The sequence below is a fragment of the Oncorhynchus mykiss genome, chromosome 3, assembly GCF_057628025.1.
Source record: "Oncorhynchus mykiss isolate SJ-2025 chromosome 3, ASM5762802v1, whole genome shotgun sequence".
NCBI classification, from domain to species: Eukaryota; Metazoa; Chordata; class Actinopteri; order Salmoniformes; family Salmonidae; genus Oncorhynchus; species Oncorhynchus mykiss.
The window spans coordinates 13,550,739-13,694,917 of NC_143024.1; the positions used below are offsets into that span (position 1 = coordinate 13,550,739).

The window sequence follows — 144,179 nt, forward strand, 5'->3', positions numbered from 1 at the left end:
GGAAATTATTTGATGGATCTACAAAAGTTTTGCGCCTCAACTTTTTCATCCGACTTTTGCCCATTTTATATTTGGTTTTGTTTGAATAATGCTGATATTAATAACATCCTATACATATTACCTTATGGCAAATTAACAAGTGCTGTAAACTTATACACATTAGAAAGAAAAACTACTTCTGTCTATTTCTAAAAGTGACACGCTACATTCGCAACCAAATATGGAACAGGTTTTAAGCACGCAGCATTTTCTTTATTTGGACGCGAGCTTTTATGTTCAGAAAATGAGATGGGATCACAAGAAAATTATAATACTTAAAATAGTAGTTACAGTATTTATTTTTCAAACATGGTCATGCAATCCAGCTGAAATGTTTGTTTTTAATGTGGATGTTCGTTTACTCAAACTACCCAAACTGTCAGACACGTATCTTGGCGTGGAAACGTCATATATACTATATACTTTCATTATAATTGCCCATCGGTAATAACAATTTCATTACATACATTCAAATATAGAATTGTATTTGTTTTTATATAAAATGTTTTGCACATCTGGATGTAAAACGTCACAGAAAGAAAGTTCAGCGCTAATACTAATTTATTAAGAAAAACTAAACCTATGGTTTAGGCTATGAAATTCTGATGAACGAATATGTTCTATTAAATCGTTTGTTTGAACGTTCTTATTTGTTTAAGAAGGAGCAGATCGGAGAATCAAAGACATTTGATTGAATGAACTTGTAAATTGTACATACAAATTTATGTGCAGCATCGGCCTATGTCAACTATTTATGAAATTGCCACAGCATAGCAACATTTTGGGTGGGCTCTACCAGTAACAATTTTAGCCTACTTCTAAATTGCAGAGAATAGCTTTGTCGACTGTGCCAATGACGTGTTCAATTTCAATTAGGAAGCAAACAAACTCAGTCTAAACGAATTGATTCTGAATCCATACCGACTTTATTGAGTGGCTTAAATTAGAAAGCCAGTCTCTGAGAAATGATGCTTGTGAATTTAACGTCACTTTACAACATGCTTACTTAAATTAAAAGATGAGAATAATAAACAGTGAATGATTTCGAAATCTTCTTACAAATAAATTCAAAGTGCGTCTATTAAAAGACTCAGAAATACAAGTAAAACTCGTGGTTAAATATAACTCCCCACAATAACATTTTTTATATCCTGACAAACAAACAAAACAAAATAAAACAATAATGTCAAAATACACTTCCGTACATGTTCAGATATTTACTAGAGCCAAATGTACAACTAGAAATGACTATACAAAATCGTCTCATGGACAAATACATAACTCACCTTTACATTGGTGCGGAATAATTTTCTAGGCTATTACATTTCTCATTATATACAGCCTTGCAGTGACGCGAAATGTAAGTATTCATTACAAACTTGGACAGGCTCTTTCTGATAGTATCCGTGGAGCGTTTTACCAACGGGTGACATAACTTTTCCTCCATTATTAATAATAAACAGGCGATGTGTTCGATAGGGTAGATCAGGACATAAACAAAACGTGGATCACCGCACATAAACAGCTACAGTGATTTGTTCTTACAAAGGAGCCGTCGAAAAGGACGAGTACTGATCATTTCAGTGTTCAACAGGCTAATAAAGTGCCACAGTTTGGTTTTGAATAAAAGTACGTCAGCACAGCAGTAACACGATATTGCAGGACACATATTATCACCAAGTGATAGAACAACGTTGTCTATTTCTTGCTTATTGTAATACCCATGTAATAACCAGGTTGCGTAAAAACACTCAAAAGGGTACATACACCAAAGTATAGGCGTCCCCGGTTGGATCAGTCTGTGCGTTAGAAGAACACTGATGTGTTTACATTGTGCCCCAGTGTTCCAGTGTGCCTTCAGGATTACTTTACCAGTACTGTATTTGACCTGTACACCCCACGTCATCAATAGGATACTAGGAGATATCATTTGATCAGTAGTCTAAATCACTTGATTAACTCAACTTGCACACATTAGCATAATTACGCATACTCGACGTATGTCCACTGTAGTTTAGCCATTTCCCTCAGATCATATGTTTTCTCAGATATTATACTTAGTCGAGAGAGTTTAGAAAGGCCGTTCGTTTCCCGTACCCGGGGTAGATTCGGGAGCTTGCAACAGGTCGGGGGAATGGCATCGAGGGCTCCCCGGTGCACTGTGCTCACTGTCGGTATCGCTTCCCCTCTTTCCCCCGCTGCCAGAGCCAGACCCGGCGGAGCCCCCGGCGCTGTGAGTCTTTACGTGTTTACTCAGATGGTCGCTCCGCATAAACCTCTTGTTGCAGACCGGACAGGCGAATCTTTTCTCCCCGGTGTGCGTGCGCAAGTGTCGCTGGAGCTCATCAGAGCGCGTAAACCTCTTCCCGCAAAACAGCCAGTTACACACAAACGGTCTCTCTCCGGTGTGCCACCTCAAGTGCGCCTTGAGGTGCGACGTTTTGCCGTAAACCTTTCCACAGCCCGGAATGTGACAGCTATGGAGCCCTTTCCTCCGCAGACTTGCTCCTGCCGGCCCCAGCCTTTCCGACTCCTGACAGTTGGGACAGTCGCAGGTGGCTCTGCCAGAGTAGCGCCGTGCGGAGGACCGGGGAGACCCCGCTAGAGAGGCCGTTGGCCCCCCAGATAACATATTCCCCCCTGCTCCGCCTAATGGAGACGGACTGGAGTCCGGATAAGAGGATAACACCGGCTTGTAACCGTCCATCAGGTGTTGTCCGGTTGTCAAAAGGTGTGGAGAGGGACTTGTACTGAAGGCTGAGTGACTTAGGCTGGAGTAATCGGAATTGTAGCCCCCTAAAGGAGAGTGTAACGATGTCTGGAGTCCACCGGAGTGCAACGAGGACTGTAGAGCTGCTCCACTCGGGTTCTGAACATCAATCCAACCCGCTCCCACATCCCACCATGCAGACGCGCCGGTGGTGCCAACCTCTCCTGTGGGGATACCATGATGGGACGACTTGAACCAGGACTCGTACGGATGTGCAACGCTCATTCTCGGGTAGATGCCTTGCAGACTGTCCACTGAGGAGTGCACCTTGGAAATGAAGACGGGCTGATGGCTGGGTTCTTGAGAACTGTTTGTAACGGAGGCCTGAAATACAGAATAGTCGTTTCCAAAGTGGGGCGTGGATGAGTTGCCGGACGTTAGGGAGAAGGCACTGGATCCGGGAGAGCTGTTGGTGCCAAACGAGTCAGATAGACCAGCTCCGTTACGGGACACTCCAAAACCGGACAGGCCGGACCCAAGGCTGCAGCTGCTGGCGGTGGCTCGCTTCCACGGGTGGAAGCCTTTCCCAAAAGATGAAGAATTATCCGAAATGGAGGATGGTGATGGGCTCGGACTCCCTATCTTGTTGCATGTCGCAGCCAACATGGCTAAAGGAGTCGATCCTAGCCTCGGCTCCTCCTGAAATGACAAGAAACAACATGTTGATATCGATAACGCACCTTTCAGTTTGCTTGGTCAGTTGGTGCCTAATAGCCTTTCCTATAGTAGGCTACAATAACAATGATTATTTGGTCGGTGAAAAGTTAATTCCGTGCTAATGCAAAAGCTACTTTGTAAACTATTTCCATTTGCAATAGGCCAACTAGCGGGACAGTTTAAACAGGCATCTTTTCCAAGTCATAACAGAGTCATAACATACCTGTAGACTGAGATGAAATAGAACGCACCAAAATGTAGCTATAACAAAACTATTAAATGACGTTACATATGACATGTACAACAACATGCGCGTCTTGTGCACATCAGTAGAAAGTTATATCCCGCGCGCGTCTCTCTGTCGTTGCGAAATGAATCTCAGCGTTTTACTCGTGACCCACTTGCTTAAAACATAATCAACGAACTGTCTTTCCTAGTGTGACGGAAGCAATGTTAATCCCCTCCGCTGGACAATAAAATAACTAATTAAACCAGCAAGAAACCCCTTAGACTCACCCCTAGAAGTGAAGTTGCCATCACAAAAAGTGCCCTCCTCAGAGGATCTTTTTATATTTATGAATCACAGCAGTGTTTTTTTAGAGGTGTGCAATACAATGATGTGTTCCGCCCATTCCACCACAATTGTAGGTCCTCTCCGGCTTTGAAGTACCGCTGTGACACGGGCGACCAATCAGCGCCTCTGTTCCACCACACTGCCACATTCTAACGTGAGGTCATCAGTAGACTACTTCAGACAGCTCTCCACCCCTTCACCACCCTCTTCATAATAAAAGAACGGAAGAAGGTAAAGTTAAATGAGAGTGAAAATAATTACTTATTCAAATTTGAAAGAGGAAATTTGGGAATTGTATTCATTTACGATTAAAATGAGACTACTTGTGCTATTATTTATTGTTATCATAATTATTGTTATTAGGTTATTATTCGTTGTTGCTGTTATTGTTATTTATATTTTGTGGTTATTACAGTGGTATCAAACCTTTGTATATGACTATTTAGGAGATTTTCAATCCCTTTTTTCAAAGCTTTTGCTTCACTTTCTACCAGTGTTACATTGAGGACACAGATGTTTTAGCTAACCTTCTGTGGCGTATTTCCCTTCGAAGTTTTACATTAATGTTGTTGTCATTACTTTTAAGTAATTCATGCGAACAACGATTATGAAGCCTACAAAAGACTCCACTGTTTTCACATGCAGGACCAATATTACCTTTTTTGAAAATGTCACTTTACTGTAATTGCATTCAATTATTTTGACAATTTTGATTAAAACTACAATGCACTGCATTCCAGAAAATAGATGACTGACTTTATCATTAACTTCATAGTTTGACAAAATAATTATACACTTCATTTAGCTAGTTCGTTTACATTGGTACATCAGTCCACGGAGTTACTGTGTGTGTGTGTGTGTGTGTGTGTGTGTGTGTGTGTGTGTGTGTGCGGGTAGAAAGAGAGATGGAGGAGGCATAAAGGAGAACAGACCACATCTCAAATAAAAGGAAATTAGCTTCATTTAATGTAATCATTCTTACCTTTCCCTGTTTTGTGTGTCCAGGTGAGGTCTGTGTAGCCTCATTATATCGTTGATAATTAATCAATGGGATCTTAGATTAAACAGTGTAGCCTACAGGCGCATTACAACGATACAATGCACATTTCTATCTGTTTTCGTACAGCCTTTGCGGATCTTACACATTCGATCAAATATAAAATTAAAAGCTATTTTGATAATATCGAATATGTTCCATCACATCTCAACTGTTATGAGCCCATGTAGCATCATGTACATAATAATAATAATAGCTTCCGTTCGTTACATAACAGGGACTTGAAGGCCATAACAACCCGGGGACTCTCTCTCTCCTTTTCCCTGTCACTCTCCTCTCTCTCTCTCTCTCTCTCTCTCTCTCATTCTCTCTCTCTCTTCCCCTCGCTATATTAGCATGCAATGTGCATTGGCAGCATACATTTAATTAGAATTTCAAATTTAATAACGCAGGAGGTTTTTAATCATGCGTAGTTTTATATGTTTGATATTAACATGCTTATTGACCGGGTCTGTTGACCAGCTTGGCCATTACAAGACAGCGAAAAGTTAATTAAAACGACCAGGGATTATTCATCACATCATCTGCCTAACCCATGTCGCTTCCTTTATTACACTGTGTGATAGATGGACTATCTGATTAATTCCTCTGTTTCTTCGATTGGACAACAGCTTTTTGGATTTAATTTACGCTGCTAGAGCGAACAAGGTGCAGTCAAAATGTGTCTATAGTGCTGGAAAAACAAAATATGAAATAAATAAATATCTAGGCTAAGTAACAGAGAGCATTGGACTAAAAATGATTACTCTACATGTCGTTGATATCGCCTAAGTAACAGTTGTGCTGTGTCATGTCTATGCACCAGTCTAATATTGACAATCATTTCTCGTGTTCATTCAATAACTGTAGAAATAGTTTAACAATTGTAGTAGGCCTACGTTAAAAACACGTCTTTTGAGTTCTTCACATCTCAGTTTTACATTTTATCATTGGTTGTTATTGACTGTGATTTCTGCAAATATTGAAATAGAAACCTTCTTTGAAAATAAATCAAACTTTAGATTTGTAAAACTTGCCTGTAGCTTAATTAATGCAACCCATTCATTTAGCTTATAATTTCGGGAAAACTGGGTCTCCAATATTAAACTTAAAACTCACTAATATGCTATTTAAAATGTATGATAACCATAAAAAAACAATACAGAGTTTCCATAAGAATAGAAGTACACGCTATACTAGAACTCAATCAGTTGATTAGTTGACGTCATTTCTTCCTAAACAATTTAGGTCAAATGACAACAACAACAAAAAGTCCAAAAACGTTAAAGAGATACACCAAATTATTTAAAAAATACAATGTGTAGCCTAGATAGAGGCTTACATACCGTGCTCCACTCGGCGCCATATTGATATCGATTGACCCTCGATGTTTCTGTCTGTAGTGCACGAGGCTGAGCGCAGCGCTGCATCCCCTCCACCCGCAGGCGGTACAACAGTAGACCCTGTCTCCTGCAAGATAAATGGTACTTTGGGAATTGCGTTTAATTAGGAATAACTGAGGAGAGAGAGGCTTGCTCGTCCACCGGTGGTCTAATCACAACATGTGTTCAAGCCAACTGACAAGGTTGCGCAGTCACGTGCTTACCTAAATATCCCAGGTAGGTATGAGAGCTAACATAAGGGATGCAAACATGTGATGCTGTATTTTTCTATGATGTGGAAAGATGGAGAGGTTATCTTTATAAACAAGTCCCCATGTGTGGAAACCATGGTATGTCACATTGACAAATTGCTGGGTTGTATTATCAAGCAGGCTGATTTGATAGGTCAGCAAGATCACAGTTCCCCATGCAACATGTTTCAACATGTCACTGATGGACAACTACATCATTGATGGTAGAGAGAGATTGGACACTTCCAAATGGTCAGTTGACTTTCACATGTTTACTAGGGTGGTTTTACCCATCCGTATTTTACAATTAAAACAATTCCCTTTGTCGGCAATTTGTGCGCACAGACTCTCTCCCATAAACCTTCCAGTCACAGTGAGGGTGGGTTGGCCTGAGTTCATATGGTGAGGCCGGGCACAGGTTGTTCTTTCTGATCGCCTGTCTCCCCACTAACTGTACGTCACATTGAACAGATGTCCCCATTTAGGGCTTTCTTTCTCCTACACGCATGGACTATATTACCGTCATGAAATCAAACTCCAAACCTGTCGCTTTCACCGCCATAATGACCGCGTTATTCAGGGCCGCTGAGCACGAACAAAATGTGCTCAATATTGTCTTCTTTACAATTATTCTGCATAGAAAATGAAGGGAAGGAGAGTCTGAGGGGGAAGTAGCCGGATGAAAGGGATGGAGAACTCTGCTCTAAATGTGGTGTTTAACAAAGCAACTTGATCATCTCAGGGTCTTACTGCTGAAGATCCATGCTCGCAAGTAAACTGCAGGTTCAGGCTTGCCACAGCAATTAGTCGACTTATCGTGGTGAAATTAGATCTTTGCATAAAACCATGCAAATAATTGTCTTGGAAGAATGACAAAAATGAAACCATTGTTTGTGGATTTAGGGGCACCACCTCATGTTAAATGAAGAGAAATAAAGAGTTGAGTGTCCTAGGGTAGCTTACAGATGCCTATCAAACCCATGTTTCAACACTGCCATACTTAGCCTATGATATGTTGTTTTATGCAATATATCTCAAGTGACATAATAGGATTTCAGGACAGTGTGTTTGAGTGGCTCCACTATTCCACTATTGTTACTCACTCTGCCCATAGATGTGATCATATATAGAGCATGGTGTTAACTCAAGTGACAGAACAGGATATGGGGACACAAGTGTTTTTGACTGACTGACTGCTGGTGTGGGCTAGTGGTGGTTCCCTCCTCTCCTCTTCTCTTCTCTCCTCTCCTCTCCTCTCCTCTCCTCTCCTCTCCTCTCCTCTCCTCTCCTCTCCTCTCCTCTCCTCTCCTCTCTCTCTGTTCACCATGCAGGAGGTTAGGAGGAGCAGATGTCTGTCTGCCCTGTGAGCTGCCAAGTAGGTCTGAAGCAGGGGAGCCACAGACACAAGGGCCCAAATGGTGTGACAAAGGATGTGCAGGAAGCTTGTCTCCGCCTGGGTGAGCCACACTCACTGAGGGCCTCCCCTCTCCCAGCAAGCCAGCAGGGACACAGAGGTTGTGTGTTCCAAATAGCACCCTATTCCATATATAGTGCACTACTTTTGACCAGAGCCCTATAGGGAAAAGGATGCCATTTGGAATGCATACAGATGGACAGAGCCAGGGACACAGAGAGCCAGGGACACAGAGAGCCAGGGACACAGAGAGACAGAGACAGAGTCGGGGCAGCAAACAAACCCATGTGTTACACAGCATACTGTTGTGGTTCAGAGATGCATGCACACATAAACACATAGAAACACATACACACATGCACAGAGATACTCACATGCATGTATAGACAGTTGCACTCGAGCACTCAAGTATCACACACACACACACACCACACACACACACACACACACACACACACACACACACACACACACACACACACACACACACACACACACACACACACACACACACACACACACACACACACACACACACACACACACACACACACACACACACACACACACACACCAATGGGTGACGAAGATGACCATATTTTGATTGAGAGTAACTATACTTTATAATCACAGTGTCATGCAACAATGCAACATACAGTGTAATTGAGTTTATTTCAGTGGCTTTCACATCCCATCCAACTCTGTGTCAGTAAATTAGTATCAGTGGGTGGTGCTCCGCTCAGAAGAGATTTAAAAGCTCCTAAATATCTTATCACGGTGAGTTGGCTAGATTTACCTTCGTATAGCCATTACAGACATCAGACAACTTGAAGACATTGTTAAGAAATAACATTGAAACTGTAGCTAGAATTCTCAAAAACCAAGCAAAGCTATCATAATGATTCCATTTTTAAAAGCAAAGCTATCATAATGATTCTATTTTTAAAAGCTCTCAAAGACATGCAACATGTTTGTTTTCATGTAAACAAACTCTGAACAAGACACTGTGTGCTGAAACTCTGGTGTTTATCCATTACAGTATTGGGAGATTTTAGAGAGCGTGCAACTGTCTTTATTTATTTTTTTACACGTTTTGAAGTAATCTACTTTCTCTGGGATGTCACGTCCGTCAGAGAGAGAGTGGTGTGGCAGGCAGGCTTTCTGGGCCAGGCCAGGAGGTCATCAACAGTGGGAAAATAGTGTTCCCTCATAGTGTTCCAGGCACAGGTGTGCAGCATGGCCAGTACTGAAGAGAAGCACTGGACCATAAACAATGATATAAATGTCTGGCAGATAAAATGGCTAGTTAACAATCTTTTGACTGCCTTAACCTCTGATCTTTTGTGACATATCGATCAGCCAGCTGCTGGCGGTGTTGTCTAGCGGGACCTCTTTGGTTCAGGGATGAATGGATTGGGGCTGGGGCCTCCAAAGGCTTTTTATCCTCCTTTTATCTTAGCTTTTTTTGGAGGGGGAAATAGTGTAATAAAATGTTTTAGGTTTCATTTTTAAAAATAGCTTTTCTTTGGCAATGTAATAGTTAGGTAATGGAATATAGTTGATAGTTAATACATGCTTTACTTCCTTGTGGACCATGTCCTAGTTAGTCCTAGTTAGCATGTCCTAGTTAGTCCTAGTTAGCATGTCCTAGTTAGCTCCATGGTTCTATTTTTAGAGTTTTAACAAGCCACAACAGAACCTTATTCTCTGTTCCCTGCACAGGTGTTGCTGACGCAACGCAGTACGTTTCTAAGTTTACAGGGAAAAGATTCAACACCAAGAGAGCCACTGGGTAATTTACATGGACATAATTGGTCCTATGTATAATATCAAGCTAATTGTACGCTAAACAACACATGTCCCCAGAGGCTGAAGTGAAGGCTGGGGGAGGCTGTAAGACCATGATGGCAGTGATGGTGTGCTAATGATCACTCTTAACACCTGTCTGTCACTGGGACTATGTACATCAGCCTACATGCACGTCTCCAGCTGCTTGGGCTGTTAGGCATGTAGGCCCAGATCCAACTGTAGGAACCAAGGGAAACGGAACAGAAGGAACAAAAGAGACATTATGGAAGTTTAGTTGCTACTTTTAGGTCGTATTTAGGCTTTAATGTTGGCTGTATGGTCCATACATACAGTATATGATATAATAATAATTGTTATCTATGAAGCCACACGCTGTTGATCCCACAAGCTGCCTGTGTGTTTCACTCTCACTTTGGGATCAATACGTATCATTGTTGGGAGACACTCAGACATCTGCTCCAGTAGTGTGTTCAGCGTGAAGTTACTGTTTACTTCTGATTTGACATACGCTTCACAGTTCACGCAAATGACTGGCCATCTACGATAGATACAAAGTGGTTGCGTTATCCCTATAGCGAGTACTGATTAACAGTTGGCCTAGCTGATAACGCCTCGTTCACTCTTTTCTATGTCTAGTAGCTGTGTGTTTGGTACATGACTGGAGCGATAGATTGCTGTGTCTGAGGTGCGTCCAGGAATAAGGCAGTTTACAGTATATTGTGCTGCCATTTGGTTTGACTAGTGCGTGCGTCTGCAGGCCACGAGGTCCTCTTATTGGCATTCAGCGAGCCGAAGCGTTACACTTTGTCTGTGTGAGCGGCAGCCTAAGAGACAGGCGGGCTGGAGGAGAGGGAGGAAGGCAGGCATACAGAGTCAAGTACCTAGGATTAGCCCTGGCCCTTCAACTTTCTCTAATTATCCTCCTGCAGGCATTCTGGCCGTGTGGGATAATAATGGAAGTCTGTGTGTTCGCCCATCACCTCTCAAGTGTGGGTGGAGAAGGCGAGCGAGAGGAGAGAAATGTTTGCTTTCCTTGTTACGTCACCCATGGAACACAATAGATACACATGACTTTGTTTTGTTAGTTCACTGAACGGAACGGATGGGGGCTGAAGTATGGCTAGCTTACAAAGTACTTAGCTACCCACTGGGCACAGACATCAACGTTTAGTTTTGATTTACATTTGGTTGAGTTGTCAACTAATGAAACATTAGTTGACACGAAAACAACCCCAAAAAAACAACCAAAAATGTCCCGCTGTTGGATTTAGTTTAAAAGTTGGGTGAAAAACATACGAAATTACCTTACGTCATCACATAAAATGTTTGTGTTGAAATGATGTGGAAACAACATTGATTCAACCAGTTTTTGCCCCAATGGGTAGGTTCTTTATACTTGTGAACTGTAGCCAATGAATCGATATCAACAGTGATGTTCACATTGCCTTAGTGGTGACTTTAGAGCTGCAGCACGGCAGGGAAACAGTGATGTTCACATTGCCTTAGTGGTGACTTTAGAGCTGCAGCACGGCAGGGAAACAGTGATGTTCACATTGCCTTAGTGGTGACTTTAGAGCTGCAGCACGGCAGGGAAACAGTGATGTTCACATTGCCTTAGTGGTGACTTTAGAGCTGCAGCACGGCAGGGAAACAGTGATGTTCACATTGCCTTAGTGGTGACTTTAGAGCTGCAGCATGGCAGGGAAACAGTGATGTTCACATTGCCTTAATGGTGACTTTAGAGCTGCAGCACGGCAGGGAAACAGTGATGTTCACATTGCCTTAGTGGTGACTTTAGAGCTGCAGCACGGCAGGGAAACAGTGATGTTCACATTGCCTTAGTGGTGACTTTAGAGCTGCAGCACGGCAGGGAAACAGTGATGTTCACATTGCCTTAGTGGTGACTTTAGAGCTGCAGCACGGCAGGGAAACAGTGATGTTCACATTGCCTTAGTGGTGACTTTAGAGCTGCAGCACGGCAGGGAAACAGTGATGTTCACATTGCCTTAGTGGTGACTTTAGAGCTGCAGCACGGCAGGGAAACAGTGATGTTCACATTGCCTTAGTGGTGACTTTAGAGCTGCAGCACGGCAGGGAAACAATGTTGTGGACGTGATAATAGAGTTGTGAAACGCCATGTCACACACGTTTCAGGTAAGTCAATCTTTCCAGAACATTGGATGAAAGTTTCCAATCTGTGAACATATTCTATTGTGACGGAGGATCAATTGTTACAACCTGTGAACATATTCTAGTATGAGGGAGTGAGCAGTGACACAATTATCACATTTGGAGAACATTATTCAGTTTTAGTTACTGAATGTGTACTAAACATTTCACCTCTCTATTATCCTACATTGACAGACAACAGGGCCGGTCCTCTGCTGTCATCTCTCTTCATCTGATGTCTTAGTTTCCTGGTAACGTCCTTATTCTTCTCTCAAGTACGTACACGTGGTGATAATACAGAAAGCTGAGCGAAAACACAATGCTTTAATTAAGACCTGGAGTGATTTCCCTGAGGGGGGAGATTGTCTGCTTCCATGTAGTTAGTTCATCATGCAGTAAAGAGGTTGCCTTGTCCTTCCCTTCCCTGACAATTGGTTTTAATCAGCTAGCATGCCTCTCCAGGCTGATCATTTCTGCTAAATTGACAAGGGTGGTGGATGCCTCTGAAAATCACTATGACTGGGCTAAGGCCACTGGGCTAAGGCTACTGGGCTAAGGCCACTGGGCTAAGGCCACTGGGCTAAGGCTACTGGGCTAAGGCCACTGGGCTAAGGCTACTGGGCTAAGGCCACTGGGCTAAGGCTACTGAGCTAAGGCCACTGGGCTAAGGCCACTGGGCTAAGGCTACTGGGCTAAGGCTACTGGGCTAAGGCCACGGGGCTAAGGCCACTGGGCTAAGGCCACTGAGCTAAGGCTACTGGGCTAAGGCCACTGGGCTAAGGCTACTGGGCTAAGGCCACTGGGCTAAGGCTACTGGGCTAAGGCCACTGGGCTAAGGCCACTGGGCTAAGGCTACTGGGCTAAGGCCACTGGGCTAAGGCTACTGGGCTAAGGCCACTGGGCTAAGGTTACTGAGCTAAGGCCACTGGGCTAAGGCCACTGGGCTAAGGCCACTGGGCTAAGGCTACTGGGCTAAGGCTACTGGGCTAAGGCCACGGGGCTAAGGCCACTGGGATAAGGCCACTGAGCTAAGGCTACTGGGCTAAGGCCACTGGGCTAAGGCCACTGGGCTAAGGCTACTGGGCTAAGGCCACTTGGCTAAGGCCACTGGGCTAAAGCTACTGGGCTAAGGCCACTGGGCTAAGGCCACTGGGCTAAGGCCACTGGGCTAAGGCTACTGGGCTAAGGCCACTGGGCTAAGGCTACTGGGGTAAGGCCACTGGGCCATTGGCGTCAATATCTTTGGTTCAGTGCTTTTTAAACAGCATATCCTGGTGCACATCTATATTTTCTCTACAAGGATATGTGTTGCCGTGGCAGCCAATACGTCTCTGGTGTTGTTTCGTCTTTGAAGAATAGCAAAGTGGTGTGGGGTATTTTGGAGCAATGTTTTGCTTTGCTGAGAGAAACATAAACTGTGAGGTTGGTTTGTAACCCCAGCAACACAGTCTTGTAGGTTGCCAAAACATTAACAGGTTTCGCTAGCTTTCTTTCACTCCTTTGGGCGCAATACATTCATGTCATGTTCATGGGCTGTTGCTAGAATGACAACGTCATTTATGTGTCAAAGAGAAACCCACAATGCATATCTTTGGATTATTTTGATGATTTCACGAAATGTCTGTTTTCTGTTTTCACTTCACGTGGCACCTACACATGCAGACTGTGCAAGTGTGGAAGTACAAACTGTGATTTGAAGTAAAGGGGGGTGGGGAGCGAGGAAGGGAAGAGGATAGAGGGATGAGTATGAGGAGGAAGCTGGGACCCACTTCTCGCCCTGCAATTTAATCACTGTACACCCCGGAAAGTATTGACAGTTGTCCTGTGGAAGCTATTAAAGTTGCTGTCCAAGGTTAAATGAAATTGCAGTTTATCAAGGCAGCGTTGAGAAAATAAGGGAATCTGTTCATGGCTGTTGATTAATGTGGAGCCTGATCAACACAAGGGGTTCATTAAGCTATACATCACCGGGGTAATTTAACATGTCATCACGCCTGCTGCGGTCTCTTCCCGCAACATGTTTTGCGCGTGTGTGTGGTGTGTGTGTGTGTCTGAGGTGCTCCCCATGGTCGTTTGCAACAGATGACACATGCAGCCACAGTCTCTGAGGGTATGGACGAGGATGCGGCCTGTCGCCCACCTTTGTGACAGTCTGTATAATCTCCAAACCAACCTAACCCCCAGTTATCAATGTTGACAACTACTGTCTGACGGCAGCATTACAGAATAACATATCAGAAACTTTATTTATACTGTATATGGCAGTAGTACACATGACTTAGTGCAGTAATACACATGACTTAGTGAAGTAATATACATGACTTAGTGAAGAAATACATATGACTTAGTGAAGCAATACATATGACTTAGTGAAGCAATACACATGACTTAGTGCAGTAATACACATGACTTAGTGAAGTAATATACATGACTTAGTGAAGAAATACATATGACTTAGTGAAGCAATACATATGACTTAGTGAAGCAATACACATGACTTAGTGCAGTAATACGCATATGACTTAGTGCAGTAATACACATGAATTAGTGCAGTAATGCACATAGCTTAGTGCAGAAATACACATAACTTAGTGCAGTGCATATCAGTATAGAAGACAGAGATAGTATTATAGTCATAAGTCACCACACCATCATTAAGTTTGCAGACAACACAATTGTGGTAGGCCTGATCACCAATAACAATGAGACAGCCTATAGGGAGGAGGTCACAGACCTGGCAGTGTGGTGCCAGGACAACAACCTCTCCCTCAACGTGATCAAGACAAAGGAGATGATCGTGGATTACAGGAAAAGGAGGGCCAACCACGCCCCCATTCTCATCGACAGGCCTGTAGTGGAGCAGGTTGAGAGCTTCAAGTTCCTTGGTGTCCACATCACCAACAAACTATCATGGTCAAAACATACCAAGACAGTCGTAAAGAGGGCACGACAACGCCTATTCCCTCTCACAAGACGGAAATTATTTGGCATGGGTCCTCAGATCCTCAAAGTTATACAGCTGCACCATCGAGAGCACTGGTTGCATCAGTGCCTGGTATGGCAACTGCTCGGCCTCCGACCACAAAGCGCTATAGAGGGTAGTGCATACTGGCCCAGTACATCACTGGGGCCAAGCTTCCTGCCATCCAGGACCTCTATACCAGGCGGTGTCAGAGGAGGGCCCTAAAAAGACTCCAGCCACCCCAAAAAGACTCCAGCCACCCCAGTCATAGACGGATCTCTCTACTACCGCACGGCAAGCGGTACCGGAGCCCCAAGTCTAGGTCCAAAAGGCTTCTTAACAGCTTCTACTACCAAGCCATAAGACTGTTGGACAGCAAACCAAATGGCTACCCGGACTATATGCATTAACCCCCACCCCCCTTTTTACGCTGCTGCTACTCGCTGTTAATTATTTTATTGTCTATGCATAGTCACTTTACCCCAACTGTACCTACATGTACATATTACCTCAATTACCTCTACTAACCTCTACCCCGCACACTGACTTGGTACCGGTACCCCCTGTATATAACCTCCACACTGACTCGGTACCGGTACCCCCTGTATATAGCCTCCACATTGACTCGGTACCGGTACCCCTGTATATAGCCTCCACATTGACTCGGTACCGGTACCCCTGTATATAGCCTCCACATTGACTCTGTACCGGTACCCCCTGTATATAGCCTCGTTATTGTTATTTTACTGTTGTTCTTTTATTTTTTACATTAGTTTATCCAGTAAATATTTGTCGTAACTCTTATTTATTTTTTTAACTGCACGGTTGGTTTAGGGCTTGTAGTAAGCATTTCACGGTAAGGTTGTATTCGGCACATGTGATAAATCAAATGTGATTTGGTTTGACATGTTATTTTCCATTACGTTCACACATTTTCAGATGCAATGCATACGGTGCATAACAATTTTGGACACTTGATTAAACAGTAATTTAACTCCATTTAAGGTGCATCTTTATGGCTGTAACCCAGACTAAATGCACACGGTACAATACATATTCAGAACCAGAACCAGAACCAGAACCAGAACCAGGCCACAGAAGGTCACTATTCCTCCTCCCTGTCATGGACTCTAACTACATCCATTGTCCATCTCTGTCATCAGGGCAGGATGGACTCTAACTACATCCACTGTCCATCTCTGTCATCAGGGCAGGATGGACTCTAACTACATCCACTGTCCATCTCTGTCATCAGGGCAGGATGGACTCTAACTACATCCACTGTCCATCTCTGTCATCAGGGCAAGATGGACTCTAACTACATCCACTGTCCATCTCTGTCATCAGGGCAGGATGGACTCTAACTACATCCACTGTCCATCTCTGTCATCAGGGCAGGATGGACTCTAACTACATCCACTGTCCATCTCTGTCATCAGGGCAAGATGGTCTCTAACTACATCCACTGTCCATCTCTGTCATCAGGGCAGGATGGTCCCTAACTACATCCACTGTCCATCTCTGTCATCAGGGCAGGATGGACTCTAACTACATCCACTGTCCATCTCTGTCATCAGGGCAGGATGGACTCTAACTACATCCACTGTCCATCTCTGTCATCAGGGCAGGATGGTCTCTAACTACATTCACTGTCCATCTCTGTCATCAGGGCAGGATGGACTCTAACTACATCCACTGTCCATCTCTGTCATCAGGGCAAGATGGACTCTAACTACATCCACTGTCCATCTCTGTCATCAGGGCAGGATGGACTCTAACTACATCCACTGTCCATCTCTGTCATCAGGGCAGGATGGACTCTAACTACATCCACTGTCCATCTCTGTCATCAGGGCAGGATGGACTCTAACTACATCCACTGTCCATCTCTGTCATCAGGGCAAGATGGACTCTAACTACATCCACTGTCCATCTCTGTCATCAGGGCAGGATGGACTCTAACTACATCCACTGTCCATCTCTGTCATCAGGGCAGGATGGACTCTAACTACATCCACTGTCCATCTCTGTCATCAGGGCAAGATGGACTCTAACTACATCCACTGTCCATCTCTGTCATCAGGGCAGGATGGTCTCTAACTACATCCACTGTCCATCTCTGTCATCAGGGCAGGATGGACTCTAACTACATCCACTGTCCATCTCTGTCATCAGGGCAAGATGGTCTCTAACTACATCCACTGTCCATCTCTGTCATCAGGGCAGGATGGACTCTAACTACATCCACTGTCCATCTCTGTCATCAGGGCAGGATGGACTCTAACTACATCCACTGTCCATCTCTGTCATCAGGGCAGGATGGACTCTAACTACATCCACTGTCCATCTCTGTCATCAGGGCAGGATGGACTCTAACTACATCCACTGTCCATCTCTGTCATCAGGGCAAGATGGACTCTAACTACATCCACTGTCCATCTCTGTCATCAGGGCAGGATGGACTCTAACTACATCCACTGTCCATCTCTGTCATCAGGGCAGGATGGTCCCTAACTACATCCACTGTCCATCTCTGTCATCAGGGCAGGATGGTCTCTAACTACATCCACTGTCCATCTCTGTCATCAGGGCAAGATGGACTCTAACTACATCCACTGTCCATCTCTGTCATCAGGGCAGGATGGTCCCTAACTACATATACTGTCCATCTCTGTCATCAGGGCAGGATGGTCTCTAACTACATCCACTGTCCATCTCTGTCATCAGGGCAGGATGGACTCTAACTACATCCACTGTCCATCTCTGTCATCAGGGCAGGATGGACTCTAACTACATCCACTGTCCATCTCTGTCATCAGGGCAAGATGGACTCTAACTACATCCACTGTCCATCTCTGTCATCAGGGCAAGATGGACTCTAACTACATCCACTGTCCATCTCTGTCATCAGGGCAGGATGGTCCCTAACTACATCCACTGTCCATCTCTGTCATCAGGGCAGGATGGACTCTAACTACATCCACTGTCCATCTCTGTCATCAGGGCAGGATGGACTCTAACTACATTCACTGTCCATCTCTGTCATCAGGGCAGGATGGACTCTAACTATATTCACTGTCCATCTCTGTCATCAGGGCAGGATGGACTCTAACTACATCCACTGTCCATCTCTGTCATCAGGGCAAGATGGACTCTAACTACATTCACTGTCCATCTCTGTCATCAGGGCAGGATGGACTCTAACTACATCCACTGTCCATCTCTGTCATCAGGGCAAGATGGACTCTAACTACATCCACTGTCCATCTCTGTCATCAGGGCAGGATGGACTCTAACTACATATACTGTCCATCTCTGTCATCAGGGCAGGATGGACTCTAACTACATCCACTGTCCATCTCTGTCATCAGGGCAGGATGGTCTCTAACTACATCCACTGTCCATCTCTGTCATCAGGGCAGGATGGACTCTAACTACATCCACTGTCCATCTCTGTCATCAGGGCAGGATGGTCTCTAACTACATCCACTGTCCATCTCTGTCATCAGGGCAGGATGGACTCTAACTACATCCACTGTCCATCTCTGTCATCAGGGCAGGATGGACTCTAACTACATCCACTGTCCATCTCTGTCATCAGGGCAGGATGGACTCTAACTACATCCACTGTCCATCTCTGTCATCAGGGCAAGATGGACTCTAACTACATCCACTGTCCATCTCTGTCATCAGGGCAGGATGGACTCTAACTACATCCACTGTCCATCTCTGTCATCAGGGCAAGATGGACTCTAACTACATTCACTGTCCATCTCTGTCATCAGGGCAGGATGGACTCTAACTATATTCACTGTCCATCTCTGTCATCAGGGCAGGAAGGACTCTAACTACATCCACTGTCCATCTCTGTCATCAGGGCAAGATGGACTCTAACTACATCCACTGTCCATCTCTGTCATCAGGGCAGGATGGACTCTAACTACATCCACTGTCCATCTCTGTCATCAGGGCAAGATGGACTCTAACTACATCCACTGTCCATCTCTGTCATCAGGGCAGGATGGTCTCTAACTACATCCACTGTCCATCTCTGTCATCAGGGCAGGATGGACTCTAACTACATCCACTGTCCATCTCTGTCATCAGGGCAGGATGGACTCTAACTACATCCACTGTCCATCTCTGTCATCAGGGCAGGATGGACTCTAACTACATCCACTGTCCATCTCTGTCATCAGGGCAGGATGGACTCTAACTACATCCACTGTCCATCTCTGTCATCAGGGCAGGATGGACTCTAACTACATCCACTGTCCATCTCTGTCATCAGGGCAAGATGGACTCTAACTACATCCACTGTCCATCTCTGTCATCAGGGCAGGATGGACTCTAACTACATCCACTGTCCATCTCTGTCATCAGGGCAGGATGGTCTCTAACTACATCCACTGTCCATCTCTGTCATCAGGGCAGGATGGACTCTAACTACATTCACTGTCCATCTCTGTCATCAGGGCAGGATGGACTCTAACTACATCCACTGTCCATCTCTGTCATCAGGGCAAGATGGACTCTAACTACATCCACTGTCCATCTCTGTCATCAGGGCAGGATGGACTCTAACTACATCCACTGTCCATCTCTGTCATCAGGGCAAGATGGACTCTAACTACATCCACTGTCCATCTCTGTCATCAGGGCAGGATGGTCTCTAACTACATCCACTGTCCATCTCTGTCATCAGGGCAGGATGGACTCTAACTACATCCACTGTCCATCTCTGTCATCAGGGCAGGATGGACTCTAACTACATCCACTGTCCATCTCTGTCATCAGGGCAGGATGGACTCTAACTACATCCACTGTCCATCTCTGTCATCAGGGCAGGATGGACTCTAACTACATCCACTGTCCATCTCTGTCATCAGGGCAGGATGGACTCTAACTACATCCACTGTCCATCTCTGTCATCAGGGCAAGATGGACTCTAACTACATCCACTGTCCATCTCTGTCATCAGGGCAGGATGGACTCTAACTACATCCACTGTCCATCTCTGTCATCAGGGCAGGATGGACTCTAACTACATCCACTGTCCATCTCTGTCATCAGGGCAGGATGGACTCTAACTACATCCACTGTCTATCTCTGTCATCAGGGCAGGATGGACTCTAACTACATTCACTGTCCATCTCTGTCATCAGGGCAGGATGGACTCTAACTACATCCACTGTCCATCTCTGTCATCAGGGCAGGATGGTCTCTAACTACATTCACTGTCCATCTCTGTCATCAGGGCAGGATGGACTCTAACTACATCCACTGTCCATCTCTGTCATCAGGGCAAGATGGACTCTAACTACATCCACTGTCCATCTCTGTCATCAGGGCAGGATGGACTCTAACTACATCCACTGTCCATCTCTGTCATCAGGGCAGGATGGACTCTAACTACATCCACTGTCCATCTCTGTCATCAGGGCAGGATGGACTCTAACTACATCCACTGTCCATCTCTGTCATCAGGGCAAGATGGACTCTAACTACATCCACTGTCCATCTCTGTCATCAGGGCAGGATGGACTCTAACTACATCCACTGTCCATCTCTGTCATCAGGGCAGGTAGGGTTTTGATCACTTGGGTTTTCTCTACTGTAGCTGCAGGAGACAGGACAGGCAGGAGACAGGACAGCCAGGAGACAGGACAGCCAGGAGACAGGACAACCAGGAGACAGAACAGGCAGGAGACAGGACAGCCAGGAGACAGGACAGCCAGGAGACAGGACAGGCAGGAGACAGGACAGTCAGGAGACAGGACAGCCAGGAGACAGGACAGCCAGGAAACAGGACAGCCAGGAGACAGGACAGGCAGGAGACAGGACAGTCAGGAGACAGGACAGGCAGGAGACAGGACAGCCAGGAGACAGGACAGTCAGGAGACAGGACAGCCAGGAGACAGGACAGCCAGACCTGCATAAATAACAGAGGTTAGGTCCCTAATTGCTCCATATTCCCCATATAGTGCACTACTTTTGACCAGGGTCTCCAGGGAATAGGGTGCCATTTAGGATGCAAACGGTGCTATGCTAATAAGGCCTCCCACCCGGTGTGGTTGTGATTTTTTCTTCTGGGGGATTTGTTTACTGGCGGATAATTGATGGTGCTTGAGGGACAGGCGTGAGTTGGACATGAATCACGGGGCGACGCGCCTCATGATAAGGAGCTGAAAGTCGTCCGTAATTAAGCAGGGCACTAGAGACCAATTGTTTGCAGAATGATTTGGCCGCCGGCTAATTGACACTAATTGTTTAATCTGATTTTTTCCCCCTCACAACACCGTTAACTAAAAGTCAGGCCACTCTCTTGTGCACTCATCCACAGCACTGTGCATTAATACAGCAGAGGCTCACACAGTGGGGAACCCTATTCCCTATATAATTCACCTATTTTGTCAAGTTTCTTGTTAAAAGTAGTGCACTATATAGGGAATAGGGTGCAATTTGGGTCACAATTACTGTGTTACGATGATAGGTGGTGTTTGGGGGGGGGGGTGGGGGGGGGGGGTGAGATAGAAGGTGGATCAGATCATGATGTACTGTTCATTCGGAAAGTATTCAGACCCCTTGACTTTTTCCACATTTTGTTACGTCACAGCCTCATTCTATAATGTATGAAATTGTTTTTCCCCTCTCATCAATCTACACATAATAGCCCATAATGACAAAGCAAAAACAGGTATTTAGAAATGTTTGCTACTCCTGGGTGGCACAGTGGTTAAGGGCGTTGTACTGCAGCGCCAGCTGTGCCATCAGAGACTCTGGGTTCGCGCCCAGGCTCTGTTGTAACCGGCCGCGACCGGGAGGTCCGTGGGGTGACGCACAATTGGCCTAGCGTCGTCTGGGTTTGGGAGGGGTTGGCCGGTAGGGATGTCCTTGTCTCATCGCGCACCAGTGACTCCTGTGGCGGGCAGGGCGCAGTGCGCGCTAACCAAGGTTGCCAGGTGCACAGTGTTTCCTCCGACACATTGGTGCGGCTGGCTTCCGGGTTGGATGCGTGCTGTGTTAAGAAGCAGTGCGGCTTGGTTGGGTTGTGTATCGGAGGACGCATGACTTTCAACCTTCGTCTCTCCTGAGCCCGTACGGGAGTTGTAGCGATGAGACAAGATAGTAGCTACTAAAAAACAATTGGATACCACGAAATTGGGGAGAAAAAGGGGTAAAATAAAAAAAAAAAATAAAAAAAAAATGTTTGCTAATTTATTCTAAATAAAAAACTAAAATATCACATTTACCTAAGTATTCAGACCCTTTATTCAGCACTTTTGGCAGCGATTACAGCCTCGAGTCTTCCTTGGTATGATGCTACATGCTTGGCACACCTGTATTTGGGGAGTTTCTCCCATTCTTATCTGCAGATACTTTCAAGCTCTGTCAGGTTGGATGGGGAGCGTAGCTGCACGGCTATTTTCAGGTCTCCCCAGAGATATTCGCTGGGTTTCAATTCCGGGCAACTCCTGCGTTGTCTTGGCTGTGTGCTTAGGGTTGTTGTCCTGTTGGAAGGTGAACCTTCGCCCCAGTCTGAGGTCCTGAGCGCTCTGAAGCAGGTTTTCATCAAGGATCTCTCTGTACTTTGCTTCTTTCATCTTTCCCTCGATCCTGACTAGTCTCCCAGTTCCTGCTGCTGAAAAACATCCCCAAAGCATGATGCTGCCACCACCATGCTTCACCGTAGGGATGGTGCTATGTTTCCTCCAGATGTGAAACTTGGCATTCAGGCCAAAGAGTTCAATCTTGGTTTCATCAGACCAGAAATGTTTTCTCATTGTCTGAGGCCTTTAGGTACCTTTTGGCAAACTTTTGGCAAACTCCAAGCGGGCAGTTTTACTGAGGAGTGGCTTCCATCTGGCCACTCTACCATAAAGCTCTGATTGGTGGAGTGCTGCAGAGATGGTTGTCCTTCTGGAAGTGTCTTCCATCTCCACAGAGAAACTCTGGAGCTCTGTCAGAGTGACCATCGGGTTGTTGGTCACCTCCCTGACCAAGGCCTTTCTCCCCCTATTGCTCAGTTAGGCTGGGCGGCCAGCTCTAAGAAGAGTCTTGGTGGTTCAAAACTTCTTCCATTTAAGAATGATGGAGGCCACTGTGTTCTTGAGGACCTTCAATGCTGCAGAAATGTTTTGGTACCCTTCCCTAGATCTGTGCCTCGACACAATCCTGTCTCTGTGCTCTACAAACAATTCCTTTGACCTCATGGCTTGGTTTTTGCTCTGACATGTACTGTCAACTGTGGGACCTTGTACAGACAGGTGTGTGCCTTTCCAAATCATGTCCAATCAATTGAATGTAGCACAAGTGGACTCCAATCAGGTTCTAGAAACATCTCATGGATGAATACTGGAAACAGGATGCACCTGAGCTCAATATTGAGTCTCACTGCAAAGGGTCTGAATAGTTAAGTAAATGTGATTTTTCATTTATTTGTAATTTTTTATTTGCACAAATTTCTAAAAGTCTGTTTTTCCGTTGTCATTGTGGGGTGTTGTGTATAGATTGATAAGGATTTTTTTTTATTTAATCAATTTTAGAATAAGGCTGTAACGTAATAAAATGTGGAAAAAGTCAAGGGGTCTGAATAGTTCCCTAATGCACTGTATAATCATCCCATTTTCTTATCTAAAAAAAAAAGATCAGTATGAAAAGACTGATCAAATTAAGATCCTACATCTGTAGTTGATTTATCGCATTGAGAGAAGGCTTATAAATGAACAATGTTAATCCCCTCCTCCTCCCCTCCTCCACTATTTTGTCTGAATGACATATACTGGTTTTTAATAGCAGCAATACTTTATAATTAAGGGGTCAACATTACAGTAAAGGAACATATTTTCTGGCTCATTAACCAAAAATATTAGGACGGAGACTAGGCTATCACAACGGAGACTAGGCTACCACAACGGAGACTAGGCTATGTTGTAAAGGGATGTTGGCAATCATGTCAACTCTACCCATACAGTATATGGGTCATAGAGATTCTATGGTATACAGTATTACAGCATTCTCCTTCTATCCTATAAGTGAATGACATGATCTTTATCGTCTGGGTAGTAAGTACAGAAACCCTCAGGACTGTTGTTTTGATAAATACAGGACTTGAAAACACTAAGAATATGGGATTTGACACCTGGTTATTGAGGATGAAGGACATTGGATATATTTCTGATATATTTCATGCTGTGTCACGAGAGTGGGTATTGAGAAGACACCTCATTATTACAGAGCTATAGCCTTTATGTTGCATTCGTGTGCTTTTGGGAAGTGGGAAACTTGGAATTGGGAAGTCATTAGTATGACTTGATTGTGTTCAAGTGCTTTTGAAGTTGGACCAATTCTTCAACCAATACGATTTTAGCTAGCTTGATAAGCTAGCTAACATTGCTAATAATAAAGTTAGCTAGCTTACTTAACATTGACAATATGGTTAAACTAGCTACATTATCCACATTGCTAAGTTTGTTATTGTCAAAAACAGATTTTTGTTGAAAAGGTGAACGGTCAGTGGTGAAAACGTCACAACTCGGCAACTCCAGTAACAACATTTTCTCAGGGTGTCCCACTTGTAGTTACGACTTTGAAGGTTGATCAAGTGAAACTTCCCAGTGGAGAACTCCGAACTTCCGTTAATTCCGACAGCATGTGAACGCCCCATTAGCCAGAAGAACCAGATTAATCATAATAGTAGCATAGCCACTTAGTATAGTCACTTAGCATCTCTGTTAGCTTGCTAGCCTAATATTCTGGAGTAGGCCGATGATTGACTTGATTGACATACAGTAAGTGAAGGACATAGGAACAAACGAGCAACAAACTTAGTTTGAAAACACATTACATCATTAAAATAGCCAAATGATGTATATGAAAAAAGCACCAAGCACGTTATGCTATGAGCATCAATCTTGCACATTGCCAATGTCATTATGCAGTGTCAGTCCAATGTCTTTACTTTTTACAAGGCTACGATAACAGAACCATTTGTTACCTTCTGTTGAGTGTCCAGATGACACAATTGACTTATTTGGGAGTTGTCACTCTTCATTTGGTTGCTTCTCAACATTACTGTGTCCCACCCAGGCCAATATATCCATATCTATATGGAGCTCTGACAGTAGGGGATCAAAGAGAGTGAGTGGCTGGCTGGTTGCTGGTAGGCTGACCATCCTACAGTGGGAGCCATTATTGTTAGACCAAACACTCCTGAACCCCTTGGGGATAACCCTTCCCTACTCTTTATTAAAAATGGTCTGGCACAAAGTGCAGTTGGAAAGTATTCAGACCCCTTGACTTTTTCCACATTTTGTTACGTTACAGCCTTATTCAAAAATGTCTTAAATAATGCCAAACAAAAACACATTTTTAGAAATTTGAGCAAATTTAAAAAAAAATAAAAAACATATACCATACTTACACAAGTATTCAGACCCGTTGCTATGAGACTCTAAATTTAGCTCAGGTGCATCATGTTTCCATTGATCACCCTTGAGATGTTTCTACAACTTGATTGGACATGATTTGGAAAGAAACACACCTGTCTATACAAGGTCCCACAGTTGACAGTGCATATCAGAGCAAAAACCAAGCCATGAGGTTGAAGAAATTGTCCATAGAGCTCCGAGACAGGATTGTGTCGAGGCACAGATCTGGGGAAGGGACCAAAACATTTCTGCAGCATTGAAGGTCCCCAAGAACACCGTGGCCTCCATCATTCTTAAATGGCAGAAGTTTTGAACCACCAAGACTCTTCCTATCGCTGGCCGCCCGGCCAAACTGAGCAATCGGGGCCTTGGTCAGGGAGGTGACCAAGAACCCGATGGTCACACTGACAGAGCTCCAGAGTTCATCTGTGGAGATGGGTGAACCTTCCAGAAGGACAATCTCTGCAGCACTCCACTAATCAGGCCTTTATAGTAGAGTAGCCAAACGGAAGCCACTCCTCAGTAAAAGGCACATGACAGCTCGTTTGGAGTTTGCCAAAACGCACCTAACGGACTCTCGGACCATAAGAAACAAGATTCTCTAGTCTGATGAAACCAAGATTGAACTCTTTGGCCATAATGCCAAACGTCACGTCTGGAGGAAACCTGGCACCATATATACGGTGAAGCATAGTGGTGGCAGCATCATGCCGTGGGGATGTTTTTCAGCAGCAGCGACTGGGAGACTAGTCAGGATCGAGGGAAAGATGAACGGAGCAAAGTACAGAGCAGAGCGATCCTTGATGAAAACCTCTCCAGAGCGCTCAGGACCTCAGACTGGGGTGAAGGTTCATCTTCCAAAAGGACAATGACCCAGGGCACACAGCCAAGACAACGCAGGAGTGGCTTCGTGACAAGTCCCTGAATGTACTTGAGTGGCCCAGCCAGAACCTGGACCGATGGAATATCTCTGGGGAGACCTGAAAATAGCTGTGCAGCTACGCTCCTCATCCAACCTGACAGAGCTTGAAAGTATCTGCAGACAAGAATGGGAGAAACTCCCCAAATACAGGTGTGCCAAGCCTGTAGCATCATACACAAGAAGACTTGAGGCTGTAATCGCTGACAAAGATGCTTCAACAAAGTACTGAGTAAAGGGTCTGAATACTTATATAAATGTGATACTTCCATTTTTTGTTTGTAATACATTTGCAAAAATGTCTAAAAAACAGTTTTTGCTTTGTCACTATGGGGTATTGTGTGTTGGTAAGGATTTTTATTGAATTTAATAATACATTTTAGAATAAGGATGTAACATAACAAAATGTGTAAAAAGTCAAGGTGTCTGAATACTTTCCGAATGCACTCTATACTTGTCCAAACCATTATAACTTCCAAACACATATACATCCTAATAAAACTACTCAAACACATATCCTGATGAACAAGACCTCACTGGCAAACAAACCAAGATTCCCAATATGCAAAACATGGCTGCTAAACTCCCATCCAATGTCTACTACCTACGATGTGTTCGTTGGTGTCAACTTAAATCATTTCTTTAGCTCTGCAAATATGAATATTGGCAAGTCTTAGTCGATGGTAGAAAAGTGGTGTGTTGTGTCTCGGCGTGAGATGAGATGATGAAGTAGAACTGATCATTCCACATAAAGGGGGAGAAGACTTCCCTCTCTATTTGATTAAACCAAGTCTCAATAACCAGAGCCATGATAGATGGGATCCTCACAAAGGAACATTAGATCCAACATGATTACATTTAACGCCAACTCACTTTGCAGCTTTTTTAATTAACACAAACTGTGATGAGATATTAATGATTATTAGAGGGGGGGGGGGGGGGGCAGCAAAGGGTTGACACCCCCCCCTCCCCCTATACCCCACCACCCCCCATACAGGACAAAGAGAGCGTGTGCAAATCCAAACATACAGAATTTAATAGTGTCATATTTAGTCCCATCCTTTGTGAGAGTTCTCTATGACAACTTCAAATGGCCACCTTTAATGTAATTATCCATCTCCATGACTACAAAGCCTATACTGTGAACATGAATAACTGTTGTTTTCCCTCAATTCATAGCTGTTGGGGACCAATCAGACGAGAGCCACTCATGTGCATCCAGTCATCTGTTTAGGTCCAATCCGCTGAGAGAATGATTAGCAACTTAAAGAGAGGATAGTGTTGAACTTCTAAAGACACACTGACAGTACAGTATCATGGAGATGGTGTTAGAGAAGCCTCTAAAGACACACTGACAGTACAGTATCATGGAGATGGTGTTAGAGAAGCATCTAAAGACACACTGACAGTACAGTATCATGGAGATGGTGTTAGAGAAGCCTCTAAAGACACACTGACAGTACAGTATCATGGAGATGGTGTTAGAGAAGCCTCTAAAGACACACTGACAGTACAGTATCATGGAGATGGTGTTAGAGAAGCCTCTAAAGACACACTGACAGTACAGTATCATGGAGATGGTGTTAGAGAAGCCTCTAAAGACACACTGACAGTACAGTATCATGGAGATGGTGTTAGTGAAGCCTCTAAAGACACACTGACAGTACAGTATCATGGAGATGGTGTTAGAGAAGCCTCTAAAGACACACTGACAGTACAGTATCATGGAGATGGTGTTAGAGAAGCATCTAAAGACACACTGACAGTACAGTATCATGGAGATGGTGTTAGAGAAGCCTCTAAAGACACACTGACAGTACAGTATCATGGAGATGGTGTTAGAGAAGCCTCTAAAGACACACTGACAGTACAGTATCATGGAGATGGTGTTAGAGAAGCCTCTAAAGACACACTGACAGTACAGTATCATGGAGATGGTGTTAGAGAAGCCTCTAAAGACACACTGACAGTACAGTATCATGGAGATGGTGTTAGAGAAGCCTCTAAAGACACACTGACAGTACAGTATCATGGAGATGGTGTTAGAGAAGCCTCTAAATACACACTGACAGTACAGTATCATGCAGATTGTGTTAGACAAGCCTCTAAAGACACACTGACAGTGCAGTATCATGGAGATGGTGTTAGAGAAGCCTCTAAAGACACACTGACAGTACAGTATCATGGAGATGGTGTTAGAGAAGCCTCTAAAGACACACTGACAGTACAGTATCATGGAGATGGTGTTAGAGAAGCCTGTAAAGACACACTGACAGTACAGTATCATGGAGATGGTGTTAGAGAAGCCTCTAAAGACACACTGACAGTACAGTATCATGGAGATGGTGTTAGAGAAGCCTCTAAAGACACACTGACAGTACAGTATCATGGAGATGGTGTTAGAGAAGCCTCTAAAGACACACTGACAGTACAGTATCATGGAGATGGTGTTAGAGAAGCATCTAAAGACACACTGACAGTACAGTATCATGGAGATGGTGTTAGAGAAGCATCTAAAGACACACTGACAGTACAGTATCATGGAGATGGTGTTAGAGAAGCCTCTAAAGACACACTGACAGTACAGTATCATGGAGATGGTGTTAGAGAAGCCTCTAAAGACACACTGACAGTACAGTATCATGGAGATGGTGTTAGAGAAGCCTCTAAAGACACACTGACAGTACAGTATCATGGAGATGGTGTTAGAGAAGCCTCTAAAGACACACTGACAGTACAGTATCATGGAGATGGTGTTAGAGAAGCCTCTAAAGACACACTGACAGTACAGTATCATGGAGATGGTGTTAGAGAAGCCTCTAAAGACACACTGACAGTACAGTATCATGGAGATGGTGTTAGAGAAGCCTCTAAAGACACACTGACAGTACAGTATCATGGAGATGGTGTTAGTGAAGCCTCTAAAGACACACTGACAGTACAGTATCATGGAGATGGTGTTAGAGAAGCCTCTAAATACACACTGACAGTACAGTATCATGGAGATGGTGTTAGAGAAGCCTCTAAAGACACACTGACAGTACAGTATCATGGAGATGGTGTTAGAGAAGCATCTAAAGACACACTGACAGTACAGTATCATGGAGATGGTGTTAGAGAAGCATCTAAAGACACACTGACAGTACAGTATCATGGAGATGGTGTTAGAGAAGCCTCTAAAGACACACTGACAGTACAGTATCATGGAGATGGTGTTAGAGAAGCCTCTAAAGACACACTGACAGTACAGTATCATGGAGATGGTGTTAGAGAAGCCTCTAAAGACACACTGACAGTACAGTATCATGGAGATGGTGTTAGAGAAGCCTCTAAAGACACACTGACAGTACAGTATCATGGAGATGGTGTTAGAGAAGCCTCTAAAGACACACTGACAGTACAGTATCATGGAGATGGTGTTAGAGAAGCCTCTAAAGACACACTGACAGTACAGTATCATGGAGATGGTGTTAGAGAAGCCTCTAAAGACACACTGACAGTACAGTATCATGGAGATGGTGTTAGTGAAGCCTCTAAAGACACACTGACAGTACAGTATCATGGAGATGGTGTTAGAGAAGCCTCTAAATACACACTGACAGTACAGTATCATGGAGATGGTGTTAGAGAAGCCTCTAAAGACACACTGACAGTACAGTATCATGGAGATGGTGTTAGAGAAGCCTCTAAAGACACACTGACAGTACAGTATCATGGAGATGGTGTTAGAGAAGCCTCTAAAGACACACTGACAGTACAGTATCATGGAGATGGTGTTAGAGAAGCCTCTAAAGACACACTGACAGTACAGTATCATGGAGATGGTGTTAGAGAAGCCTCTAAAGACACACTGACAGTACAGTATCATGGAGATGGTGTTAGAGAAGCCTCTAAAGACACACTGACAGTACAGTATCATGGAGATGGTGTTAGAGAAGCCTCTAAAGACACACTGACAGTACAGTATCATGGAGATGGTGTTAGAGAAGCCTCTAAAGACACACTGACAGTACAGTATCATGGAGATGGTGTTAGAGAAGCCTCTAAAGACACACTGACAGTACAGTATCATGGAGATGGTGTTAGTGAAGCCTCTAAAGACACACTGACAGTACAGTATCATGGAGATGGTGTTAGAGAAGCCGGCGGTAAACCTGTTCCCCTTTTAAATCATTTGTTGACATTAAGTTTATGACTTAGAGTTGGAGAGATTGATGAACGATCATATTCATTCTGTTCATTTATCTTGAACTACTTGTCAGTGAATTGTACTACCATCTCATCAAACATAACCATCTCAAATAAATGGTAAGTAATAAATCGGAGGCTGTATCTTTTAGCACAGTATTGTGCATTATTTGCATTCCAATCAACATTTATCTTGTCTGTGTCTCTTTTCAATAAAGTTTGCTGATTTATTGTGGTAGCCTGCCTTTACTTTGTGCTAATAATTGGATGCTATTGAAAGGATGAGTTTCTATTGATTTTGTGGATGACTGGGAGCATTAACAGGGCCAGATCTTAGATTGTCAGCCGGCTCTCTCTGTGTTGAGACGGGATCGATGTCTGTGAATCTTCCCTCCCGGCTTTTTTATTCACTTCTGTCTCCATTGATTGAAACATGCAATAGTTCAGAGGGCTATTATCACACTGATGCTACGTTTCTCTCTCTCTCTCTCTCTCTCTCTCTCTCTCTCTCTCTCTCTCTCCCCCCTCGCTCTCTCCATCCTCCTCTCTCTCTCTCTCTTTTCCTCCCCCCTCTCTCTCTCCCCCTCGCTCTCTCTCTTTCTCCCCCTCTCTCTTTCCCCCTACTCTCTTTCTCCCCCCTCTCCCCCACTTCGTCTCTCACCCCGCCTCCTCTCTCTCTCTTTCTCCCCCTCCTCTCTCGCTCTTCCCCCCCCTCCTCTCCCTCTCTTTCTCCCCCTCTCCCCCCCCTCGCTCTCTCCATCCTCCTCTCTCTCTCTCTTTCTCCCCCCTCCCCCCTTCGTCTCTCACCCCGCCTCCTCTCTCTCTCTTTCCCCCCTCCTCTCTCTCTCTTTCTCCCCCTCTCTCTCCAGTGAAATCACTCCCTTTATTTCAAGCCATACCTCACTGCAGCAAGTGCTCTCCTCTGTTACTTTCTAACTAATGAGTGAAGAGTATTACAATGACCTGTTAGCATGAATCACAGACACCAAAGGAGACATTGATTGACTGCTATCTGCACGATGAAAGCCAGAAGATTAAATGAAAGGGTGCTATAATTCTGGGATGTATTAGTTTAAAGTTTAAAAAACAAACTGCACTTTTATCAAAAATAATGAATTTGGTAGCCTGGTTGTAGTGGTCAAATACATGATATTACTGTTGGAAAAACAGGAACAGCAACATGTCCAATGCAACCGACACTTAAAACAAAAAACAGCAACCAAAACATTTACACTTCTTTGTACTTTCCCTGTTGTGAATTCAACTGATGATCCTTAATCCAATTTAGTGTTCTCAAGACTCTCCAAAAACCACACATTTTCAATCCAAGCATTACAATCGAGCCACTTTCAAACTGATAACTTGTAGAATCTACCTTGTAGTCGCTGCCCTGGTTGATTATTCCCACAATACAACACATATGGTTGTAATGTGGCTGTGGTCTATCCTGCTGTCCTGTCCTTCTACGTATCTGATCTTCTCTGGAGTTGGCAGAAAGGTCAGTGTCGCAATCGAACCGGGATTCTCCTGATTCAATGTAATCAGTATATACTTGTTATTCTGAGTGCCAGGGCCTTTCTTTTATTTGCTGGCCCAGAAGTTAATTTCCCCAGTGACCTTTGTGTAATAAAACTGTATTATCTGTTGCAGGAGGAAGCAAATGAGCTTTCTCAGCAGCGTTTTGTCACTAAGGTGATCAGTTGTAAGTTTATTTCCTTTAGTTAGATTAAAGTGAGCTAAAGGCATGCGTCTGTCTGAGAACAGCTCCCTTGTCTCCTTCCATTATCTGATCCATCCGGCCAGTGAATCAGACAATGGCTAAACATTTGAAAGATTACGCACTCAGTCTCAGTGACACGTATTGGTGGTCAATGCCATTCATGGGTTAGGTTGATGTTTCCAATACGTTGAAGAATGAAAAAAATATTTAAAAAAATATACAAAGTTATAAGCATAATTTATAAGTTATAACACGTTCAGTACTATTTTTGAACTAGGTAAAGCAAATGTAATCAACTTAATTTTGATAGGGAATTCTATAACCTACTGACTGAAATGTAATCAACTTAATTTTGATAGGGAATTCTATAACCTACTGACTGAAATGTAATCAACTTAGTTTTGATAGGGAATTCTATAACCTACTGACAGAAATGTAATCAACTTAGTTTTGATAGGGAATTCTATAACCTACTGACTGAAATGTAATCAACTTAGTTTTGATAGGGAATTCTATAACCTACTGACGGAACTGTAAGCTACAGATGGACACGGACAAAGGCTTAGTAATTACAGTGTTGTGAATAAGCACAGGCCTCTAACAGGGGAAGTAATGTGTTGTTGTAAAGCTGTTCATTTCTCACACCTCTGCACGAACATATGCCATCTGATACCCAGGAAGGAATGTCTCTAATCCTTCCTCCTGCTTTGAAGGGAGTGGAGCAGCTCTCTAACTGTGCTTTGTCAAACACCCTCTCTCCAGAGACTGACCATAATCTGTCAGAAACACTAGACAGACTTTTGATTTCAACCTAATTCCTGTTCAATTTCATGACAAATAGATTTTCCTTGAATAGCCTGTTATGTACATCCGAACAAATCTGTGAACAAAATTCAGACTGATTCACAAATATTTGGTAAGTCATAAACAGGAGTCAAAGGCTGAGATATTTGACATGTATTAGGACTAATTCTGTCTGTAGTTTACCCTCATACTTATCTTACTGCTGCCCCTAACTTATCCTCATGCCCACTGATCTCAGGGCAGCAAGTCCACCTCATTGGCTCTGTCTCTATCCAGCATCTACCTAGTAGCTTTAGAGTGCAGCCTAGTGTGTGAGAGAGAGAGGAAGAGAGAGAAGACAGAGGGAGAAAGAGAGAGATAGAGAGAGGTGAGAGAGAGAGAGAGAGAGAGAGAGGTGAGAGAGAAAGGTGAGCGAGAAAGAGGTGAGCGAGAGAGCTGACAGTAAAGAGAGAGAGTGAGAAAGAGAGAGCGAAGACAGGAGAGAAAGAGAGAGGGAGAAAGAGAGAGCCAACAGAAGAGAGAGCTAGCTGTAGAGGCCTAGAGGAGAGGTGAATGCAATGCTTTACTGACCCGAGGAATCTCCTTTATTATGGCCCTTCTTTGTGCCTCTCTCTCCCTCCTCTGCTGCTCTGTCAGCCCATTCAGCCTGGTGGCAGCACCTACATTATGTCCTGGAAGGGCAGGGACATTCATGCCTTTTTAGCCCATTGTCCTTCCCCCGGGGTGAGGGCCCAGCGCGGGATGTGAGAACCCCGGGCCGGCCATTGTGCCCTGCTCCGCACTCTTCACACGCCTGGCGGGATACTTCCTTTCTGGTGTCACCGAAACCTGTGTGGTGTAATCCCCCAGCACCCCGCTGGGCAGGATGGGAAGGTTATTAAAAAAAGTGCCCCTAATGTCTCGTTAATAAATCGCTTCCATTTTCCGCTTCGTTTCAAAGCCGTCGCCGAGGGATCAGCGACGGGGGAAATCCGGAAAAGGAGAGAAGGGTGGAAGGAATGTGTTATAGGACCAGCCTACCGGCCAGGCTGTGTTGTTGAACGAATCAAAACAGCAGGGGAAAAAGCTGCCGTTTTAGTCAACCACGGCCTGGATCACGACACGCTATAAGTCCAGAGCCCATTAGAGAAGTCAACCTTTGACCTTCCTGTCACAAATCTACTGTCTGCACCTACTGCTTCCTGCAGACGTCAGAGTAATATCTTGGGGTCAAGCCAAAGGACTCTGATGGTAGTGTGATTGCGGTAGGAGGGATGTCTGAACAAGGCAGTTCATATTGAGTCCAGACTGAGCCGAGAGGTTTGGGTTAATAGTTAGATCACTAGCCTATGACCCAGTAGGGTGCCGTGTTTAAGTCTCCTCTGGGGGGGGTAGCGGTTAGCTCTGCTCTCTCTGCTAACGGAGGTCACTCCAGTCATAGTGCTGCTGTGGTGAAGAGGTTAGAGAGCAGCGGGTCCCCACACCGGGCTAACACAAGCACTCTCCATGATGCGATAGAGAGTAGAGAGAGGTGGCGATCCCTGAACTGCTAGGGCTGATTGGCACACTGGGACTTGGGAGGGAGGGGAGGGGTGGGCTGGGAGGTTAGGAACGGCCCTGCTCTGCCCCGGTAATCCCATTAAATGTGACTCCCCCCCCCCCCCTCCCCTCTCTCTCTCGCTCACTCTGTGGGGTGTTTGTGCGTGTGTGTGTGTGTGTCTGTGTGTGTGTGTGTGTGTGTGTGTGTGTACTGACCCCAAAGACATTAGCCTGCCTTACAGGTCAGAGGGCAGAAGAAATTAAAACGCAAATGAATCATTCATCAAATATGAACGTCTCCCTGCCTCTCACAATGAGCTGTTAGTATGAGCAATCACCTGTTACAGCTTGTGAACCCTGAGGCCCAGTGAAGTTGGTCAGACAGTGACTAACCTCAACCTACACATAGCATTTATTACAGATTAAACGTCCGACAGCCCCGTGACAAAAAGCCCTGCGCTATCAACTTTTGCATGCCGACTCCGCACTAAAAGACGGTCGGTCCGTTATTTTCATGTATCGAAGGATTTATACACTCCACGTCTCTGTTGCTGCTGTGTTTTCTTCATCTTACTTTGTGGTCGTCAACTTTGGGAACTCTTTGAGAAAATAGATTATTTTTGAAAGGAAGAAAATGTTATTATTTATGTAATTTGAGTCCAAATCATAACTTGTTCATTCAATTAAATGTTTTCTTTAGAATTTTGCAAATTAATTCATTAAAAATCCTACAATGTGATTTTCTGGATTTTGTCTGTCATAGTTGAAGTGTACCTATGATGAAAATTACAGGCCTCTCTCATATTTTTAAGTGGGAGAACTTGCACAATTGGTGGCTGACTAAATACTTTTTTGCCCCACTGTATATACTATATGGTAAATGTACACTGACTGGCAATTATATATTTTTAGCTAGCTGAGTAGCAGTGATTTTCATCAGGCCTGTTGTTTGACAGTGTGAAGTATGTGCTAGTGTCTGTCTACCTGTTGACAGTATGAATGTTTTGCACGTTTTTTTTCTCACCTTTATTTAACCAGGTAGGCTATTTGAGAACAAGTTCTCATTTACAATTGCGACCTGGCTAAGATAAAGCAAAGCAGTTCGGCACATACAACGACACAGAGTTACACATGGAGTAAAACAAACATAGAGTCAAGTGTTGATGCAAAGCTCACTCATTAGTTAAGACACAAATAATCCCCTAAAAAAGGAAGGTACACAACAAGCCCTCGCTGTAACAATTCATACCTTTAGCTGAGCGCCATCAATTACCATGTGCCTTTCATTTTGCTGGGAAAACTAATTGTGTCTCAAATTACACAAAATACATATTGACCTCCTTTTTCATGGAAGATCTTCAGTGTTGAACTGTGAAGTAGTCTATTCTTAAATGGCTTGAAAATATCACATCTATTATATGTTATGCACTGTGTTCCCTGCAGCTATCTTATCGGCTCTCAGTCACTCAGCCAATCAATGCAGGACTCTATCTGCAGAGGCATAAGTGTAGGGCAGTTATAGCATCAGTGATACTGAATAGAGGGAAAATACTAAAGGGGTCAGACGTCAATGGCAGCGACTATCAGAGAGGGAGGGATTGTTATCAATAATAGCTTGGGGTGATTGAGAGAGAGAGATTAGTCTGAGGAAAGAGCTTTGGGGGGGCGGCTGGGTTAGTGCTGTTCTGGAGAGATAGGTTACGCGTATACGACACACACATGCAGACACACACACACACACACACACACACACACACACACACACACACACACACACACAGAGACTGTATAAGGTAAAGTCACTATAAGTTCCTGGATAATCTCACTGCTCTCTGTTCTGAATACAGTATACTATCAATTGAGGAAGGTCTTTATTTACACAGTATTTATTCCCTAAACATTGTGATTTTGGTTTATGGAAAATATATTACATGACATTATAATCTTGTTGTCAACCGAGGGTGGCTTTTAGTGCACCAAGTTTGTACTTTGAATTTGTACACTGAGTCTGTACTCAAAATCAGAGTTTGTACTCTGAATCAGTTCAAGGGTTACCCAACTAGAGAGGCCATTTTGGCCAATCAACCTCACTCAAGCGTTCTCTGTAATGGCCAATTCATATGGTTTCCCAGAGGACTTCTCAGAGCACTCTTGTTGCTTGACTTTTTACACATCGTCAGGTTACAGAAATAAGTCTTGCTTTTTTTCCATCAGTGTCTGGACTGGAGAGAGAAGCACAAAATATAGCCAGCATTTACATTGACATTTAATTCATTTAGCAGAAGCTCGTACCCAGAGTGACTTAGTTAGTGCATTATTTTTTCATCTTCTTTTTGGATGATCCTGATCTTATATCTCTAAGATATACGACAGACACTTCAGAACAAACCTTGTTATGATATTGTTTTGGGACTACCTGTTGTTCCATGTAGTGAATCTGTTATTCAATGCGTTTGTATGGGCTAATAGCAGTAAGGCCAAAATAATTAGAATTCAAAATCAAATAGCTAAATGATCCTTGGTATGACCTTCTTAAAACAATTCCATATAGCTTAGTAGAACCCCCCCCGGCTTAGACTCTTATGGGCTAAGATAGATAGGTGAGACAGCCACATATCACAGTCGCAGTAAGTACTGTACATTTTCCCTCAATAAAGAAGTTAAAGTCAGTGGCAGTAGGAAATCAGCAAAGTCAGTGGCAGTAGGAAATACAAGTGCCAACAATCACATAGGAGGAATTGAAGAAACCATGCTCTGATTTTGTGCTCTGACTCTTGTCACGAAACAATGTCAAATCAAATCAAATATTTGTCACATTCACCAAAGACAACGCGTGTAGACCTTACTGGGAAATGCTTATTAGCCCTAAACCAACAATGTAGTTCAAGAAATAGAGTTAAGAAAATATTTACTAAATAAACAAATCAAAAAGTAACACAAGAAAATGACATAACAATAACGAGGCTACAGCAGATGTCGGAAGTTGACATACACCTTAGCCAAATACATTTAAACTCAGTTCTTCACAATTCTTGGCATTTAATCTTTGTAAAAATTCCCTGTTTTAGGTCAGTTAGGATCACCACTTTATTTTAACAACGTGAAATGTCAGAATAATAATAGTGAGAATGATTTATTTGAGCTTTTATTTCTTTCATCACATTCCCAGTGGGTCAGAAGTTAACATACACTCAATTAGTATTTGGTAGCATTGCCTTTAAATTGTTTAACTTGGATCAGACGTTTTGGGTAGCCTTCCACAAGCTTCCCACAATAAGTTGGGTGAATTTTGGCCAATTCCTCCTGAGAGAGCTGGTGTAACTGAGTCAGGTTTGTAGGCCTCCTAGCTCGCAAACGCTTTTTCAGTTCTGCCCACAAATGTTCTATGGGATTGAGGTCAGGGCTTTGTGATGGCAGCTCCAATACCTTGACTTTGTTGTCTGTTTGTAAGCCATTTTGCCACAATGTTGGAAGTATGCTTGGGGTCATTGTCCATTTGGAAGACCCATTTGCGACCAAGCTTTAACTTCCTGACTGATGTCTTGAGATGTTGCTTCAATATATCCACATAATTTTCCATACCTCATGATGCCATCTATTTTGTGAAGTGCACCAGTCCCCCACAACATGATGCTGCCACCCCCGTGTTTCACGGTTGGGATGGTGTTCTTTGGCTTGCAAGCCTCCCCCTTTTCCCTCCAAACATAACGATGGTCATTATGGCCAAACAGTTCTATTTTTGTTTCATCAGACCAGAGGACTTTTCTCCAAAAAGTACGATCTTCGTCCCCATGTGCAGGAGCAAACCGTAGTCTGTCTTTTTTTATGGAGCAGTGGCTTCTTCCTTGCTGAGCGGCCTTTCAGGTTATGTCGATATAGGACTCGTTTTACTGTGGATATAGATACTTTTGTACCTGTTTCCTCCAGCATCTTCCCAAGGTCCTTTGCTGTTGTTCTGGGATTGATTTGCACTTTTTGCAGCAAAGTACGTTCATCTGTAGGAGACAGAACGCGCCTCCTTCCTGAGCGGTATGACGGCTGCGAGGCCCATGGTGTTTATTGTTACTATTGTTTGTACAGATTAATTTGGTACCTTCAGGCATTTGGAAATTGCTCCCAAGGATGAACCAGACTTGTGGAGGTCTTGAAAGATTTCTTTTGATTTTCCATGATGTCAAGCAAAGAGACACTGAGTTTGAAGGTAGGCCTTGAAATACATCTACAGGTACACCTCCAATTGACTCAAATGATGTCAATTAGCTTTTCAGAAGCTTCTAAAGCCATGACATCATTTTCTGGAATTTTCCAAGCTGTTTAAAGGCACAGTCAACTTAGTGTATCTAAACTTCTGACCCACTGGAATTGTGATACAGTGAATTATAAGTTAAATAATCTGTCTGTAAACAATTGTTGGAAAAATGACTACAAAGTAGATGTCCTAACCGACTTGCCAAAACAAGAAATTTGTGGAGTGGTTGAAAAACAAGTTTTAATGACTCCAACCTAAGTGTATGTAAACTTCCGACTTCAACTGTATATCAAATGGGTACCGGTACCGAGTCAATGTGCAGGGGTACAGGTTAGTCGAGGTAATTTGCACTACGCATAAATATTAAACAGCGAGTAGCAGCAGTGTAAAAACAGGGGGGGGGGTCAATGTAAATAGTCCGGTTGGCCATTTGATTAGTTGTTCAGCAGTCTTCTGGCTTGGGGTTTGAAGCTGTTAAGGAGCCTTTTGGTCCTAGACTTGGCGATCCGGTACCACTTGCCGTGCGGTAGCAGGGAGAACAGTCCATTAAAGGGAAAGGGGGATACCTAGTCAGTTGTACAACTGAATGCCTTCAACTGAAATGTTTATTCTGCATTTAACCCAACCCCTCTGAATCAGAGAGTTGCTGGGGGCTGCCTTAATCGACATCCACGTCTTCAGCGACCGGGGAACAGTGGGTGAACTGCCTTGCTCAGGGGCAGAACGACAGATTGTTAACCTTGTCAGCTCGGGGATTCGACCCAGCAACCTTCCGGCTACTGGCCCAACGCTATGACTTGGCTGACTGGAGTCTGACAATTATTTGACCCTACCTCTGACATGCCAAGTATATAGGTCCTGGATGGAAGGAAGCTTGGCCACAGTGATGTACTGGGCCATACGCACTACCCTCTGTAGCGCCTTACGGTCAGATGCCGAGCAGTTACCATACCAGGCGGTGATGCAACTGGTCAGGATGCTCTCGATGGTGCAGCTGTAGAACTTTTTGAGTATCTGAGGACCCATGCCAAATATTTTAAATCTCCTGAGGGGGAAAATGTGTTGTTGTGCCCTCTTAACGACTGTCTTGATGTTTTTGGACCATGATAGTTTGTTGTTGATGTGGACAACAAGGAACTTGAAACTCTCGACCCGCTCCACTACAGCCCCGTCAATGTCAATGGGGGCCTTTTCCTGTAGTCCACAATCAGCTCCTTTTTTATTGCTCATATTGAGGGAGAGGTTGTTATCTTGGCACCACACTGACAGGTCTCTGACCTCCTCCCTATAGGCTGTCTCAACGCTGTCTGTGATCAGGCCTACCACTGTTGTGTCATCAGCAAACTTAATGATGGTGTGGGAGTTGTGCTTGGCCACGCAGTCGTGGATGAACTGGGAGTACAGGAGGGGACTAAGCACGCACCGCTGAGGGGCCCTAGTGTTGAGGATCTGCGTGGCAGATACCTACCCTTACCACCTGGGGGTGGCCCATCAGGAAGTCCAGGATCCAGTTGCAAAGGGAAGTGTTTAGTCCCAGGGTCCTTAGCTTAGAGATGAGCTTTGTGGGCACTACGGTGTTGAACGCTGAGCTGTAGGCAATGAAGAGCATTCTCTTTAAAAACATATAGTTTTTGTCTCTCCAATTGGTAGACAATTGGTAGACAGTCTTGTCTAATCGCTGCAACTCCAGTACGGACTTCGGAGAGGCGAAGGTCAAGAGCCATGCGTCCTCCAAAACACGATCCAACCAAGCCGCACTGCTTCTTGGCACAATGCCCGTTTATCCAGGAATCCAGACACACCAATGTGTCGGAGGAAATACTGTACACCTGCCGACTGTGTCAGCGTGCATGCGCCCGTCCCAAAGTCATTAGAGAGCAATGGGACAAGGACATCCCTGCCGGCCAAACCCTCCCCTAACCCGGACGACGCTGGGCCAATTGTGCGCCACCCCATGGTTCTCCAGGTCGCAGCAGGCTGTGACATAGCCTGGACTCGAACCAAGATCTCTAGTGGCACAGCTAGCAACTGTGATGCAGTGCCTTAGACAACTGTGCCACTCGGGAGGCCCGTGAACAGCATTCTCACATAGGTATTCCTTTTGTCCAGGTGGGAAAGGGCAATGTGGAGTGTGATTGAGATTCCGTCATCTGTGGATCTGTTGAGGCGGTACGCGAATTGGAGTGGGTCTAGGGTTTCCAGCATGATGGTGTTGATGTGAGCCCTGACCAGCCATTCAAAGCACTTCGTGGCTACCGACGTGAATGCTATGGAGCGGTAATCATTTAGGCAGGATTCCTTCGGTTTCTTGGGCACAGGGACTATGGTGGTCTGTTTGAAACATGTAGATATTACAGACTCGGACAGGGAGAGGTTGAAAATGTCAGTGAAGACACTTGCCAGTTGGTCCGTGCATGCTTTGAGTACACACCCTGGTAATCCGTTGGGCCCCGCGGCTTTGTGAATGTTGACCTGTTTAAAAGTCTTGCTCACATCGGCTACGGAGAGCGTGATCACACAGCCGTGCAGAACAGCTGGTGCTCTCATGCATGCTTCAGTGTTGCTTGCCTCGAAGCGGCATAAAAGACATTTAGCTCGTCTGGTAGGCTCGTCTCTCTTCTAGCTAAATATCCCATTACTCATTGTGCTGTCAATAGCACAGACACACGTTAGGTATATTGTCTTTGTATTGGCACGTAAAGGTATAGCACAGAAACCCATTATGCATATTGTCTTTGTATTGGCACATAAAGGTATAGCACAGAAACCCGTCATGTACAGTATATTGTCTTTGTATTGGCACATAAAGGTATAGGCTATTTAATCACTTTCATCCCAGCTGGTTTACTCATCTCATTCTAACTAATTCAGTTGGTCCTACAGTACTATTGGGAGTTATTGGTTATTTGGGACAATGTGAACACTGTGTGTCTATATATTGATCAGTTTGAGGGTCTCCTGTTGTCTGTCAATAGCAGTAGATTCATCTAATTACGCTTTCCCTCTGGTTCTCCTGTTTACTGTCACCACGGGAACTCTTAACAAGCCCAGCCCCCGGAGGGAGACGTCACAACATTAGGACAGTCTAGTAGTTAGTCTCCCACCTCCCTCCTTTAACCCAGGTCATAAACCATTCACAATGCTCCCATACAGCAGAACACTAAACATTTCATTTAGACTATTAGGAATGTAAATGTCTATATCCCAAATGGCACCATATTCCCTTTACTGTGCACTTCTTTTGCCTATAGAACTGTTGTCAAAAGTAGTGCACTATATAGGGAATAAGGTGACATTTGGAACTAATTTAATTTACATTCCAAATAGTTTCATGACAAGTGATGTCATTGTCATGACACGTGTCTTGCCTGGGTAGGTGAAATGAGATGGCTCAGTGAAGCATGGTATAAGTGTCCACTTACCTGTTCTAGGGATGATTACTGTAAACCACATTCCTCCTATCTCTCTAGTCCTGTCAGTGAGATCTGTCTGTGCATTTCACACGTGTGATCTTGGAATGGTCATAACAATATGTTGGTGCATGGGAGTGCAAAGCAGAAGAAGCAGAAGAATTTGCGTTGTAACAAATGAACAAATAAAGTTGTGTTGTATTGTATTGGCCATCTTTCATTACTGTCCATCTTCAGAGTCATCCAGTCCCTCTCAGTCTGACCTCACTAACTAGTAGCTATAAGTTAGTAAGTTATTAAGCCTTGTCCAAGCCAGAACGGCCCAAGTTTTCTCCTGTTTCTGTAGTGAGACAGCTTGATGTACCAGTACACTTCCTGGACAGGACACTAGTCTATCTCCTGTTTTTGTAGTGAGACAGCTTGATGTACCAGTACACTTCTTGGACAGGACACTAGTCTATCTCCGGTTTCTGTAGTGAGGCAGCTTGATGTACCAGTACATCTCCTGGACAGGACACTAGTCTATCTCCTGTTTCTGTAGTGAGGCAGCTTGATGTACCAGTACACCTCCTGGACAGGACACTAGTCTATCTCCTGTTTCTGTAGTGAGGCAGCTTGATGTACAGTACACTTCCTGGACAGGACATTAGTAACTATACTGGGAGGCTGAAAGCTTGCATGGAGAATCACAGATAGAGCCTCAGACTGACGGGACCCATTGAGTTTAACAGAGTATCCCTCCCTCCCCCTCCCTCCCTCCTCTCCTTCCCCTCCCTCCCTCCTCTCCTTCCCCTCCCTCCCCCTCTCCTTACCCTCCCTCCCTCCCTCCTCTCCTTCCCCTCCCTCCCTCCTCTCCCTACCCTCCCTCCCTCCTCTCCTTCCCCTCCATCCCTCCTCTCCTTACCCCCTCTCTCTCCTCCCTCCCTCCCTCCCAACCATGCCTGCATGTCTCCCTGTCTTACAATTGACTCATTCATCCCCCTCCTCTCCCCTGTAACTATTCCCCAGGTCGTTGCTGTAAATTAGAATGTTTTCTCAGTCAATTTACCTGGTAAAATAACGGTTCAATAAAAATTAAAATAAAAACTGTCTCCCTGCCATCCAAACACAAGTGGACCACGTTGTTCATACTCCCCCCTCTAATCTCTCTTCTCTTCCCACACACACAAACACCACAAACCCTCACGTATGAATGTACGGGCACACAGACACATACTGTACACATTCACACAGGCGCGCATACATGTGAGGACAAAGACAAACAGTAAACACACACTCATACCCCCCCCCCCCCCCCACACACACACACACCTTCTATCTATCAGGGATTTCCAGGGAAAGCCATCAGAGTTGGAAATCCTCCTTGGCAAGTGCAGCATTTCATCAAGGGTGAAGACTGACTGACTGACTGACTGACTGACTGACTGTGTCCTGGCTATCAGAGATGTATCACTGGGTCTGATGAAGCCGTCAGCCTGCCTGGTCTCTGGCTGCGTGCACGCGGACACACGCACACACTTACATAAACTCACACACACACACACACACACACACACACAGCAACCCATCATAAATAAAATAGTGAGCTGAGAAAGAGAGAGGTGCCTTTGTCACTGTTTATCTGCTCTGCTTGTCTTCCTCGTCCTTGATTTCCTCCTCAGAAAATTGCTGCACCCTTAAATTGAAGCGGAGTGTTTGACAGGAAATGGCCAGCGTGATAACTGCACAGATTTCATCAGCCAGGGTCTCTCTCTCTCTCTCCAATTGTTGGAACTTTCAGCCAGATGACCTGTCATCCAGAACATCAGATAAACATGCACAGCTGGGACATCAGGGGGATGGGATCCAGCCAATAGCAAGGCTGCTAGGGAGAGAAAGAGTAGATAGTGGCGTGGAAGAAAGGGACATCATTATGAGTCTGTCTATCTGTGACCTACAATAGTCCTGCCCTTTCATACGGCGTGGGCTGTTGTTGTTGGTTTGTACCTTAGAGTCCCTTCATTCTGGCTATGCATCAGTTTAGCAGCCCCTATAGCTTGTTGATCGTTTGTTAAAAAGCTTTGTTTAATAGTCTCTTAAATTATTTTAAGACTCTTATTTGATCCTGGATCACAACTGATTGTGACCCTAATTTTATTTTGTGAAAAAAGTGACATGAGGAGAAATATCTTTGTTTCATGAAACTTATATGCAATCATTTTAAAGTGTTTCCAAATCTATTGACATGATAGTTCTGGCTTGAAATGGTTTGAAATGATATTGCTTTTGCTTTGTGCAGACAAGACAGAAGCTCAGAATCAAATTGCTCTGATTATCTGTGAGACAGAAGCTATGCAGTGTCAAACAGACCCAGTCAAAACTCTGAGGTTTATCTGTTGGTCTATTAACATTGTACTAGTAACTTACAGAGCTGAAATCTTTTGGCAGATGTGCAGAAGCTCATTTTCCCCATCAGCTATTATAGCATTATAAACACTTGGTTGGAGTTACATAAAACATGTATCTTTTTTGGACTGCATGGGAGATTCTTTTATTCTGATGAGAGAGAGAGAGAGAAACAGCTGTGCTGGCCTTACAATGCATTAAGTATTTCATCCCTTTTAGATGGTTAAATTGTGCATGAAATGTCGCTGGCGCTGGGCTCTCCCGAGCTGGACTGATTAGACAACATCTGTTACATGGGGAGAAATCCCTGTCTTTCCTAATTAGCTGTCAGCTTGCGCCTCCGTTGTGCCTGATGGTGCCGTGATCTGCCACAGGTTCTTCTCCTCATCCTGTCACCTGCCTGAGTCCTCCCCCCTCTCCCCCTCTGCATACCCTCCCCCTCTCCTCCCCTCTCTCCACTCCCCACGCCCTGCTCCCCTCTCCCATCCCTCCTCCCCTCACTCCTCTACTCCTCCACCCTTCTTCTCCCCTCTCCCTCCACCCCCCTCCACCCCTGTTCCCCTCTCCTCCCCTCCCCTCTCCCTCCTCTACCCCTGCTCTCCTCCCCTCTCCCTCCTCTACCCCTGCTCCCCTCTCCTCTCCCTCCTTTCCCCCTGCTCCCCTCCCCCCTCCCTCCTCTATACCTGCTTCCATCCCCTCTCCCTCCTCTATCCCTGCTCCCCTCCCCTCTCCCTCCTCTACCCCTGCTCCCCTCTCCTCTCCCTCCTTTTCCCCTGCTCCCCTCCCCTCTCCCTCCTCTACCCCTGCTCTCTTCCCCTCTCCCTCCCCTCCCCTCTCCCTCCTCTACCCCTGCTCCTCTCCCCTCTCCCTCCTCTACCTCTGCTCCCCTCTCCATCATTTACCCCTCTCCTCACCCCCTCTACTGCCCACAGTCTCCTCTCTCCGCCCCTCTCGCTCCCCCTCACACACAGTCATCAGCTGTAATTAGAGAGCAGGGCTCCATACAAAGGAGCATGCTGGGGAACGAGCCCCAACCCCAAGCCCATCTGTGCTGCTCTGTCATCAGCCACCACGAAGGAGGCACACTACTTCTCACACGGTGGTGGCTCTTCTCGCCTCTAACTCCTCTCCACTAACTCCTCTCCTCTAACTCAACTAACTCCTCTCCTCTAATTCCTCTAACTCAACTAACTCCTCTATCTCCTGTCCTCTAACTCCTCTGACTCCTCTCCACTAACTCCTCTAACTCCTCTCCTCTATCTCCTCTCCTCTAACTCCTCTATCTCCTCTCCTCTAACTCCTCTAATTCCTCTCCTCCATCTCCTCTAACTCCTCTATCTCCTCCCCTCTAACTCCTCTAATTCATCTCTCATCTCCTCTAACTACTCTAACTCCTATATCTCCTCTAACTCCTCTCCTCTAACTCCTCCCCTCTATCTTCTCTAACTCATATATCTCCTCTCTAACTCTTATCCTCTATCTCCTCTAACTCCTATATCTCCTCTAACTACTCTCCTCTATCTCCTCTAACTCCTATATCTCCTCTAACTCCTATATCTCCTCTCCACTAACTCCTCTAATTCCTCTATCTCCTCTCCTCTAACTCCTTTATCTCCTCTCCACTAACTCCTCTATCTCCTCTCCACTAACTCCTCTAATTCCTCTATCTCCTCTCCTCTAACTCCTCTATCTCCTCTCCACTAACTCCTCTAAGTCCTCTATCTCCTCTCCTCTAACTCCTCTATCTCCTCTAATTCCTCTCTCCTCTAACACCTCTATCTCCTCTCATCTATCTCCTCTCCTCTAACTCCTCTATCTCCAACACCTCTCCTCTATCTCCTCTCCACTAACTCCTCTAATTCCTCTATCTTCTCTCCTCTAACTCCTTTATCTCCTCTCCACTAACTCCTCTATCTCCTCTCCAGTAACTCCTCTAATTCCTCTATCTCCTCTCCTCTAACTCCTATATCTCCTCTCCACTAACTCCTCTAATTTCTCTAACTCCTCTCCTCTAACTCCTCTATCTCCTCTAATTCCTCTCTCATCTGACACCTCTATCTCCTCTCATCTATCTCCTCTACTCTATCTCCTCTTCTCTATCTCCTCTCCTCTAACTCCTCTATCTCCTCTAATTCCTCTCTCCTCTAACTCCTCTATCTCCTCTCCTCTAACTCTTCTCCTCTATCTCCTCTCCTCTAACTCCTCTCCTCTACCTCCTCTCTTCTCCACTAACTCCTCTAATTTCTCTAACTCCTCTCCTCTAACTCCTCTATCTCCTCTAATTCCTCTCTCATCTGACACCTCTATCTCCTCTCATCTATCTCCTCTACTCTATCTCCTCTCCTCTATCTCCTCTCCTCTAACTCCTCTATCTCCAACACCTCTCCTCTATCTCCTCTCCACTAACTCCTCTAATTCCTCTCTCCTCTAACACCTCTATCTCCTCTCATCTATCTCCTCTCCTCTAACTCCTCTATCTCCAACACCTCTCCTCTATCTCCTCTCCACTAACTCCTCTAATTCCTCTATCTTCTCTCCTCTAACTCCTTTATCTCCTCTCCACTAACTCCTCTATCTCCTCTCCAGTAACTCCTCTAATTCCTCTATCTCCTCTCCTCTAACTCCTCTATCTCCTCTCCACTAACTCCTCTAATTTCTCTAACTCCTCTCCTCTAACTCCTCTATCTCCTCTAATTCCTCTCTCATCTGACACCTCTATCTCCTCTCATCTATCTCCTCTACTCTATCTCCTCTTCTCTATCTCCTCTCCTCTAACTCCTCTATCTCCTCTAATTCCTCTCTCCTCTAACTCCTCTATCTCCTCTCCTCTAACTCTTCTCCTCTATCTCCTCTCCTCTAACTCCTCTCCTCTACCTCCTCTCTTCTCCACTAACTCCTCTAATTTCTCTAACTCCTCTCCTCTAACTCCTCTATCTCCTCTAATTCCTCTCTCATCTGACACCTCTATCTCCTCTCATCTATCTCCTCTACTCTATCTCCTCTCCTCTATCTCCTCTCCTCTAACTCCTCTATCTCCTCTAATTCCTCTCTCCTCTAACTCCTCTATCTCCTCTCCTCTAACTCCTCTCCTCTACCTCCTCTCCTCTCCTCTAACTCCTCTATCTCCTCTCCTCTAACTCCTCTGCTCTACCTCTACCCCCTCTCTTCTTCTCTGACACAGGGTGCAGCTCCAGAACTATAGGACCCCGCAGCGAGCCGGTCACACAGAAGCCCACAAGATGATACCCCCACCAGCCACAGTTATTCTGCATGGCCCCTCAAACTTCCCTCTCTCACTTTCTCAATCCCACTCTCTCCTTCTCTCAGTCAATCTCTCCCTCCCCCTTCTCCCCAACCCCACCTGTGCTGAAATAAAATCCATGTCAGCGGAGAGCGATTCATCTTGCTTTAATAAGGCCTGGACATCAGTAAATATTAAGTACACGGTGGACAGGAAGGATTGTCAGACAGCACTGTTTTCAGGTATTGACCAAGTGGAAGAATAGATGGATGGAATGTGGCAGGAATCCATACGGACAAATGAAATTACACGGAAGCCTCAACTAAACTTAAAAACAGACGACTGATGAAGCGTTGAGTTAATACTGTTGATTTGTTATGAATGCATAATTCTGTCTGGATTCATAACACCATTTCATATCCCCAACTCTCTCTCAGTCGTAGAATAGCAGTAGATGGTAGTTGGATAAGACCCGCAGTTCAATACTATTACCTGACTAGTGATATTAGAGGCTTGTTCATATCATTACAGGGTTCTTCTATTATCTGGTACATTGACCTTCTTCTGTCTCCTCTTCATTCAGTGGACAATCACCTAGTGTACATGTCAATGCTTTAAGGACAACTCTCATAATAAACAGTCACACTCTATGTTATGGCCCATTGATTCATTATAACAGTTAATCTATACCTCTTGATTAAAGTCTTCCCAAGGTCAAAGACACTGCTTTTCAAATAGCTAGCAGCATATTCTGATTTCCTAACCAGCAGCACCATGTGGTTTTATGGAGCGGTGTGCACCACTAATACCACAGTATTTATACTGACAATACACAAGTCCCAACTGACACCCTACTACCTATATAGGACACTACTTTAGACCAGGGCCTATAGGGGGAATAGGGTACCATTTGGAACACTACCTCTGAGTGTTGATTTATGCTCTGAATTATGTTAAAGATGGTTTATTCTTGACATGAACCTTTCTCTAGACAAACAGGCTGAGGATTTAGATGGCATTATAGTCCAGCCATTAAAGCTGTGAGCCAAAGAGACGGGGAACCAACTTGTTACAGTGCATTGCGAAAGTATTCGGCCCCCTTGAACTTTGCGACCTTTTGCCACATTTCCGGCTTCAAACATAAAGATATAAAACTGTATTTTTTGTGAAGAATCAACAACAAGTGGGACACAATCATGAAGTGGAACGACATTTATTGGATATTTCAAACTTTTTTAACAAATCAAAAACTGAAAAATTGGGCGTGCAAAATTATTTAGCCCCTTTAACCCTTTGACCTAAATGACTAATGATGATAAATACAATCCACCTGTGTGTAATCAAGTCTCCGTATAAATGCACCTGCACTGTGATAGTCTCAGAGGTCCGTTAAAAGCGCAGAGAGCATCATGAAGAACAAGGAACACACCAGGCAGGTCCGGGATACTGTTGTGAAGAAGTTTAAAGCCGGATTTGGATACAAAACGATTTCCCAAGCTTTAAACATCCCAAGGAGCACTGTGCAAGCGATAATATTGAAATGGAAGGAGTATCAGACCACTGCAAATCTACCAAGACCTGGCCGTCCCGCTAAACTTTCAGCTCATACAAGGAGAAGACTGATCAGAGATGCAGCCAAGAGGCCCATGATCACTCTGGATGAACTGCAGAGATCTACAGCTGAGGTGGGAGACTCTGTCCATAGGACAACAATCAGTCGTATATTGCACAAATCTGGCCTTTATGGAAGAGTGGCAAGAAGAAAGCCATTTCTTAAAGATATCCATAAAAAGTGTTGTTTAAAGTTTGCCACAAGCCACCTGGGAGACACACCAAACATGTGGAAGAAGGTGCTCTGGTCAGCAATGCAAGATGTTATGTTTGGCGTAAAAGCAACACAGCTCATCACCCTGAACACACCATCCCCACTGTCAAACATGGTGGTGGCAGCATCATGGTTTGGGCCTGCTTTTCTTCAGCAGGGACAGGGAAGATGGTTGAAATTGATGGGAAGATGGATGGAGCCAAATACAGGACCATTCTGGAAGAAAACCTGATGGAGTCTGCAAAAGACCTGAGACTGGGACGGAGATTTGTCTTCCAACAAGACAATGATCCAAAACATAAAGCAAAATCTACAATGGAATGGTTCAAAAATAAACATATCCAGGTGTTAGAATGGCCAAGTCAAAGTCCAGACCTGAATCCAATCGAGAATCTGTGGAAAGAACTGAAAACTGCTGTTCACAAATGCTCTCCATCCAACCTCACTGAGCTCGAGCTGTTTTGCAAGGAGGAATGTGAAAAAATGTCAGTCTCTCGATGTGCAAAACTGATAGAGACATACCCCAAGCGAATTACAGCTGTAATCGCAGCAAAAGGTGGCGCTACAAAGTATTAACTTAAGGGGGCTGAATAATTTTGCACGCCCAATTTTTCAGTTTTTGATTTGTTAAAAAAGTTTGAAATATCCAATAAATGTCGTTCCACTTCATGATTGTGTCCCACTTGTTGTTGATTCTTCACAAAAAAATACAGTTTTATATCTTTATGTTTGAAGCCTGAAATGTGGCAAAATGTCGCAAAGTTCAAGGGGGCCGAATACTTTCGCAATGCACTGTATGTATCGCCTCCAACTGTGCTACCTGGTCTGTTAAACAATCACTTCCTCCTTCCCTATCCTCCCATCAGCCTATGTGTCTGATTGGATGTCTGATCCACACCCTGACTGACAGCATACACACCTGTCCCCATTGGCAATCTACCTGCAAGTTGAAATGGAGGGGCAGACAGACAGACGAGGGGTGGAACCGCTGGGTGAGGAGAGAGGAAGGAAGGAAGCAGGGTTTAAATGGTGCCTTAAGGCATGGAAGAAGAGGAGAGTAGTAGTTAGAGAGCAGCTGTAATCACCAGACAGACAGGTAGCCTCAATTCATTACTGTCCTGACCATGCAGATGACTCATGGAGTTTATACATCATTTCAAGGATTGATTGATTTAAAACCAATGAAATAGGTCTGTTTCTATGTTTCTTGCCCATTGTGAAGAATTGGGAGAGCTTTGTGACAACAGTTTCCCCGTTGTTCATTACTTCCTATTTGAGCCAGCAACAAGGGCAACCAACCTATATCCAGCCCTGGGTTAGATAGAGTGTACAGTGTTCAATAGTTTTAGTTAGCAGAAACCAGTCACAATAGTAGTAGGTCGCAGAACTTCCTTGTGTTTCCAGTGATGTGGACAGGAAGGGTAGAAAGCAGAGATCCTGTTGCGCCAACAGGGATGTCATGGGGGACATTAACTAGTAGCTACCTCTGTCTCTCTGCCTGGCAGTGCCACGCAGATGCCAGCTGTACAGTGATGGCCATGCTGTCCTGATGCCCCTCAGATGGCACTAACCGTGCCAGGGAGAGGCCACGATACCTGGCAGAGGGCACACACACACATTAGCCCTGCACGCCAGTACCTTCCACTCAGACCAGGTGGGTTAATCTGGGGTTAATTCTATTGGGCCTCTCTAACAGGGAGAGATGTGAACGGAATGACAGCCATTTGGGGGTTGTGTGTGTGTGTGTGTGTGTGTGTGTGTGTGTGTGTGTGTGTGTGTGTGTGTGTGTGTGTGTGTGTGTGTGTGTGTGTGTGTGTGTGTGTGTGTGTGAGACAGCCCTTTGGCTGAGTTCAGCACGTTTCACTCCATCTACAGGAATATTATAATGTACACACCCACAGCGTGTCTCTCTGTCTGTCTGACTGGAGGGTGGGGGGGGGGGGGGGCTTTCTCATCACCATACAGCTCATATTGCTGTGGGGAATAAAGATGCATTTTTGTAGCTGACTATTTGATTGATTGAAAGTGTTTAGATGGGAAACTGTACAATTACAAAATGAATATTACAGTATTTGGGAAGAGTGATTACACCTGTGGGGCACATGCCATCACTTCTGTGTCTATCTATCATTCCAGCACTGTTGGTGAGGAGGGCTTGGATATATTTGAATGAGGCGATGATCAATGGAAAAGTTATATGAGAGACAGAGCTAAACTAGTCTGAAATACCTTGGTGGAGTGAATAGGCAGGGTGTGCATGTGTGCGTGTGTGTGTGTGTGTGCGTGCGTGTGTGTGTGTGTGTGAGATAGAATCATCAAAAACATCCTGATTGAGGAATAATGATATGTATTAAAAGCCTCTGGCTGTTTATTTCTTTATTTTAATTTCACCTTTATTTAACCAGGTAGGCTAGTTGAGAACACCTTTATTTAACCAGGTAGGCTAGTTGAGAACACCTTTATTTAACCAGGTGGCCAGTTGAGAACACCTTTATTTAACCAGGTAGGCCAGTTGAGAACAAGTTCTCATTTACAATTGCACCTGGCCATGGATGATGCCATGGAAGAAGTCATGGATGACGTCATGGAAGACATCATGGATGATGCCATGGAGGACATCATGGATGACGTCATGGAAGACATCATGGATGATGCCATGGAGGACTTCATGGATGATGTCATTAATGATGTCATGGAAGATGTCATGGATGATGTCATGGAAGACATCATGGATGATGTCATGGATAATGTTTCTAATATAACATCTATGATCAGTTAAGCATGTGAAGTACCAATGAACTTTTTGTAAATGTACCAGACCAAAATGTACAATAGGCCTATCTACACAGTCACACACAGCAGAGCCCTGTTAAAGTCTCACTGCAGACTGTTAAAAGAGAGATATAGAGAGAACCAGATATAAAATTAATATAAGGTTCAGATGTTTGAAGGTTCATTAAAACTGAACAAATGAATCCCCTCCAAAAAAAACATAACAATGTAAAAAAATCCTTCAAGTGTTTTATTAGCTTTTGACAATGTGACAAAATATTTATATCTTCCCATCTTTGATTCGTCCCTCACATGAGCAAATTAAAGGGTCCTTCGATAATAACTGTCAGAAACAGACAGGGCTTGACTTTGTCTGCCTCCATTCTCTCTGACAATCCCTCTATAAGAAGCCTTCATAACATAACACCACAGTAAACAAAGAGCCTTCATAACATAACACCACAGTAAACAAAGAGCCTTCATAACACAACACCACAGTAAACAAAGAGCCTTCATAACACAACACCACAGTAAACAAAGAGCCTTCATAACACAACACCACAGTAAACAAAGAGCCTTCATAACACAACACCACAGTAAACAAAGAGCCTTCATAACATAACAACACCACAGTAAACAAAGAGCCTTCATAACACAACACCACAGTAAACAAAGAGCCTTCATAACACAACACCACAGTAAACAAAGAGCCTTCATAACACAACACCACAGTAAACAAAGAGCCTTCATAACACAACACCACAGTAAACAAAGAGCCTTCATAACATAACACCACAGTAAACAAAGAGCCTTCATAACACAACACCACAGTAAACAAAGAGCCTTCATAACACAACACCACAGTAAACAAAGAGCCTTCATAACATAACACCACAGTAAACAAAGAGCCTTCATAACATAACAACACCACAGTAAACAAAGAGCCTTCATAACATAACACCACAGTAAACAAAGAGCCTTCATAACATAACAACACCACAGTAAACAAAGAGCCTTCATAACACAACACCACAGTAAACAAAGAGCCTTCATAACACAACACCACAGTAAACAAAGAGCCTTCATAACATAACACCACAGTAAACAAAGAGCCTTCATAACACAACACCACAGTAAACAAAGAGCCTTCATAACACAACACCACAGTAAACAAATGACACTTTATTCTCCATAAGCCCCCCCCCCCCAAAAAAAAAAATATCATTGAAATCTGAAAGTTCATTTACAAAGGACTAGCCGTCGCAATCACAGCTCTAATGTAGCAGTGAGGAGAAAAAACAGGGTAATTGGTTTGGTAAAGATCGCTTTCCACTGCACCATACAGCTCTACACAATAGGAAAGGTCGCCAATTAAGCAATCATGAATACCAAGTACCGTAGCTGATGAAAATAGGCCAGTGGTTTAAATAGATTTGCAAGCAATTTACCTTTTCACAATGTTGGCAATCTGATGCAATTTGCTTGCAATTTTGTCTGCTTTCAGTAGCACTCCGAGCTGACACTACACAGACCAAATGGCAAAGAGGACCAGCATAGAAAATGTAAAACTATCTTGGCCGCATCAAGGTATCAGAACGGTCGCTTCATCAGGAAAATTACAACAATTAGCATAAGTGCTAAAAAATCAACACGTTAAATGTCAGCGCCAAAAGGTTTCGGCCAGGGACGAGGCAAGGGTGGCGCTGTCCCCGACGAGTTGCAGAGAAGACCATGAAGTAATCACCCATGATGCCTTGCCAGTGATGGCCCCACAATTGCTGTGACATTCTCCCAGGCCTGTCATTCTTGGTCACTTGGGAACTGGTTTTGCCCTCCACCACCGTCTTGATTTGCTCCCAGGCTGAATTACAGCAACCTTGTAGCAAGTACTCCACAGACCAAGTCCTGAATTACAGCAACCTTGTAGCAAGTACTCCACAGACCAAGTCCTGAATTACAGCAACCTTGTAGCAAGTACTCCACAGACCAAGTCCTGAATTACAGCAACCTTGTAGCAAGTACTCCACAGACCAAGTCCTGAATTACAGCAACCTTGTAGCAAGTACTCCACAGACCAAGTCCTGAATTACAGCAACCTTGTAGAAGGTACTCCACAGACCAAGTCCTGAATTACAGCAACCTTGTAGCAAGTACTCCACAGACCAAGTCCTGAATTACAGCAACCTTGTAGAAGGTACTCCACAGACCAAGTCCTGAATTACAGCAACCTTGTAGCAAGTACTCCACAGACCAAGTCCTGTCTTTTTCTGCTCTTTGTCTGTCCAACATTTCCCCTTTTCACTCTAAGAGGGAGACTCCATCATGTTGCGTACTTCTATGGGGACAGTTTGTTAGGTGTTGCTGAGTTCCAGATACACAGTGCTACGGACACGTCTGAGACAGGAAAATAAAGCCCAGTGAGTGACGTTAGACGTGTTACGTCTGGGAGTGTTAACGATGGGTATGGAATCACTCACTGTTCCTTAAATGACTTAACACTGGGTAGCAGGTAGCCTAGCCTAGAGCATTGGACTAGTAACCGGAAGGTTGCAACATCGAATCCCTGAGCTGACAAAGTAAACTCTGTCATTCTGCCCCTGAAAAAGGCAGTTAACCCACTGTTCCTAGGCCGTCATGTAAATTAAGAATTTGTTCTTAACTTACTTGCCTAGTTAAATAAAATACAATTAAAAAAAACAGGGGAGTGAGATGTGGACAGGGGAGTGAGATGTGGGCTGGGCAGGGGAGTGAGATGTGGGCTGGGCAGGGGAGTGAGATGTGGACAGGGGAGTGAGATGTGGGCAGGGGAGTGAGATATGGGCAGGGGAGTGAGATATGGGCAGGGCAGGGCAGTGAGATGTGGGCAGGGGAGTGAGATATGGGCTGGGCAGGGCAGTGAGATGTGGGCAGGGGAGTGAGATGTGGGCAGGGGAGTGAGATATGGGCTGGGCAGGGCAGTGAGATGTGGGCAGGGGAGTGAGATATGGGCTGGGCAGGGGAGTGAGATATGGGCTGGGCAGGGCAGTGAGATGTGGGCAGGGGAGTGAGATATGGGCTGGGCAGGGGAGTGAGATATGGCCTGGGCAGGGCAGTGAGATGTGGGCAGGGGAGTGAGATGTGGGCAGGGCAGTGAGATGTGAGCTGAGATGTGAGAAGTGGGCAGGGGGGTGAGATGTGGGCAGGGGAGTGAGATGTGGGCTGAGATGTGAGATGTGGGCAGGGGAGTGAGATGTGGGCAGGGGAGTGAGATGTGGGCAGGGCAGTGAGATGTGAGCTGAGATGTGAGATGTGGGCAGGGGAGTGAGATGTGGGCTGGAGAAGAGACTGTGTGTCTGGGCTGAGCTAAGTGTTAACAAGGAGAGATTCCATCCCAACACTCTTGGTAGATTACCTTACCTTGACTGCGGTCACGGCCCTTTACACAGAAACGGGGATGACAGAGAGAGAGAGAGCGAGAGAGAGAGAGAGAGAGAGAGAGAGAGAGAGAGAGAGAGAGAGAGAGAGAGCGAGAGAGAGAGAGAGAGAGAGAGAAAGAGAAAAATACACTGCTCAAAAAAATAAAGGGAACACTTAAACAACACAATGTAACTCCAAGTCAATCCCACTTCTGTGAAATCAAACTGTCCACTTAGGAAGCAACACTGATTGACAATAAATGTCACATGCTGTTGTGCAAATGGAATAGACAACAGGTGGAAATTATAGGCAATTAGCAAGACACCCCCAATAAAGGAGTGGTTCTGCAGGTGGTGACCACAGACCACTTTTCAGTTCCTATGCTTCCTGGCTGATGTTTTGGTCACTTTTGAATGCTGGCGGTGCTTTCACTCTAGTGGTAGCATGAGTCTACAACCCACACAAGTGGCTCAGGTAGTGCAGCTCATCCAGGATGGCACATCAATGCGAGCTATGGCAAGAAGGTTTGCTGTGTCTGTCAGCGTAGTGTCCAGAGCATGGAGACGCGACTTGGAGACAGGCCAGTACATCAGGAGACGTGGAGGAGGCCGTAGGAGGCCAACAACCCAGCAGCAGGACCGCTACCTCCGCCTTTGTGCAAGGAGGAGCAGGAGGAGCACTGCCAGAGCCCTGCAAAATGACCTCTAGCAGGCCACAAATGTGCATGTGTCTGCTCAAACGGTCAGAAACAGACTCCATGAGGGTGGTATGAGGGCCCGACGTCCACAGGTGGGGGTTGTGCTTACAGCCCAACACCGTGCAGGACGTTTGGCATTTTCCAGAGAACACCAAGATTGGCAAATTCACCACTGGCGCCCTGTGCTCTTCACAGATGAAAGCAGGTTCACACTGAGCACATGTGACAGACGTGACAGAGTCTGGAGACGCCGTGGAGAACGTTCTGCTGCCTGCAACATCCTCCAGCATGACCGGTTTGGCGGTGGGTCAGTCATGGTCTGGGGTGGCCGCACAGCCCTCCATGTGCTCGCCAGAGGTAGCCTGACTGCCATTAGGTACCGAGATTAGATCCTCAGACCCCTTGTGAGACCATATGCTGGTGCGGTTGGCCCTGGGTTCCTCCTAACGCAAGACAATGCTAGACCTCATGTGGCTGGAGTGTGTCAGCAGTTCCTGCAAGAGGAAGGCATTGATGCTATGGACTGGCCCGCCCGTTCCCCAGAGGAGATCCCTTAGGAGACCATCCGCCACCTCATCAGGAGCATGCCCAGGCGTTGTAGGGAGGTCATACAAGCACGTGGAGGCCACACACACTACTGAGCCTCATTTTGACTTGTTTTAAGGACATTACATCAATGTTGGATCAGACTGTAGTGTGGTTTTCCACTTAATTTTGAGTGTGACTCCAAATCCAGACCTCCATGGGTTGATAAATTTGATTTCCATTGATCATTTTTGTGTGATTTTGTTGTCAGCACATTCAACTATGTAAAGAAAAAAGTATTTAATAAGAATATTTCATTCATTCAGATCTAGGATGTGTTATTTTAGTGTTCCCTTAATTTTTTTGAGCAGTGTATATATATATATAGTACCTCCTCCTGAGCATCACTGGTCCTGTGTGGGTAGTTCAGTGGCTGGGGTCCTGTGTGGGTAGTTCAGTGGCTGGGGTCCTGTGTGGGTAGTTCAGTGGCTGGGGTCATGTGTGGGTAGTTCAGTGGCTAGGGTCCTGTGTGGGTAGTTCAGTGGCTGGGGTCCTGTGTGGGTAGTTCAGTGGCTGGGGTCCTGTGTGGGTAGTTCAGTGGCTGGGGTCATGTGTGGGTAGTTCAGTGGCTAGGGTCCTGTGTGGGTAGTTCAGTGGCTGGGGTCCTGTGTGGGTAGTTCAGTGGCTGGGGTCTTGTGTGGGTAGTTCAGTGGCTGGGGCCTTGTGTGGGTAGTTCAGTGGCTGGGGTCCTGTGTGGGTAGTTCAGTGGCTGGGGCCCTGTGTGGGTAGTTCAGTGGCTGGGGTCATGTGTGGGTAGTTCAGTGGCTGGGGCCCTGTGTGGGTAGTTCAGTGGCTGGGGTCCTGTGTGGGTAGTTCAGTGGCTGGGGCCCTGTGTGGGTAGTTCAGTGGCTGGGGCCCTGTGTGGGTAGTTCAGTGGCTTGGGCCCTGTGTGGGTAGTTCAGTGGCTGGGACCCTGTGTGGGTAGTTCAGTGGCTGGGGCCCTGTGTGGGTAGTTCAGTGGCTGGGGTCCTGTGTGGGTAGTTCAGTGGCTGGGGCCCTGTGTGGGTAGTTCAGTGGCTGGGGTCCTGTGTGGGTAGTTCAGTGGCTGGGGCCCTGTGTGGGTAGTTCAGAGGCTGGGGTCCTGTGTGGGTAGTTCAGTGGCTGGGGCCCTGTGTGGGTAGTTCAGTGGCTGGGGTCCTGTGTGGGTAGTTCAGTGGCTGGGCCCCTGTGTGGGTAGTTCAGTGGCTGGGGTCATGTGTGGGTAGTTCAGTGGCTGGGGTCCTGTGTGGGTAGTTCAGTGGCTGGGGCCTTGTGTGGGTAGTTCAGTGGCTGGGGTCCTGTGTGGGTAGTTCAGTGGCTGGGGCCCTGTGTGGGTAGTTCAGTGGCTGGGGTCATGTGTGGGTAGTTCAGTGGCTAGGGTCCTGTGTGGGTAGTTCAGACGCTGGGGTCATGTGTGGGTAGTTCATTGGCTGGGGTCCTGTGTGGGTAGTTCAGTGGCTGGGGTCCTGTGTGGGTAGTTCAGTGGCTGGGGTCCTGTGTGGGTAGTTCAGTGGCTGGGGTCCTGTGTGGGTAGTTCAGTGGCTGGGGTCCTGTGTGGGTAGTTCAGTGGCTGGGGTCCTGTGTGGGTAGTTCAGTGGCTGGGGTCCTGTGTGGGTAGTTCAGTGGCTGGGACCCTGTGTGGGTAGTTCAGTGGCTGGGGTCCTGTGTGGGTAGTTCAGTGGCTGGGGCCCTGTGTGGGTAGTTCAGTGGCTGGGGTCCTGTGTGGGTAGTTCAGTGGCTGGGACCCTGTGTGAGTAGTTCAGTGGCTGGGCCCCTTGCTCAGCGGTGGGGAGGAGGGGGGGAGACGGGTGGAGGGGGAACTGTACATTTTCCCAGAGTCAGGGGAAACCTGATTGATCTCTGAGTGTAAAATCAATAAGACACTGTCATTTCTGTAAAGGATGAGCTGGAAAGGGAAAATAAATTGAGACTCCAGATCAGGCTGGGCCGAGGTGGTGCAGCACACACACACAACCACACACACAACCACACACTCACACAGAAACACACACACACACAACCACACAGAAACACACACATGGACAGACACACACACCACCCTCCTGAATGCAGGTCTAATTAATTCAGAGAATCAGTCTGTATTTTGATAATGTTGTGTCCACAGCTTCTATCTCACAGGTGCCTCCCCTCCCCTCCTTTCCTCTTCTCCCCCTTCCGTCCTCTCCCCTCTTCTCCTCTCCTCTCGACACCTCCCCTCCTACTCTCCTCTCCCCTCCTTTCCTCTCCTCCCCCTTCCACTCCTCTCGGTCTGTCCTCTCCCCTCCCTCTTATCCTTTCCTCCCCATCTCCCCCTTCCACTCATCTCCCCTCCTCTCCTCCCATCTTTCCCCTCTTCCCCCTCCTCATCTCCTCTCCCCTTCCACTCCTCCTCTCCTCTCCTCACCCCTCCCTTCCCCGTTCTACTCCTCTTCCACTTCTCCCCTCCCCTCTTCTCATCCCTTCTCAGCTCCTTTCTACTCCTCTTCCACTTCTCCCCCCCTCTTCTCATCCCCTCTCAGCTCCTTTCTACAACTCTTCCTCTCCTCTCCTCTGCATCTCCCCTCCTTCTCTTCTCTTTTCCTCTCCCCTCTCCTCCTCCGTTCTCCTCTCCTTTCTTCTCCTCCTCTCTACTCCACCTCTGGTCTGGTCTCCTCTTCTCCTTTCCTCCTCTCCTCTCCTCGCCCCACCTCACCTCTCTTCTCCTTTCTTCAACTCTTCCTTCTCTCTTCTCCTCTTATCTTTCCCCTTTCCTCTCTTCTCCTTTCTTCAACTCTTCCTTCTCTCCTCTCCCCTCCTCCCCTCTTCTCATATCCACCTCTCCTTACCTCTCCCCTCCTCTCCCTTCCTCTCCTACTCCTCCCTTCCCCCTCTTGTCTCCTCTCCTCTCCCGTCCGACTCCTGCACCACTCCTTTTCTCCTCCTATCCACCTCTCATACTCCTCCCCTCCTTCTCTCCCTTCCTCTACTCCCCTCCTGTCCTACTCCTGCTCCACTCCTCTTCTCCTTCTCTCCTCTACTCCTCCCCTCCTCCTCTCCCTTCCTCTACTCCCCTCCTGTCCTACTCCTGCTCCACTCCTCTTCTCCTTCTCTCCTCTCCCTTCCTCTACTCCCCTCCTGTCCTACTCCTGCTCCACTCCTCTTCTCCTTCTCTCCTCTCCTCCCCTCCTCCGCTCCTCATCATCTATCTATCAACAGCAGCTCTTTATTAGTCATTGTATATTTCATCATACCATCAACATCGCCACAATGAGGTATCACACACTTGCCCCCACCCTCATTTCTCCCTTCCCCCTCCATGACTCCTGATTAATCTGTTTTATTCTGTTAAAAAATACATCACACACTGGAGTGGATTAAATCAGAAATGGAAAGCCATTGTGTTTCTTGCGTGTCCTTTATCAGAACTAATGTAGCGACTGGTGGTCGTTTGTCTTGAGTTGTTACAAGAAATAAAGACTGGTGCACTTTCTACTCTGCTGTGGGACGAGAGATATTGGCCCCAGATGAATTTACTGCTTCTCATCTCTTACCCACTCCGTTTTCTGTCTGCTGTGTCTCCTCTCATATCTGTCAGGTTTAGATATGCTGTTTCCTCTTATTCCTCTTAACCTTGATCTCTTCATCTATTACATTGTACTGGTTCCAGCACTGACAGTGACTGGATATAGTCCTTATGGCTTTATTCAACTGAGATCTACAGAAACCACTTAATGATCTCAATTTTCAGAGGAACCATTTAATAATCTCATCTTTCACAGGAACCACTTAATAATCTCATCTTTCAGAGGAACCATTTAATAATCTAAATTTTCAGAGGAACCACTTAATAATCTCATCTTTCACAGGAACCACTTAATAATCTCATCTTTCAGAGGAACCACTTAATAATCTCATCTTTCAGAGGAACCCCTTAATAATCTGAATTTTCAGAGGAACCACTTAATAATCTCATCTTTCAGAGGAACCACTTAATAATCTCATCTTTCAGTGGAACCCCTTAATAATCTGAATTTTCAGAGGAACCCCTTAATAATCTCATTTTTCAGAGGAACCACTTAATAATCTCATCTTTCAGAGGAACCACTTAATAATCTCATCTTTCAGAGGAACCACTTAATAATCTCATTTTTCACAGGAACCACTTAATAATCTCATTTTTCAGAGGAACCACTTAATAATCTCATTTTTCAGAGGAACCACTTAATAATCTCATCTTTCAGAGGAACCACTTAATAATCTCATCTTTCAGAGGAACCACTTAATAATCTGAACTTTCAGAGGAACCACTTAATAATCTCATTTTTCAGAGGAACCACTTAATAATCTCATTTTTCAGAGGAACCATGTTCACTGAGTTCCCTCTCCTATGTTTTATCTGATCAGTGCTCGTGATGGGCTTCTGTGTCACAGCCGTGTCGTTTTGTGTGTGTGTGTGTCATACCCTTGTGTTGTCCGCATATAAGAACAGATGTCAGAGGCTGTGTGAGAGAGTTTGTGTACCAGTATGTGTTTGTGTGTATGTGTGTGTGTGAGAGTTTATGTACCAGTATGTGTTTGTGTGTATGTGTGTGTGTGTGAGTTTATGTACCAGTATGTGTTTGTGTGTATGTGTGTGTGCGTGCATTAACACTGAGTGTACAAAACATTAAGAACACCTGCTCTTTCCATGACACAGACTGACCAGGTGAATCCAGGTGAAAGCTATGATCCCTTATTGACATCACTTGTTAAATTTGAATCTATAATGTTATGTACATCCAACACACAACAACACATGGATGTGAAATAATCCTGACCACACAAGTGTTACAGCCTAACTGAATAGACCTGTACAAAAATATCCCATCAAAACAATTACAGAAGATCACAGACGTCTGTGTTTCGCAAAGCGACAGTTGGTAGCGCGGCCTTTTCATCCGTGTGGTTCTGGATCCGAGAGGTCATTTGTATGTGAAATACTCATTTAAATCCCATTCAATAAGCAGGTTATCAAATTAAATCAGGCCTCTGTCAGGCCTGCCACTCGGGCCTTTGGGCCAGACATCATGTGTAAAATTGGCCAACAAGAGATTTGCGGGGAGCGCTCTGCACGCCCCTGTCACTTCTTTACTTCTTCCCTTTAGCTCACCTCCGTCAGGGGGCCCCTGGCCCGGGGTCAGCTCTCCTGGAGGGCTGCCTGTATGGACTGCCGCAGGGAGACAGGGGCCACAACACCACCCCCAGCTGGGAGACTTATTACAGCCCCCCCCCGCCCCTCCCAACCCACCACCACCACCCCTCTCCCTCTCCTCTCCCCTCCCCTCCCCTCACCTGCCCCAGGCCCATTCACAACATCATCACTCCATCACATATTCATGAAGCTGCCGGTGGGGGGATGGGTGGTTGGGCCGTGGGGTGGGGTAGTTGTCTGAGACCGTAGGGGGGTTTTCTGCTCCTGCAGGTGGCTGTCACATCCGTAATTGCCTAAAACTTCCCTAGGCAGCATACAATTGCACACAGAGCCATGCCAGGCGAGAGAGAGAGAGAGAGAGAGAGAGAGAGAGAGAGAGACCCCCTCAAGAGCGTTCCTAAGAGCCAGAGGGGGACGCTCCTCTCCACTTAAACAGCCGCTTAAGCAAAAGAGAGGAGGAGGAGGAGGACAGGAGAGAGAGAATTAGAAGAGGAGGACAGGAGAGAGACAGAGAGAGAGAGAGAGAGAGAGAGAGAGAGAGAGAGAGAAAGAGAGAGAGAGAGAGAGAGAGAGAGAGAGAGAGAGAGCGAGAGAGCGAGAGAGAGAGAGAGAGAAGGGGTGTCGAAGAAAAAACACGGAGGAAGCTCATCATTAACTGCGTTGGAACAACGACAGACAAGTGCGAGCTGCAAACTCACGAACAGATAAACATGGTAAACATCTCAGTTACCGGGGTGTTGTGTGGCTTTCACCACCCTGTGTGCTCTGGGAGGGCTCCTGCGGTCATAGTAGGGGAGGGAGGGAGGGAGCGAGGGGGGGGGGGGAACAAGTGAGCGGGAAAAAGAGAAAAGAAGAACAAGTTTCCACCTGAGTGGAGTTCCCATGGTTTACCATGCAGGAGGGTAAGCAGGTTTGAGCAATAAACTGGGGCATTGTCAGTCAGTAATGCTCAGTCAGGTCCCTCCATTGGGATTCAAGGGTGTCTTTTTCCCTGCTCCCCGCGCTGCACTAATCACAGGCCTACTTTGTTTAATTGCAGCAAAAGGGGAGAAAATGTGTTCAAGAAGTCATCCTAATCCCTTCCCCCCTCTACTACCTTCCTCCTCCTTCCCACACCCCCTCTAGATTCTCTCTCTCTTGCTCTCTCTCTGTCTCTCTCTCTCTCTGTCTCTCTCTCTCACGCTCTCTCTCTCTCTTGCTCTCTCTCTGTCACTCTCTGTCTCTCTCTCTCTTGCTCTCTCTGTCGCTCTCTCTCTGTCACTCTCTCTCTGTCTCTCTCTCTCTTGCTCTCTCTCTGTCACTCTCTCTGTCTCTCTCTCTCTCTCTCTCTCTCTCGCTCTCTGTCTCGCTCTCACTACAACTCCCCCTTTTCCTTTTTTAATGAATTGTGGAACTATGCGAAGACAACAAACAGCATAGTGCTGATAAATAAGGGTTAGTTAGGGGAGGGGAGAAGGAGAGGAATGGGAGGAGGAAGGGGAGGAGGGGGGGAGGGGAGAAGGAGAGGAATGGGAGGAGGAAGGGGAGGAGGAGAGGCGTAGCCATGTAGGTAAGGGCCTGAGGCATTGGCTGGTTGTGTATGGATTGGAGAGAGAAATGCCTCTGCTGCTTTAAGAGGAGCAACAAGTGAGAATAGAGAGAGAGAGAGAGAGAGAGAGAGAGAGAGAGAGAGAGAGAGAGAGAGGGCCGTTTGGAAGCTGCTGATTCAGGGGGTGGATTGGGTTGAGGGGGAAGATGGGGGAGTCGGGGGGAGGTGGATCAATTGGAGAATAAAACCCTGGGTGCAGTTAGCTGCTGGTAGCCCGCTGGGCATGTAGGCTCTAAATAATGACCCCAGTAGTGACGCGTCAAAGCTCCCATAATGGACACAAATTTGCTCCTTCTATTTTTCAAACAGAGATTTAGAAACTTAAGATGCGGGGCATTGTACTTGATGACTCCGGGGTCACCAGGCGCACAGGGTGGGTAAGAGAGGGGATTTATCAATCAAGCCTTCTCTCTCTCTTCGTCTTTCTAAAAGCTGAATAAAAATGACCCATGAAGACACAAACCAGTCCCCTTTTAACCAAGGCCCTTTCTTATTCATTAGATGGGATGGATTCTGGCTTCTTCTCCATTCACCTCCTCTTCCAGGGGACCGGGGGGCATCGCATCTCAACCAGCCATACAAAACCTCTCAGTGGAAAGAGACTACATTATCAAAAAAGAGCTCTGAACTGAAGTGAACACTAAGAGTGGACTGGCCTTCCTCCCTTCTACATGTCTTAGATAGAGACTAATCACATGATCCTAAAAATGGATGTTTCTGTTGTACGGATAGATATATTTCACTTATTTATATTCTCACAACTTGTTGAGGTTGTTAGAACTTGAGCTACAGGAAGTAAACTATTTGAGCAGTGAATAACGAAGAGATTTGAGGGGGGAAATCATTCACAATGTTATGTTTTTTTAAATATTTATTTTCCTAATTACAGTAGTTTTGCTGTCAAAATGGTTGTGTATGTAGCCGTTCTTTAGGCTGTCTTTAAAATCATTTTGGACTGTTTCACAGCTATTTGACAAACAGAGGCTGCAATTACCATCTTATATTCAGAATAGTTGCTATACGCAGCTAGAACTGTAACGATTCTCCTCTTCTTCTGAGGAAGAGTAGGAAATATCGGACCAATGCGCAGTGTGGGAAGTGTCCATGTTGTTTATTATAACCGGAACACTGAAACAAAAACAGAACAAAACGCAACAGTTCTGTCAGGTACTGACACAAAACAGAACAAAACGCAACAGTTCTGTCAGCGACTCACACAAAACAGAACAAAACGCAACAGTTCTGTCAGCGACTCACAAAACAGAACAAAACGCAACAGTTCTGTCAGCGACTCACAAAACAGAACAAAACGCAACAGTTCTGTCAGCGACTCACAAAACAGAACAAAACGCAACAGTTCTGTCAGCGACTCACAAAACAGAACAAAACGCTAAACAGAACATTAAACACCCACAACCAAAATGGGGAAAACAGGCTACCTAAGTATGATTCTCAATCAGAGACAACGAACGACACCTGCCTCTGATTGAGAACCATACCAGGCCAAGCACATAAATACTACATAGAAAAAATAACATAGACTACCCACCCCAACTCACGCCCTGACCAAACTAACACAAAGACATAATAAAGGAACTAAGGTCAGAACGTGACAAGAACTCTGCTTTCATACACAAAGAAGATCGAAGTCTGTTTTTCCCTCATACACGGACAGTCAAGCGTTTCTTACAAAACGACCTACATCTGATCCCCATCACACCTAGTCCTGAAAAATATCTTACACTAAATGACCGTCATTGTAAATAAGAATTGGTTCTTATTAACTGACTTGCCTAGTTACATTTTTTTTCCCTTAAACAACAAAATTCTGTAGGAAGATACCAAAACAAAAACCACAACCTTCAGCCACTGCAATACTTCGTTGGTCTGACATGGTAGAAATCATGTCAGACAACAGTAAGTTGTATATTCATAAAAGCAGAAAAAAATCTTTATATGAGGTCTGTGTCCCAAATATACCCTCCCCACCTATACAATGGACCCTATGGGCCCTGCGGTCAAAACTAGTGCCATTTATAGGGCATGGGGTGCCATTTGGGAGGCAGCTCAGGAAGCCAAAGAGGCCCTCATAGTATGAGGAGTTGAGGAGGTTTGCGGGTTTAGGTGAGAAAATCCACCCTGAATAAATGACTTCCAGAGTGACCTGGGGCAAGTCACTTAACCCCTGTGTTGAGTCCCGCCGCCCCAGTCTAAATAAGGGGATTTCTGCGCCCCCGTCCCCATACACTCCTCCATTCCTCCAGGACCAAATCATTTTGCTCAGGGTGAAAAGCCCTGATCTCCCTCCACGCCCTGCACTAATACCCAACATCAACATTTAGCAGGATGGTAAACGCACAGCCGTCAACCTGTCCTTGGTGCTGAATCAGAGAGGATGACGCCGATCAAGAAGGAAATCCACCATCAAAACGCCCTGACAGATATTCCTTATCTGTTGCAGTGGGCCGACCATACAGTAGGTTAGGTAACATACGCAGGGCTGGAATAAGAGACAAGGGAACTACACTATTAAATACCAGGAACTCAGCAAATAAACCATTTCTACATATGAAAATGAGTTCCCACACGTTCCTCCTCACTTCCAGCCCCGAGTACATATATAAACATACACCATGTAGATCATGACAAGGACTTGTGCTAGACACTCTATGCACATCCAAAAGCTATTTCAAACGGAGTCTTATTATGCAGGAGAGACATTTTGGTTGAATGCATTCAGTTGTGCAACTGACTAGCTATCCCCTTTCCCTTCCCTATAGGATCCCTGGTGATTAACACCAGCACACCACATAGAAACACACACTTAAGAAATAAGTTAATATATATTATTTTTTTCAATCTCCAAAACAGAAGATGAATCAAGTGCAATTGCTATTCATGAATTTATTTTCTGTTAGAAATGTCTGAGAGATTCATATTGTCCCAATGCTGGATGTCCCTCCCTCCCTCCCTCCCTCCCTCCCTCCCTCCCTCCCTCCCTCCCTCCCTCCCTCCCTCCCTCCCTCCCTCCGTACCCTAACTTCTATGAAGGAGAAATCCCACTGGAGACTGTAGCAAGGCAATAAGCAGAGAGCAACCGTGGGCCCTGGCCTGTGGATGGAGCATTATCCCCCCCAACCCAATCTCTTTCTCAGTCCTCTGAAAGACTGTTTAAATGGTTTGGTGTATTATTGCCCAGGGAAGAGAGGCTAGCTAAAGGCTTCTGTCAGCATTTGGAGGCAGAGAGGGAATCAGGGAATGGCTCTTGCCTCTTTGCCGGACAGCTGTTGGGGACTTACCCCACTTTTCATATGTATATGTATGTTAATGACAGGCAATGGAGTGGAGATGAAGAGGCCTGAGCCCAGGACCCTCTCTTCAGCAGCACTTCTAAAGGCCCCACAAAAGAAGCAGTAAAAGAGGCCGCAATGGTGACGCTCCACTTTTGTGCCCTGAATTAGTTCTGCCAGCAATGAAAGTGATCTTCTGGGGGAGACAGGGGAAGTCTGCCGATGGCTGGACCGCCTCATTAGCACAAAGGTCTGTGGGGACAGATAATTGACTGACGCAGATCCCCCCCCTTCTGCCACAACACCACACATGGAGACTAGCAGGATGCACCCACACATACACCCACACCCACACCCCCCCCCCCCCCCCCACACACACACACACTACACTTTGTCTTTAAATAGAACTCATCTTACAACTTTCCATGAAAGGTTTCCTCCCTTTTTCTCTAGGTGTTGTCATGTTGGTGTTTTCTTCTTCTGTGGTAATGCTGTGTGAGCCGAAGCCTGTCTATGATCTGCTCACAGTTACGGATCACTGCTTCCTGTTGATGTTGACACTGTTGATATCTGATCTGTTGGGGTTTAAGTTGAGGAGAGGACCAGACGTGAGAGGGGAGGTTGGACGACTGTGTTTTGGTTTTTATTGTCCATTTAATAATGACTGCTAATTACCTAGGCAAACATGATGCAACATGTGAGCATATCCATGCATACATTATTATCGTAGTAGTATAGTATTAATAGTTACATTGGTATGATATTGACATTCCGATGTTAGTTTGTGGCTGGAAAAATAAGTTATTGTGAAATATCATACAGTCACTCCTCTCGCAAGCCTTCGAGAAAACTATAAAATACTCAAATGATCAAAGTATCACAATAATAACAGATATAACATGCAACTTTACTGTTTCAACCTCATACTATCTAATCAGGAAGTCTTTTTTTGAATGTGTGGCTTAAATTGTAAGTTTCTTTCTCTCTCTCTCTCTTTCTTTCTCTTTCTGTCTCTCTTTCTATCTCTTTCTTTCTCTTTCTGTCTCTCTCTCTATCTCTCTCTCACTCTCTGCCTCTTTCTTTTATTTTTTTATCTTTTAAATACATTTGTATTTTACCTTTATTTAACCAGGTAGGCCAGTTGAGAACAAGTTCTCATTTACAACTGTGACCTGGCCAAGATAAAGCAAAGCAGTGCGACACAAACAACAACACAGAGTTACACATGGAATAAACAAACGTACAGTCAATAACACAATAGGGATTTTAAAGGTTCCCTTCTCTCTCTCTCTCTCCCTCTCTTGTTTCTGTCATTTTTGTTTTTCTCTATCAGAAATTAAGATGGTGTTGTACACATTCTCAGCACACCAGAAGCTTCCTAATGGCTGGCTCATTGCTAAATTGACTGGAAAATGCTGTTTTAATTTTCATGTTAATCGAAAGGGACTAATTGTTAATATATTCTCAGAGCAAAGTACCAACATAAAATGGCTTTTTCCCCAAAGAAATCAGCTTTTTGGGAAGTGAGAATTTTTGGGGGGAAGATGTCTGTGATTTACAAACAAACCAGGGATATCTCTGAAGCACATCACATTTAACATTTGTTGCTTGGTTTCAAAAGTTATATTTTGACAAATCATGTTTACATATATATATATATATATATATATATTTAAACTCACAAGTTACAACAAAATATAAGACAGAGTCAGTGTGGTGGGTTGTGGAGTTACACTCTGAAAACAATCACCATCCATTTTATGAGCAAAATAATTTTGTCAAGCAACTAAACAGGGGTGGGTATTCTTCAAGGCCCCCTCCTTCACGGACTCTACTATAGAAATTAGCCCTCCGTTTCTCGGCTCTCACACATGGATACACACGCTTGCATGGACACAAGAAAAATTTCTTTTCTTCTGTCAGCATTCCTGGCCAACAATGGCTAGATTAGTGGCTGTGAGGGCCCCCTCGGGGCCCGGTATTGTGGGGCAGAATACCCTGGGCAGTAACAGCTGGTAGAGGTTAATGGCCACTGAACCTCTCAGCCGGGTCCCTTTCTCTATTGTGAGTTCTGCTCATGGGAAGGAAGGAGAACGCTGACAGCTTCTGGGGTGTAAGGGAACCTCGGAACAGCACCCGGGTCTCCCCCAAATGGAGAGCGGGGCGCAGAGGGTGGATGGGGGTTAATGGAGAGGAGGCGTGAGGGATGGGTGTGGTAAGGGGGAGGGTGGTAGTGAGTTGGAGGCAGTGTGGTGTAGTGTGGTGCTGAGGGTTGGTTGATAGGGTAAGGGTTGGAGGACCAAACCTGCTGCTCAGTCAGACAGCAGATCAGAGCAGACCAAACCTGCTGCTCAGTCAGACAGCAGATCAGAGCAGACCAAACCTGCTGCTCAGTCAGACAGCTGACCAGAGCAGACCAAACCTGCTGCTCAGTCAGACAGCGGACCAGAGCAGACCAAACCTGCTGCTCAGTCAGACCGCAGACCAGAGCAGACCAAACCTGCTGCTCAGTCAGACCGCAGACCAGAGCAGACCAAACCTGCTGCTCAGACAGAAATCAGACAAGAGCAGACCAAACCTGCTGCTCAGTCAGACAGCAGACCAGAGCAGACCAAACCTGCTGCTCAGTCAGACAGGGGACCAGAGCAGACCAAACCTGCTGCTCAGACAGAAAGCGGACCAGAGCAGACCAAACCTGCTGCTCAGACAGAAAGCGGACCAGAGCAGACCAAACCTGCTGCTCAGTCAGACAACGAACCAGAGCAGACCAAACTTGCTGCTCAGTCAGACAGGGGACCAGAGCAGACAAAACCTGCTGCTCAGACAGACAGCGGACCAGAGCAGACCAAACCTGCTGCTCAGACAGACAGCGGACCAGAGCAGACCAAACCTGCTGCTCAGTCAGACAGGGGACCAGAGCAGACCAAACCTGCTGCTCAGTCAGACAGCGGACCAGAGCAGACCAAACCTGCTGCTCAGTCAGACAGGGGACCAGAGCAGACCAAACCTGCTGCTCAGTCAGACAGGGGACCAGAGCAGATCAAACCTACTGCTCAGACAGACAGCGGACCAGAGCAGACCAAACCTGCTGCTCAGTCAGACAGGGGACCAGAGCAGACCAAACCTGCTGCTCAGACAGACAGGGGACCAGAGCAGACCAAACCTACAGCTCAGTCAGACAGGGGACCAGAGCAGACTGGCGTGAGGAGAATTAGCATCAGTGTATATTCATCACAAAACAATGAGGGCTGGGCAAGAGGAGGGACCACACTGTACTGTACACAACGGCTGAACACAGAGGACTGTAGGGAATTATGTCTCATTTATACAAGCAATGAGATTAGCTCCAGTAGGGTGGAGAAAATGACTACTTTTAGAACAGCATGTTTATACGATTCGTTGACCGGCAATGTGGAAACGATCAACTGCTAATGTGATATAAATTGTGAATAAAATCATTGTAAATAAAATGTTGACTGTCAATCAAACCTGTTTGCAAACAATACATTTATGATGCATTTGTAGACAATATCTTTATGAGCAATATGATTAAATTAAGTTAAATTATTTTTATTACATAATACTGGCAGTATTATTCCCTACTTTGATTTTACTTGCCGCAAATGATAAAAAAAATGTTCAGTCTTCTTCACTGTTTCTAGCTTCTGAACGTCTTAAGAAATGTTCAGTCTTCTTCGCTGTTTCTAGCTTCTTAACGTCTTAAAAAATGTTCAGTCTTCTTCACTGTTTCTAGCTTCTGAACGTCTTTAAAAAATTCAGTCTTCTTCACTGTTTCTAGCTTCTGAACGTCTTAAAAAATGTTCAGTCTTTTTCACTGTTTCTAGCTTCTGAACGTCTTAAAAAATGTTCAGTCTTCTTCACTGTTTCTAGCTTCTGAACGTCTTAAAACAATTTCAGTCTTCTTCACTGTTTCTAGCTTCTGAACGTCTTAAAAAATGTTCAGTCTTCTTCACTGTTTCTAGCTTCTGAACGTCTTAAAAAATGTTCAGTCTTCTTCACTGTTTCTAGCTTCTGAACGTCTTAAAAATGTTTCAGTCTTCTTCACTGTTTCTAGCTTCTGAACGTCTTAAAAAATGTTCAGTCTTCTTCACTGTTTCTAGCTTCTAAACGTCTTAAAAAATGTTCAGTGTTCTTCACTGTTTCTAGCTTCTGAACGTCTTAAAAATTTTTACGTTTTCTTCACTGTTTCTAGCTTCTGAACGTCTTAAAAGTCATAAGAAAAGGTTGCAATGTATCTGACCCCTCTCTGAATCAAACGGGGAAATGATAAATCAATATTTTGACTGATGAAAGGTGTACCACCATTTGAAGTAAACAACCAAATCCAAACTCAGTAATCAGCTTGGAGAGCAATCTGTATGTAAATCACACTGACCATTATGGAGATGGAGAATTATCCTTCAAAAAGTATTGTCAACTCAAAGAAGGAAGCCCCCCTTTTCAGCACCAAATGATGGCTCGGCTTCCTCGCCTGGAATAACCCCACATCTTAATGACCCTCTGTGTGTGTGTGTATTTGTAGGGATGTGCTGGGGGGCCAGGTCTGAACGGGGGAGGGGGGGGGTCATTTTAATGGGTCTCCTCTCCTGTAATGGCCTAAGGCCTCATTAGTATTCAAAGCTGACAGGAATAAGAAGTGCTCAGATGGTACTTCTTGGCTCGCTTGTGTTTCAACCACAAGGAAGGAGAGGTTTTCCATTTCTTCTTTTTGTGTGTGTGTGTGTGTGTGGCCTCGGCTCGACTCTGTCTGGGCTCGACTCTGTCTGGGCTGGACTCTGTCTGGGCTGGACTCTGTCTGGGCTCGACTCTGTCTGGGCTCGACTCTGTCTGGGCTCGACTCAGGCAGGCAGGCATCACAGTGCCTACACTTTGCTTCCCAGGGGAGATTCTCTCTCTCTGTCACGACAAGCATCACCTCAGAATGAATCCCACATGCAACCACCCCCTGATCCACACACACACTGCTGTGCGCCCGTCCGGCCACGCTGCCGCGCTCATTAGACTGGGGCTGATTATGATAGCACTCTGGTGTAATGTTTAATCGAGTCTGACAACTGATTCACCCTGTTACAAATCCTGTCATGCAAATGGAGCAAATTTATGCTGTTAGATATGGAGAGGTGGGACTATGAAATGATGAGGTGCTGGGAACATCTGTCCTCTGCTCCCCACGCTGTCATTATAAAGATGGGGGAACAAGCCACTGCAGTGTCTTTACTCTCTCCATCCACAGTCGGTGTATCCATGGCGATGGACCAAGGAAGATTACATTAACATAAGAGTTTTTCTCCCTGCCCACCCCGACCCCTAGGAATCAGGAGAGCAGCTCATCTCTGAGGAAAATGCCTATGTCCCAAATGACCTCCTATTCCTTCTATATAGTGCACTACTTTGGACCAGGGCCCGTAGGGAATAGGGTTCAATTTGGGATGCAGACAATGTCTCACCCCCCCACACACAAGGGCCAGGATAATAGGAGCAACACCGTTCCTCAGAAATCACACCAGCGCTGTGTGACAAGTGATGTAAATAATTCAACAGTGTGTTATGCATGTGCATTGTAGACTACCCTTTAACCTTTCAGTGTTGTAGTCAACATAGACAGTAGCATGAATGTAGCTGACATTACAGCCACCCTTTAACCTTTCAGTGTTGTAGCCAACATAGACAGTAGCATGAATGTAGCTGACATTACAGCCACCCTTTAACCTTTCAGTGTTGTAGCCAACATAGACAGTAGCATAAATGTAGCTGACATTACAGCCACCCTTTAACCTTTCAGTGTTGTAGTCAACATAGACAGTAGCATGAATGTAGCTGACATTACAGCCACCCTTTAACCTTTCAGTGTTGTAGTCAACATAGACAGTAGCATGAATGTAGCTGACATTACAGCCACCCTTTAACCTTTCAGTGTTGTAGTCAACATAGACAGTAGCATGAATGTAGCTGACATTACAGCCACCCTTTAACCTTTCAGTGTTGTAGTCAACATAGACAGTAGCATGAATGTAGCTGACATTACAGCCACCCTTTAACCTTTCAGTGTTGTAGTCAACATAGACAGTAGCATGAATGTAGCTGACATTACAGCCACCCTTTAACCTTTCAGTGTTGTAGTCAACATAGACAGTAGCATGAATGTAGCTGACATTACAATTTATGTGGATCCAATTAAAAATGAGTTAGTTCCATAAAACGCAGGTATGGAAAAACACATTCTCCTTCAATCTCTCAGCAGCAACAACATAAGCATTATTGACACCTGGGGGAGATTTTGTTAGAATTTTATAGTGAAGAAACAGCCAATTGTTTGTAGGAATAGTGTATTGAATTGAAATAACTGTTTTTTGGGGGGGTTGGTAGGGGGGTTGGTTCTAAAGCACACACAGAGCAAATCAACTGACAGAGAGAGCGCTCGCAAGAGAGAAAGAGAGAAAGAGAAAGCGAGAGTGAACGAGAGAGAGTGAGAAAGAGAAAGAGAGAGTAAGTGACAGTGAAAGAGAGAGAGAGAGTGAGAGAAAGCGATAGAGAGAGAGAGAGAGAGAAAGCGAGAGAGAGAGAGAAAGAGAGAGAGAGTAAGTGACAGTGAAAGAGTGAGAGAGTGAGAGAAAGCGAGAGAGAGAGAGAGTGAGAAAGAGAGAGTGAGAAAGCGACAGTAAAAGAGAGAGAGAGAGAAAGCGAGAGAGAGAGAGAGAGACAGAGAGAGAGAGAGAAAGTGAGAGAGAGAGAGAAAGAGAGAGAAAGTGACAGTGAAAGAGAGAGAGAGAAAGCGAGAGAGAGAGAGAAAGCGAGAGAGAGAGAGACAGAGAGAGACAGAGAGAGAGAGACAGAGAGAGAGAGAAAGCAAGAGAGAGAGAGAGAGAGAGAGAGAAAGCGAGAGAGAGAGACAGAGAGAGACAGAGAGAGAGACAGAGAGAGAGAGAGAGAGAGAGAGAGAGAGAGACAGAAAAAAAGGAGAAAGATCACAGCTTGTCATTTTTATTTCTCCACCAATGACACCAGTTCTCTGAGAACATCTCTAACCTCCAGTGACAGTAGCAGAGGAAGTCTGGTCCTCCGTCAGTTATCACTATCCTCTGCCACCCCTCCTCTCCTTCACTGTAAACATTTCATTTCCTCTTCCTGTCCCTGCTGTCTTTGTTTAACACTTGTTGGTCTTCAGGCCTTAATCTGAAACACAGACTCAGTAATCCTTAGCTAGCTGCTTCATGGTCTGTTTGTAGCCTCCTAGCTACTCGGCATCCCAAATGGCACCCTATTCCCTATGTAGTGCACAACTTTTGACCAGGACCCATATGGCTTTTGTTAAAAGTAATCCACTTTATAGGGAATAGGGTTCCATTAGGGACGTACCCTCTGTCTCCTTCCTCTTCTTGTGCCAACATTGGTCTTCGGTGCTACTTTACCTCATCTTCGGGTATTTTCTTTCCTCTCTTCCCCCTTTTCAATCTGATCTCCACTGCAGTCCTTCAACAACAAAAAAACATTTCCTGCTAAGTGGCTTCTTATTTGCCTTTGTCAATCTGAGGTTACTGTGCTGTCTGATGTTTATCTACTGGGCAACAATGGATTACACCACCGCAAACACTGTCGGGGGGGGGGGGTTATATTCACCTGTGTGAGGACATTTCTGCAGGACAAATTAAACCGTGTTATGATTTCAATCACTCTCTGGGCAGGCGGCCAGGCCACACCGGGATCTCTCTGGATTCTCTCTCTCTCTCTTTGAGTTATTACAGAAAGCTACAGGCTCCTTTTATGTGAGTCAATCGTCCCTACATCTCTCTCAGAGGAAATGTGTTTTTACAAGTCATCTCCTGTGTAAAACACCTGTACTGAGCAACAGGCCTCATTGTTTTCCTCTTAGCTATGTGGTAAAGACTGAGACCAAAGAGACAACGGCGCGGCAGGCTTGCTGAATCACTCCCCCTTCCTGGCGCCACACTGCTGACTGACAAGTTCCTGTCAGAAGCACTCCATCAGGAGTTATGCCTCCCAAATGCCAACTCTATTCCCTATGCAGTGCACTACTTTTTACCAGGGCCCTTATGGCTCCGGTCAAAAGTAGTGCACTAGGTAGAGATTAGGGTGCAATCTGGGAAGACTCAGTCAAGGTGTGTTTGACCAGAGATTCCAGATGCTAGTCATTCTTACTACCATGAGTTGGTGTTTTGTTTAGAAAAACATTGAGAATAGCTTCTAATGTAAATATTGTATTTGTTAAAAATTCCAGGATTTTCATGAATTGGGAAAATTATTTTGATAATAATATATTTAACCCCCCATGTAGATAAATGTATCTGTATTCAGTGTGAATACTTTCCACTACTCTATATAGCTGGCTGACACTGTATAGCCCATACCCTCTATAACCTATATAGCTGGCTGACACTGTATAACCCATACCCTCTATAACCTATATAGCTGGCTGACACTGTCTAACCCATACCCTCTATAACCTATATAGCTGGCTGACACTGTATAACCCATACCCTCTATAACCTATATAGCTGGCTGACACTGTATAACCCATACCCTCTATAACCTATATAGCTGGCTGACACTGTATAACCCATACCCTCTATAACCTATATAGCTGGCTGACACTGTATAACCCATACCCTCTATAACCTATATAGCTGGCTGACACTGTATAACCCATACCCTCTATAACCTATATAGCTGGCTGACACTGTATAGCCCATACCCTCTATAACCTATATAGCTGGCTGACACTGTATAGCCCATACCCTCTATAACCTATATAGCTGGCTGACACTGTATAACCCATACCCTCTATAACCTATATAGCTGGCTGACACTGTATAGCCCATACCCTCTATAACCTATATAGCTGGCTGACACTGTATAACCCATACCCTCTATAACCTATATAGCTGGCTGACACTGTATAACCCATACCCTCTATAACCTATATAGCTGGCTGACACTGTATAGCCCATACCCTCTATAGCTGGCTGACACTGTATAACCCATACCCTCTATAACCTATATAGCTGGCTGACACTGTATAACCCATACCCTCTATAACCTATATAGCTGGCTGACACTGTATAACCCATACCCTCTATAACCTATATAGCTGGCTGACACTGTATAGCCCATACCCTCTATAACCTATATAGCTGGCTGACACTGTATAACCCATACCCTCTATAACCTATATAGCTGGCTGACACTGTCTAACCCATACCCTCTATAACCTATATAGCTGGCTGACACTGTATAACCCATACCCTCTATAACCTATATAGCTGGCTGACACTGTCTAACCCATACCCTCTATAACCTATATAGCTGGCTGACACTGTATAACCCATACCCTCTATAACCTATATAGCTGGCTGACATGACATACTGCAGTGGTCACACAATACATGTCTGAATGTGAGGGACAACAATTGCTCTCTATCTTCCAGACAGTCCAAGCACAATGTGACATAGTGTCACGGTGGTCCTCCTCTTCATCTGAAGAGGAGAGGCGAGATGGATCGGAAGACCAAAATGCGGCGTGGTAAGTGTCCATGGTAAATCTTTAATCAAGAAAGACTGAACACTATACAAACGAGTAACAAAAACAATAAACCAAATTCGACCGTGACGCTACAAAATGAGACCTGTGCTGAAACAAGCCATCAACATAGACAATCACCCACAAACAAACAGTGCAACCCAGGCTACCTAAGTATGATTCTCAATCAGAGACAACTAATGACACCTGCCTCTGATTGAGAACCATACTTGGCCGAAAACATAGAAATGCCCCAAAACATAGAAAAACAAACATAGACTGCCCACCCAACTCACGCCCTGACCATACTAAATAAATACAAAACAACGGAAATAGAGGTCAGAACGTGACACATAGTTTCATTGCCATTTTCAGTCAAGAGAAACCCCCCCAAAAAATGTATCACTTCAATATGTTAATGTTGCCTTTAATTTGACACTACAGTATATGGTCTTCCACACATACAGTAACGGAACTTGACATTAATTGACTTAAATTATTTTAAAATCTATATTTCTACAGGTTTTATAACCCCATACTCTCTATAACCCATACTCTCTATAACCCATACCCTCTATAACCCCATACCCTCTATAACCCATACCCTCTATAACCCATACCCTCTATAACCCATACCCTCTATAACCCATACCCTCTATAACCCATACCCTCTATAACCCCATACCCTCTATAACCCATACCCTCTATAACCCCATACCCTCTATAACCCATACCCTCTATAACCCATACTCTCTATAACACATACCCTCTATAACCCCATACCCTCTATAACCCATACCCTCTATAACCCATACCCTCTATAACCCACACCCTCTATAACCCATACCCTCTATAACCCCATACCCTCTATAACCCCATACCCTCTATAACCCATACCCTCTATAACCCCATACCCTCTATAACCCATACCCTCTATAACCCATACCCTCTATAACCCCATACCCTCTATAACCCCATACCCTCTATAACCCCATACCCTCTATAACCCCATACCCTCTATAACCCCATACCCTCTATAACCCATACCCTCTATAACCCATACCCTCTATAACCCCATACCCTCTATAACCCCATACCCTCTATAACCCATACCCTCTATAACCCATACTCTCTATAACCCATACCCTCTATAACCCCATACCCTCTATAACCCCATACCCTCTATAACCCATACCCTCTATAACCCCATACCCTCTATAACCCCATACCCTCTATAACCCCATACCCTCTATAACCCCATACCCTCTATAACCCATACCCTCTATAACCCATACCCTCTATAACCCCATACCCTCTATAACCCATACCCTCTATAACCCATACCCTCTATAACCCATACCCTCTATAACCCCATACCCTCTATAACCCATACCCTCTATAACCCATACCCTCTATAACCCCATACCCTCTATAACCCCATACCCTCTATAACCCACACCCTCTATAACCCATACCCTCTATAACCCATACCCTCTATAACCCCATACCCTCTATAACCCATACCCTCTATAACCCATACCCTCTATAACCCATACCCTCTATAACCCCATACCCTCTATAACCCCATACCCTCTATAACCCCATACCCTCTATAACCCATACCCTCTATAACCCATACCCTCTATAACCCATACCCTCTATAACCCATACCCTCTATAACCCAATACCCTCTATAACCCCATACCCTCTATAACCCACACCCTCTATAACCCATACCCTCTATAACCCATACCCTCTATAACCCCATACCCTCTATAACCCATACCCTCTATAACCCCATACCCTCTATAACCCATACCCTCTATAACCCATACCCTCTATAACCCATACCCTCTATAACCCATACCCTCTATAACCCCATACCCTCTATAACCCATACCCTCTATAACCCCATACCCTCTATAACCCACACCCTCTATAACCCATACCCTCTATAACCCATACCCTCTATAACCCCATACCCTCTATAACCCATACCCTCTATAACCCCATACCCTCTATAACCCCATACCCTCTATAACCCATACCCTCTATAACCCATACCCTCTATAACCCATACCCTCTATAACCCATACCCTCTATAACCCAATACCCTCTATAACCCCATACCCTCTATAACACATACCCTCTATAACCCCATACCCTCTATAACCCATACCCTCTATAACCCATACCCTCTATAACCCACACCCTCTATAACCCATACCCTCTATAACCCACACCCTCTATAACCCCATACCCTCTATAACCCACACCCTCTATAACCCCATACCCTCTATAACCCCATACCCTCTATAACCCATACCCCCTTTAACCCCATACTCTCTATAACACATACCCTCTATAACCCATACCCTCTATAACCCCATACCCTCTATAACCCACACCCTCTATAACCCATACCCTCTATAACCCATACCCTCTATAACCCATACCCTCTATAACCCCATACCCTCTATAACCCATACCCTCTATAACCCACACCCTCTATAACCCCATACCCTCTATAACCCACACCCTCTATAACCCATACCCTCTATAACCCCATACCCTCTATAACCCATACCCTCTATAACCCATACCCTCTATAACCCCATACCCTCTATAACCCACACCCTCTATAACCCATACCCTCTATAACCCATACCCTCTATAACCCCATACCCTCTATAACCCCATACCCTCTATAACCCATACCCCCTTTAACCCCATACTCTCTATAACACATACCCTCTATAACCCATACCCTCTATAACCCCATACCCTCTATAACCCACACCCTCTATAACCCATACCCTCTATAACCCATACCCTCTATAACCCATACCCTCTATAACCCCATACCCTCTATAACCCACACCCTCTATAACCCATACCCTCTATAACCCACACCCTCTATAACCCATACCCTCTATAACCCATACCCTCTATAACCCATACCCTCTATAACCCCATACCCTCTATAACCCATACCCTCTATAACCCCATACCCTCTATTACCCATACCCTCTATAACCCACACCCTCTATAACCCATACCCTCTATAACCCCATACCCTCTATAACCCCATACCCTCTATAACCCATACCCTCTATAACCCACACCCTCTATAACCCATACCCTCTATAACCCCATACCCTCTATAACCCCATACCCTCTATAACCCATACCCTCTATAACCCCATACCCTCTATAACCCATACCCCCTTTAACCCCATACTCTCTATAACACATACCCTCTATAACCCCATACCCTCTATAACCCACACCCTCTATAACCCATACCCTCTATAACCCCATACCCTCTATAACCCATACCCTCTATAACCCATACTCTCTATAACCCATACCCTCTATAACCCATACCCTCTATAACCCATACTCTCTACAACCCATACCCTCTATAACCCCATACCCTCTATAACCCATACCCTCTATTACCCATACCCTCTAATACCCATACACTCTATAACCCATACCTTCTATAACCCCATACCCTCTATAACCCATACCCTCTATAACCCATACCCTATATAACCCCATACTCTCTATAACCCCATACCCTCTATAACCCCATACCCTCTATAACCCATACCCTCTATAACCCCATACTCTCTATAACCCATACTCTCTATAACCCATACCCTCTATAACCCATACCCTCTATAACCCATACCCTCTATAACCCCATACTCTCTATAACCCATACCCTCTATAACCCATACCCTCTATAACCCATACCCTCTTTAACCCCATACCCTCTATAACCCCATACCCTCTATAACCCCATACCCTCTATAACTCCATACCCTCTATAAACCCATACCCTCTATAACCCATACCCTCTATAACCCCATACCCTCTATAACCCATACCCTCTATAACCCCATACCCTCTATAACCCCATACCCTCTATAACCCCATACCCTCTATAACCCATACCCTCTATAACCCCATACCCTCTATAACCCCATACCCTCTATAACCCCATACCCTCTATAACCCCATACCCTCTATAACCCCATACCCTCTATAACCCATACCCACTATAACCCATACCCTCTATAACCCATACCCTCTATAACCCCATACCCTCTATAACCCCATACCCTCTATAACCCTCTATAACTCATACCCTCTATAACCCCATACCCTCTATAACCCCATACCCTCTATAACCCTCTATAACCCATACCCTCTATAACCCATACCCTCTATAACCCCATACCCTCTATAACCCATACCGTTTGACACATAAAAGAGTGACTTGCTTTTTTCCTTCCCGTGTTAAATAGAAATGTTAGTGTTCTCCTAAACGGCCGGAGAATATTGTAAAGTTATGGATTAGTTGTCATGTCTGGCGGGCTTGTATTGATGGCAGGAGAATGTGAAAGTAGCTCGCGACCTGAATGTAAAGATCAGGATTTATTGCCCAGAATCTCTTGAACAATTTTATCAAAAGCCCATTCCACTGTGACATTCTCTTCTCCCATAAATCAACGGTGGAGAATCTATCAGTGGACAGTAGTGAGAGATAGATGAGCGCTGGGATGAGGGGGTCAGCACAGATTTTCCACTGGCCCTCCCCGTCAGAGAGCCGAGCACAGAGAGCCGAGCTTCTTCACTTTTATCAATTGGTATTTCACTGACTGGCTGCATGGTGGCTTCTCTTTCTGCCGTGGCTTTCATTTGTTTAAAGCTCTTTCATAATACGGAGGGGTCAAAGATCATAGATAGTTTAGACTTTTTGCACATAAAATAATGTATTGATTGTTAAAGCACTGGTGCATTGGGTTCCTGGCTCCTACTCAGATAAACACAAACTTTTGAGAAATGATTCAGAAAAAATGTATCCACCTCTTGGGTATTAATATCTCTGGATATATACTTTGTTGGGTAGCAGACGTACACAGTGTCAAGGATCTTTACACATATATGTATTGTATTTTACATATATTTTAAACACCAGGAAGAGTAGTGGTTGCCTTGGCAACAGCTAAAGCGGATTCTATTAAAATATCAAATACAATGGAGAATTTTGAATACCTAAAACAAGGGATAGATAAATTGTTTTATCATAGCCAGTGATTGACATTCTTATGGTCAGGCAGAAATGCTAAAAAGATTAATTGCTCTATAGAAAACAAAAGCTTACATGTAGGATCAACCCACTGGGGTTGTTTCCACGTCAACATTGTTTCCCACGTCATTTCAATGAAATTATGTTGAACCAACATGCAAAAGACGTTGATTTGATGTATATGCCAAGTGGGTAAGCACTATTAGGGAAATAACTATGTTGCGGCACGGCCATTATAATGGTCAAATTTAGTTGTATAAATAGGCAGATTGATATTTCTCAGATGTACAGTTGAAGTCGGAAGTTTACATACACTGAGGTTGGAGTCATTGAAACTCATTTTTCAACCACGACACAAATTTATTGTTAACAAACGATAGTTTTGGCAAGTTGGTTAGGACATCTACTTTGTGTATGACACAAGTAATTTTTCCAACAATTGTTTACAGACAGATTATTTCACTTATATTTCACTGTATCACAATTCCAGTGGGGTTAGAAGTTTAGATACACTAAGTTGACTGTGTCTTTAAACAGCTTGGAAAATTCCTGAAAATGATGTCATGGCTTTAGAAGCTTCTGATAGGCTAATTGACATAATTTGAGTCAATTGGAGGTGTATCTGTGGATGTATTTCAAGGCCTACCTTCAAACTTAGTGCCTCTTAGTGCCTCTTTGCTTGACATCATGGGAAAATCAAAAGAAATCAGCCGAGACCTCAGAAAAAAATTGTGGACCTCCACAAGAATGGTTCATCCTTGGGAGCAATTTCCAAATGCCTGAAGGTTCCATGTTCATCTGTACAAACAATAGTACGCAAGTATAAACACCATGGGACCACACAGCCGTCATACCTCTCAGGAAGGAGCTTGCATTCTGTCTCCTAGAGATGAACAGACTTTGGTGCGAAAAGTGCGAAAAGCAAAGGACCTTGTGAAGATGCTGGAGGAAACAGGTACAAAAGTATCTATATCCACAGTAAAACGAGTCCTATATCGACATAACCTGAAAGGCCGCTCAGCAAGGAAGAAGCCACTGCTCCAAAACCGCCATAAAAAAGCCTGACTATGGTTTGCAACTGCACATGGGGACAAAGATCATACTTTTTGGAGAAATGTCCTCTGGTCTGATGAAACTGTTTGGCCATAATGACCATCGTTATGTTTGGAGAAAAAAGGGGGAGGCTTGCAAGCCGAAGAACACCATCCCAACCGTGAAGCACAGTGGTGGCAGCATCATGTTGTGGGGATGCTTTCCTGCTGGAGGGACTGGTGCACTTCACAAAATAGATGGCTTCATGAGGTAGGGAAAAGTATGTGGATATTTTGAAGCAGCATCTCAAGACATCAGTCAGGAAGTTAAAGCTTGGTCGCAAATGGGTCTTCCAAATGGACAATGACCCCAAGCATATTTCCAAAGTTGTGCGAAAATTGCTTAAGGACAACAAAGTCAAGGTATTGGAGTGGCCATCACAAAGCCCTGACCTCAAACCTATAGAAAATATGTGGTCAGAACTGAAAAAGCGTGTGCGAGCAAGAAGGCCCACAAACCTGACTCAATAACACCAGCTCTGTCAGGAGGAATGTGCCAAAATTCACCCAACTTATTGTTGTAAGCTTGTGGAAGGCTACCTGCAGCTTTTGACCCAAGTTAAACTATTTAAAGGCAATACTACCAAATAATAATTGAGTGTATGTAAACTTCTGACCCACTGGGAATGTGATGAAAGAAATAAAAGCTGAAATAAATCATTCTCTCTACTATTATTCTGACATTTCACATCCTTAAAATAAAGTGGTGATTCTAACTGACCTAAGACAGGGAATTTTTTACTAAGATTAAATGTCAGGAATTGTGAACAACTGAGTTTAAATGTATTTGGCTGAGGTGTATGTAAACATCTGTCTTCATCTGTACATGGTTTGTTTGTTCCTTAGGAACATCTAGGGTTTTTTTACATCTTACAAAATACACCACATGACCAAAAGTATGTGGACACCTGCTCATCGAACATCTCATTTCAAAATCATGGGCATTAAAATGGAGTTGTTCCCCCCTTTGCTGCTGTAACATCCTCCACTCTTCTGGGAAGTCTTTCCACTAGATGTTGGAACGTTGCTGCAGGGACTTGCTGCTATTCAGCCACAAGAGCATTAGTGAGGTCGGGCACTGATGTTGGGCGATTAGGCCTGGCTCGTAGTCGGCGTTCCAATTCATTCTAAAGGTGTTCGGTTAGGTTGAGGTCAGGGCTCTGTGCCGGCCAGTCAAGCTCTTCCACACCAATCTCGACAAACCATTTCAATATGGACCTCGCTTTGTGCACGGGGGCATTGCCATGCTGAAACAGGAAATGGCCTTCCCCAAACTTTTGCCACAAAGTTGGAAGCACAGAATCTTCTAGAATGTCATTATTTGCCATAGCATTAAGATTTCCCTTCAGTGGAACTAAGGGGACGAGCCCGAACCATGAAAAACAGCCCCAGACCATTATTCCTCATCCACCAAACTTTACAGTCGGTACTATGCATTAGGGCAGGTAGCGTTACCCTGGCATCCGCCAAACCCAGATTCGTTCGTCGGACTGCCAGATGGTGAAGCGTGATTCATCACTCCAGAGAATGCGTTTCACTGCTCCAGAGTCCAATGGTGGCGAGCTTTACACCACTCCAGCCAACGCTTGGCATTGTGTTTGGTGATCTTAAGCTTGTGTGCCACTGCTCGGCTATGGAAACCCATTTCATGAAGCTCCTGACGAACAGTTATTGTGCTGATTTTGCTTCCAGAGGCAGTTTGGAACTCGGTAGTGAGTGTTGCAACCAAGGACAGACCATTTATACGAGCTTCAGCACTCTGTCGTTCTGTGAGCTTGTGTGGCCTACCTGAGTCGTTGTTGCTCCTAGACCTTTCCACTTCACAATAACAACACTTACAGTTGACCAGGGCAGCTCTAGCAGCGCAGAAATTTTACGAACTGCCTTGTTTGGAAATGTGGCATCGTATGACGGTGCCACGTTGAAAGTCACTGAGCTCTTCCTTAAGGCCATTCTACTGCCAATGCTTGTCTATGGAGATTGCATGGCTGTGTGCTTGATTTTATACAATTGTCAGCAACAGGTGTGGCTGAAATAGTCGCATCCACTAATTTGAAGGGATTTCCACATACTTTTGTATATACTGTATAGTGGAATATATACAGGATGTAGTGATTCCCTCCACCATTAGTTGTGGTCTTGAATAAATATCTGTTTGTTGGAATATATAGACAGATTTTCCCCCCTTCCCTTTTCTCATTAATTGTGAGTGTATCAAATAATCCTGCTTTTCAAGAACATGGACACATTGATATGCAGCCATTTCAGAAATACTATTGTTCTGACCATGAGATTCCCTACTCACTTTTCCCTTGGTTTGATGGATTTATGACTTTATCATTACTCTCAGTGCTGTTTCGTCTACACATGGACAATGACCCCAAGCATATTTCCAAAGTTGTGCGAAAATTGCTTAAGGACAACAAAGTCAAGGTATTGGAGTGGCCATCACAAAGCCCTGACCTCAAACCTATAGAAAATATGTGGTCAGAACTGAAAAAGCGTGTGCGAGCAAGAAGGCCCACAAACCTGACTCAATAACACCAGCTCTGTCAGGAGGAATGTGCCAAAATTCACCCAACTTATTGTTGTAAGCTTGTGGAAGGCTACCTGCAGCTTTTGACCCAAGTTAAACTATTTAAAGGCAATACTACCAAATAATAATTGAGTGTATGTAAACTTCTGACCCACTGGGAATGTGATGAAAGAAATAAAAGCTGAAATAAATCATTCTCTCTACTATTATTCTGACATTTCACATCCTTAAAATAAAGTGGTGATTCTAACTGACCTAAGACAGGGAATTTTTTACTAAGATTAAATGTCAGGAATTGTGAACAACTGAGTTTAAATGTATTTGGCTGAGGTGTATGTAAACATCTGTCTTCATCTGTACATGGTTTGTTTGTTCCTTAGGAACATCTAGGGTTTTTTTACATCTTACAAAATACACCACATGACCAAAAGTATGTGGACACCTGCTCATCGAACATCTCATTTCAAAATCATGGGCATTAAAATGGAGTTGTTCCCCCCTTTGCTGCTGTAACATCCTCCACTCTTCTGGGAAGTCTTTCCACTAGATGTTGGAACGTTGCTGCAGGGACTTGCTGCTATTCAGCCACAAGAGCATTAGTGAGGTCGGGCACTGATGTTGGGCGATTAGGCCTGGCTCGTAGTCGGCGTTCCAATTCATTCTAAAGGTGTTCGGTTAGGTTGAGGTCAGGGCTCTGTGCCGGCCAGTCAAGCTCTTCCACACCAATCTCGACAAACCATTTCAATATGGACCTCGCTTTGTGCACGGGGGCATTGCCATGCTGAAACAGGAAATGGCCTTCCCCAAACTTTTGCCACAAAGTTGGAAGCACAGAATCTTCTAGAATGTCATTATTTGCCATAGCATTAAGATTTCCCTTCAGTGGAACTAAGGGGACGAGCCCGAACCATGAAAAACAGCCCCAGACCATTATTCCTCATCCACCAAACTTTACAGTCGGTACTATGCATTAGGGCAGGTAGCGTTACCCTGGCATCCGCCAAACCCAGATTCGTTCGTCGGACTGCCAGATGGTGAAGCGTGATTCATCACTCCAGAGAATGCGTTTCACTGCTCCAGAGTCCAATGGTGGCGAGCTTTACACCACTCCAGCCAACGCTTGGCATTGTGTTTGGTGATCTTAAGCTTGTGTGCCACTGCTCGGCTATGGAAACCCATTTCATGAAGCTCCTGACGAACAGTTATTGTGCTGATTTTGCTTCCAGAGGCAGTTTGGAACTCGGTAATCCCACATATGCTCTCTCTAATTCTCTCTTTCTTTCTCTCTCTCGGAGGACCTGAGCCCTAGGACCATGCCCCAGGACTACCTGACATGATGACTCCTTGCTGTCCCCAGTCCACCTGACTGTGCTGCTGCTCCAGTTTAAACTATTCTGCCTTATTATTATTCGACCATGCTGGTCATTTATGAACATTTGAACATCTTGACCATGTTTTGTTATAATCTCCACCCGGCACAGCCAGAAGAGGACTGGCCACCCCACATAGCCTGGTTCCTCTCTAGGTTTCTTCCTAGGTTTTGGCCTTTCTAGGGAGTTTTTCCTAGCCACCGTGCTTCTTCACCTGCATTGCTTGCTGTTTGGGGTTTTAGGCTGGGTTTCTGTACAGCACTTTGAGATATCAGCTGATGTACGAAGGGCTATATAAAATAAATTTGATTTGATTTGATTTTGATTTGGTAGTGAGTGTTGCAACCAAGGACAGACCATTTATACGAGCTTCAGCACTCTGTCGTTCTGTGAGCTTGTGTGGCCTACCTGAGTCGTTGTTGCTCCTAGACCTTTCCACTTCACAATAACAACACTTACAGTTGACCAGGGCAGCTCTAGCAGCGCAGAAATTTTACGAACTGCCTTGTTTGGAAATGTGGCATCGTATGACGGTGCCACGTTGAAAGTCACTGAGCTCTTCCTTAAGGCCATTCTACTGCCAATGCTTGTCTATGGAGATTGCATGGCTGTGTGCTTGATTTTATACAATTGTCAGCAACAGGTGTGGCTGAAATAGTCGCATCCACTAATTTGAAGGGATTTCCACATACTTTTGTATATACTGTATAGTGGAATATATACAGGATGTAGTGATTCCCTCCACCATTAGTTGTGGTCTTGAATAAATATCTGTTTGTTGGAATATATAGACAGATTTTCCCCCCTTCCCTTTTCTCATTAATTGTGAGTGTATCAAATAATCCTGCTTTTCAAGAACATGGACACATTGATATGCAGCCATTTCAGAAATACTATTGTTCTGACCATGAGATTCCCTACTCACTTTTCCCTTGGTTTGATGGATTTATGACTTTATCATTACTCTCAGTGCTGTTTCGTCTACACATATAGTCCAGCCACCCAATCCTGCTTGATTGAAGGGCTTCATTTCCTATGCGGCCATGTAAAGTAGACGCCTTGAAATAGCACTGTGACCTTGCCTGATCCATTCTCCCCCCCCCCCCCCCCCCCCCCTGACAGACAGACAGACACCCCTCACCCCTCACACAGATAGGATTCCTCTGATAGCTTCATCTCATAGTGAGACTTGGGGTGATGTGGTTCTGTACACTGGGCTAATACAGAGTGAAATGTTCATCAACCTAAACTACTCCTGCTGCTGTTATCACGTGTTTCTATGTAACGTATCATTGTCTTTCAACTTCTGTTTTGGCATAATGCACAGTATGCCACAAAAACTGTGAGTCAGATGTTTCTACGGTAGTCTTCGGGGAAATCCGTGGATAACACTGCAATGGTACACACGTGTCCACAAACACACACGTGCCCACAAACACACACACACACACACACACACACACACACACACACACACACACACACACACACACACACACACACACACACAGGCATGCCCAAACACACACACACACACACACACAAATGTACACAGGCACGCCCAAACACACACACACACACACACACACACACACACACACACACACACACACACACACACACAAATGTACACAGGCACGCCCAAACACACAACATACACAAGCAGGTTGACATTTATTGTCATGAGTCTTGCCCTGGAGGCAGGACTGAGTTATTTTCCCTAGATGTGCCAGCTGCAAAGTTAATATTGTAAAAATGTATGAAAAAACAATGAGGCTCTGGGGTTAGGCATTTGGGTTAGGAGAGTGGTTAGGGTTAGTGTTAGGCATTAGGGTTATCAAGAGTGGTTAGGGTTAGCCATTAGGGTTAGCAGAGTGGGTAGGCATTAGGGTTAGCAGAGTGGTTAGGGTTAGGCATTATGGTTATCAAGAGTGGTTAGGGTTAGGCATTAGGGTTAGCAGAGTGGGTAGGCATTAGGGTTAGCAGAGTGGTTAGGGTTAGGCATTAGGGTTAGCAGAGTGGTTAGGCATTAGGGTCAGCAGAGTGGTTAGGCATTAGGGTTAGCAGAGTGGTGAAATGTTCATCAACCTAAACTACTCCTGCTGCTGTTATCACGTGTTTCTATGTAACGTATCATTGTCTTTCAACTTCTGTTTTGGCATAATGCACAGTATGCCACAAAAACTGTGAGTCAGTTTCTACGGTAGTCTTCGGAGAAATCCGTGGATAACACTGCAATGGTACACACGCACGCACACACACACACACACACACACACACACACACACAAATGTACACAGGCACGCCCAAACACACACACACACACACACACACACACACACACACACACACACACACACACACACACACACACACACACACACACACACACACACACACACACACACACACACACAGGCACGCTCAAACACACACACAAGCAGTTTGACATTTATTATCATGAGTAAACATGTATGAAAAAACAATGAGGCTATGGGGTTAGGCATTTGGGTTAGGAGAGTGGTTAGGGTTAGTGTTAGGCATTAGGGTTATCAAAAGTGGTTAGGGTTAGCAGAGTGGGTAGGCATTAGGGTTAGCAGAGTGGTTAGGCATTAGTGTTAGCAGAGTGGTTAGGGTTAGGCATTAGGGTTAGCAGAGTGGTTAGGCATTAGGGTTAGCAGAGTGGTTAGGCATTAGGGTTAGCAGAGTGGGTAGGCATTAGGGTTAGCAGAGTGGTTAGGGCTAGGCATTAGGGTTAGCAGAGTGGTTAGGGTTAGGCATTAGGGTTAGCAGAGTGGTTAGGGCTAGGCATTAGGGTTAGCAGAGTGGTTAGGGTTAGGCATTAGGGTTAGCAGAGTGGTTCGGGTTAGGCATTAGGGTTAGCAGAGTGGTTAGGGTTAGGCATTAGGGTTAGCAGAGTGGTTAGGGTTAGGCATTAGGGTTAGCAGAGTGGTTAGGGTTAGGCATTAGGGTTAGCAGAGTGGTTAGGGTTAGGCATTAGGGTTAGCAGAGTGGTTAGGGTTAGTCATTAGGGTTAGCAGAGTGGTTTGGGTTAGGTTAAAATCAGATTTTATGACTTTGTGGCTGTGCCAGCTAGATACCACTCTGCAGTGCTGCCTCCAGAACAACATTCATGATGAAAAACACTAACCTGCCACACACACACATCCTGACCCATCCCGTAAAATGCAACAGTGGTAAAATGGCTCCAGTAGTGTTGTCAGGTGACATTGTTGGCATACTTGCTTCCTGAGCCAGAGGGGACAGAAGTGGAGCGGTTCACTAGAGGGATGAGTGGCCCGCCTGGTGTTGTCTACCTGTCTGATTTACTGTTCTGCTGCATTTGAAGTGAGACAGGAGGAATTCACTCCACTGCTGTCTCCCTGTGATCACGGCTGCTAGATCACAGCTCAGGTGAGGCCCCTCACAGAGCACATCAACTACTGTCTCTGTCAGACTGACCTGGGTCTCTCACTGCCGCTGGACACTGCCGTGTGTGTGTCTGTGTGTGTGTGTCTGGTGTGTGTCTGTGTGTGTCTGGTGTGTGTCTGTGTGTGGTGTGTGTGTGTGTGTGTGTGTGTGTGTGGTGTGTGTCTCTGTGTGTGTGTCTCTGTCAGACTGACCTGGGTCTCTCACTGCCGCTGGACACTGCCGTGTGTGTGTCTGGTGTGTGTGTGTGTGGTGTGTGTCTCTGGTGTGTGTGTGTGTGTATGTGTCTGGTGTGTGTCTGTGTGTGTGTCTGTGTGTGTCTGTGTGTGTGTCTGTGTGTGTGTGTCTGGTGTGTGTCTGGTGTGTGTGTGTCTGGTGTGTGCCTGTGTGTGTGTCTGATGTGTGTCTGTGTGTGTGTCTGGTGTGTGTCTGTGTGTGTTTGTCTGGTGTTTGCCTGGTGTGTGTCTGTGTGTGTGTCTGTCTGTGTGTGTGTCTGTGTCTGTGCCTGGTGTGTGTCTGTGTGTGTGTCTGGTGTGTGTCTGTGTGTGTTTGCCTGGTGTGTGTCTGTGTGTGTCTGTGTGTGTGTGTGTGTGTCTGGTGTGTGTCTGTGTGTGTGTCTCTGTGTGTGTGTGTGTGTGTGTGCGTCTCTGTGTGTGTGTGTGTGTGTGCGTCTCTGTGTGTGTGTGTGTGTGTGCGTCTCTGTGTGTGTGTGTGTGTGTGCGTCTCTGTGTGTGTGTGTGTGTGTGCGTCTCTGTGTGTGTGTGTGTGTGTGTGTGTGTGTGTGTGTGTGTGTGTGTCTGGTGTATGTCTCTGTGTGTGTGTCTGTGTGTGTGTGTCTGGTGTGTGTCTGTGTGTGTCTGTGTGTGTCTGTGTGTCTGGTGTGTGTCTGTGTGTGTCTGTGTGTGTGTGTGTGTTTGTCTGGTGTGTGTCCGGTGTGTCTGTGTGTTAATCCACAAATCCATGAATTAGAACGCACACACCAGACACACACAAGCACATTAGGATATCTAGTCCAAAGAGCCAAAACAACAGTCCAGATGTGAATTGAAACACCATAGCGGAGCTGTAAAAGGTGAGTGTGTGTCGTGAGAGAGCAGCCTGGAGCGTTTAGTACTGTAGTGTTTTAACCTGCTGTGAACTGGGAGACCAGACAGAGGGGGAGAGCCTGGCGTCAGCCATGTTTCTCTCTGTTGTCAGACCTGTTCTCTTCAGCACTAGAGACACAAGCCAATACATGCTGCTACATCTATAAGTCTTTCAGAATGAAGTTTTCTTTCCACTTGGAGCTGTGTGAATTTCCCTTTTGAACGATTAGCTACATAGTTAACAACACTTCCAAAACCATGTTCTTAGTGTACCTACAACGTTATGGAATTTGGATACGGGACAGCATTACCTGTTCTGAGAACCAAGTATTTCACGTGATTCCATTTAGAATATGTTTCATCTTATTGCAAAACACAAATTAAATTCCTTCAGAATATTATTGAAAGTTAACAGATGTGCCTAAATTATGTTCTGAAGGACTTCAAAGCTGCTATTTTTCATAAAGACGTTTTTTTTAATAGAAATATACATAATCATATATAATTTCATTGGTGAATCATTTCCTTAAATTAATCTTCACTCCAAGAAGTATGTTGACATCCATCATCACATTGTTAAATCTGTCAACGTATTTTTACAGCCTGTTTCTAACAAACACATCGTAACATGACTCCTTGACTCTTCCGGAGCATTCACACACATTTGGCAATGCATTAGACAGCCAATCAAATCAATCACCAATGGACATCTGTTTCCAGACAGCCTGATCTGGGCCACAGTTTGGTTGATTTGAGTCAATCAACAGACACATGGGTCGAAGCCTGCAATCTCTTCAGTCTCCCTCCAAAACAGCCACACAGAGAGACGCCTGAGCTGTCTAAACCAGGATATCAGATCAGCTAATGGCTAATAGACACGATATTTCCTAGTGGGCCGGATGAAAGGCTGTGATTGCAGGGAGAGCATTTCCATTTTTGTCTCCGAGCAGGGATTTCAGCCACACTGATTCAGAGCCATTAGATACTGAGAGAAAACAGACAGAACACAATCAACAACATCTCTAAAACTTTCACAGGAAATGAACATCTAACTGACTAACTGATTGGGAATAAGATGCTGGAGTAACAGAGCTGAGCTCTCTTAACATCTTTAATAGCAAAGAACGGTGAATACATTCTGTTTTACCGTAACCAATCAACTGAATGTCCTGTGGATTGTTGGATCATCAGCATTCCTATCGGAGTCATTGTATCTATTTGCATCACAAATATGATGTAGGGGACAGGGTACATAAGATTATTAACATATGTGATCTATTCAATCCCATTCATCATGACGTAGTTGCTTGTTTGATGCATTTGCATGCAGAATCTTGCTTTATTGTTCCAAACACTAAAAGGACATACAGACCAGATTAAAATAAAAAACATTACTCAACAGTCTTGATATAATGTGTCTGAATTCATTTAGTGTACCTACCGTGCTTCTACACCTGCATTGCTTGCTGTTTGGGGTTTTAGGCTGGGTTTCTGTACAGCACTTTGAGATATCAGCTGATGTAAGAAGGGCTTTATAAATAAATTTGATTTAAATGTAGAGTAATTTCCAGTAAGTCATTCATATAGAACTAAATTGGTCTCTCTCTCTCTCTCACTCACTCCTTTTTCAGCCTCTGTCTGTCTGTCTGTCTGTCTGTCTGTCTGTCTGTCTGTCTGTCTGTCTGTCTGTCTGTCTGTCTGTCTACTGAGGGGATACGACATTGGAAATTGCCAAGGTGAAACGTGGGATTAACTGGGATTGACTGTGAGATTGATTAAGAAATGCAAACACAGTCTTGTAAAAATGGTGGCATAAAGGTGATGCCATAATAACTTAAGGTTGGTGGAATTAAGTGATTGCTTTAAGGTCATTTCTTTTGGAGGTCTGTATGTAGGAAATGAGTCTAGAGGGGTGAATTCTTCTTTAATATGGGATGTTTCACCCTAAATCCTAATCATACTACACTGTTGCTACTACAGAATAACACAAATAAATGTCTCTTCCAGTAGTGAGGGGGACATTATAATTATCTTACAATACTTTCTTACTGCTGTGGGTCTATGATGGGTTACTAAAGTGTGTAAATGCAGGTAGAGACCGATTACAGACATCTCTGCTGTGGGTCTATGATGGGTCAGTAAAGTGTGTAAATGCAGGTAGAGACTGATTACAGACATCTCTGCTGTGGGTCTATGATGGGCTAGTAAAGTGTGTAAATGCAGGTAGAGACCGATTACAGACATCTCTGCTGTGGGTCTATGATGGGCTAGTAAAGTGTGTAAATGCAGGTAGAGACTGATTACAGACATCTCTGCTGTGGGTCTATGATGGGTTACTAAAGTGTGTAAATGCAGGTAGAGACTGATTACAGACATCTCTGCTGTGGGTCTATGATGGGTTAGTAAAGTGTGTAAATGCAGGTAGAGACTGATTACTGACATCTCTGCTGTGGGTCTATGATGGGTTAGTAAAGTGTGTAAATGCAGGTAGAGACTGATTACAGACATCTCTGCTGTGGGTCTATGATGGGTTAGTAAAGTGTGTATATGCAGGTAGAGACTGATTACAGACATCTCTGCTGTGGGTCTATGATGGGTCAGTAAAGTGTGTAAATGCAGGTAGAGACTGATTACAGACATCTCTGCTGCTTGTCGTGTGATGTCACCACCACAAAGTGTTTCACTACTGCCGTCCGCTGGAACTTATTTCAATACAGGTTTCTAAGCAACAAGATGTTTAGTTTGCTTTGTTGTTGTGTTGTACTTTTCCAGTTCACAATGTACACGTCTGGAATGCTGTTTCAGCCAATCAGCATCCAGGATCCAAAATGACGTTTTCTATGTATTCTAAATCTGTATTTGTTACCCCACCTACACGTCCCCCATACTGGACTCTCTCTAGCAGTGAGGAGAGAGCAGTGGTGGAAAAAGTACCCCATTTTTAAAAAGTGAAAGTCACCCAGTAAAATACTAGTTGAGTAAAAGTCTAAAGTAAATGTAATTGGTAAAATATATTTAAGTATCAAAAGTAAAAGTAAAAGTATAAATCTACAACAACAACACAAATTCCTTACATAAAGCAAACCAAACGGCACCACATTCTTGTTTTTTTAATTTACAGACACGCAGGGGCATGGTCCAACACTGTTTTTTAATTTACAGACAGGCAGGGGCATGGTCCAACACTGTTTTTTTAATTTACAGACAGGCAGGGGCATGGTCCAACACTGTTTTTTAAATTTACAGACAGGCAGGGGCATGGTCCAACACTGTTTTTTAATTTACAGACAGGCAGGGGCATGGTCCAACACTGTTTTTTAATTTACAGACAGGCAGGGGCATGGTCCAACACTGTTTTTTAATTTACAGACAGGCAGGGGCATGGTCCAACACTGTTTTTTAAATTTACAGACAGGCAGGGGCATGGTCCAACACTGTTTTTTTTAATTTACAGACAGGCAGGGGCATGGTCCAACACTGTTTTTTTAATTTACAGACAGGCAGGGGCATGGTCCAACACTTTTTAACAATTTTTTTTATTCCAAAGTATTTTTACTGAAGTACTTTACATCACTGCGAGAGAGTGACAGTATATGTAGACCCTGGGATGAATTGGTACCAAATGTATTTTGGGTGTACCATAAAATAGCCTGTCATATCAAAACAGGATTGAAAGCTGATGATTTTCTTGCCCTGTAACATTGTTAGAGAGAACAGCTTGGCCCCTGCCATGGGCAGGCAGCTAGTTTGACATACTCTTAGGGTCTGCTCCTCAGGAGACCAATATACACTTTATGTGGGGATTTGAGACACTGACTTTATAGCTCTACTGTACAAAATACACTGTAAAACATTCACACAATATCCACTCACAGCACCGAGAAGGAGGTTTTCTAATTAACACCACTGTACCCCAAAAATAAACTAATTTAACTGAGTGACACCAAGAAGTTGATTCACGGTTGGGATGGTGTTCTTCGGCTTGCAAGCCTCCCCCTTTTTCCTCCAAACATAACGATGGTCATTATGGCCAAACAGTTCTATTTTTGTTTCATCAGACCAGAGGACATTTCTCCAAAAAGTACGATCTTTGTCCCCATGTGAAGTTGCAAACCGTAGTCAGACTTTTTTATGGAGGTTTTGGAGCAGTGGCTTCTTCCTTGCTGAGCAGCCTTTCAGGTTATGTCGATATAGGACTCGTTTTACTGTGGATACTTTTGTACTTGTCTCCTCAAGCATCTTCACAAGGTCCTATGTTGTTGTTCTGGGATTGATTTACACTTCTCGCACCAAAGTCTGTTCATCTCTAGGAGACAGAACGCGTCTCCTTCCTGAGAGGTATGACGGCTGCGTGGTCCCATGGTGTTTATACTTGCGTACTATTGTTTGTACAGATGAACATGGAACCTTCAGGCATTTGGAAATTGCTCCCAAGGATGAACCAGACTTGTGGTGGTCTACAATTTTTTTCTGAGGTCTTGGCTGATTTTTTTGATTTTCCCATGATGTCAAGAAATCCACAGGTACACCTCCAATTGACTCAAATTATGTCAGTTAGCCTATCAAAAGCTTCTAAAGCCATGACATCACTTTCTGGAATTTTCCAAGTTGTTTAAAGGCATGGTCAACTTAGTGTATGTAAACTTCTGACCCACTGGAATTTTGATACAGTGAATTATAAGTGAAATAATCTGCCTGTAGACAATTGTTGGACAAATTACTTAGGACATATACTTTGTGCATGACACATCTGACTCGCCAAAACTATAGTTTGTTAACAAGAAATTTGTGGAGATGTTGAAAAACGAGTTTTAATGACTCCAACCTAAGTGTACGTAAACTTCCGACTTCAACTGTATATACCAAAGCAGTTTCTTATGAATATTTTGAAGCGAATTTGGAACAGTTTATGTGATATCTGTCCTATAGTATTTATGATAATATACACTATCATTCCAAAGTTTGGGGTCACTTACAAATGTCCTTGTTTTCCATGAAAACATACAGTGCCTTGCGAAAGTATTCGGCCCCCTTGAACTTTGCGACCTTTTGCCACATTTCAGGCTTCAAACATAAAGATATAAAACTGTATTTTTTTGTGAAGAATCAACAACAAGTGGGACACAATCATGAAGTGGAACGACATTTATTGGATATTTCAAACTTTTTTAACAAATCAAAAACTGAAAAATTGGGCGTGCAAAATTATTCAGCCCCTTTACTTTCAGTGCAGCAAACTCTCTCCAGAAGTTCAGTGAGGATCTCTGAATGATCCAATGTTGGCCTAAATGACTAATGATGATAAATACAATCCACCTGTGTGTAATCAAGTCTCCGTATAAATGCACCTGCACTGTGATAGTCTCAGAGGTCCGTTAAAAGCGCAGAGAGCATCATGAAGAACAAGGAACACACCAGGCAGGTCCGAGATACTGTTGTGAAGAAGTTTAAAGCCGGATTTGGATACAAAAATATTTCCCAAGCTTTAAACATCCCAAGGAGCACTGTGCAAGCTATAATATTGAAATTGAAGGAGTATCAGATCACTGCAAATCTACCAAGACCTGGCCGTCCCTCTAAACTTTCAGCTCATACAAGGAGAAGACTGATCAGAGATGCAGCCAAGAGGCCCATGATCACTCTGGATGAACTGCAGAGATCTACAGCTGAGGTGGGAGACTCTGTCCATAGGACAACAATCAGTCGTATATTGCACAAATCTGGCCTTTATGGAAGAGTGGCAAGAAGAAAGCCATTTCTTAAAGATATCCATAAAAAGTGTTGTTTAAAGTTTGCCACAAGCCACCTGGGAGACACACCAAACATGTGGAAGAAGGTGCTCTGGTCAGATGAAACCAAAATTGAACTTTTTGGCAACAATGCAAAACGTTATGTTTGGCGTAAAAGCAACACAGCTGAACACACCATCCCCACTGTCAAACATGGTGGTGGCAGCATCATGGTTTGGGCCTGGTTTTCTTCAGCAGGGACAGGGAAGATGGTTAAAATTGATGGGAAGATGGATGGAGCCAAATACAGGACCATTCTGGAAGAAAACCTGATGGAGTCTGCAAAAGACCTGAGACTGGGACGGAGATTTGTCTTCCAACAAGACAATGGTCCAAAACATAAAGCAAAATCTACAATGGAATGGTTCAAAAATAAACATATCCAGGTGTTAGAATGGCCAAGTCAAAGTCCAGACCTGAATCCAATCGAGAATCTGTGGAAAGAACTGAAAACTGCTGTTCACAAATGCTCTCCATCCAACCTCACTGAGCTCGAGCTGTTTTGCAAGGAGGAATGGGAAACAATTTCAGTCTCTCGATGTGCAAAACTGATAGAGACATACCCCAAGCGACTTATAGCTGTAATCGCAGCAAAAGGTGGCGCTACAAAGTATTAACTTAAGGGGGATGAATAATTTTGCACGCCCAATTTTTCAGTTTTTGATTTGTTAAAAAAGTTTGAAATATCCAATAAATGTCGTTCCACTTCATGATTGTGTCCCACTTGTTGTTGATTCTTCCCAAACAAATACAGTTTTATATCTTTATGTTTGAAGCCTGAAATGTGGCAAAAGGTCGCAAAGTTCAAGGGGGCCGAATACTTTCGCAAGGAACTGTACATGAAATTAGATGCAAAATTAATAGGAAATATATTCAAGACGTTGACAAGGTTGTAAATAATGACTTTTTAATTGAAATAATAGTGTCCTTCAAACTTTGCTTTTGTCAAAGAATCCTCCATTTTCAGCAATTACAGCCTTGCAGACCTTGGCATTCTAGTTGTCAATGCTTTGAGGTAATCTGAAGAGAGTTCACCCCATGCTTCCTGAAGCACCTCCCACAAGTTGGATTGGCTTGATGGGCACTTCTTACGTTCCCTACGGTCAAGCTGCTCCCACAACAGCTCAGTAGGGTTGGGATCCGGTGACTGTGCTGGCCACTCCATTATAGACAGAATACCAGCTGACTGCTTCTTCCCTAAATAGTTGTTGCATAGTTTGGAGCTGTGCTTTGGGTCATTGTCCTGTTGTAGGAGGAAATTGGCTCCAATTAAGCGCCGTCCACAGGGTATGGCGTTGCAAAATGGAGTGACAGGCTTCCTTCTTCAAGATCCCTTTTACCCTGTACAAATCTCCCACTTTACCACCACCAAAGCACCCCAAGACCATCACATTGCCTCCATCATGCTTGACAGATGGCGTCAAGCATTCATCCAGCATTTTTATTTATTTATTCTGCGTCTCACGGAAGTTCTTCTTTGTGATCTGAACACCTCAAACTTAGATTGGTCTGTTCATAACAATTTTTTCCAGACTTCCTCTGTCCAGTGTCTGTGTTTTTTTGCCCATCTTAAGCTTTCCTTTTTATTGCTCAGTCAGAGATATGGCTTTTTCTTCTTTCTATCGCCTCGGTTTGGTGGGTACTATTTAATGAAGCTGCCAGTTGAGGACAGTTGTACACTCTAATGTACTTGTCCTCTTTCTCAGTTGTGCTTTCTATTCTGGTTAGAGATAGTTTTCACTGTTCTGTGAAGGGAGTAGTACACAGCGTTGTACGAGATCTTCAGTTTCTTGGCAATTTCCCGCATGGAATAGCCTTCATTTCTCAGATCAAGAATAGACTGACGAGATTCAGAAGAAAATTATTTGTTTCTGGCCATTTTGAGCCTGTAATTGAACCCACAAATGCTGATGCTCCAGATACTCAACTAGTCTAAAGAAGGCCAGTTTTATTGCTTCTTTAATTAGAACAACTGTTTTCATCTGTGCTAACATAATTGCAAAAGGGTTTTCTAATGATCAATTAGCCTTTTAAAATGCTAAACTTAGATTAGTTAACACAACGTTACATTGGAACACAGGAGTGATGGTTGCTGATAATGGGCCTCTATACGCCTATGTAGATATTCCATTAAAAATCTGCCGTTTCCAGCTACAATAGTCATTTATAACATTAACGATGTCTACACTGTATTTCTGATCAATTTTATGTTATTTTAAATGGACAAAAAAGGTGCTTTTCTTTCAAAAACAAGGACATTTCTAAGCAACCCCAAACTTTAGAATGGTAGTGTCCATGCATGGTCTGAGATGGAAAGCATATAGAACAGAGTCAAATAGAATAGAGAAGCCAACAGTAGAATAGAATAGAGTAGAATAGAGTAGAATAGAGTAGCGTAGAATAAAGTAGAGTAGAGCAGAGGAGAATAGAGTAAAATAGAGTAGACCATAGTAGAGCAGAGTAGAATTGAATAGAGTAGAATAGAGTAGAGTAGAGCAGAGCAGAGCAGAGTAGAAGAGTAGAAAAGAATAGCGTAGAACAGAGTAGAGCCGATTACAGTAGAGTAGAAGAGAACAGAGTAGAACAGAATAGAGTAGAATAGAGTAGAGTAGAGTAGAGTAGACTAGAGTAGAGCACAGTACAGTAGAATAGAGTAAAATAGAATAGAGTAGACTAAAGCAGAGCAAAGTAGAATAGAGAAAAGTAGAGCAGAGTAGAATAGAGTAGAATAGAGCAGAGTAGTGCAGTGTATAGCAGAGTCAAATAGAGTAGAATGGAATAGAGAATAATAGAATAGAGTAAAATACAGTAGAATAGAGCAGTGTAGAATAGAACAGAGTAGAATAGAGTAGAACAGAGTAGAATAGAGTAGAGTAGAATAGAGCAGATTAGAGTAGAATAGATTAGAGTAGAATAGAGTAGAGTAGAATAGAGTAGAGTAGAACAGAGTAGAATAGAACAGAGTAGAATAGAGCAGAGTGCAGTGTGGGGCGGCATGTAGCCTAGTGGTTAGCGCGTTGGACTAGTAACCAGACGGTTGCGAGATCAAATCCCCCAGTTGACAAGGTAAAAACCTGTTTTTCTGCCCCTGAACAAGGCAGTTAACCGACTGTTCTTAGGCCGTCATTGTAAATAAGAATTTGTTCTTAACTGACTTGCCTAGTTAAATAAAGGAAAAATTAAAAAGAGCAGAGTAGAATACAGTAGAATAGAGCAGATTACAGTGGAATAGTGCAGATTACAGTAGATTAGAATAACAGATACACATTTGTGAGAGGAGCATCAACAGTGTTGAAGGTTTCCCTCTCTGTTCCCATAGGGAAGTAAAGCCGATAGATGACTGCTGTGAGATACAGTGCCTTGCGAAAGTATTCGGCCCCCTTGAACTTTGCGACCTTTTGCCACATTTCAGGCTTCAAACATAAAGATATAAAACTGTATTTTGTTGTGAAGAATCAACAATTGGGACACAATCATGAAGTGGAACGACATTTATTGGATATTTCAAACTTTTTTAACAAATCAAAAACTGAAAAATTGGGCGTGCAAAATTATTCAGCCCTTTACTTTCAGTGCAGCAAACTCTCTCCAGAAGTTCAGTGAGGATCTCTGAATGATCCAATGTTGACCTAAATGACTAATGATGATAAATACAATCCACCTGTGTGTAATCAAGTCTCCGTATAAATGCACCTGCACTGTGATAGTCTCAGAGGTCTGTTAAAAGCGCAGAGAGCATCATGAAGAACAAGGAACACACCAGGCAGGTCCGAGATACTGTTGTGAAGAAGTTTAAAGCCGGATTTGGATACAAAAAGATTTCCCAAGCTTTAAACATCCCAAGGAGCACTGTGCAAGCGATAATATTGAAATGGAAGGAGTATCAGACCACAAGGAGAAGACTGATCAGAGATGCAGCCAAGAGGCCCATGATCACTCTGGATGAACTGCAGAGATCTACAGCTGAGGTGGGAGACTCTGTCCATAGGACAACAATCAGTCGTATAGTGCACAAATCTGGCCTTTATGGAAGAGTGGCAAGAAGAAAGCCATTTCTTAAAGATATCCATAAAAAGTGTTGTTTAAAGTTTGCCACAAGCCACCTGGGAGACACACCAAACATGTGGAAGAAGGTGCTCTGGTCAGATGAAACCAAAATTGAACTTTTTGGCAACAATGCAAAACGTTATGTTTGGCGTAAAAGCAACACAGCTGAACACACCATCCCCACTGTCAAACATGGTGGTGGCAGCATCATGGTTTGGGCCTGCTTTTCTTCAGCAGGGACAGGGAAGATGGTTAAAATTGATGGGAAGATGGATGGAGCCAAATACAGGACCATTCTGGAAGAAAACCTGATGGAGTCTGCAAAAGACCTGAGACTGGGACGGAGATTTGTCTTCCAACAAGACAATGGTCCAAAACATAAAGCAAAATCTACAATGGAATGGTTCAAAAATAAACATATCCAGGTGTTAGAATGGCCAAGTCAAAGTCCAGACCTGAATCCAATCGAGAATCTGTGGAAAGAACTGAAAACTGCTGTTCACAAATGCTCTCCATCCAACCTCACTGAGCTCGAGCTGTTTTGCAAGGAGGAATGGGAAACAATTTCAGTCTCTCGATGTGCAAAACTGATAGAGACATACCCCAAGCGACTTACAGCTGTAATCGCAGCAAAAGGTGGCGCTACAAAGTATTAACTTAAGGGGGCTGAATAATTTTGCACGCCCAATTTTTCAGTTTTTGATTTGTTAAAAAAGTTTGAAATATCCAATAAATGTCGTTCCACTTCATGATTGTGTCCCACTTGTTGTTGATTCTTCACAAAAAAATACAGTTTTATATCTTTATGTTTGAAGCCTGAAATGTGGCAAAAGGTCGCAAAGTTCAAGGGGGCCGAATACTTTCGCAAGGCACTGTAGATAACCCTACAGTGACTTTGCATCAACATGTGTCAGATAAGAGACTTTCAAGTGTCTGGTGAGAACTAAATAATTAGCTATTGCCTCCTTTAGCATTTGAATGGGCCCTTTAACTTTGAAAGCTCTCATTGTTTTGAGTAACGGCTCGGGCCCTATACCCTCAGTATCAGTTAAGTCTCCTATTGAAGAGGGAATCAGAAGAGAAACGTTTAAATGAAGGATAAGAGGTCCTGGTCTCTTTGTAGGTCAAGAGGCAGCGGGACCTGTTTTGTTGCCCATCACTAGATTGTCATTTCAATGGATTACTGAAGGGGTAAACAAAGTCATGCTGATAGCACCCTCACGTCATGAATAAGATCAAATGTGTCTCACAAGTGCACAGAAGTTCTTTCCCCAAACCCTCATCATTGATCCCAGAATAGCAAGATAGGCTATCACATGAAGTCAATGACAATCCAAAATGAAGTGTCAACGCACTAGAGTCAACAGCACCCTGGAGTCAACACTCTAAGCAAGCTAATGAAGTGGAGGATATGTCGAGGTGCTTCCACCCAGCACTGGGTCTAATGCAATTAAATTCAATAGAGAACACTATAGAGTCAACACACACTAAACAACAGTCATCAAGCAAATGAAATGGAGGAAGTATCAAGGACAAGGTGCTTCTACACATCACTAGGTCTACGAAGGCTCCAGCGATACTGTCCTGTATAAGGAGGCAGCCATGTCCAGACAACTGTAAAGAATACCAACAGCCATGTCCAGACACCTGTAAAGAATACCAACAGCCATGTCTAGACAACTGTAAAGAATACCAACAGACAGCCATGTCTAGACAACTGTAAAGAATACCAACAGCCATGTCCAGACAACTGTAAAGAATACCAACAGACAGCCATGTCTAGACAACTGTAAAGAATACCAACAGCCAGCCATGTCCAGACTAGTGTAAAGAATACCAACAGACAGCCATGTCCAGAAAACTGTAAAGAATACCAACAGACAGCCATGTCTAGACAACTGTAAAGAATACCAACAGCCATGTCCAGACAACTGTAAAGAATACCGACAGCCAGCCATGTCTAGACAACTGTAAAGAATACCAACAGACATGTCCAGACACCTGTAAAGAATACCAACAGCCATGTCCAGACAACTGTAAAGAATACCAACAGACAGCCATGTCTAGACAACTGTAAAGAATACCAACAGCCATCTCCAGACAACTGTAAAGAATACCAACAGACAGCCATGTCCAGACAACTGTAAAGAATACCAACAGCCATGTCCAGACAACTGTAAAGAATACCAACAGCCATGTCCAGACAACTGTAAAGAATACCAACAGACAGCCATGTCCAGACAACTGTAAAGAATACCAACAGACAGCCATGTCCAGACAACTGTAAAGAATACCAACAGCCAGCCATGTCTAGACAACTGTAAAGAATACCAACAGACAGACTCATCTCTTCAGTGGGTCATATGATTGAGTGTAGTCTGGCCCAGGAGTGGGAAGGTGAACGGAAAGGCTCTGGAGCAACGAACCGCCCTTGCTGTCTCTGCCTGGCCGGTTCCCCTCTTTCCACTGGGATTCTCTGCCTCTAACCCTATTACAGGGGCTGAGTCACTGGCTTACTGGGGCTCTCTCATGCCGTCCCTGGAAGGGGTGCGTCACCTGAGTGGGTTGATTCACTGATGTGGTCATCCTGTCTGGGTTGGCGCCCCCCCTTGGGTTGTGCCATGGCGGAGATCTTTGTGGGCTATACTTGGTGGTATAGTTGGTGGTTGAAGATATCCCTCTAGTGGTGTGGGGGCTGTGCTTTGGCAAAGTGGGTGGGGTTATATCCTTCCTGTTTGGCCCTGTCCGGGGGTGTCCTCGGATGGGGCCACAGTGTCTCCTGACCCCTCCTGTCTCAGCCTCCAGTATTTATGCTGCAATAGTTTGTGTGTCGGGGGGCTAGGGTCAGTTTGTTATGTCTGGAGTACTTCTCCTGTCCTATTCGGTGTCCTGTGTGAATCTAAGTGTGCGTTCTCTAATTCTCTCCTTCTCTCTTTCTTTCTCTCTCTCAGAGGACCTGAGCCCTAGGACCATGCCCCAGGACTACCTGACATGATGACTCCTTGCTGTCCCAAGTCCCCCTGACTGTGCTGCTGCTCCAGTTTCAACTGTTCTGCCGTATTATTATTCGACCATGCTGGTCATTTATGAACATTTGAACATCTTGGCCATGTTCTGTTATAATCTCCACCCGGCACAGCCAGAAGAGGACTGGCCACCCCACATAGCCTGGTTCCTCTCTAGGTTTCTTCCTACGTTTTGGCCTTTGTAGGGAGTTTTTCCTAGCCACCGTGCTTCTACACTTGCATTGCTTGCTGTTTGGGGTTTTAGGCTGGGTTTCTGTACAGCACTTTGAGATATCAGCTGATGTACGAAGGGCTATATAAATACATTTGATTTGATTTGATGTCTAGACAACTGTAAAGAATACCAACAGACAGCCATGTCTAGACAACTGTAAAGAGTACCAAGAGACAGCCATGTCTAGACAACTGTAAAGAACACCAACAGCCATGTCTAGACAACTGTAAAGAATACCAACAGACAGCCATGTCTAGACAACTGTGAAGAATACCAACAGACAGCCATGTCTAGACAACTGTAAAGAATACCGACAGCCATGACCAGACAACTGTAAAGAATACCAACAGCCATCTCCAGACAACTGTAAAGAATACCAACAGACAGCCATGTCTAGACAACTGTAAAGAATACCAACAGCCATCTCCAGACAACTGTAAATAATACCAACAGACAGCCATGTCTAGACAACTGTAAAGAATACCAACAGACAGCCATGTCCAGACAACTGTAAAGAATACCAACAGCCATGTCCAGACAACTGTAAAGAATACCAACAGCCATGTCCAGACAACTGTAAAGAATACCAACAGACAGCCATGTCCAGACAACTGTAAAGAATACCAACAGACAGCCATGTCCAGACAACTGTAAAGAATACCAACAGACAGCCATGTCCAGACAACTGTAAAGAATACCAACAGACAGCCATGTCTAGACAACTGTAAAGAATACCAACAGACAGCCATGTCCAGACAACTGTAAAGAATACCAACAGACAGCCATGTCCAGACAACTGTAAAGAATACCAACAGACAGCCATGTCTAGACAACTGTAAAGAATACCAACAGACAGCCATGTCTAGACTAGTGTAAAGAATACCAACAGCCATGTCCAGACTAGTGTAAAGAATACCAACAGACAGCCATGTCCAGACAACTGTAAAGAATAACAACAGACAGCCATGTCTAGACAACTGTAAAGAATACCAACAGACAGCCATGTCCAGACAACTGTAAAGAATACCAACAGACAGCCATGTCTAGACAACTGTAAAGAATACCAACAGACAGCAATGTCCAGACAACTGTAAAGAATACCAACAGACAGCCATGTCTAGACAACCGTAAAGAATACCAACAGACAGCCATGACCAGACAACTGTAAAGAATACCAACAGACAGCCATGTCCAGACAACTGTAAAGAATATCAACAGACAGCCATGTCTAGACAACTGTAAAGTATACCAACAGACAGCCATGTCCAGACAACTGTAAAGAATACCAACAGACAGCCATGTCCAGACAACTGTAAATAATACCAACAGACAGCCATGTCTAGACAACTGTAAAGAATACCAACAGCCATGTCCAGACAACTGTAAAGAATACCAACAGCCATGTCCAGACAACTGTAAAGAATACCAACAGCCATGTCCAGACAACTGTAAAGAATACCAACAGCCATGTCCAGACAACTGTAAAGAATACCAACAGCCATGTCCAGACAACTGTAAATAATACCAACAGCCATGTCCAGACAACTGTAAATAATACCAACAGACAGCCATGTCTAGACAACTGTAAAGAATACCAACAGCCATGTCCAGACTAGTGTAAAGAGTACCAACAGACAGGCTTGTTTGCGCATCGTAGTTGAAGTCATTTAACAACATCACATTACTAGATTGCTGGATCATCATGGTTCGGTCATCCTGACCGTGATAACCAATCACATAACACCTGCTGGCATGGTTCTGTGAGCAGATGGTCTACAAATGAGACGACAGGCGTACAGGCCTGTACAATAGCTTTTAATAGGTACCTGAGCAGTCATACAGCCATCTGTACAGCCTGGGGTCCTACAGGGTATTTCAAACATGTACATGGACAGAGACCGTCGCCGCATCCCAAATAGCACCCCATTCCCTATATAGTGCACTACATTTGACCAGGGTCTATAGGGTACCCATGGGGCTCTGATCAAAAGGAGTGCACAATATAGGGACTAGGGTGGAATTTGTAATGCAACCTGACAGATTGACAGATAGTGTAACTTTTAATGCTGACCCTCACTCTGAGGCAAAAATATTACAGTATTTACAGTATAGCTACTATAAATCAATGAGGTTATGTCAGTTAATTGTTTTCTGCAGTGCAGGGCCATACACAGATTAGGTGGATTTGTTTTGCCTAAAGTGTTAATCCCTAAACCTGTACAGGAGGTCAACGACAGGGCCGTTTGGCCCAACAACTGTTTGGGAGGTTTTGGAGTATAGTGTGTCCCTGTCGAGGGTGGTGTGGTTGATCATCTGTTCATAGATACACTCAGAAAAAAGGGTTCCAAAATGGTTCTTTGGCTGTCCCCATAGAACCCATTTTGGTTACAGATAGAACTATTTTTGGTTACATGTAGAACCCTTTTGAGTTCCATGTAGAACCCTCTTTGGAATAGGGGTTCTACATGGAACCAAAAAGGGTCCTTCAAAGGGTTCTCCTATGGGGACAGTCGGAGAACATTTTTACGTTCTAGATAGCACCTTTTTTTCTAAGAGTTTAGTTTGGTGACAACGTCAGATAGTGGATAATGCCATCCTTAATACTGTAGCTTTAGCTGTACTGAACATGCTGCTTCCTTTTACCCACAAATAATGAACTAGTGGCTGGTGTTTAGCTGACTAGATAGAGCAAGAGCTCCCTGAAGACAGAGACGGGGAGAGAATAAAAAAGTTGAAGACGAAATAAAAAATAAAAAGTCGGACTGATAAGTTCCCTGTAACCAAGGACATTAAAAAGTCCAGCAGAGCCACATACCTCAGCTGATCTTATCATAGCCAAACCCTTATGTAAACCTACATCATTGAGTCATAGGTACAGATACAGGAACTGCAGAGGGTGTCATAAAGCTTACAGCACGTGTCTCTCCTGTCCTGCCCCACAGCATTCAACAGAACACAATGATGTCAGCGGTGGCAGATTGCTTTACCTAATTCACTCCTTTCCCCTGTCTCTACCATTAGGACCTTGCCTGAACTTCCATTGAATTGACAAATCTTCACTTGGGAGAACTGGGTCGGAGCTGCGGGGAGCCCCAAATTGAATTACATGCACATTTCTCAGTCACAAAGGAGAGCTATCACTAATTAAAACATGTGATTGATGAGACTGACGGTCCATGCTGGAGGAGGATAAATCACGCTCTTCACTTTGCTGCATTGGTTTCTATCTCATCTATCTACAACATTCCCCACTGGTTGAGTCAGTGTTGTTTCCATGTCATTTCAACAACAAAAAACTCAATGTCTTTCCGTCTGATGACGTTGAATCAACATGGAAAACTGATTCAAGTCATCAACGTGATGGAATTTGGAGAATTTTACTCCTTTTTTTCCACCCCAAATAACTATATTTTGGTATTTTATACATGATGATGCGGCTGGTGACACTTTGCTTCTTGAATGCCCAATATCTTCAAAACTTGACTGCTGACATGCAACACATTTTGGGACTGTATGAACAGTAGATTAATAAAAAAATTATTTAAAAAATATATATATTTCTTTTGGACTGGATTAACCTTTAAACCTAAATCCAGTGACATGGTACACATTTTTGTTGATTTCACGTTTTAATTCATGTTATTTGACAATGTCATTTTTTAAATCAAAACTACATCTCATTGATTGGTTTCCATCTCCTCTCCTTGGTCAAAACAGAGCCAAACTACTGAAAAAGGATCGCTGTATGTGCGGGTGAGTGAGTGCAAGAATTCAGCGCAAAATACACTGAGTGTACAAAACATTAAGAACACCTGCTCTTTCCATGACATAGACTGACCAGGTGAATCTAGGTGAAAGCTATGATCCCTTATTGATGTCACTTGTTAAATCCACTTCAATCAGTGTAGATGAAGGGGAGGAGACAGGTTAAAGAATAATTTTTAAGCCTTGAGACAATTGAGAAATGGATTGTGTATGTGTGCCATTCAGAGGGTGAATGGGCAAGACAAAGATGTAAGTGCCTTTGAATGGGGTATTGTAGTAGGTGCCAGGTGCACTGATTTGTGTCAAGAACTGCAATGGTGCTGGAGTTTTCACACAGCACAAATGTCAAACTCATTCCACAGGGGATGAGTATCTGTGCATTTTCGCTCCTCCCTTGTACTTAATTGATGAATTAAGGTCACTAATTAGTAAGGAACTTCCCTCACTTGGTTGTCTAGGGATTAATTGGAACAAAAAAACAAAAACCTGCAGACACTCGGCCCTCCGTGGAATGAGTTTGACACCCCCCCCCCCTGTAGAGTCCATGCCCCGATGAATTGAGGCTGTTCTGATGGCAAAATTTATGTATTCTTCAGTGAGACAACAGAAACAAACAAACCAAATATGATTTGAAACTTCTCTTGTGTAGGTTTATACTGAGATAGATTATAAAGGAGATACACGGGAAAGTCCATTGTATATAATAGTGACCTTCTTTCTACACCCATGCTCTTAATTATGTTACCCAACAGGAACTCTGACCCAGTAAAAAGGCAAGCTGTCAAACCACCGTCCAGGGACAGCACTTAGTGTGTAATCACTGTCTGTCTAATGGCTTTAGAACTGAGCTAATGGCACACACACACACACACACACACACACACACACACACACACACACACACACACACACACACACACACACACACACACACACACACACACACACACACACACACACACACACACACACACACACACACACAGACAGATACCTGCAACTCTCTGATCAGTGATGTCTGTCCGTCCTGTTCTCTGTAGCTACCTGCAGCTGTCTGATCAGTGATGTCTGTCAGTCCTGTCCTCTGTAGCTACCTGCAGCTGTCTGATCAGTGATGTCTGTCAGTCCTGTCCTCTGTAGCTACCTGCAGCTGTCTGATCAGTGATGTCTGTCAGTCCTGTCCTCTGTAGCTACCTGCAGCTCTCTGATCAGTGATATATGTCTGTGCTGTCCTCTGTAGCTACCTGCAGCTCTCTGATCAGTGATGTCTGTCTGTCCTGTCCTCTGTCTAACCTCATCAAATGCTCTAATTGGCCAGCTAAGCTGAGGCCTTATGTGAGAGAGAGACCACAATGAACCTCAGGGGTGCTATCTGAGACACAGCCTATTCCATATGTAGTGCACTATTTCTTGCACTACATAATAGTGCACTACATAGTCCCATAGGGCTCCCTGGTCCAAAGTCCAAAGTGTACTCTATATAGGGAATTGGGTGTAATTTGGGACATAAATTCAGTAATTCTCTATCGTCCTGTCCATCTAACCATCTATCTATCTATGACTGAATTATAAACAAGGTGCCAATCTTATCCATTCATGTGGGGTTGAGGCCTATAGATTTCTCCTAATCTATATAGGATCTGAATTATGGACCCAGCTCAACGTTAGACCCCTTTTGAGGGATGAAAGTGGCTGTATAGCTGGAAAAACCTTTCCTGGAATTCTGATTCTTTCATCAATGTGGTTTATCAGTCCAATTCATCAAAATTGTGTAAACATGGTTGAATGCAATGTACTTTATGAACAAAACACTTACATTAATTTACCATAAAGTACCGGAAGTGATTCAAAGTGGTAGCTAGCTAGCCTCCTGCCTCTCCTAGGTGGACCATTCCAGTGGTAGCTAGCTAGCTAGTCTCCTGCCTCTCCTAGGTGGACCATTCCAGTGGTAGCTAGCTAGCTAGCCTCCTGCCTCTCCTAGGTGGACCATTCCAGTGGTAGCTAGCTAGCTAGCTAGCCTCCTGCCTCTCCTAGGTGGACCATTCCAGTGGTAGCTAGCTAGCTAGCCCCCTGCCTCTCCTAGGTGGACCATTCCAGTGGTAGCTAGCTAGCTAGCCCCCTGCCTCTCCTAGGTGGACCATTCCAGTGGTAGCTAACTAGCTAGCCTCCTGTCACTGCTGTTTCAGTCTTTGGACCCTCACAATAATTTGGCATCTCTTTAAAAGCGGCATGCAAGTCTGATCCTGTCAGTGGGTTTGGTTTTGTTCCTGCAGCCAATTAGCGGGTCCTGCCTTAGCCTGCAGCTAAAAGGAGTCTAATGGCCTGGGTATCCACCTGATAGGTGCAAGAGACAACTACCCACTGGGCTTTCATTTCACAGGAGGGGGTGGAGGAGGGGGAGACTTCTGAGCTTTTCACCATTACACAGGACTTCATTGTGACTGCTGGCCGTTTGATCTTAAAATAATTTACTTAATGATCTCACCGCGGGAGCAATTGGTGCTGCTCGATTAGTCTGCAAGGTCTAATGGACATGGGAAGAAATAGGAGGAAGGAGGGAGGGAGGGAAGGATAGAAGGAGAAAGGGGGGACAGCACAGTGAAGGGCTAAATGCTACCATTTTGAAACCTTGGGGAGCGATATTTTCTAGCGTCATGGAGAGACTGAGCTTGTGACTGTGATCAGGGCTTCCAGGTACATTTCTCTTTTTCTGAAAATAAATGCTACTGTTTTTTAAATATCTAACAGGAAGACAATGTGTAGAGTCAAAGCAGTTTATTAATGATCAGACTGAAAATATTGGAAATATGTGGCTTCCAACCTGGGTAAAAAGAATGACATTTGATAGAAAAGCACCAAAAACCATGATCTGTGTGGTGTCTAACCCTGACACAATACATTCCACATTGACCTGTAGAACATCTTTGTTTGATGGTTCCCTGCCCTGTTCCAGCCCAATACATTGTCAGAGGAGGATCTTGGTTGGGTTTTGTCAGGCTAGAGCGATAGTGAATCACGTACGGTAATGAGGGGGATAACTAGTACACCGGCGCCCCCGTTATTAAAATAATTACATTTATGATCAGGATTTCCCCTGACAATTCCCCCCGTTTTATGGAATTGAATGAACAGCAATTAAGTTTAATGGGGAAGTTTAGAACTCATTTTAGTTCACAGGGGCAAATTGAATTAAGAGCGCCACATAATTGCAATAACACTGATTCGTCTCCCTGTTAACAAGGAACACCGGATGACTTAATAGAAAATTAAAACACTGTAATTTAACCTTTCGCTGTGTTGTACATACAGTGTGTCTAACTTACCGGTAGGATCCGGTCTTTTCTTCAGGAGCACTGCAGAGCTGGTAATGAATACTTCCACCTATAGAGAGACACAAAGGAATCACTATTAATAAAGACTTCTCACCTTCATTGTGCAACGTATAAAGATATAAAGATAATATTATTTGACATTCATTACAGCTGGGCTTAGAGCAAACATTTATTCAAACGTGGAAGGAAAAACAAGAAAGATAAACATAGAAAATGATGACCTCAAGCACTAGGCATTTTGGGGTCACGGAGGAGAGAAGAGTTGAAAAGGTCATTGGACTAGTACTGTCCAATGAGGAGCCTGGAACTATGTATCTGCCACGGGGCCAGAAAGGCCTTCTAACTGACCCCTGTCCTTGGTTGGAACAAGCAGAGGGAAGGGGGAAGGGTTTGAGAGACGCACCCATTACAATATGGTTGGACTCTGGTAAATTGGTGCAGTTTATAGCAATCCCTCTGGCAAAGAAAGAAGGAGAGAGAGGGGTGGGGGTGGGGTCTAACATAGATGACTGTTATTAAATCACTGAGGAAGGTTGTTAGCGCACGTCAAGTTGTTTGCAACATGTCATGACAAAACCCAGACTCACTCAACCCATTAATTTGCACTTTAGTCTCCACAGTCACATTTCTGAATGGAATTTTTTTGATAGGCACATAATCTGATGACATCACATTTGATCGACATTAATGTAATGTGGAAGCTGCCAGTTGACCGACTAGGTTACCATAGCAATAATTCATAGACATTGACAACAATTTATAAATCAAAATGGTTTTCCTGCACAAAGGGGTTGTTTTATGGTAATGTACAGAAAAATAAGTAACAATAAGTCAACAACACAGTAACAATAAGTCAACAACACAGTAACAATAAGTCAACAGCACAGTAACAATAAGTCAACAACACAGTAACAATCAGTCAACAACACAGTAACAATAAGTCAACAACACAGTAACAATCAGTCAACAACACAGTAACAATAAGTCAACAACACAGTAACAATAAGTCAACAACACAGTAACAATAAGTCAACAACACAGTAACAATAAGTCAACAGCACAGTAACAATAAGTCAACAACACAGTAACAATAAGTCAACAGCACAGTAACAATAAGTCAACAACACAGTAACAATCAGTCAACAACACAGTAACAATAAGTCAACAACACAGTAACAATAAGTCAACAGCACAGTAACAATAAGTCAACAGCACAGTAACAATAAGTCAACAACACAGTAACAATAAGTCAACAACACAGTAAAAATAAGTCAACAACACAGTAACAATAAGTCAACAACACAGTAACAATAAGTCAACAACACAGTAACAATAAGTCAACAGCACAGTAACAATAAGTCAACAACACAGTAACAATAAGTCAACAACACAGTAACAATAAGTCAATAACACAGTAACAATAAGTCAACAACACAGTAACAATAAGTCAACAACACAGTAACAATAAGTCAACAACACAGTAACAATAAGTCAACAACACAGTAACAATAAGTCAACAGCACAGTAACAATAAGTCAACAACACAGTAACAATAAGTCAACAACACATTAACAATAAGTCAATAACACAGTAACAATAAGTCAACAACACAGTAACAATAAGTCAACAACACAGTAACAATAAGTCAACAACACAGTAACAATAAGTCAACAACACAGTAACAATAAGTCAACAGCACAGTAACAATAAGTCAACAACACAGTAACAATAAGTCAACAACACAGTAACAATAAGTCAATAACACAGTAACAATAAGTCAACAACACAGTAACAATAAGTCAACAACACAGTAACAATAAGTCAACAACACAGTAACAATAAGTCAACAACACAGTAACAATAAGTCAACAACACAGTAACAATAAGTCAACAACACAGTAACAATAAGTCAACAACACAGTAACAATAAGTCAACAACACAGTAACAATAAGTCAACAACACAGTAACAATAAGTCAACAACACAGTAACAATAAGTCAACAACACAGTAACAATAAGTCAACAACACAGTAACAATAAGTCAACAACACAGTAACAATAAGTCAACAACACAGTAACAATAAGTCAACAACACAGTAACAATAAGTCAACAACACAGTAACAATAAGTCAACAGCACAGTAACAATAAGTCAACAGCACAGTAACAATAAGTCAACAACACAGTAACAATAAGTCAACAACACAGTAACAATAAGTCAACAACACAGTAACAATAAGTCAACAACACAGTAACAATCAGTCAACAACACAGTAACAATAAGTCAACAACACAGTAACAATAAGTCAACAACACAGTAACAATAAGTCAACAACACAGTAACAATAAGTCAACAACACAGTAACAATAAGTCAACAACACAGTAACAATAAGTCAACAGCACAGTAACAATAAGTCAACAACACAGTAACAATAAGTCAACAGCACAGTAACAATAAGTCAACAACACAGTAACAATCAGTCAACAACACAGTAACAATAAGTCAACAACACAGTAACAATAAGTCAACAGCACAGTAACAATAAGTCAACAGCACAGTAACAATAAGTCAACAACACAGTAACAATAAGTCAACAACACAGTAAAAATAAGTCAACAACACAGTAACAATAAGTCAACAACACAGTAACAATAAGTCAACAACACAGTAACAATAAGTCAACAGCACAGTAACAATAAGTCAACAACACAGTAACAATAAGTCAACAACACAGTAACAATAAGTCAATAACACAGTAACAATAAGTCAACAACACAGTAACAATAAGTCAACAACACAGTAACAATAAGTCAACAACACAGTAACAATAAGTCAACAACACAGTAACAATAAGTCAACAGCACAGTAACAATAAGTCAACAACACAGTAACAATAAGTCAACAACACAGTAACAATAAGTCAATAACACAGTAACAATAAGTCAACAACACAGTAACAATAAGTCAACAACACAGTAACAATAAGTCAACAACACAGTAACAATAAGTCAACAACACAGTAACAATAAGTCAACAGCACAGTAACAATAAGTCAACAACACAGTAACAATAAGTCAACAACACAGTAACAATAAGTCAATAACACAGTAACAATAAGTCAACAACACAGTAACAATAAGTCAACAACACAGTAACAATAAGTCAACAACACAGTAACAATAAGTCAACAGCACAGTAACAATAAGTCAACAACACAGTAACAATAAGTCAACAACACAGTAACAATAAGTCAACAACACAGTAACAATAAGTCAACAACACAGTAACAATAAGTCAACAACACAGTAACAATAAGTCAACAACACAGTAACAATAAGTCAACAACACAGTAACAATAAGTCAACAGCACAGTAACAATAAGTCAACAACACAGTAACAATAAGTCAACAACACAGTAACAATAAGTCAACAACACAGTAACAATAAGTCAACAACACAGTAACAATAAGTCAACAACACAGTAACAATAAGTCAACAACACAGTAACAATCAGTCAACAACACAGTAACAATAAGTCAATAACACAGTAACAATAAGTCAACAACACAGTAACAATAAGTCAACAACACAGTAACAATAAGTCAACAACACAGTAACAATAAGTCAACAACACAGTAACAATAAGTCAACAACACAGTAACAATAAGTCAACAACACAGTAACAATAAGTCAACAGCACAGTAACAATAAGTCAACAACACAGTAACAATAAGTCAATAACACAGTAACAATAAGTCAATAACACAGTAACAATAAGTCAACAACACAGTAACAATAAGTCAACAACACAGTAACAATAAGTCAACAACACAGTAACAATAAGTCAACAACACAGTAACAATAAGTCAACAACACAGTAACAATAAGTCAACAACACAGTAAGAATAAGTCAACAACACAGTAACAATAAGTTAACAACACAGTAACAATAAGTCAACAACACAGTAACAATAAGTCAACAACACAGTAACAATAAGTCAACAGCACAGTAACAATAAGTCAACAACACAGTAACAATAAGTCAACAACACAGTAACAATAAGTCAATAACACAGTAACAATAAGTCAACAACACAGTAACAATAAGTCAACAGCACAGTAACAATAAGTCAACAACACAGTAACAATGATCTAAACACACAAAGGGTGCAGATGTGTTTTTTTTATCACACATTATGAAACTCACATAGTTTTAAAAAAGTCATTTGAACTGTGACTTCTTCACCTATAAAATATTGTGGATGTTTCCATAAAATATATGTATCTCAGTGAAATATTGCAGTAGCCTCTTGCCAAAACACTCATTCACAAAAACAATCGTAAATCTTACAACAAAGCCGGAGGGGAATTTCCCAACAATGGAATCTTTATTTCTCAACGCCAATTCTCCAGTTGAAGCTAAAGAGCTAAAAGGACCTAGCTCTGCTTTGCATGACAAAAAGGATGTGCTCTCCAAGCTTCAATTACCTTTTAAAGTAGACACCAAAGCAGCATAAGTGGTGAAGAGAGGGCAAACACTAGAGCTGTGAAAAAAAAACACACTCTCCGTTTTGCCTTCTTGATTTTATGTTGTGACTTTCAATACAAATCGGGGGCAAAGGTCAGCTGGGTTACTCCATAAAGAGAGGAGAAGCTAAGCGGTATGTTGAACACTAGCCTACACTGCTTATCAACAACACTGCTTGTCTAGATCTGGAGGTATAACATATTTATTCTCCAAACTAATTATCTACAGTATGTAGACAGACACTCTTTGATATAGTTACCGATTGGTGATGAACTGTGCTCGACTTAGATCCAATTTTTATGTTATCAAAAAAAATAACAAATGTTCATTTTACTGTGTTGATTATGTGATATAATTTACAGAAGCTGAGTTGATCCCAGATCATCATTTTATCTAATTGGTTAATGTATTGTTGATCCCGGATCATCATTTTATCTGATTGGTTGATGTATTGTTGATCCCGGATTGTCATTTTATCTGATTGGTTGATGCATTGTTGATCCACAGACAACTAAATAAGGATGATCCAGGATCAGGTCTCTCTTGGAGAAATCAGGCTGTTCCCTACTGCATATAGCGATGTATATACAGTTGAAGTCGGAAGTTTACATACACTTAGGTTGGAGTCATTAAAACTTGTTTTTTCAACAACTCCACAAGTTTCTTGTTAACAAACCTTAGCTTTGGCAAGTTGGTTAGGACATCTACTTTGTGCATGATACAAGTAATTTTTCCAACAATTGTTTACAGACAGATTATTTGAGTTATAATTCACTGTATCACAATTCCAGTGGGTCAGAAGTTCACATACACTAAGTTGACTGTGCCTTTAAACAGCTCAGAAAATTCCTGAAAATGATCATGGTTTTAGAAGCTTCTGATAAGCTAATTGACATCATTTGAGTCAATTGGAGGTGTACCTGTGGATGTATTTCAAGGCCTACCTTCAAACTCAGTGCCTCTTTGCTTGACATCATGGGAAAATCAAAACAAATCAGCCAAGACCTCATAAAAAAAATTGTAGACCTCAACAAGTCTGGTTCATCCTTGGGAGTAATTTCCAAATGCCTGAAGGTGCCACGTTCATCTGTATAAACAATAGTATACAAGTATAAACACGATGGGACCACGCAGCCGTCATACCGCTCAGGAAGGAGACGCGTTCTGTCTCCTAGAGATGAACGTACTTTGGTGAAAAAAGTGCAAATCAATCCCAGAACAACAGCAAAGGACCCTGTGAAGATGCTGGAGGAAACAGGTACAAAATTATCTATATCCACAGTAAAACAAGTCCTATATCGACATAACCTGAAAGGCCGCTCAGCAAGGAAGAAGCCACTGCTCCAAAACTGCCATAAAAAAGTCAGACTACAGTTTGCAACTACACATGGGGACGAAGATCGTACTTTTTCTTTCTGATGAAACAAAAATAGAACTATTTGGCCATAATGACCATCGTTATGTTTGGAGGAAAAAGGGGGAGGGTTGCAAGCCGAAGGACACCATCCCAACCGTGAAGCACGGGGTGGCAGCATCATGTTGTGGGGGTGCTTTGCTGCAGGAGGGACTGGTGCACTTCACAAAATACATGGCATCATAAGGATGGAAAATGATGTGGATATTTTGAAGCAACATCTCAAGACAGTCAGGAAGTTAAAGCTTGGTCGCAAATGGGTCTACCAAATGGACATGACCCCAAGCATACTTCCAAAGTTGTGGCGAAATGGCTTAAGGACAACAAAGTCAAGGTATTGGAGCTGCCATCACAAAGCCCTGACCTCAATCCTATAGAACATTTGTGGGCAGAACTGAAAAAGCGTGTGTGAGTAAGGATGCCCACAAACCTTACTCAGTTACACCAGCTCTGTCAGGAGGAATGAGCCAAAATTCACCCAACTTATTGTGGGACGCTTGTGGAAGGCTACCCAAAACGTTTGACCCAAGTTAAACAATTTAAAGACAATGTTAGCAAATATTAATTGAGTGTATGTAAACTTCTGACCCACTGGGAATGTGATGAAAGAAATAAAAGCTAAAATAAATCATTCTCTCTACTATTATTCTGACATTTTACATTCTTAAAATAAGGTGGTGATCCTAACTGACCTAAGACAGGGACTTTCTACTAGGATTAAATGTCAGGAATTATGAAAAACTGAGTTTAAATGTATTTGGCTAAGGTGTATGTAAACTCCAGGCTTCAGCTGTATGTGACAGACTTGCAGTATGTGTTGGGGGGAAAATCGTTCATATATGGGTGTTTGTATAATCGCTATCTGACTGTAGGGACCTATATGCATTTTAAACATGTATTGTCCCACCTCCCGGTACAGGCAAGCCAGAAAGCACTAATCCATGTGATGTAGCTGTGCCTAAAGACCACGAGGTGTGCATATTCAAACCTTGTACTGGGGCTCCAGTTCCTCAACACCTGCAATCCCCTCACCATCGAACAGCCTGCAAACCGCAAGGAACATAAATCACTGTTTGTGAGCGGAATATCTCATCGAGGGCCAGCATTCCACAGCTTGTGCTGCGATTAGAAAACCAAAAGGGCACACGCTCTGACAAATGCTTCTACGCAAGGCCCCGAAGGAAGCCCGGAGTGTTGAGAGTCAGCCAAGGAGGCTCGCTCAGCTCTGTCATTTATAATGGGGTAGGACTGACAGCTGCCCCCAGGACATTACCGCTACAACCTCCAAACCACTGTGCCATCCCAATAACTACAAATGATGGCCCAAACAGCAGCGGAAGAGACGAGCTCGGGCTAATTGCAGGAAGCAATGTCACATCTTCATTTACCTGTTGGCTTTCTGAGATACACATTATATATATATATATATATATATATATATATATATATATATATATATATACACAGTACATATACAGTGGGGCAAAAAGGTATTTAGTCAGCCACCAATTGTGCAAGTTCTTCCACTTAAAAAGATGAGAGAGGTAATGAGTGGAGGACAGAGGAGCCTCTTAAAGAAGAAGTTACAGGTCTGTGAGAGCCAGAAATCTTTCTTGTTTGTAGGTGACCAAATACTTATTTTCCACCATAATTTGCAAATAAATTCGTTAAAAATCCTACAATGTGATTTTCTGGATTTTTTTTCTCATTTTGTCTGTCATAATTGAGTGTACCTATGATGAAAATTACAGGCCTCTCATCTTTTTAAGTGGGAGAACTTGCACAATTGGTGGCTGACTAAATACTTTTTTGCCCCACTGTATATACTGTATGTATGTTTTGATCGTGACGATGCCTATGTATGTTCATTGAAACTTTTTCATCAGTTGTTTTTCAGGGTAATGCTGCAGCATGTTATGCATGGTGTGATTTGTCACTGTCTGTGGATGGATCTGATCTTATGATGATACTGGAGGGTTTGGAGATGATGGGAGTCAACACTGTGATAGAAAATTATTGTTTTGTGTGTCCACTGTCCAATTCATCTGTGGGTAGAAAGCTGTGATAAATATAGTATCTAACTCTGTAGTAAAGTCCTACTGTATCAATCACACATTTGACAAGAACGTGAACAACGATGTAGGTAGAGGACATGCAAAGACATGACTCAAACCTCTCTACCTGCGGCCCAATATTGTCCTGTATGTTATACTAAAATAACACTGGAGAGATTTAATTTGCATTTATTGTGAATAATTACACAAGTAAGTCAGGTTAAGTCTGATTGACAGAACCATTGTCTCCGTGGGCCTCACTTCATTTAGACTCCTCCACAGTGACCCCATGCAGGTCTTATGACCACAGGGGTAGTGCCAGTCTCAGAGGATGCTGATTAAGTGGGATAAACCATCCAGCCCTTCAGACACAAGTGGACTGGGAATCCTCAGGAGTCCCAGTCCCGTCCCCACAGGTCTCCTCCACAGTCTGGTCCCAGCCCCCTACGCCACCCCTTCTCGACCCCTCTCCTGTCTCCCACCCCTGCTCTCCCCTCCCCTCAGTGTCCCACCCCTCCTCTCCCCTCCCCTCAGTGTCCAACCCCAACCCTCCACTCCCTCTCCCCTCAGTGTCCCACCCCACACCTCCTCTCCCCTCCCCTCCCCTCAGTGTCCCACCCCTCCTCTCTCCTCAGTGTCCCACCCCACCCCTCCCCTCCCCTCAGTGTCCCACCCCTCCTCTCCCCTCCCCTCAGTGTCCCACCCCTCATCTCCCCTCCCCTCAGTGTCCCACCCCAACACTCCTCTCCCCTCCCCTCAGTGTCCCACACCACCCCTCCTCTCCCCTCCCCTCAGCCCCACCCCACCACTCCTCTCCCCTCCCCTCAGTGTCCCACACCACCCCTCCTCTCCCCTCCCCTCAGTGTCCCACCACTCCCCTTAGTCTAAGTCCTCCACACCCCTCCACACCCACTACACACACCAAACACTCCCCTGTGCAGTAACTGTGCTACCATGGGTCACTGTGCAGGACCGGCAGGCCATGTCTTGTAAGGGTTGCTGTACAATAAATTATATTAGGCTATTACTTATGGCTCCATTTGATCTAATATATTTTCTTATAGTTTCTTAATATTTTCTTGGGTTTTGAGATACAGTTTTCAGTATTTAATTTTTTAAAAGAGAGCGACATGGAGTGATGTGAAATTCTAAGCGAATAAGATATGCATGTATCTTTCAATATTCTGGACTATTAAATTGTGAAAAATAGTTTTGTGTGACTCACATTAACGGACAATATACTGGTTAGGTCCTAATTCTAGAATATTATGGCTTTAATATATTTAGCTTATTATGATTAAAGATTCAATTATAATTTGCTGACATCGTTTGGTGGGACATACCTGCAATAAAACAAATATTGAAAGCCTGTAAATGAATACTAAAACCATTGAGGGCCCAGTGCAGTCAACAAAGTGATTCCCAGTGTTTTATATTATTTCCACACCATGAGGTTGGAATAATACTGTTGAATTGTCAAAATGATGATAATTCCCTTTTAGTGTAAGAGCTGTTTGAAAAGACCGCCTGAAATGTCTAACTGTTTCGGGGAATGGAGTTGTGGCCTGCCTGGTGACATCATCAGGTGATAAATTAGTTAATAAGCCAATAATAATCATATATTTTCAGTTTTCCCCTCCCACTCAGACAGTCCTAGCAAATTATTGATTGAGAAAGGCTTTTTGTTTATTTTTGAACATTTTAATTGATAACAATCACAGTAAGGTACTTAATTGTTACCAAGAAATGTTTTGATATCGAGATAAAAACGGCTGAATTTGATATTTAAGTAGCAGACATATGTCCAAACTATCAACTGTGCACGTTTAACACAAAACCATGGGATTATAGCACAATAGTCAGGTAATGGGTGTCCTTAAATCTTTTGTATATTAACAGAGGAACACTTAAAACAAGCCTTTCAAGATAAGCGCCGGCTGTTGTACTGGAGCTTTACTCTGTCCCACAGGACAGCGTATCCATCAACAGATGCCCTCGGGTGTGGGATAACAAATTTGTTCATTCGGGGGCTTACATAACACAGCAGTAGCCTCATGGGAAACCTGCATGGGGCCGGATTTGACATGCTAGTCTCTCTGCTGTAACACAATTCCAGCGGTATAAAAAAAAACTACCTGTTTGTTTGTTTGTTTATCAATATGGATTATTTTTAGTAAATGCATCGTTGATTTTTAGACTATTAGGTTTGATGTGGGCTCATATCTGCATTCATATCTATCGAGATGTTTTCCTTGTGTTTTTTTTTTGTCTTTATAGACCCATTTAAAAATAATAATAATATGGGGATGTAAGGAATTCCATGATAAAATAAATAACCGAAATAAATAAACAAATACATACGCCAACATTAGCCTATACTAATAAATAATACTCATTCAATAATACTCATTCATACTCACGTTATGCTGTTCAAATTGTACGATATTCACTTCTTTATCATTTAAAAATGCATCCTACATTTCTACATTAAAGTTACACAACCTGTGCGTGTAAAGATCAACTATTTCCATCGATAGCTACGGGCTTTCCGACAGCCACATAGCCGTTACCATGTTAGGCTACACTTTCAGATTGATGGAATAGCGTACAACTATGTTTGTGTTGTGTTGTAAAGGCCTATCCGTCGGCCCTATTCATTTCATCACTGACATTGTCTTTATTAATTCACACATGACACAGTGATGCAGTTTATTATAGTATAAGTTTAGCCTACATTTGACTGCATTTTGGTGGCACTGCTGGCGTATAGACGTTTGCCTAATTGCTGTAAAAATAGACAGAGGCTACTGAAAAACACACCTCATCAATGTTGAAATCGCACAATCTGATCTAATAGGCCAGTTCTTGTTTGGATTACATGTTAAAAACTCACCGTTGTGTTTCACTCTGTTGCATAATGTGAGGGGAACTCAGAGGCATGAAAAAGTCAAGCGTTGTCTTGAGATAAGTCTGCTAAAAGAGACAAAGCAGTGCCCTCTGCAGGACATGATAGCTAACCTACCCAATGCAACGTCAGAATTCTTCATAATGAAATGTATCATCGTCTTGAGACTCAGAAAACTGAAGGCTTTTATTTCCCTTCTGACGTGGTGACATGCCTCATCAAGAATAGGCAGACTTTTGGAGAGCACCTTTCTTCCAACTACAGTAAAGTTTGTTGTTATTTTAATTAATTTGATTTCAGTGATTAATTTTAGCGATTCAACTGTTTTGTCATTTAAAAATCTAGTTAAATCCCATGAGACAAAGCCTCCTGATTCTCCAGACTGTTCAACACCCAAAACGTAAATAGAAAGCTAAGCACAGTCTAAATAGAAAGCTATAGAAAGCTAAGCACAGTCTAAATAGAAAGCTATAGAAAGCTAAGCACAGTCTAAATAGAAAGCTATAGAAAGCTAAGCACAGTATAAATAGAAAGCTATAGAAAGCTAAGCACAGTCTAAATAGAAAGCTAAGCACAGTCTAAATAGAAAGCTATAGAAAGCTAAGCACAGTCTAAAGAGAAAGCTATAGAAAGCTAAGCACAGTCTAAAGAGAAAGCTATAGAAAGCTAAGCACAGTCTATCCTGCTGGAGATGAACACTTGTGTGAAAGGCCGATGCACCCTTGGTAGGCTGCCTATATCCTGCAGGGGGCATCCTTGACATGCTGTCTTACTCTAGCTATATAGCCTCCATCAAAGGTGAGGGTTGGTCTACTCAACACTACCACGTGTTGAGTAGAACCGAGTTCTGAAAATAGGTAGCCTACTCTGTAGCCCAGGGGTAGGCAACCCTGTTCATGCAGTGCCACAGGTACTGCAGGATTTTGTTCCAACTCGGCACCACACCTGACCAACTGAGCTAACTGATCAGTACAGTGATTACCTATATTCAACACACCTGGTCTTCCAGGTTGGTTAAATCAAACACATGAAGTGGCTGCAGTCCTCCAGGACCAGGGTTTCCTCCCCCTGGTGTAGCCTGTGTAAGAAAGGAAACACAACATAGGTCAGGTTGCTGTAATCCTGAAGTAGTAATGTTAATAATAAGGAACTGTAGGCAAATTTGACAAAATGTCTGTCATTATTTGCAGGTAATTGCATTATTGACCACATCTCAAGAATTCAAGAAGACAAGTTCCCACATTCGTCATCCTCCTATACAGGACTCTTTATAATTGAGAGTGCTGAATTTGGAGATAATGGCAAAAACATATTTTCATGTTTGCATGATTCATAATCGCATTACGAGGGGTGAAGGTTCTTGGGTACATTTGTCTTTGCGTTGTGAAAATTGATAATCAATATGGTCATATTAACCTTAGTGATCATCAATATAACTCTGAAATGCATCGGCTTATGGGCTGCTAACCTTATCTAAATATATTACATTTCAGCACAATTACTATATGGATGAACTCACCACATGCATGTCTACTAGTTCTGCACTCACGTGCTAGTCGGAAGTCTGAAATGACACTTCTCCGTTCCTCTCCTTATCTACCCTGACCAGTGTTAGGGCTTTAGAAGGCTGAGTTCAGCCCCTGTCACAGGACTGTCTGTTGCCATGGACATTGGACAGCATTGTACACACAAACCCCTAAAATGGAGATGATCACCCCCTGGGCCCCATAGTCCCAAAGGACAACACCTACAACATCCCAGCCTACAGTTGGGATCATCAGTTCAATACAATACAATTGTATTGCATTTAACAGTCTGATCTACATGTTGAATATTGCCCAAACACAATTCTACATCAATGCAGGTGAATTTATTCAACAAACTTACCCTGGATTGCAATTTAGGTTATTCCACTACCTACATTTGCCATGCTCTTTCTGTAGTCAACTAGTAATTATTATAAAATATTGTCAGGGTTGGGTACTTTAGGTTACTTTCTAAATGTAATCTGTTACAGTTACTAATTACTGTACCTGTCCAAAATTGTAATTAGTAACGTAACGTTTGGATTACCCAAACTCAGTAACGTAATCTGATTACATTCAGTTACTTTTAGATTACTTTCCCCTTAAGAGGCATTAGAAGAAGACACAAATGTATGTTACCAATTGAATGATCTATTGCAGGATAAATCAATGTTAAAGTTTACATAGCTGGCCATATATGGATGTTACATTTTACTTTCTGGGTTGGTTATGTAGGCTTTTTCTAACCCATCGCTTTCTACTACATATAATAATACGATTAAATTATATCTTTACATTAATATATATATATATATATATAATTTATAAGTCCAAAAATGTCTATCAAAAGTCTATCAAAAGTGTGCAAGTTTGAGCATGTGTCCATTAGGCCTATGGATGTATTTTTTTTATCAGCATGAATCAGATTGAGCAATATAAGCCAGTGGTGTAAAGTACTTATGTAGTACTTTAAAGTATTTTTACTTAAGTCGTTTTTTTAGTGTCTGTACTTTACTATTTATATTTTTGACAACTTTGACTTTTACTTCACTACATTCCTAAAGAAAATTATGTACTTTTTACTCCATACATTTTCCCTGACACCCAAAAGTACTCATTCCATTTTGAATGCCTAGCAGCACAGGGAAATGGTCCAATTCACAGACTTGTCAAGGGAACATCCCTGTTCACCCCCACTGCCTCTGATCTGGTGGACTCACTAAAGACAAATGCTTTATTTGTAAATTATGTGTTGGAGTGTGCCCTTGACGATACATAAATAATAATAAAAAAACAAGAACATAGTGCCGTCTGGTTGGCTTGATATAAGGAATAAGAAATTATTTATATTTTTTTTACTTTTGATACTTAAGTATATTTAAAACCAAATACTTTTAGACTTTTGCTCAAGTAGTATTTTACCCGGTGACTTTCACTTTTACTTGAGTCATTTTCTATTAAGGTATCTTTACTTTTACTCAAGTATGACAATTGAGTACTTTTTCCACCTCTGATAAAAGCCGCACTTTTATTGTTTATATGATCCGCACTATGCAGATGTGCACAAGCGCATTTCTTCACTGGCTGTCCACTGGTTTCAAAAACAATGATTGATAGGCAGCTTAAACTTCTTGAATTCAACCATTACTGGGTTCAAATACACATTTAGATTTGTGAACAGGCATCCACAACAACCACAATCCGTAAGGCGCAAATAGCTAAATGAGAGAGCAGCAGTGTGATTCACATCAATGCGCTATGTAGATATCAACAATAAGTGAAATCTATATCGCCGTAGACTACACCACAGCTGTCATCCTTACCTCCAAGCGTTTATTCAAATTGTATAATCTTTGGATGCCGACAGCAGTCGCACCAATGGAAGACATAGCTTGGACTGTAGCCTATAAAATGCTTTTGCTGCTCTTTTCCCGCGATCCATCAAACACATTTGGTGTGTCATCACAGTGGTCTCTGAGTTGTGGTCAGACTCGCTCAAGTGGAACCACCTTCAATTTGAGATTTTTTTCAATGCTGATTTGAATGTCATTGAGAAAACAGAGGAGTGTCAAACATTTTTTTTCGTAAACATCTTTTCTGAATTTAAAAGTAATCCTCGAAGTAATCATCCAGTTTTTCAAAAGTATCTGTAATCTGATTACAATATTTTTGCTGGTAATGTAACGGATTACAGTTACCGTTTTTGTAATCTCTTACATGTAACATATTACATGTAATCTGTTACTCCCCAACCCTGAATATGGTTTGAAAAAACCTACAACTACTGAGCAAGTTGGGAAGATTTGTTTTTCCAGGAGTGGTTTTCTCTTTGAAGATACAAGGAAGTTTGAGCATCTGTATAATTGTCGGCAAGGAAACGAGACGCTGCACAGCCCCCTAACATTGTACGGCAAAGGAAAATCTTGCGCATGAGCGCATGCATACCTCTCACGTCAATCATGATGAGTTCGTCAAATAGTCACAAACTGTTACATACTTTCCCGCGGATTGAAGTAACGCTATATAGTGACACAAATTTGAAGTTTTAGTGACAAGGAATTGTCAGGATGAAACATGTCTGTCGAGGAGAATGTTCCCCCCTTTTAGGAGGATGACAGAGTAAAGTTTATAAAAACAAACGTTTTGTCGGATTTTGGAAGTGAGGCAGGAAACCTGGGAGAAGAAGTGTGTTACAGTCGAAGAAAGCCAGACCGCTCTGAAAGGTGTCTTCGAAAAGCAAAGTATTGTTTTTTACTCTACCATCGACTGGTGCTCCCCGAGGCAAGGCTGGTAGGTTACTCAGTCACTTTAGTACTTGAATGTGTTATTAGTGCTGTAAACACATTATTGTTTTGGGTCGATGAGCAAGGAGCCTGTAAATAATAGTTTATACAGTGGAACGTTGTCATGGCTACTGCCTGTAATTTCGAACTATTTTGTAAATCAATCTTTAGGCCTTACCTGCTTCTAAAGACAAATAATGTTATGGTCTCAAGAAGAGAGGTGTGTCCATAATTGAAAACTGCAGGAAACTTACTTTTTGGCTTGGTCGCCCAGCCTCTTCTTCCACAGATGTCATTCACTGTTGAACAGGTAATCAAGTGTTGTTGTTTTAACCCAGTCCCCAATCCATATTACAGTCAGTCAGCCCACCAAATGATTCTGACCTGAATTATGTTAAATAATTAAACAACTAGCATGAAATAAGGTTAGACCTATATTGATAGATTAAAGGGAATATTTGTCACTGCTTGTTTATACCAAAGACCAATAAACATTGAGAGATTTTACCTTCTCTATTTGGTCAAGGTGACAAAATATCCACATGTAGTCATCATATTAAGATGTAGTCAATGACTACAGTACATGTGTGTTTACCCATAAGACCAAAGGCATGAACAGATAGAGGTCTACTTTTACTAATCTAGTTTGTCAAGGTGTGTGTGTGTGTGTGTGCCACTACTGTCCAACGAGAAGAACCATCAGACGTGGCCGCATTTGATGTCACAAGACGTAGTTGGTCATTCAGAGAACACGAGGAACAAGGTGTCCATGTGTAACGGATGTGAAACGCTAGCTTAGTTAGCGGTGCGCGCTAAATAGCTTTTCAATCAGTGACGTCACTTGCTCTGAGACCTTGAAGTAGTAGTTCCCCTTGCTCTGCAAGGGCCGTGGCTTTTGTGGAGCGGTGGGTAACGATGCTTCGTGGGTGACTGTTGATGTGTGTAGAGGGTCCCTGGTTCGCGCCCGGTTATGGGCGAGGGGACGGTCTAAAGTTATACTGTTACACATGGCTAGGGGACAGTTCTTTGGGAAAACGGTCCTCCCCATCCCAACCGCTACAGCCAGGATAGAGGGCTCTCAGAGGACCATCAGAACATAAGACACACTCCAAGTGGTCCTAATACGGGCTACATCCCAAATGGCACCCTATTCCCTAATAGCTCACTGGTTCAAAGTAGTGCACTATATATGGAAAAATTTGGTGCCATTTGGGGCAGCTGCTGCATTACTACAGTATTCAATGTCTTTGAGTGATTTTAGGGCATTTATCTTCAGAATCAGGCATGATAGCCATGACTGGACAGTGGTCCATGCCATTGAGTCTATGGTGATCAGCTGGACCCATCTGGTCCAGAAGATTTTGAAGGAGGATTCTGCTGAGCTGCTTCTGAAGGGTTTGAACCCAGAGCCTAGCGCTGAGCTGCTTCTGAAGGGTTTGAACCCAGAGCCCAGTGCTGAGCTGCTTCTGATGGATCTGAACCCAGAGCCCAGTGCTGAGCTGCTTCTGATGGATCTGAACCCAGGGCCTAGTGCTGAGCTGCTTCTGAAAGGTTTGAACCCAGAGCCCAGTGCTGAGCTGCTTCTGAAGGGTTTGAACCCAGAGCCCAGTGCTGAGCTGCTTATATTGGATCTGAACCCAGAGCCTAGTGCTGAGCTGCTTCTGAAGGGTTTGAACCCAGAGCCCAGTGCTGAGCTGCTTCTGATGGATCTGAACCCAGGGCCTAGTGCTGAGCTGCTTCTGATGGATCTGAACCCAGGGCCTAGTGCTGAGCTGCTTCTGATGGATCTGAACCCAGGGCCTAGTGCTGAGCTGCTTCTGATGGATCTGAACCCAGGGCCTAGTGCTGAGCTGCTTCTGATGGATCTGAACCCAGAGCCCAGTGCTGAGCTGCTTCTGATGGATCTGAACCCAGGGCCTAGTGCTGAGCTGCTTATATTGGATCTGAACCCAGGGCCTAGTGCTGAGCTGCTTATATTGGATCTGAACCCAGGGCCTAGTGCTGAGCTGCTTCTGAAGGGTTTGAACCCAGAGCCCAGTGCTGAGCTGCTTCTGATGGATCTGAACCCAGGGCCTAGTGCTGAGCTGCTTCTGAAGGGTTTGAACCCAGAGCCCAGTGCTGAGCTGCTTCTGAAGGGTTTGAACCCAGAGCCCAGTGCTGAGCTGCTTCTGATGGATCTGAACCCAGGGCCTAGTGCTGAGCTGCTTCTGATGGATCTGAACCCAGAGCCCAGTGCTGAGCTGCTTCTGATGGATCTGAACCCAGGGCCTAATGCTGAGCTGCTTCTGATGGATCTGAACCCAGGGCCTAGTGCTGAGCTGCTTCTGATGGATCTGAACCCAGGGCCTAGTGCTGAGCTGCTTCTGAAGGGTTTGAACCCAGGGCCTAGTGCTGAGCTGCTTATGATGGATCTGAACCCAGGGCCCAGTGCTGAGCTGCTTATGATGGATCTGAACCCAGGGCCTAGTGCTGAGCTGCTTCTGATGGATCTGAACCCAGGGCCTAGTGCTGAGCTGCTTCTGAAGGGTTTGAACCCAGGGCCTAGTGCTGAGCTGCTTCTGAAGGGTTTGAACCCAGAGCCCAGTGCTGAGCTGCTTCTGAAGGGTTTGAACCCAGAGCCCAGTGCTGAGCTGCTTCTGAAGGGTTTGAACCCAGAGCCCATTGCTGAGCTGCTTCTGAAGGGTTTGAACCCAGAGCCCAGTGCTGAGCTGCTTCTGAAGGGTTTGAACCCAGAGCCCAGTGCTGAGCTGCTTCTGAAGGGTTTGAAACCAGAGCCCATTGCTGAGCTGCTTCTGAAGAGTTTGAACCAAGAATCCAGGGCCCAGTGCTGAACTACTTCTTAAGAGTCTTAACCCAGAACCCAGGGCCCAGTGCTGAGCTGCTTCTTAAGAGTCTTAACCCAGAACCCAGGGCCCAGTGCTGAGCTCAACTTCTGGAACTCCAGGAAATATCATATACTCATCATATCCCAGCAGGTACAGTGTCCCTCATATGAGATGCCATATTTCAACATCCGCTCTCTGGACTTCTTTGTGGAGAACATGGCTGGGGGAGGACCAGGGTGGAGGCAGCAGGCTCCTCTGTTTGAATCCCACATGGTGCTCTCCCCTCCTAGGCCCGTGGTGACCGATGTGAAATGGCTAGCTAGTTAGCGGGGTGCACACTAATAGCGTTTCAATTGGTGATGTCACTTGCTCTGAGACCTTGAAATAGTTGGAGCTGTGGCTTTTGCTTCGATGGTGTCAGTTGTTGATGTGTGCAGAGGGTCCCTGGTTCGGGGCAAGGAGAGGGACGGAATAAACTGTTACACAAGCAGTCTCCCAATTTGAACATTTGACTACATTTTAGGACATTGTAAAGCTCTAGAGAGACTAGGGTTGCAAAATTCCAGTAACTTTATTCAAAATTCTGTTTTTTTCAGTAATCCGTTTTGGATGATTCCCGGTGTTCCTGTTTATTCTGGGAATTTTCCAACAGGGATTTCTGGGAAACCAGGGAATTTGGGGAGATCTACAGGAATGTTCCAACCCTAGTAGACATTTTAAAAGACTGCAATACTCAAATCTGTCACTAAATTAGGTGATTTCTAATTCAGTTTCTGCTTGATTTTCCAGATTGACTACTATGAAGCTGGTGGACGTTAGAGTGTTTGGGGGATGGTTCAGAGTAGATATCAAGTCATTCAAGATCAGTCTTCCTGAATATCATTAAGAAGCGGAGCTGGATGTTCAAGGAACATCTTATGACATATGTCACTGACAGGTTGTCTGACAGAACGTCTTTTCATTTATCTAGCAGAATTCAATGTGTGCTCCTCCCAAGTGTGTGTTGTCAGGAGGGGTTGGGTTCAGCAGCAGAATAATTTCCATCACAACAGCAAACCAAAAAACCTACATTGTTTATTGGTGGATTTCTGATCGGGAGAAAAACATTGTTTATTGGTGGAGCTATGATCAGGAGAAAACATTGCACACACTTCAGAGGCTATTTACTGTTTAAGACTTGACCTCTAATTTAGTCAGCACTATCTACTGTTTAAACATTACATCCATGGTTCCCCTACCCTCCCAGTCTGGATGAGCTGGAGCAGTTTGTGCAGGCCAAGACGATGGGCTGAGGCAGGCTGTGTGCCACGATCGTGGTGTCTTAGTGGAGGGGATGGGACACCTGCTGGCGGTCAGGGACAGACGGGCTGTTTGACCTGGATAACACCATAATATAACCCCAGACCTGTGGAAGCCCTCTCCTCTGTAGGATAACACCATAATATAACCCCAGACCTGTGGAAGCCCTCTCCTCTGTAGGATAACACCATAATATAACCCCAGACCTGTGGAAGCCCTCTCCTCTGTAGGATAACACCATAATATAACCACAGACCTGTGGAAGCCCCTCTGTAGGATAACACCATAATATAACCCCAGACCTGTGGAAGCCCTTTCCTCTGTAGGATAACACCATAATATAACCCCAGACCTGTGGAAGCCCTCTCCTCTGTAGGATAACACCATAATATAACCCCAGACCTGTGGAAGCCCTCTCCTCTGTAGGATAACACCATAATATAACCCCAGACCTGTGGAAGCCCTCTCCTCTGTAGGATAACACCATAATATAACCCCAGACCTGTGGAAGCCCTCTCCTCTGTAGGATAACACCATAATATAACAACAGAGCTGTGGAAGCCCTCTCCTCTGTAGGATAACACCATAATATAACCCCAGACCTGTGGAAGCCCTCTCCTCTGTAGGATAACACCATAAAATAACCACAGACCTGTGGAAGCCCCTCTGTAGGATAACACCATAATATAACCACAGACCTGTGGAAGCCCTCTCCTCTGTAGGATAACGCCATAATATAACAACAGAGCTGTGGAAGCCCTCTCCTCTGTAGGATAACACCATAATATAACCCCAGAGCTGTGGAAGCCCTCTCCTCTCTCTTCAGGATAACACCATAAAATAACCACAGACCTGTGGAAGCCCTCTCCTCTGTAGGATAACGCCATAATATAACAACAGAGCTGTGGAAGCCCTCTCCTCTGTAGGATAACACCATAATATAACCACAGACCTGTGGAAGCCCTCTCCTCTGTAGGATAACACCATAATATAACCACAGACCTGTGGAAGCCCTCTCCTCTGTAGGATAACACCATAATATAACCCCAGACCTATGGAAGCCCTCTCCTCTGTAGGATAACACCATAATATAACCACAGACCTGTGGAAGCCCTCTCCTCTGTAGGATAACACCATAATATAACCACAGACCTGTGGAAGCCCTCTCCTCTGTAGGATAACACCATAATATAACCCCAGACCTATGGAAGCCCTCTCCTCTGTAGGATAACACCATAATATAACAACAGAGCTGTTGAAGCCCTCTCCTCTGTAGGATAACACCATAATATAACCACAGACCTGTGGAAGCCCTCTCCTCTGTAGGATAACACCATAATATAACCCCAGACCTGTGGAAGCCCTCTCCTTTGTAGGATAACACCATAATATAACAACAGACCTATGGAAGCCCTCTCCTCTGTAGGATAACACCATAATATAACAACAGACCTGTGGAAGCCCTCTCCTCTGTAGGATAACACCATAATATAACCACAGACCTGTGGAAGCCCTCTCCTCTGTAGGATAACACCATAATATAACCCCAGAGCTGTGGAAGCCCTCTCCTCTGTAGGATAACACCATAATATAACCACAGACCTGTGGAAGCCCTCTCCTCTGTAGGATAACACCATAATATAACCCCAGAGCTGTGGAAGCCCTCTCCTCTGTAGGATAACACCATAATATAACCCCAGACCTGTGGAAGCCCTCTCCTCTGTAGGATAACACCATAATATAACCACAGACCTGTGGAAGCCCTCTCCTCTGTAGGATAACACCATAATATAACCCCAGAGCTGTGGAAGCCCTCTCCTCTCTCTTCAGGATAACACCATAATATAACCCCAGAGCTGTGGAAGCCCTCTCCTCTCTCTTTAGGATAACACCATAATATAACCCCAGAGCTGTGGAAGCCCTCTCCTCTCTCTTCAGGATAACACCATAATATAACCCCAGAGCTGTGGAAGCCCTCTCCTCTCTCTTTAGGATAACACCATAATATAACCCCAGAGCTGTGGAAGCCCTCTCCTCTCTCTTCAGGATAACACCATAATATAACCCCAGAGCTGTGGAAGCCCTCTCCTCTCTCTTTAGGATAACACCATAATATAACCCCAGAGCTGTGGAAGCCCTCTCCTCTCTCTTTAGGATAACACCATAACATAACCACAGAGCTGTGGAAGCCCTCTCCTCTCTCTTCAGGATAACACCAGTGTGTCCCTGGTAACTTCAAAACGGTCCCATTAAGGCTCCCCATTCATTCACTTGTGTATATTTATCTATGCAGTGCAGTGTGGAGGTCTGGACAATGACCAAGTGGAGGGAGATAAACATGGACCAGATGGGCGCAGAGCTCAGGAGGTTTGTCAAGGTGACATCATCTACCTACCTAACGCCTCAACACACACACACACATACACATATCACCCTCCCCATCTCTTCTGCAGTATATTCTGTCATTATGCCCTATGTGTTAGCAAAGAACTAGATGCCTTAGTGTTGAACCTATCAGTTAGACGTCATCACTATCTACCCTCTGTTTGTGTAGGACATCTGTGAACTGTACAAAGAGGCCTGTGTGAGGGACGTGTATCGTGGGTTAGATCTCTATGTGTAGAACCTGTTGACATCACTGTGGGCTGTCAGTGAGCTGCAGAACCAGGCCATACGGCAGCGCAACAGGGCTCAACTCGCCATCACCGCCAAGGTGACAGAGGGAACTAGCACTGATCTGACAAGATTCAATAGTTATGTGTCCCAAATTGCACCCTATTTCCAATCACTTTATAGTACACTACTTTTGATTCAGGCCTATAGGGGTCTAGGCAAAAGTAGTGCACTATAAATGGAAAAGGGTGCCATTTGGGATACACCTAGGATAGATCCATGCATCCCAATTAGAGGTCGACCGATTATGATTTTTCAACGCCGAAACCAAGTATTGGAGGACCAAAAAAAAGCCTTTCTTTTTTTTATCCTTTTTTTTTACATTTGATTTATTTATTTGTAATAATGACAATTACAACAATACTGAATGAACACTTATTTTAACTTAATATAATACATCAATAAAAATCAATTTAGCCTCAAATAAATAATGAAATATGTTCAATTTGGTTTAAATAATGCAAAAACAAAGTGTTGGAGAAGAAAGTAAAAGTGCAATATGTGCCATGTGAAAAAGCTAACGTTTAAGTTCCTTGCTCAGAACATGAGAACATATGAAAGCTGGTGGTCCCTTTTAACATGAGAATTCAATATACCAAGGTAAGTGGTTTTAGGTTGTAGTTATAGTATTTCTAGGACTATTTCTCTCTATACCATTTGTATTTCATATACCTTTGTCTATTGGATGTTCTTTATAGGCACTTTAGTATTGCCAGTGTAACAATATAGCTTCCGTCCCTCTCCTCGCCCCTACCTGGGCTCGAACCAGGAACACATCGACAACAGCCACCCTTGAAGCAGAGTTACCCATGCAGAGCAAGGGGAACAAGTACTCCAAGTCTCAGAGCGAGTGACATTTGAAACTCTATTAGCGCGCACCCCGCTAACTAGCTAGCCATTTCACATTGGTTACACCAGCCTAATCTCGGGAGTTGATAGGCTTGAAGTCATAAACAGCTCAATGCTTGAAGAGCTGCTGGCAAAACGCACAAAAGTGCTGTTTGAATGAATGCTTACGAGCCTGCTGGTGCCTACCACCGCTCAGTCAGACTGCTCTATCAAATATCAAATCATAGAATTAACTACAACATAATAACACACGCAAATACGAGCCTTTGGTCATTAATATGGTCGAATCCGGAAACTATAATTTCGAAAACAAAACGTTTATTATTTCAGTGAAATACGGAACTGTTCCGTATATTATCTAACGGGTGGCATCCATAAGTCTAAATATTTCTGTTACATTGTACAACCTTCAATGTTATGTCATAATTACGTAGAATTCTGGGGAAATAGAAGTGACACAATTTCACCTGGTTAATATTGCCTGCTAACCTGTATTTATTTTAGCTATATATGCAGGTTTAAAAATACATACTTCTGTGTATTGATTTTAAGAAAGGTATTGGTGTTTATGGTTAGGTACAGTCGTGTAACGATTGTGCTTTTTTTTTTGCAAATGCGCTTTTGTTAAACCATCCCCCTGCGTTGCATTTCAACATCATTGCAACGCAGGACACGCTAGTTAAACTAGTAATATGAGAGGTGACTGTACCATTCCCTTAAGGAAAAGCACGTTTAGTCAATCTGCTTTCTCTGCGAGAGCTTCCCATATCTGGAATACACTGCCATCAGACACACATACAGTGGGGCAAAAAAGTATTTAGTCAGCCACCAATTGTGCAAGTTCTCCCACTTAAAAAGATGAGATAGAGGCCTGTAATTTTCATCATAGGTACACTTCAACTATGACAGACAAAATGAGAATAAAAATCCAGAAAATCACATTGTAGGATTTTTTATGAATTTATTTGCAAATTATGGTGGAAAATAAGTATTTGGTCACCTACAAACAAGCAAGATTTCTGGCTCTCACAGACCTGTAACTTCTTCTTTAAGAGGCTCCTCTGTCTTCCACTCGTTACCTGTATTAATGGCACTTGTTTGAACTTGTTATCAGTATAAAAGACACCTGTCCACAACTTCAAACAGTCACACTCCAAACTCCACTATGGCCAAGACCAAAGAGCTGTCAAAAGACACCAGAAAGTAAATTGTAGACTTGGTTTGAAGAAATCAACTGTGGGAGCAATTATTAGGAAATGGAAGACATACAAGACCACTGATAATCTCCCTCGATCTGGGGCTCCACGAAAGATCTCACCCCGTGGGTTCAAAATTATCACAAGAACGGTGAGCAAAAATCCCAGAACCACACTGGGGGACCTAGTGAATGACCTGCAGAGAGCTGGGACCAAAGTAACAAAGCCTACCATCAGCAACACACTACGCCGCCAGGGACTCAAATCCTGCAGTGCCAGACATGTCCCCCTGCTTAAGCCAGTACACGTCCAGGCCCGTCTGAAGTTTGCTAGAGAGCATTTGGATGATCCAGAAGAAGATTGGGAGAATGTCATATAGTCAGATGAAACCAAAATATAACTTTTTGGTAAAAACTCGACTCGTCGTGTTTGGAGGACAAAGAATGCTGAGTTGCATCCAAAGAACACCATACCTACTGTGAAGCATGGGGGTGGAAACATGCTTTGGGGCTGTTTTTCGCCAAAAGATCCCACGCTCTCTCCGCTTCTCACCGCTTTCCTTCCATTGAAATTAATGAGAAGCGGTGTTTTACCGCGTGGCAACCTGCGCTAGTGTATCATGCCCGTGTGCCCGTATATCACTAGTGCGTGCAGTAGCCTCTGCAGCAGCAGCCTCCCCCAGGTCCTAGTGCCCGCTCTTAAATGAAAACAAAAGATATCACAGAGAAAATATATTGACGGATATATGTATTTATTTAGGGGGGGCTAATGAATATTTTAGGCCTAGCGACATCCTTGCAATACTCTGTGTAGTTAATAGACTACAGTACCCTACAATATACAATACTCTGTCTAATTTATAAACTACAGTACCCTACAGTATATAATACTCTGTATATTTAATCAACTACAGTACCCTATGGTATACAATACTCTGTGTATTTAATAAACTACAGTACCCTAAAGTTACAATACTCTGTCTATTTAATCAACCACAGTACCCTATGGTATACAATACTCTGTGTATTTAATCAACTACAGTACCCTACAGTATATAATACTCTGTATATTTAATCAACTACAGTACCTTATGGTATACAATACTGTCTATTTAATCAACTACAGTACCCTACGGTATATAATACTCTGTATATTTAATCAACTACAGTACCCTATGGTATACAATACTCTGTGTATTTAATAAACTACAGTACCCTAAAGTTACAATACTCTGTCTATTTACTCAACCACAGTACCCTATGGTATACAATACTCTGTTTATTTTTATAAACTACAGTACCCTACAGTATACAATACTCTGTATATTTAATCAACTACAGTACCCTATGGTATACAATACTCTGTGTATTTAATAAACTACAGTACCCTACAGTATATAATACTCTGTGTATTTAATAAACTACAGTACCCTAAAGTTACAATACTCTGTCTATTTAATCAACCACTGTACCCTACAGTATACAATACACTGTCTATTTAATCAACTACAGTACCCCACGGTATACAATACTCTGTGTATTTAATAAACTACCGTACCTAACAGTATATAATACTCTGTATATTTAATCAACTACAGTACCCCACGGTATACAATACTCTGTGTATTTAATAAACTACAGTACCCTACGGTATACAATACTCTGTGTATTTAATAAACTACAGTACTCTACAGTAAACAGTACTCAGTGTATTTCTGTCTCTGCAGGAGTTGATGTTGGACAGCGCCAAAACAATAAATCCCCATTTTGTTTGAGAAACTAGAAGATCTTCAGAAAAGGTTCACATGGTCAATCACTTTGAAGATATAAATGTTTTTTGTAGCCTTTATCCGTCTACGAGGACCGCCCCCCAGGATACAGTGGTTGTTAGACTACTCAGGCCAGGTAGCTCTCACTGGCTCTCAGGTCTGGTTAAGATCCAATATTGTAAACACAAAACATTTTTTGTTAGAGCTCAACAAAGAATGTACAGGTGCATTAACCATTTTTAATGGCTGTCAAATTTGAAATGATGGAAGTTGCAGGCCTCAATCTTCCTCTGCTAGAAGACACAGACCCAGTAGTTATCATACCTTTCCATCCCATTATTACCTCCCAGAGGTATTATATTCTCCATCAGTCTATGCACCTGTAGTGGGGGTGGGGACAGGGACAGGTGGAGGTGTTGAATGTAGCTGTCAGTCAGAAACATGGACACCTGCTCTGTTATCTCCTTTCATAGAGAGCTGCTGAACTGACCAAGTCTGAGCCCTAAATACCACTCTGTTCACTATGGCTATAGGGCCTCATATGGCTTGGGTAGTAGTGCACTAGTGTACATAGGGAATCGGGTGTGGTTTGGGACTGTAGAGTGTGTCTGTAGAGTCGTGTTGGGAGGCTGAGGGAGGCTCTACAGACACACTCTACAGTCCCAAATCACACCCGATTCCCTATGTACACTAGCGCACTACTACCCAAGCCATATGAGGCCCTATAGCCTATATCAGTGTTGTCACTGTTGTCAGCAGTATGTGGTTAAGGTTAGCACGTCCTTGGCCGTGATGGGCTGTTTGAATAATCTCCCCCTTCTGCATCCCAAATGGCAACCTATTTCCTGTATAGTGCATTACTTTTTACCAGGGCTTCCATAAGGCTCTGGTCTAAAGTAGATCACTATAGGGGATAGTGTGCCATTTGAGAAGCAGCCCCTGCTCCTCTTCAACCTACAGACCCACTGCTGATTAGATCTCCTGACATACTAGACTGGTGATGAATGCAAGCTGCTGTCCCTTGGTGTTTTACACCAGTTGGTCAAATTTTTGTTTGTTTACTTTACTTGTGGAGACTTCTGGTTCCCCATAAGTATAGTACACACACACACACACACACACACACACACACACACACACACAGAGACACACACACACACACACACAGAGACACACACACACAGAGACAGACTCCCTCACCCTTCAAGTCAAACACTCTGATGAATGAGGTGTGTTCTTATTTTACTGGTATTCTACTCCAGAGGTGAAATGACCTTCCTTTGTGAAAGCGGTGTACTGCCTGATGAAAATGTCAATTTAAACATCTATCCATCCATTAGTTTATCCATTTATTTTGTAGATATATTTTTCTTAATTATTTTCCTCTACCACCCCTCCCCTAACTGGAGTAAACTAATGGACAACAATTAGGTTTCTACTTCCAGGTTATACATACTGTATACATTTTACAGACACGGTGTATTTTCCAGTAGTTCTCTTTGGTGTGTTTTTAGCTACACTCAACCCCTCCCATCTCTCTCTGAAGACCATCCAGTTTTGTCTTTTGCCATATATTTTTCCAATGTGCTGTTTTTCAAAAGCTCTGAACCTTTCTATTCTCATAGTTTCTACAGATTGTACTTTTTTTTGTTTTGTTTTGCTAAGGGGTATTACTATATTATTGATCAATTGACTGTGACTTTTCAAATCACCCATCAGTGCTATTTGCAGAGTTATCTCCAGGTAAATGTTGCAATTCTTCAGCCATTCCTGAACCTTCTACCAAAAACAAGCTACATATGGACAGTATCAAAATAAGTGATCTAATGATTCTGTCTCTTCGCAGCAAACTTGCAGCAAACTTGCAGAGCTGAGATGGTTGTATTCCCCATATATATATATATATATAACATTATATTGTTTCCAATAATTTTGTATAGTAATTTACATTGAAAAACTCAAAGATTTGAATCCAGCTGTCACGTTCTGACCTTTATTTCCTTTGTTTTGTCTTTGTTTTAGTATGGTCAGGGTGTGAGTTGGGGTGGGCAGCCTGTGTGTTTTTCTATGTTGGGGTTTTGAGTTCAGCCGAGTATGGTTCTCAATCAGAGGCAGGTGTCGTTAGTTTTCTCTGATTGAGAATCATACTTAGGTAGCCTGGGTTTCACTTTTGAGTTGTGGGTGTTTGTTTCCGTGTGAGTGTTTGTTGCCACACGGTACTGTTTCGGTTTCGTTCACGTTTTTATTGTTTTGTAGTGTTCAGTTTATGTCTTTAAATAAACATTATGGACACTTACCACGCTGCGCATTGGTCCTCCGATCCTTCTCGCTTCTCCTCTTCAGAAGAGGAGGAGGAATGCCGTTACACCAGCTTTGTTTTGTGTATCAGTTCATAAACCATGTGCCATTGAGTTGGTACATCAAAAATCTCCTCAACTATTTTGCAGTCTATATGGCACAGCTGTACATTTTTGGTCCTTAAATGAAATGGGTATATGTTTTTATTCATCACAATTTTCTTTAGACAATTTTGGTCTTTAATGCCGACAGACAAGTTACTTACTTTCTCCCCCTTCCACTTACCTCTTCCATTTTTGTGGTAATGCTGCAATTAGATGTCATTTTGAATAAAGTAGACATTTCCATATATTTTAGCTGCATGTGTGACATAAATCCACCAGTCCTATTTATGATATAATTTACAAAGATTATACCGTAAAAAAAAAAAAATCAATGAGTATATTTGAGTTTAACCATAATATTTGTTGTAATATATGTTTTGTCTTATTGGTGGATTAAAGTGAAATTGCAACCAACTCTCTATTTCTTGTTTTTAAAACACCAATATTCTGGAGATTGTTTCATTTTCAAATAACTGAAAGTGTGCGGTTGTAATCTGAATAAAGGGGAAAAGGCCATTCTTGAACATGGGGTGAGACATTCTTACTAATCTGCTAGAGAACCCGTTTGGATTTAAGTATAACTTTTGTATGACTGAAGCCTTTAGTGAGAGGTCTAATGCTTTAATATTGAATCATCACATCTGCCCTCCGAACTCATAATCATTATATAAATAGGCCTGTTTCATTTTGTCTGGCTTTTCCGTTCCAAATCAAATTGAATGTGTTTTTACAGGTGACCAACGGGCAGGCTTTCTACTGGCTGTTTCAGCTGAGGCATCGCTGGGACGAGCAGCAGAGACACTGCCTGGCTAACATCTGTGATGTTCAGTTCTTCTACTCCTACCAATACCTGGTAGGAACACCTCTCGGCTGGTCATCACCCCCTCATTGACCGGTCAGTACCTCAACCTAACCCTATGTTCATGTCCAGTTCAACCCTAGCCTCAACCACAGCCCTAATCCTCAACCCTAAATCTAACCCAGTCAAGTCATCAGTCCCCTCACAGACTGGTCCATAACTCTCCCCCTAAATCTAACCCAGTCAAGTCATCAGTCCCCTCACAGACTGGTCCATAACTCTCCCCCTAAATCTAACCCAGTCAAGTCATCAGTCCCCTCACAGACTGGTCCATAACTCTCCCCCTAAATCTAACCCAGTCAAGTCATCAGTCCCCTCACAGACTGGTCCATAACTCTCCCCTAAATCTGTACTGTCATCTCTCAGCTTATTTTGCTCATCTTGTCATTAGGTTTATTTCATGTTTACAACAGTGTTGCTATCAATGCTGATTAGAATACCAAATATTATCTCATTGTACTTTTATTTTGTGTCCGAAAGAATATAATTATTCAGTAGTCAGGAATAGAGAGCTGTGATTAATGACCACTTTGTTGTTCTCAGTGTGTGATGTTGTTGTTGTTGTTGTTGTTTTGGTCATGTGTAGGTGCTACATCACTCTGACCCAGTCTCTCCACCTGACTAAGAGTGGGACCACCAAGGACCACTACAACACACCAATCCACTATTACAACACTCCAATCCACTATTACAAAACTCCAATCCACTATTACAACACTCCAATCCACTATTACAACACTCCAATCCACTATTACAACACTCCAATCCACTATTACAACACTCCAATCCACTATTACAACACTCCAATCCACTACTACAACACACCAATCCACTATTACAACACTCAATCCACTATTACAACACTCCAATCCACTATTACAACACTCCAATCCACTATTACAACACTCCAATCCACTATTACAACACTCCAATCCACTATTACAACACTCCAATCCACTATTACAACACTCCAATCCACTATTACAACACTCCAATCCACTATTACAACACTCCAATCCACTATTACAACACTCCAATCCACTATTACAACACTCCAATCCACTATTACAACACTCCAATCCACTATTACAACACTCCAATCCACTATTACAACACTCCAATCCACTATTACAACACACCAATCCACTATTACAACACACCAATCCACTATTACAACACTCCAATCCACTATTACAACACTCCAATCCACTATTACAACACTCCAATCCACTATTACAACACTCCAATCCACTATTACAACACACCAATCCACTATTACAGCACACCAATCCACTATTACAACACACCAATCCACTATTACAACACACCAATCCACTATTACAACACACCAATCCACTATTACAACACACCAATCCACTATTACAACACACCAATCCACTATTACAACACACCAATCCACTATTACAACACACCAATCCACTATTACAACACACCAATCCACTATTACAACACACCAATCCACTATTACAACACACCAATCCACTATTACAACACTCCAATCCACTATTACAACACACCAATCCACTATTACAACACTCCAATCCACTATTACAACACACCAATCCACCACTACAACACACCAATCCACCACTACAACACACCAATCCACCACTACAACACACCAATCCACCACTACAACACACCAATCCACCACTACAACACACCAATCCACTATTACAACACACCAATCCACTACTGCAACACACCAATCCACCACTACAATACACCAATCCACTATTACAACACACCAATCCACCACTACAATACACCAATCCACTATTACAATACACCAATCCACTATTACAATACACCAATCCACTATTACAACACACCAATCCACTATTACAACACACCAATCCACTAGTCTTTCTCTGTAGTCTCTCTCTGTCTCTCTGTAGCCTCTGTAGATTCTCTGTAGCCTCTCTCCGTTGTCTCTCTGTAGCCTCTCTATATTCTCTCTGTTGTCTCTCTGTAGCCTCTCTGTTGTCTCTCTGTTGTCTCTCTATTGTCTCTCTGTTGTCTCTCTATTGTCTCTCTGTAGCCTCTCTATTGTCTCTCTGTTGTCTCTCTGTATCATGTAATTAACTAGCAGCACAGCCAGAGTTCTGGAAAACCTCCCGGTTACAGTTGATGTTTTTATTGTAGCCTACATGGGAATAATATCTTTCTGTTGCATCTTTACCTTCCTGTTGCAACTTTACCTTCCTGTTGCAACTTTACCTTCCTGTTGCAACTTTACCTTCCTGTTGCAACTTTACCTTCCTGTTGCAACTTTACCTTCCTGTTGCAACTTTACCTTCCTGTTGCAACATTACCTTCCTGTTGCAACATTACCTTCCTGTTGCAACATTACCTTCCTGTTGCAACTTTACCTTCCTGTTGCAACTTTACCTTCCTGTTGCAACTTTACCTTCCTGTTGCAACTTTACCTTCCTGTTGCAGCTTTACCTTTCTGTTGCAACTTTACCTTCCTGTTGCAACTTTACCTTCCTGTTACAACTTTTCAAAGAACATCGGAATACACGTTTCAGCGAGAAAGACACCATTCTTTGAAAAACAATGACAAGAAATGAACAATGCGGCCGTATTAAAAATGTCTGAACGCATCAGCGAGCATGAGAGGGTAAAGCCACACATCATGAGGTCATAGTGGGGGTCCCTAGCTAGGACGGAACAAAGCCCTGCCACTGTGTCTGATTACCATCTAGCACACCGCATAGCAGAGGGTGTGGGTGTAAAAGCACAGACTCTAGACTCTCAACCCACGCTCTATTGCCTCCTCCCAGTCCTCCTGCCCACAGCTGCCTGCCTGCTGCCTGCCGCCTCTGGCTGAGCTGTAATTAGCAGGGTTTTGTTCCCACCTAACGACGCTATTATCCCCGAACAGTGGCGGTGTACACGGGAGACATAAGACATTATCAATTATGAACAACTCACTGACTTGGTGTCGGTCAATACATGGCTTTCAAAGTGAGTGATATAACCGTGCTGTAACCATTTCTGTGTTCACACTTCACTCTTTTCTCAGTTGTTTTCTACGGCTGCTGTACTGTAGGCTGCTCTGGTGCACACGGCTGAGACGGCGCATCTGAGGTACTTTATGGATCTGTTGCTGGAGAGGGGCCAACCCCTGATGCTGGTGGGGAATGCAGGCGTGGAGAATACTTCTCTGGTCGGGAATCAGGTAGACCACCTGACAAATATCGACATGACCACTGAAGTACCCCTCAACTACTACTGCACCTCCCTCATGCTGCAGAGTGAGTGACACAACATTGGGTTATTTTTTGACTTAAGCCCTTGGCTCCTATTAGGAGCATAGGCCATTGACGAATGTCCTCCATCTCACTCAGTTCTGGTCAAGTTCTTCCAGTGTTGAAGCTGTCCTTCCAGTGTTGAAGCTGTCCTTCCAGTGTTGAAGCTGTGCTTCCAGTGTTGAAGCTGTGCTTTAAGGCAACAGGCTGTGATGAAAAAATGCTTCACGTCTAAGATATGCGGTTGTCAGA

General features: G+C 43.6%; 1 protein-coding gene across 3 annotated transcripts; it reads right to left on the reverse strand.

The window, feature by feature from the left end:
• Nucleotides 1-946: 946 nt before the first annotated feature.
• Nucleotides 947-111,613, reverse strand: sp8b (sp8 transcription factor b). Of its 3 annotated transcripts, XM_036965672.2 has the most exons (3): nucleotides 111,562-111,613; nucleotides 6,423-6,546; nucleotides 947-3,448 (listed from the first exon to the last, which is right to left on the reverse strand). In XM_036965672.2, the coding sequence occupies exons 2-3, from the start codon at nucleotides 6,504-6,506 to the stop codon at nucleotides 2,111-2,113; spliced, it is 1,422 nt and encodes a 473-aa protein (XP_036821567.1). In that variant the 5' UTR covers nucleotides 6,507-6,546; nucleotides 111,562-111,613; the 3' UTR covers nucleotides 947-2,110. The 3 variants fall into 3 exon arrangements, with proteins under 3 accessions (XP_036821567.1, XP_021442049.1, XP_021442042.1); XM_021586374.3 differs by lacking the exons at nucleotides 6,423-6,546; nucleotides 111,562-111,613 and adding an exon at nucleotides 3,983-4,189; XM_021586367.3 differs by lacking the exons at nucleotides 6,423-6,546; nucleotides 111,562-111,613 and adding an exon at nucleotides 3,690-4,017.
• Between the last annotated feature and the right edge of the window lie 32,566 nt (nucleotides 111,614-144,179).

What these genes read in the sequence shown, in the direction of transcription:
- sp8b (XM_021586367.3), bottom strand. Translation starts at nt 3,776, where the DNA reads ATGTTGTTGTACATGTCATATGTAACGTCATTTAATAGTTTTGTTATA. An exon ending in TATTTCATCTCAGTCTACAG is followed by an intron (nt 3,449 to 3,689) that starts GTATGTTATGAC and finishes TTGTCATTTCAG; the next exon opens with GAGGAGCCGAGGCTAGGATC.